This window comes from Silene latifolia, chromosome 1, assembly GCF_048544455.1.
Source record: "Silene latifolia isolate original U9 population chromosome 1, ASM4854445v1, whole genome shotgun sequence".
Lineage (NCBI taxonomy): Eukaryota > Viridiplantae > Streptophyta > Magnoliopsida > Caryophyllales > Caryophyllaceae > Silene > Silene latifolia.
Genome location: NC_133526.1, coordinates 1,134,849 through 1,255,132, shown reverse-complemented (window position 1 = coordinate 1,255,132; position 120,284 = coordinate 1,134,849). Strand labels below are relative to the sequence as shown.

Sequence of the window (120,284 nt, the reverse complement as noted above, 5' to 3'; positions counted from 1 at the left end):
TATGAAAGTTTGTTTTAGAAAAGTAGCAACTTTGTATTGATGGAGTTGAGTTCAAAAGTTTGAGATCTGGTAATTGCATGTTTAGATTTGTTCTAAGTGAGTTGTTTTTTAGTCAAATTTTTGTCTCTTGCGTCTACTTTTCCTTTTAAAAAAAGAAAATAAACTATAGGTATATCAGTAATTGTTTCTATATTAATTTGTTAATTTTATATTTTATTTATAATGCTATACCGTTTTTGTAAATCACTTATCGTATTGTTATATCTGTATTTATAAATTCTAAATATAATTGATTTTTTTTTATTGAAGTTTGAGTTCATGTTAATAATTGTAAGCAATTTATAATTTTTTTATGAGATTATAGTGTATTTGTGTTTTTTTTTTAGTTTAATAAATAATAAATTTCTAGATTGTATTGTATTAGTAGTTGATTTCGTTATTTTTTACTCGTATATTTTAATCAAATTAATAATAATAGTAATAATTATTTTTTGAAGTTAAGTAATGGACAATATCAGAGCGTGTGACATTGATTGTTGTACAGTGTACACCGATGATTTTTCCGTAAATAAACGACGATCATAGAACGTGGTGTGTAGGTGGGGACACTTATTTAAAAAATATATATAAAAAATGGACTTTCAACCACGTGCTGACAACTCAGCATTGTGGTTGTTCTTTTAATGAATAGGATTTATAAAAAATAGATGCCATGTCTGTAAACCATTTTCGTGACCTGGTAAGTTCGTACGTACACGTTTAGCAAAGCAAATACTCGGTATATCTTTATACACATTATTTATAAAAAATAGATGCCATGTCTGTAAACCATTTTCGTGACATGGTAAGTTCGTAACATATAACGTACGTACCTGATGTATCGTTAGAAGAGGATGTAGTAGTTGAATTAGCTGTCAAAATACCAAAACAGTGTCAATCTACTCACTAACTTAAAAAATAACATATCTAGTACTCGTATGAGAATAGTTATTAGTACTAACACAACTAATACCTTCAAGCTTTCATCGTAACAAAAAAACTATATTGACACTTGGTTTTTACAGTAATCCTTTATTTTGGTTGACAAAGTCAAAATAAATTTTGATGATTCGATAAGTCTTCTGAAATTTCAGACCGGCACATATGAGGCATAATATATGCTAGGTCACAAATCCATGCCCTACGTTGGGAGATCATCGTTATAAATGTCCACAAAATAAAATAGTATGAGACCTTTTGGAAATGAGCTCAATAGTAAATCCGCGAGAGCGAGCTTCGACCAAAGGAGACAATATTGTATTATTATGGAATCCGGACACAGGCTTGGTAGAGACCCAACAAAAGGTATTAATGTTTCCGCACAACCATATAAATGAATTTTAAAGATAAAAAGGGGAAAAAAAGTAGAGTGAAAAATAAGGCACCCATGATCCGATCCACGGTCCAACAAGGCAACAATTTACGTTAACTCGGGCCAAACTATTTTTCAAAATATAGTTTGCATGTAGTTAATAGTATGAAATAGACATTTTGCTAGAAAGTTTCAAGTTTTGTTAATTAGGTATTTATAATTTTGGAAAATGAGATGGCGATACCGGGTGTTACTCAATTGAGTAACACCCGGGGTATAATGGTAAATTGCTCAAGTATTTTCAAATTTAAAAAGTGAAATGGTAAAGGGTAATTAAGGTAATTCAAGTATTACAATTAATTAACCAAATTAAAAGTTGTATTAAAGAGGATAATTAAAAGATTTTTATGGTTGTTATCATACCAATTTTGTAGGCATTTAGTTGGCACATCACGTACATACTCCATGAACATCTATAACGCATAATATGAACAATTCTTCCCCTTAATATGATCAAGTCATCTCTTCCCAATTTCATAAAATAAGATCTACTTCTCTTAATCATTCACCAATTACACGAGTAATGGGTTTGGAAAAATAAATTTATAATATATATATCATGTAAGTTATTGTTCATTTTAACTAAAATTGGTCCATTTGATCCGGCCTGTTCGGTCCACTCTTATATTCGGTCTGGTTTGGACCGAACCAATGTGATTACGATCCGGTCTTTGATCCATTTTTTTTTCCATAGTTTATTCTTTGGTCCACCTTGTTTGGTCCAATCCAATCCAATACCGGACCAATGAACAGATTGAACACCGACCCTGTTACACGGGGTTGTTCCGACTAGTCCTCGCTCCACCACTTGCCATAAAAACGAACTTACTTTAAATTCAGGCCAAAATCACATGGCCTTGAGCTTATCACGCTTATTGAGCTTAGACTCGAGCTTGGTTGGATTGAATAAAAAAATGTTTTTAAGATTTAAAATTTCTTCCAATAATTCATCTACAACAAATCAATCACAAGATGTTCTAAACTAATTAAGACGGTTTTCAATGACTCGATTAAAATAGAGGTGGAAATAAAAGAATGTTGTGACTTATGACTTATGAGAGGGTGTAAAGTTAAGACGGTCTTAAGCAAGACCAATAACGTATTCAATTCATGTCTGGCTCATTAATCCGCAACCAAATAGAGAAAATATAAATTTAAAAGTGGATTTTCTAACATATGCCCTTAGCGCACATGATAATGTTGAAAATCTTTCCCTACTTAGCTTCTTATCATGTGCCCTAAGGGCACATGTTAGAAAAACCCATTTAAAAATTACCGTGATACAGTAATTGAAATAATGATGAGACGATAACAATTTCTCACATGGGGGTGCTGGTGAAGATGTATTAGACGTCGGCGGGGGTTCGAGTGAAGATGTATTAGAAGTCAGTGGGGGTGCGGGTGAAGATGTATTAGTAATCGGCGGGGTTGTCAACAATGAAGCATCTGTAAAACAACCAAAGATGATTTAGGATCGACAGACATAATTCATCCTGCACACATTAATCCTTACTCAAATTCATATATAATGTGAATTGTAATTAATTATGAGAAGAGATTAATATACTTGGACAAAGTACGAGAATAGAATTTATGGAAGAGCCGCAGTACATCGTAAAACCGTCAACAAAATTTGCATCGCTGCCAAAAGCGCTGCACATACACACACTGCTGAACTGAGTTTCCCTTGAAATACTCCTGCAGCACGTCGTCGAGTTATCGACTGTTGCTACATCGCAACCGCCTTGTAGTATCTTACGAATACACGATGTATTAGTAGAGCTAGTCCATTCTGCAGATGCTGGAAACAAAAGCCATAATAGCATGAATACGAACACCGGTAACAATTTCAGAGCCATTAATAATTTTAATGTTTCTCCTCTGAAATTTTCGGGGTTAGCTATATAGAATCGTTTGATATTTTGTTGATATACATATATCGAAACGAGACGATTTAAGTGACGTTTATAAGCTTGGTAAGTACATAGTAATTCATATGTACTACATAATTTTTAATTAGTTAAAAGTCTTGTTTATGAGACGATGGTGACGGTTCGAACATTTCCAGCTAATAGACATGTTGTGAGTCTACAACTAGCAAATAAGAACATGAAAGTAAACGGAAGTGCTTACATAGTAACATAGTTGATGGGTACTCTTGGTTGTTCTGTATCGCTACCAACGACATTATCATGGATTGAATTAGTCTCGTTTTCGAAAGATTGAGGTTGTTGGTACGTCTACATGGAAGCTATAAAATACCATCTAGAAATAATGATCAGTGTTTTTAAAAAAAAAAACTCGGTTTGAACACGCTCCATTGAACCCGTGATGATCACTTGGTCACGCTGACTTAGATACAATGTGAGAAGACCATTTCAACCAAAGTCTTAAGGTGGTGGTTGAGGCTCAATCAATAGTCTTAACATGTTAGGCCCGTAAAACGTGTCAGATTGGTTGGGAATTATAATATGGGTTATGGTTGAATGTGGGTTAGGTTGAATATGAGGCATGTCAAATGAGACTCCGAGTATGGCAATGATTATAAAAGAATCGACAAGTTTATGTAGAACACTGTATCGTTTAAGATGAAATACAATAATAAATTTTGTGTATCGACTTGTATTATTATAACTTTTAATTTTAGACATTGAATTGTACGATTATTTTGTGTTATGAATTGACTTATGCTATTACTCCATATAAGTATAACACAAGTAAGACGGTCTCCTATACGAATTTGTGGGGGATACCGTCTTTTGGTGAAAATATAATATTGGAAAGATCTTTTGTATAGAAATATGTTACTTTGTCAATTTCCTTTTGAATCTTTGATTTCGAAAGGACATTGGGTTGAATGAATTGGACGGAAGTAAATACTCGGTATTAATTTGCATAACAATTTACAAGCGAAAGGGAAAAGGACATTTTACAAATAAATAAATATAGCAAAGAGAGCATATACATGAGTTCGATCAATTACCATCCATGATCAAAGAATCAATGGCAATCTCGGAGCAGAGGCGTAACTTTTGAGTTAACATCACCTGTGCTAGGCGACTGGGTATGACGCATTGTGCTGTCAACGATGTTGGTGATTGATGGGAGCCACAGTTATAGAAGAATCTAGGTTGAGGCATATCTAGAGCATCAACTTCCGGGTTACAGTTGAGTTTATGGACTACTGTCGACATATCTGGCCTGTTGTTGACGTTGTCGTCTAAACAAAGGAGACCTAAATGGATGCATTTTAATACTTCATCACTCGAACACGAGTCTTTCAATATCGGATCCATAAGTTCCAACGGCTTTCCATCTGTCCAACATCTCCATGCCTACAAATTAAAGTTTAGAGTTTTATCCATCGTCCCTATATTAATTATTAAAAGAAGAAATCGCGCGAGTTCTTTGGTTATGAAGTAATTAAGAAATCCTATAAATTATCAATGTGGTACGCTCACGTATAAGATTCATCAGGTTATATCACAATAACTAGATGCCTACACTTTGAAAAACTGAAATACGAGTTCATGTACTCACAGTGGCCATGAGGTTTTTGGGCGTGTCTTCAGATTGACTTCTAATCTTCCGACCACTGATAATCTCCAAGACTAGTGCGCCAAAAGCATACACATCGGATTTGGTTGAGAATTTTCCGTGATCTCGATACTCCGGAGATATGTAACCCCTGTATTTATTATTGAGCATTAACAAATCACGAAGAATTGTTATATACTCCTGAGTCCATGGTACATTTGCAAAACGCTAATCCCGCTTATGTAACAACTAAAGACTATACGTTTGGATAATGAAATTATAAAGGGTAGCGAGAATGAAGAGGACCAATGGACGTAATTTCCTTTGTTTCAATACTCCCGTTGTCCCAATCATTAACAACTTTAGTTAAAAGACCCGTCACAAAAAAAAATGTCCCGAGGCATTGGGAGTGAACAAAATTATGAACTCCGCTCTGTTTATTCCCCTGCCTTCGCTTTCCTAACAACGGAGAGGGTATGAGTGGAACTTATCGTTCTGTCACTAACACCGGAAAAGTTATGAGTGGAACTTACTTTGTACCAGCAACGGAGAGGGTATGGACATGGGTTTGTTCGACGTCACAAATTCTAGCCAACCCAAAGTCGCCTATTTTAGGTTTCATTTTCGCATCTAACAAAACATTAGCTGCTTTAAGATCACGATGGATAATTCGTTGAGGAGAGTGGTCATGTAGATATAACAGCCCTCGTGCAATGCCCCTTATAATTTTAAACCGAACTGGCCATTTCAATTCTTCTCTTTTTTTATTATCTGCACCAGGAAAAAAAAATCGTTTTAGTATCACTAATTCGATCTGCCTTTTATTTTACAAAAATATCCTTTCACAACTTTTAATAACTAGTAAAGTTTGTGCCAAAAAAAAAATTTACTAAAATTTATAATAAGGCCCCATATGTCTTTAAATTATGGGTTTATCCAAATTTCGTGTGAAACAGTTGTACATAAAACTTATTGATCCTTCCTTCCACACCACTTTCTTCGAGGTCATTTACATGTACCTTATTCCTCATGTGACATAATGATATAACAAGTACGGGTTTCCCCCTTTTTTTTTTTGGGTGCATAGTAGGAGTTTCCTCTTTGTGTTGAGTACTCCGTTATTTATCTCTAAAACACAAAATTTTAGAGATGTTGTCTCAATAACGTTATTGAGAGACCTCTCACATGAGAAGGAGAGACTTATTTAATTTCTATTTCCGCTGTTATGTCTCCCACTAATTTAGTGGGGGCCGTCTTCCAGAAAACCTATTCGCTCTAAAATTTGGCGTCTATTTTTTCACCTCCCTAATTTCTTATATTGGTTCCCCTACCGGCCACGAACCAAGCAGACCATGAATTGTGCAATTATAATTAGTCAAGATTAATTATTTTAAAGCATTACCGAATAGGAAGTAGTCGAGACTCTTGTTGGCCACTAATTCATACACGAGCAACGCCTCGCCGTTTTTTAAGCAAAATCCTAATAATCGAACCAAATTCCGGTGTTGAAGCTTCGTAAGAAGTTCGACTTCAACCTTGCATTCTTTCTCACCTTGCTTTGAGCCTTGTGATAACCTTTTCACAGCTATTGCACGTCCATCTGATAAGGTGCCCTACGAAAGGAAATCAATTCAGTTGCAAAATTTAGCGTCAGTGTCGCATGCAACAAAATTAAGAACAACAACAATCGACAATTATATAAAGCCAATTGATCTGAATCATTGTTTAGAACAACGTAAAGTAAAACAACCTTATCGGAGTATTAAGGTCCGGTGATTTAAAACCCCTCAACATAGACTTAAAATTATCCTCATGACTCTTTACACAAGAAAAAAACACGGCAAAAACTGTAAGAGTAATATACTCTCTATGACTCTATGTCTCTCCAATTAATTTACCTTTAGCGAAAGTTTTAAGAAGTACTAATGTACGAAGGAAAATGAAAGCTAAGAAATATGCAGGGTCATAGCTAATAGTAAAAGTGAGACAAAAAAACTAATGAAGTAAAAGGCGAACCCTGTATAGATAGATGGCTTATATATAAAAAGAAAAGTGTGAACCTTGTGGAGAGACGAAGGGAGTACTGTAAAATATCGTAATTACGATATTAATATATATTCTAACAAAAACAACTCAATTTAATTAATTACCTTGTATACAATACCAAAACCACCACTACCAATTTTGTTGTCATCCGAGAAATTTTTAGTGGCAGCTTGGAGGGTTCCCAATTCGAATTCTAGCGAATCATTCATCTTGACATCGTTCTTATCAGTAACACGACGAGGCGATGCCTGTGATACCTTTGGCTCCGAAGCCGGCTTTAGGGGAATATTGATAGAAACACTCGGATGTCCCCACTCTTCTAACGCTCGCTCATTCGGCATTACATGAACAACTACTTTAAAATCAAACGATGAGTTTTAATACTCCGTACACTTAATTAATAATAAGCCAAATTTTAGCTTAATTTCATTAAGACGGTAGAATTATGCAGATATCAACCGACTTAATTGGTAAGTCATAAGCAGTGGTACTGTACTCATGCAGGGGCGGTTTAGTTCATTAGTGTGCAAGAGATTGTGGGTTCTATCCCCCACAATCTCTTTTTACGGGTTGGTCACATTTGTTTAAAATAGTACTAAAAAATCTTACAACTTTGGGGCAGTTATAAAGAATCAATACTTATTATCTCCCTTTTTATTACAATCTCATTTAGGATCGTTTCTTAATTTCAAACTGAGATTCTCTTAAACAAATACACAAGGAAAAAAGAGTACAATTTTATTAAGGAAAATAATTAATCCCATTTTAAGGCTTAAATTTTCTTTGTTGTGTTTAAAATCCAATCCGGTTGGCAAGGTTTAAATTCGCCACTATGTCATGTGCGTGATTGTCCAATTTCCGCACCCCTCTATCGAATTCCTAGAACGCCACTCTACTCATGACCTAGGTTCGAACCTTGTCAACACCAAAATCGCATTTATGACTCTCTTTACGCCAAAAAAAAAAAATTAAGAGGCCAGAATTATTACCATTATTATTGCAAGGATATTTTTCTGGAACATATGATCTGACCGTTAGTAGGGCTCTGCAAACGTAAAAAAAAGTTACAACGATGACAATTATCGCCACTGTTATGATAGTTAATGTCGCCATTAGGCTTCCTTTTCCTGCAATAAAATGAAGCGTTTTAGCTTTGTGTTGAGGTCTCTTTCCCTCTGTGTGGGCGACCAATTTATCCCACATCGGTAGATTATAAGTTACTCCTCCTACTCTTCATATGACCATAAAATTTATTTAATTTTGGAGAAGCCATTTCTAACTAAATTATTAAGATATCATTTTTTTAGGACCTTTAAATGTGTTTTTCTATAGCCATTTTATTATTGAATGTGACTCAAAGTAATTTTCACATTTATACATGTTGTCATAACTCATAACAAACGTACATACTCCCTCTATACCACACCAAGGCTAACATTGACTATTTCACACTTGTCAAAACACGTTTTACAACGTGAATATATTTAGTTATACATTATTAAAAAATATAAAAAATTGTTATTAAGAATAATATCGAAGATTCCATACGACTATGAATAGTGATTATTTTTATTAGTCCACCATTTCATACTATACGAGTACATATCTATTTTTTTACTTTTTGGTACACCATTGTTATTAGTCAACCTATTGCTTTACATTATATACACCGCAGTTGATGTTAGTTTTTATAATAGAAAAAAAAGCATCCAGTTTATATGCCTAAGAAGTAAGTACGTTACTTCTTACCATCATTCGAGGATGACGTAGAATATAGAAGACGCACTGACGGTGACACACCAGCTGATTTAGTCGAATTTGTCGATCTTGTTGAATTACCCCGAGTTGTTGAATCAGCTGTAACTCGTGAGTATAACAAAACTTTGTCAAATATACGTTGAGGTAAAACATAAACGGAGAATTGGTTATCATTATAAATTACGGAGTACTCCGTATCAAATTATAAAATTAAAAGTCTCTCGAGACTCGAAGGTTAAACATTTTTAAAAGCTTAATAAGCATGTTTAATAGTATCTCTGTTGGAAAAAAAAAGATGAATGTACGTGTGGCCAACAATTAATTGTGACGAAGGGAATACTACTACATCGTAATTAAAGAGAAGAATATATTCATACCCCGGCACAGAGTATCAACTTTTTTATATATAGTGCCGATGAACAGGCAGTTCGACACGAAACTATACTTGAAGCTTTCATCAACGTCGAAAGCTTTGCACATACACTCCAAATCGGCCTTAGTCTCGTTCAAAATAGCATCGCAACACTTCGTATGGTCGACAAATGATTTGCTGCAAACGCCTTCTAATACTTTTGTAACGCATGGTGTAGAACTTGTAGCAGTCCATGGTTTTGCACATGCTGGTGACCCAAACCATAGCAACATGAACGTCGACATTATAAATTTCAAAATCATTATCTTTGCCTTTTTATTGTTTTTTGTACTTGGTTTTTCTGGAGGAGTTTAGCTTTATCAGCTCATTAATTTGTTGTTTTGTCATATTGAAACGATTAAGGGAAATTGGTAAGTTGTTGGTGTTATTTATTAATAAGTTTACGAGTCTTGTTTACTGAGGTGCGGGTGCACTCTCATGATACAGACCATATATACATAATTACATAGTGCAACTAGCAAATAATCAAAAATAAAAGTGTTCTAATTGGATGGGTAGCTGAACTATATGGAGACCTCGACTAGGTCAATAAGGTCATCATGTTGAACATTTCACTGTGTGAGATAACCGATTGGGTGATAAATGTTATTCCCTCCAATTGACTGAGAGTCTAAGACACTCCAAAATGGAGTAGGTAACCAAATGAGCGGAACAGAGGGAGAGTATTTGTAAAGAATTGGAAGCTGATATGGGGGTAGAGTTCGTCGTACCCGATCAAACAAATTCTCAACTAGTAAAGGGTTGTCGAGGTCGAACCACAAGGAGTATGGGTGATTACTAATTGTCTAAATTCTTATGCTTAGCTAAGTCGGATAAAACAAGGATGAATTGATTAACTAAGGGCTAGACTAAAGAGCGAGATATAAAATAACTAATTAAATTCTAAAATAAAGAAGCAAGCAAATTAGTATGGTTTTACTTGATTGATAAAAAGCCTAGGGCGTGATTAAGCGGCATACAATCATGATTAACATATTAATTCCGTCAACTAGTCGTCATGGGGTAATTAGTTAGGGGAAAACGCATCTAACTCGCCTATTAATTCCCTCTCGGGCTCATAATAGGACACTAGGATTCCCAACTCACCTCCCTCCCGGGTTCATGACTCGGACCCCTCCTATGCAAGGTTCTAGAACCCGAAAACACGCGTCATCCCCAAGATCCCCGACTCGATGCTAGAAGGCACTACGTACGCGATAAATTCCCGGTTTTTCTAACCCTTTTCGCAAAGGTGAAAGTCAACGCGGTTCCCCAAAGGCACGCCTTCAAGGTTCCCTCTCCCGGGTTCAACCTAGATTGGCAAGGAATGTGAAAGGGTAGTCAACTAAGTACCTAACTAATTCTCATTGGTGGACAAGGGTATACCCAACTAACCAAACTCTCAATTAAAACATAATCAAATAAATTTCCCTTGGAAAATCCCACTAATCTCCCCTTAACAACCAATTTAGATGAACTCAATTATGTTAATCACTCATGTTAATGCCTAATCACACCCTAGTAAGAAGACTACTAACTATTCATGTTGATTAAACTCAAACAAATAATAAAAGTTAACACTTTGGCAATTGACATGTTATGAAATTGATTATTACAACTAATCATGCAATTAATTACTTGGATGACGAAAATTGACTAATTAAACTATAATTAAAATGAAATTCAATTCAAAGGTGGTAACTTTAGCTATAAGAAGTGTAAACAATTCAAATTTAAGACAACAATAACTAAGAAAATTAAATTGGCAAACAAAACAAGGAATTAAAAGAAGAAAAAGAAAATATACCAACAAAAGATGAAGGAAATAAGAATACTTGATTAATTGTTTGAGAAAAATTGAAGAACAAAGTTGGATCTAATTCTCTCTACCAAAATGCTTAAACCTTAAATTTTTGATCTAAATGAAGTCTAATAATGTAGTGTGTTACAAAATTAAGAGTTTGGGTATATATATGATGGGCTAAAAACATCAAACTATAGAGCAAAACTACAAATTAGGCCCAAAGTTGTCCGTCACTATTCCCAGCCTGTGTAAAGTTACACAGGACGCCTTTGAGTTACACCGGCTGGGATTGAGTTGCACCATGCAAGGCTAAAATCGTTACACAGGCTGGACCAAGATACACCGCTCCTGATCACAATGCACAGGCTGGAGTCTGAGATACACCGACAAGGGTATAAATAGATACACCGGCTGGGATTGAGTTACACCATGCCTGATCACAATGCACCGGCTAAGCTTGGGAGATACACATGCTAGCTAGACTTGTCTTGATCCTTAGCTTCCAAATGGTGATCGGTTTTGCATGGAAAAGCGTGCATGCAATGCTACAAAAGACTTAGCAAACTACCCGGTGAAGCTCATTTAAGCAATTTAATCATAAACTCAAGCAATTAGCGATTAAATGCACCAAAATTAGGACTGAAGCAAGGGTTTTTGACATAAATAATGGGACGATAACATACTTATCAGAAGCTTGCGATGATTTCATAGATTACGATCGAGACATCGAGTACAGTGTTTATACTTGTACAAGTAGAAGGTTATACATATTAACATACAAAAGCATACCTAAATTATTATGTTGTAGAGAATAGAAGCTAAATTGTTGGGATTGATATGGTGATTGATTGTTGCTAAGGTTGATTGTTGTTATCTTTTGATTATAGGAGGTGAATGTGTTAATGAATATCTTTGATACGCTCTCACAGGATGGACGGTTGGAAAGCAAGGCCGATCTTGGATATAAGCAATGTGAACCGTGGCTTTGGCAATGATTTAGTTAATGTCTCAAAAAAATTGCTATTAAGGGGAGGGGGGGATTTCAAAGGGAACAACAAGGAGAGAAGGCACTTTAGCAACTCTCCAAGCGCGCAAAAAGGAGAGAAGGCAATTTCCTTTACGGATTTAGGGCAATGTTATTTTCACAAATTAATTGGATATCATGATACAATGATTACAAGAACGTCGAATGAATTTGAGAGCTCCAATTCGTAAAGTCAAATTAGGGTCCTAAATAATAGGAATGATAAATTTTTATAGCAAATGCTACTTGAATCTGAGTATTCAAGCAAGTAGATGAACTTAAGAGGCCCCGATTTTCAGAACCTTTGGGCTTTGGCCCTGAACTGTTAGAGCGTGTACGTTAGTTAACTCCAACATCGGCTACTTTTGTTTCTGAGGCCAAGCTAAGAAGCTAACATCAGTTGTACTAGAAGTGACGCTTTGTGAAGTTGTCGACGATGTAGTAGTTGATTGATCGGAGCTACTATTATTGAAGAATCCTTGTTGAGGCATACCAACCTCAGGTTTAGTGTTGAGCTTATGGACTATTGTCGACATATCCGGCCTCTTGTCAACATCGTCATGCACGCAATCTAGACCTAGATGGATGCATTTTTCGACTTCATCACTTGAATACGAGTCTTTTAACATTGGGTCCATAAGCTCCAAGGGATTTCCATTTGTCCAACATCTCCATGCCTACAAAGATGTCGCATTTGAAATTTATTTAGATGTAAAACAACGAAAAACTAAGTTAAACGCGACGGATGTGAATTATGTCGTCCGATATATATAAGATTGGATTATACTCGTATTCATTACTCACAAAGCCCATGAGGTTTTCTGCTTGTTCTCCACATTGACTACCAATCCTTCGTCCACTGATAATCTCCAAAACTAGCGCGCCAAAAGCATAAACGTCTGATTTTGTTGAGAATTGTCCACGATATCTATACTCGGGAGATATGTAATCCCTGTAATTAATCAGCACTGATAAGTCGATATTTATACGTATTTTTAATCTTCCCTTCTAGAATAAAAATAACAATAATGTACCGAGTACAACATAATTAAGAAAATTCTCGATAGAGAATAAAGGAAGAGTTAATAAGTGAGACGTACCCAGTTCCAGCTATGTTACGGGTATAGACATGGGTTTGTTCAGCCGCACATATTCTAGCCAACCCAAAGTCTGCTATTTTCGGGTTCATCTTAGCATCTAGCAAAACATTAGGTGCTTTAAGATCACGATGGATTGTTCGATTAGGAGCGTCATCGTGTAGATATAACAATCCTCGCGCAATGCCCTTAATGATCTGAAACCGAGTTGGCCACTCCAATTCTTCTCTTTTCGTGTCATCTGTGTTGTGAAAGCACGTAATGAATGCATTAGACATCTTAGTACGAGGGCGGAGAACACTTTAATTTATTAATTCATGTGTAACAATTTGTTAGAACACATTGAATTGATGATGCCAAGTCCCTTTGTTATTTGATTGTTTGCTCTTAGTTGAAATAATTAGTGAATGAAGCAATCAAATGGACTTTCAACAATGATTCAAGATGATCAAGCCAATCAAGGAAGTCAAGACAATGATACTTTCCAAAGCCTTAGTCGATATATGTAAGAGTAAGTGTAACATTCTCATTTAAGTCAAGTAATGGCAAAACCATGCAACGGTACGCTGTACCGTGGTTTCTGGTACTTCATTGTAATCTCCATGTTCATTTAAGTGAATTCTTGAGATTCAAGATTCTGTAACACCTTGAGATAGAACCCATAAACTCTTGAAGCGGAGTAGCTTTAAGTTTGAGTGCAACCGGAGTAGGTTGGCGAGTTATTTTCATTGTAAGGGGTTTAGTAAGTTTGAGTAAATTTCTAAACAAGCAATAAAATAACGGTTGGACGTAGGCCTCGGAGTAGAAATTTGAACCAATTTTTAAAATATCGTTTGTTTGTTCATTTACTTTTACGTTCTTCCACTTTGCTATTTCTCGCATGTACCTAGTCAAGTTCGTGTCACACGATCACCTATACCGTGACATAGAAGCTCATGACCTTCTTGTGAACTTACATTCAATTAAGTTTCTCAAGTCTTGTACTTCTTTATTCTTAGCTTAAAGTAGTTAATTAACTAAGTTAAGAATAAAAATTTTAAAAGGTACACCTAATTCACCCCTCCCCCTCTTAGGTGTTAATCGTTCTTAACTCTTCACAATTCATAATCATCTGTAAAAATGAAATGGAGTGAGTATAATGTATAAATTTACCGAATAGGAAATAGTCGAGACTCTTGTTAGGCAGTAATTCATACACGAGTAACGCCTCATTCTCCGTTAAGCAAAATCCTAACAATTGAACAAGATTTCGATGCTGAAGTTTTGCAAGTTCGATTTCAGCCTTAAATTCTGTATCACCTTGCCCTGACTCGTGTGATAGCCTTTTCACAGCTATTTCTCGTCCATCTAATAAGGTGCCCTACAAGCAAGGGATAAAGGAAATATATATTGGTAAAACCTTAGATTTAAATTTCATACAAAGATGTGGAAAATAGTCACATTAATTTTAGTGAAAACTGTTACTTATCACCTACGGAGTAATATTTACCGCATTTTACAAACTATCATCTGGAATTTCGTTTATTACCACCTACATTACGCTGTATATATTCGAACTCCCACCGTATTTCATTTCCGATCATCATTTAGCATAATTCCCGACTCGTTAACTTATACGGAGTACTTATTAATTATACAAATGTATTTTTATTGTATATTTTTTACACGGGTTTAATATTAGTATTTTATACCAGAACTAACCGGAGAACAACGACCGAGATAAGACAAACTAGCATGAAAATTATTAATAGATCCTAAATAAACCTTACTTTGATAATTTGGTTTTTTTTATTTATACAAATTTTTACAAAAAAGTGTTTATTAGTGATTAAAAGATATGTACGTGTAAAAGGTTTATAAAAAAAAACATTTTTATGAGTGAATTTAAAATATTAAGGTTTTTAAAAAATCACAAGGTTTCACCAAGAAAAGAGACCTGGGATTTTTTTGACGGAAAATGAAATAGCGTCACTTCTGGTATTAAGTTTAGTACCACCATGCATACCTTGTAAACAGAACCAAAACCACCTCGGCCTATAATATTGTCATCAGAGAAATTATTAGTGGCAGCTAGAAGAGTTGCTAATTCATATTGCAGCGATTCGTCCGTCCTGAAACCGACCCTATTGCTCACCGAAGAATACCCCTGAGACCTCTGAGACACTGTGGATATCGAAGGCTGGGATACGGTAGGAACATGAGTAAAAACACTCTGACTTGACAGTCCCTGGTTCTTTATTACCTCTGCCTCTACATTTGCAATTGTTAAGATTAATGAGTTTCGAGATTACTTAAGCGATGATATTGAGTTAAAAGTATAAGGATTACCATTATAGGTATAAGGATTATAAGGATGATGAAGGGAAGTATTTGGTCTCGTCTTTTCTCGCCCTCTGCAAATGCAAAAGATAGATATGCCAATAATGATAATTATCACCACTACGGTGATGACTACTGATACAACAACAATGGCAGTTATATTCGATTGGTTTCCTGTCCCTGCACATCATGTAAACAAACGTCTTATCCTCGTAACTGGAACTGAGCTTCGTGGACAATAGATCACATGTTCAAAATTAGCACAAATTCTACGGTAAGACTAGTGCTTTTCGTAAATCATCCTGTGTTACAGTTTCAAAGCTACTTTATCATAGACCTGACAAAATAAACCCGACCCAAAACTCGACCTGCACCCGAATTATTGAGGACTCAAGTTGACCCGAACTTATTAAACCCGAGCTGAATTTCTAGTATCAGAAACTAACATTAATCCACAAATAACTTGAAAACAGCCCATCCAAAAATTACTCGGCGCTCTAGAAATAGATGCCTTAGTTCTTACCTGATGATGTTGGTGAAGTGTCTACTGGAGGTGAACCAGCTGATTTAGTTGAACTGGCTGTGAGTATTAACAAAAAAACTATGTCAATTAAGATAATCAATCATCAACAAAAGTACAAGCCCGGCCTCTAAGTGGCTCTAAAGTCTAACCTACATTGTTCAGACTCTTCAATATTACCTCGAGTATCTGTGTCGCACTCTCGACACTTGGAGATGGGTAGGACATTTGGACATCTCGTTTTAAATCAAAAACATGAATTTTTTAAATAAAATATTTGAATCCGACCCTTGGATACGCCTTACGCGTAGAGCTGGCAAAAACTGACCCGACTCGACCCGCCCGAAACCCGACCCGATACAACCCGAAAATTGGGTGACCCGAAACCGAACCGACCCGACCCAACCCGACCCGATAACGATAACAACCTTATTTTTTCCAACCCGAACCCGACCTGAACCGACCCGTGATCCGATATTGACTCAACCCGATAGTGAATTAGCTTAATAATGGTGTAAATAAGACCAAATTGACATTAATCTTAATTATTTTCACTTAAATTACAATTAATGCACCTACACGTTGTTTCAGAAATTTACCCATCTAAAACTAAATACATAAGAGAAAACATATGTTTATAATCTGACCCGATATTGATCCGACCCGACTTGCGACCCGCTGATGACCCCACCCGAAGATGACCCAACATGAACCGTAATCGACCCGACCCGCCGCTAACCCGTCACAACCCGAACCCGATATGACCCGACCCGCTTTGACCCGACCCGTAACCGACCCGAGTGACCCGATTGCCACCTCTACTTACGCGTGAGTCGTCATGCATCCATAACGGATACTTTTAACCTAATCCGAGCAGCATAGGCTTTAACTATATCTTTAAATTCCCTAATCAATTTGAACAACGGATACTTTTAAACGATTTTATATAAGAATTATTCTATCCAAATATTATGGTAAAATCATATCAAAATCCCACTTAAATAACTTCGGTGAACTACCACTTTTCATAATAAGGGTGTCAAGTTCTTTGCATTTGATTTTGCGAAATTTTATTGCAAAACTTAATCTCGGTATATACTCTCTTCGTCCTCGTCCTAATCATTTTTTTACGATATTGTTATCGAGTGACAAGTGGACAAAGAGTTATCTGAACTATCAAATTACCCTACAAAAACATTCCCTAAGTTAGAGTAAAAAAAATGAACAAAATACCTAAAAATAAAATAGGTAAACAAATGATCCATGCGAAATTAGAAAAAAATCACCGAATCATGATCCAAACAAATAAATAATAAAGAAATTAAAGGATAAATGGAATCTACGACTTCCACTATGTCTACGACTCTACGGTGTATGTCTCAATCATTTGACTTAAGAGCCAAATAATTTCCTATTGTAATAAGCAAAATCGTCATGCTGACTTTTTTTTAACGTGTTATGGCAAACGGTTCATTCATAATCAAAAACAAATTCTTGTTAAGGCGATAGTATATGTCTTAAACTTAAAACGGGACAATATGAATATATAATATATGAGACAAAAAGAAGGATGTCTAATGACTAATAAAGATTTGTCCTATATAGGTGAGAACATATTTGACCCGCTTTCTTAGTTTCTTCTTAAGACAGATATCGTTACTCGAGTCAAGTCTACATATTACCTGGGGGTGAAAATATATCGGAACTTGGGGGTGTAAGTAAACTGGAACTTGGGGAAGAAGGTGTATCGGAACTTGGTGTTGTTTTCTGAGCAATTAAATAATCTGTAAAGCACAAAACGAAAATAATAATACTCCGTAATAGTCTTCCATTAAAAAAAAAAAAAAAAAAACAAACAAATTTACGTTACGTAAAATGAATTCGTAATTAAAAGAGAAGATTATTATTATACCCTGGCAAATTTTGATAACTCGGTCGTATGTGGAGCTAATGCAGGATATCGTAAAAGAATAGAGGAAATCTGAATCCGAGTCAAAAGCGGTGCACATACAGTCGAGATCGGCCTTAGTTTCGTTTAAAACGGTGTTGCAACACTTATCGGAGTCGGCCAATAATGCAATGCTGCATATGCCTTCTACTACTTTTGTAACGCATGGTGTAGAAGTACTGGCACTTAATGTAGAGAAATATAATTGTATTGAATTGATTACATAAATATTATTGATAACAAAGAGAAGCTTATATAGCAATTACAAGACGACAATAATTGGAAACTCAATCTAACTAGAATATATCATAAAGATATATTTAACACAATATAGAAAACTAGGACTAATATAATCTTAGGCAATCACAATATTGCCATATTGTGAATTATATTATAATAGTAATATTATATTCCTTATACGCCCCCGCAAGATGGACGACCGAAGGGGAAGGACAATCTTGAGAAGAAGAAGACGGGACTGCAATCTTGAGCCAGAAGAAGTAGCAAGACATAGACGAGTGGTAGGTCGTAGGAGCCTTAATTCTGCCATAGTGAATAAGGGAGGAAAAGAGAGACATAGAAATTCGAGGAGCGTGAGAATCGCCATAGATGTGCGATAAGTGCACCGTAAAATTTGTAGTACGGTGTTATAGGGATCCAAATTTGAGCGTTAGATCATGACTTTTATAGAAGAGGAGAAATATTTTTATAAGATGACTTTGTTTTGGGACGAAATTTGGAAAAAGGCTAAGAAAGATGACTTGTTTTATTTTTGTGAGAGAATTTTGTAAAGGCCATGATGTGATAGAGATTGACGATGGCCAAGAGAAAACAGTGGCCAATTTTTTTTTTTTTTTTTTTTTGAAGACGAGAGTAAATTTGTCAAAGAATTTATTCGAGAGATGAAAATTAGAGGTAGTTGAGGGATTGAAAGAGTTAAATTTTTGGAGGAGAGAAACCATACAACGAACGAGTGAGTATTTTGATAGGACATTAGGCTAAAGAAGCCAAGTCTTTGCAATTTGTGTGGGGACACAAAGGAAAAACAACCGTAAGAAGAGCAATAGACTAGACTCTAGAGGGAGGAAGACGAAGACATGCCGCATGGACTATGGCAATTTGCATCACGTTAGTATTGGAAAGGAGAGATAAAAGCTTATAAGGGGGTGCCTTTAAAGTTGAGAGAGTAAAGGACGACATTAAAGGCAACTAGGCATGAACGTTCAGAATAGCTTTGATGAACTGCCAAAAGAGTCATAATGATACCAGTTGACAAGCTTGAGATTATGGAGAAGGAGAAAACTTTAATCAAGAAAGAAGTAAGGGATTCAGGTTTACGTAGCGGGCAACCCAATTTAGAAGAGGAGTAAAGTTTGAGGGAGCTTGCTTTCAATAAGAGAAGGATGAGAAGTGATGAAAGACTTTTAATTGTGAGATATGATTAAAAGATGGGAAGATAGGCTGAAAAATCGGTTGAACAATATTGTCCGAAAATTTGGTGTCGAAATATTCGACCGGAATGAATGGAAGAGATGGCGGCTCGGAATTGTGAGGCAAAGTGAGCAGACGTGGTGCTCGAATTTTATGGTCCGATGATGCATTATACTCCGTAATAGACTGGTTACCTGATTTGTTGAAGAATGTTTTAGGAAAGAAGAGAATCCGTTGTAGAGAAATTTTATGGTCCATATGAAGGATGATCAGGGAAGAGGTCATTGGTTTTAGTGAAAGAAACTAATGATAAAGAGTAAAGGCAAGGAATAAAGTTGAAGCACGTAGGGAGATTGACACTTTTTGTGAGCAACTGGTTTATGAAATTTGGATTACGGGAATATAGGGTTACGGGAATTACTAAAAGGGGACATGGCCAAAGACGTTTGGCATCGTGTTAACATCAATAGAATAGAAGAAAGATAGAGACTTTGTAGATGCCAGCAAAGAGAAGGAATAGACTTGGACAAACTATATGAGAAAAGAGAAGTATATTGGAATTGGTTGAGGTTTACGTATCTGTCAACCCAAAAGTTTTGTAGATGGGCAGAAGTTGAGGGAGAGTAGAATTGGTTTATGAAGATGAAGATTAAGATTATAGAATGCACGAAACGAGATCGGTGTAGGGCTGTAGGCTAATCAGTAAGCCCGCCGGAGATGGAAGAGATGGCAACCACCTCCGGCCGACAGCGGAAAAACGTTGGTGGTGGTTGTTTTTGTGGTAGGGTTTGTGTATGTGAAGGTCCTTGGATCTTACCCTTCTGATACCATGTAGAGAAATATAATTGTATTGAATTGATTACATAAATATTATTGATAACAAAGAGAAGCTTATATAGCAATTACAAGACGACAATAATTGGAAACTCAATCTAACTAGAATATATCATAAAGATATATTTAACACAATATAGAAAACTAGGACTAATATAATCTTAGGCAATCACAATATTGCCATATTGTGAATTATATTATAATAGTAATATTATATTCCTTATACTTAATTGTTGTGCAAATGTTGGTGACCCAAACCATAGTAACACGATCGTCGCCAATATCAATTTCAAAGCCGTTAATTTCGACATTTTGTTGCTTTTTGTATATAATTTTTTCTATCATATAGAAACGATTAAGGGGCATTTATAAGTTGTATGCATATTATTCCGTTGTGTAATTTTTTAATTAGTTTACAAGTCTTGTTTAATTTCTGAAGTGCGGGTGCACATTCACGATGCCGGCCATACGTAATTACATAATGCAACTAGCTAATAATCAAAAATACAAATGTTCAGGGAGTGCTTATATATTTGAATGGTATGCCGGTTGCGGGAGTGGAGGGAAGATTTCAAATACGGAATAGCAAAAAAAAAAAAAAAAAAAAAAAAAAATTAAATTAAATTAAATTAAATTACGGAGTAATTAGTTTACGAGGAATATATTGATAGTTGTATAGTATATTAATCCGCTGTGTAATTATTTTTCTAATTAGTTTACGAGTCTTGTTTAATTACTGAGGTGCGGGAGCACAGTCACGGTGCCGGCCATACATAATTACATATTGCAACTAGCAAATAAATCAATCAAGGGTAAGAATGTTTCGGACAAAGTGCGTATATATTTGAATAGTATGTGGGTTGTAGACTTGTAGTTAGAGCTGGCAAAAGCTGACCCGACCCGAGAAACCCGACCCGATCGAAACCCGACCCGATGCAACCCGAAACCGAACTGACCCGACCCGATAATCGATAGCAGCCTTATTTTTTCCAACCCAAACCCGACCCGACCTGACCCGACCCGTGACCCGATATTTTCTCAACCCGATAGATGACCGGATACTGAACTAGCTTAATAATGGTTTAAATAACATCAAATTAACATTCATCTTAATTATTTTCACATAAAACTACAATTAATACACCTACCCATTATTTAAACATAAAATAACCATCTAAAACTAAGTATATAAGATAAAATATATGCGGATAACCTGACCCGACACTGACCCGACCCGACTTGCGACCCATTGATGACTCGACCCGAAGATGACCCGACATGAACCGAACCGACCCGATCCCGTCACTGACCCGACATAACCCGAACCCGAAATGATCCGACCCGCCTTGACCCGACCCATAACTGACCAGAGTGACCCGATTGCCACCTCTACTTGTAGTCATTACTTGTAGAGTCGTAAAGGTGATTATTATCTATCTATCTATCTATATATTAATCTTCTAAATAACTGCTTATATGGCATTCTAACAATAAGGAGTTGATGACATGTCAAATTCTCCTTCAATAAGATATCCTGTATATATTATTCATAATATACACTTATGTATGCATATGTATGTATTGAAATTCGGTAAAGTTTATCACCCTACCCTTCCAATCTGCCATCACCATCAGTCATCACCCATCCCACCGTCCTAAGACACAAGTCTCTAGGCGCCGACCGAACAACTACCAGCCACTACCCTAACACCATCCGTGTTCCGCCATCAACCACATAAGTCGTACCCAAATCCTCACTAAAGCGTCCTGCTTGCGGGCTCCGACAACCTGAACGACGGACACTGTCTGCATACAGTACACTTTCAACGACTCATCTCACGTCGGCCATTGTCAGCCGCAACTTTCTCACACCGTTCAACAACTCACGCCCTTTAGCTAGCTAGACCCATTCTAACACACCGTACCGACCACAAGAAAACAACACGATGGTTCTCAGCCGCCCATGCTTATCGGTTCTCTAATGGGTGTCAGAATGATGAAGGTGGACGATATAGCCAAAATTATAACAACAAACTTGAATGATTCATTTATGCATTCTCAATAAGCATTAGTTACCGATCAATCATCTAATTTCAATGAGGAAGATAGCCTCATACGAGATATGACACATCACAGGGCGTAGAAAGAGAGAATGATTAACGTTTTATTTCTTTGGCGTTTGTTTTCTTCTTCAAGTTGGCTACGAATAAAATATAGAAAGTTTCTAAAATTATTGCAATAATGTCTTTATAAAGATAAAGATATCCTATTTCCATTTAAAACGGTTCAAATATTATCTTTTTAATAGATGGAATCAACATTTATTCCCTATGTTATCTATCTTTTCTCATAGATCAATATTTATAAGCATTAGAATTCTCTTTTATGAATAAGAAACGTAGTTGTTCATTCATGGACAACTTTTACTCTTTCATAGACTTTTTACCATTATTTTTCCAAACATTACCCTTGACCAAGTTCTCTGTATCTCTCTCCCTCCCAACACTCACCAAATTTGTTTTCAAGAAAAAAACTCATCAAATTGATTCAAATGATTCAATAATGGTACTAACTATCATGTTGATTACTGATCTGGATTTAATTAATTATAGATACTAACTATCAATTGATTCAATTAGGAGATTTAGTTAATTAGGGTTTACCAAATTTGTGTTAATGGAAATTAGGAACACATGAAGGGTGGCTCGGGTGGAAGGGGAAGGGCCGGAATTCGGACTTTGGTTGCCGGCGTTTAGGAGGCCATAATGCTGGTGTGAGGCGGGGTGACGGGATAGGACGCAAAGAGGTGATGGGTCTGAAGCTTGGGCTCGTGATGGGGTCAAGGGTGGTGTGACGATTCCGAGTGTGGCCTATGGGCTATTGCTATGGTGGACGTTGCCGGGTGCGGTGGGTTGTACGGGGTGGTTGTTTGGTGGTTTTTGGAGTTAGTGATTTTTTCAGGTTTATTGGAATTAGAACAAGATAGTAAATGAGGTCAAATAACAAGGGTATAATGGTCATTTGTGTCCATAATTGAGTAAATCGTGTCCATGAATGAGCATCACCCATAAGAAAAATTTATGGTATCATGATATGATGTGATCACTGTTTTCTAAAAGACTTGATAAAACAATTAATCTCCTTTAAGACGGAGATATTCGTTTTAAAAACATAAAAGAATACTCCTTCCATACTACACTAAAGGTATACTAGCGTAGGAAAAAATAGAGTATTTAAGAAAGTGTGAAGAAAGTAAGGGTAAAAAGGAAAAAAAAAGGTGGGTATATAATTGCGGGTTGGTAGGTGGGTTATATGTGATGACATTTTATGTAAATATTAAATGGGTATAAGGATAACTTGATAATGTTGCGGGCCAAATAAGAAACGTTACTTTGGTGCGGTACACGCGCTTATTGTAAGTGCTACCTTTCGTGTGGTATGGAAAGAGTATAAGATTAATTTATTTAGATGACACAAACTTTTGTTATTCTTTTATCTCATTTATGTGTGGGTGAGACTTTATCTACATTAACAATAAATGGAAATTTGTGTTGGTAAAATTGATGATGAGCTAAATATGATGTGAATGAATGAGTTATGCCCCGCTTTTTTCGGCTGAAAAAAGCTAAAATGAACTGAATTTAATTTAATGGAATTGAACTTAACTTAATGTAGCTGAACTTATCTGAACAAAACTACGTAAAAGTTAATTTGTTAAGAGATGAGTTCAACTGAACCGAACTAAATGAAATTGAATTGAACTGAAATTAAGACAGAAATAAAGAACAAGGCCTTAGGCCCTGTTCTTTACGCTTTAAAAAGCCGAATCAATCGAATGGGAATGGAGTCATTTGGCCAATCGAATGAAATGAATGGAGTCGAATCGAATCGAATCGAATGAATGGAATCGAATCGAATCGAATCGAATGGAGCGAATCGAATCAATTGAAGTGAATTGAGTAATTGAATCGAAATAATCTTATTAATAATAATAATAATAGTATTCAATATTATTGTTATTATCAACTATAATATATTAATATTCATAGTATAATAGTAATACTAAAATTAATATTTATAAGAAAAAAATTATAATATTATATATGAATAATCATAAATTATAATAATGAAAAAATAGTATTTTTCTACTAATAATATTTTTAGTAACAATAATAAATAATAAGGTCATATTAATAATGATATTAGTAAAATAATTGTTTAGAATAAAAACACTCAAGTAAGCGTTGCTCGAATTCAGGTCGAGTCAACGCCCTACTCTCATATGGCATCTCGAGCCTATGCTTGCTCTCTTCGGATGGATCTTTCACGCGTAACAAAGGTCTCAGAGGGTATGCAAAAGGTCCTTCTCTGATGCCTTACGGTAATGGTGGATAGTCGGGACCTTGCTTGAAGCTAAGGTCTCTGTGCCCTCTTATAGTAGCTCGAGTAGTTTTACTTCTAGAGAGAGGAAGTTGTTGGTGAGAAGTTTTTACCATTGATTGGTGAATAGTGAGATATTTATAGGTTTTATGTATACCTCAAATGATGGTTTGGCAAGCACGGTTACCATATTCGCTATGAATACGCCTTACCGATTCACAATTCGCTTATAGAAAATGTGTTACATGTATTTTCAGTAATCAACTTGATAGAATTCGCTTTTAACGATTTGTGATTCGTAGGGTACCAAGCGAATTTGTAACCATGTTGGCAAGCGTGTTGACTTGTAAGACCCCGTATTGGCAAGTGAGTCAAGTCGGTTCGGTGTGCCTCATTAATAATATTAATAATAAATGTTATGAATTTTAATAATAATACCAATAAATGTTATGAATTTTAATAATAATACCAATAATAATTATAATAACAACGACAATAATAATAATAATAATAATAATAATAATAATAATAATAATAATAATAATAATAATAATAATATCATCATCATCATCAACAACAACAACAACAACAACAACAACAACAACAACAACAACAACAACAACATTATTATTCATTTTAATAATAATATTCATCATCATCATCATCATCATAATAATAATAATAGTAATAATAATAAATAAATAAATTATTGACAATATTATTAATTATAATAATAATAATAAATAATATTAATATTAAAAAAATAGTATAATTGTTAACAAAATTAATAATAACTATTATTTAAATTAGTAAAGCTGAAATGAGTTGAATTTAATGGAACTGAAATAATCGAATCGAACTGAAATAATCAGAATCGAATGGAGTGAATCGAATCGACTCAATCGAATGGAGTGAATCGAATCGAGCGAATCGAATGAATAGAAATGAGTTTGAATCGAAATGGGCTGAAAATAAGCCAGAAAGAACAGGGCCTTAGAGGTGATCAAAATGCAAAATCATAAATTCTCATTATAGAAGGGGATATCGTCTATAATAAGAGACTAGTTGAGATCCCGTGCTAAAGCACGGTATTTGAGAGCTAAAGAACGATATTTGTGAGTTTTGCTTATATAGTGGTCATTAAAGATATTTGTATAAATGAGCTGTACTTATTATAAGTTCTAATGTACTTTATAATGTTAGTGATATATTTAAAAAAAGTGTACTATTTAAAAAAAAGTGTACTATTTAAATGACTTTTAGATTAAATTATTTGTGTAAGCTTTTTTTATCAATCAATACTATATATTAATTCCAGAAACCAAGGGACTTCAATGTAATTAAAGAAATCTATACAAATTAATTATACTATATAGTTTTAAATCGATAGCACCGTGTGATAGACCCGATAAAGGGACCTCAATGTAAATATTATATAGTTTTAGTTAAAAGTATAATATAAAGATGCCTTGATGAAGAATATTTATGGAAATTACATTAAATTAAAGTAATTAAATTTAGAAAACACAAGAATATAGTGATTTTCCTTAAAACTAACATGCCCCATTTATGGAATTAATTAGTATCATCATATAATTATACATTAAATTAAATGTAGTAAAAGTAATAGTAGCAGCAACAAGATCAATAATGTTAACGGTATTAATGTGGGAGTAGTGATAGTTATAATAATGATAGTGGAAGTAGTGAAAATAACTACGAATGTAATGAAAGTTACAGTGGTAACAATGAGAAAAAGTATGAACAATTAAATAACCAAACGACTCAAGAAAATATTTTATTTACTTAAATATAGGCCGGATAAAATTAACGGGAATAATGAATTTAATAGAAAAAAATAGAGGAATTAGTAAAAGAAATAATAGTAACCACGGGAGTAGTGAATGTAATGATATTAAGAAAGAATGTCGTGAAAGTAATAATATTAATAGCGGGGTAGTGAACGTGTCTCATAATTTGAAAATAAATTTTACATTTCATCATAATTACAAGATATGCCGTAGAAAAAAAATATATTATAAATAGTAAATGTGTGAGTTAGACAGGTAGCCCGGGCGAAGCCGGGCACCAAACCTAGTTATTACATATAATGAAAACCGATTATTATTCAAAAACATACTCTAATATAGGGTCACTACTAATAGGGGGATATGATTATTGAGTTAAAAACAAAATGTAAGTAAATCACATATTAACTTTATAAACAGAAAAAAATATAAAAATAATACGACACATCTAAACGGACGATTCATAAACAATTAAAACTACTTGGGAGAGAATAAAATTTCAGCAAAAAATATTCATAAATAAGTATATGCTACCATCTCAATATATTTTGTACGACATGTTTATGGTACCATCTCTGATTCATCAAAAGATCTTAACTATGGAGAGGTTGTTAGAGGTATATTGAAAGATTTTACTGAGTAGTATAATTAGGAATGTATTTTTACAAAGATATGTAAAATTTTATTGAGTAGTATAATTAGGAATTATTTTGCTGTATAATTAGGAATAATTTTGCTGTATATTTTTATTACAAAGATATGTAAAATTTTGATATTTGTAGTGCATATTTTAATTGATATTGTTGTACTTATTTGCTGCATATACATTCGTCTATGATATATTACTCAATTTAGGATTATTTGATAGCGTACTAATGTTATAGATTTTAGTGGACTTGTATATGTTATAGATTATTTGACAGCGTACACTAAGCCCAGCATAGTAATATGTAAAAAAAGGCCCACTTATAGGTATGAACATTTGAGCGGGAAAAAATTGATGTTTCTTATTCTTTTAGTTTTAGGGGGATGAGTCGGATCTCTCTCACAAAGAGTCAAATGGGAAGACAAGTATTATACATATTTATCAAAAGGACATATGAGATTAAGTTTAATTCAACTTATCATCCATCATATCATATCGGGTATTACAATTTAATATTGCAGACCGTGAATTTCACGGGTTTAAAACTAGTTTATTATTAACAAGCTTGGGCCGAATACAACCGAATTTATATTTGAAAAACTCTTGTGTGGTGGGCCCAAGTATATTACCCATGAGTCATGACCATTCTAGTAGACATAGTAGTTTGATTGTTCATGCCCACCTATCAAAATGGGCTGGCCAGCAAGTGGCCTTGTGGCCTTAGCTTGTGGGCTCAAAGTTATTATAAAAAACTTGTTGCTAACCTAAACTAAAACTACCTATTATCAAGAACAAAATAGATTCATGAAAATATTTTTGTTCAATTTAGTTTCGCTTAATTTTAAGTAAAGAAAGTTTTAATAGTTGTTAAATATAATTTTCTTATGTTATTAAAGTTGTCATATCAGGTTTGTTACCTCATACATGGAAGCGAGTTTGCTGGGCACCGCATGGTTCTTGTGACTTTTGACCTCATTATATGCGCTCTCCTACTTTTATTTTCTCTCATAACCAACCTGCTAAAAGTCGTCGACAAATTACTAAATATTGTCGACAATTTGTAACGACTTTCCTAATCTACCCCTCACTCCAAACCCCCATATATTAAACTAACATCTTTTTTTCAAGTACGACATTTTCGTCACCACCGCTTCAATTCCGCCACCAAATTTATGGAATTGACGACGCAAGTAATCTAAACTAGTGTAATTTATTTAAATTTTGTAATTAGTTAGTAGATTTTGGTGGTTTAGAATAGAATCGTTATTGTTAGAACGGATTAGCGATTATCGATTACCGCGCCCAAAACTAATTATGCAGCTTTTGAGGACCGACGAGGGTTACTTTTTAGAGTAATGATAAATACAACGGTTGTATTTATAGAATTAAAAAAGAAATAAATATTTAATACATGTATTAATTACATTGATTCATGTGTAATTTATTCTCTAATTTCCAAATTAATACTCAGTACCAAATTTGAAAGGATATTATATATATAAATACATTCTATTGGATTGTATTTATCGTTTCCCTACTTTTTATTAGGCTAGTCTTATAGAAAGACGATCGAGTTATTAAAAATTCTATGATCAAAATAAATAAAATCCATAATTTGGCTCTGTTGTTGAGCGTAAAGGTACTTGACTTGCGTAATCCGTCAAACATATCGGAACAACTACCTCCAAGGCTCCAATAAATGAATTTGTTTCACGGTAAGGCTGCCCTTTACTAAGTGACGTACAGATAAATAATTTAATTTCGATACATATATACAGTGGTTGAGGACGGGAGGTAGAGGGCTAGCAAGAGCACTACTCGCTCATTAGATTTGGCAAAACTGATCCAACTCGGCACTTATATTGAGGACCCGGGATTTACCCGTAACTTGAGTTGACCCAATTAATATGACCTGACTCAATTTGACCCTATCCAAAATAACCCAAAATTATTTTAAATAAACTAATTTAATACAAGAATGGTTCTACGGCTTGTACTGAACTCGGTACCACTTGATAATGTTTTCTCATTTTTCTTTTTGAATTTGTACTCGAGAGGACAGTTGGTTGAATGAATCGGATGGAAGAAATAATAATAAATTGCATAAGAGTTTTACAAGCGAAAATGCGAAATACATAATGACATTTTACAAATAGATAATATTCACGAGTTCAATTTTCATCTGTCGTCCAAGAATTAACGGCAATCTTTGAACTTACCAGCAGGCCAATTGTTGGAGCTAACATCACATGTGCTAGAAGTGACGCTTTGTGTTGGCAACGATGTGTTCGTTTGATTAGAGCCGCAATTATAGAAAAATCCCGGTTGAGGCATAGCTAATGTAGCAGCCTCCGGGGTAGAGTTGAGTTTATGAACTACTGTCGACATATCTGGCCTCTTGTCGACGTTGTCGTCTAAACAAAGGAGACCTAAATGGATGCATTTTAATACTTCATCGCTCGAACATGAGTCTTTCAACATCGGATCCATAAGTTCCAACGGCTTTCCATCTGTCCAACATCTCCAAGCCTACGAAGATGTTGCGATTATTAATTAGTAATTACTCCGTATTAATAGAAGCAGTTCGTTAGTTTACAAAGACCTGTACTCGGGCCGGCTAGGTCCGGGCCGGGCTGGTCAGGAGGCGGACTGTTCTGATCAGACCCGGGCCAGGCCAGGGGGAGGGCGGGCTGGGACATGCTTGACCCGGGCCTGGCCCCATGCGGGTTAGTGGCGGGCCGGGTTGGCGGAACTTACATTAATTTGTTTTTACTCTTCCTGAAATAGACGGGCCATGGCGGGCCGGGCTGGAAAAAAAGAACCCGGGCCAAGCCAAGGGGGGCGAGCAGGCCGGGCTGGTTAGGGGCGGGCCGCACGGGCCATGTAGGATGTTGGGCTGGGGCCGGGTCGGGCTGGCCCGTCCTGTTGGCCAGCTTTACGCTCATATATGAGATTTATTAGGTTAATTATATCGATCAAAATGGAGATATAAAAGACATAATAATAATGTACTTACAGTGCCCATGAGGTTTTCGGGCAAGTCTCCAGATTGACTGCCAATGCTTCTGCCACCGATAATCTCCAAGACTAGCGCGCCAAAAGCATACACGTCTGATTTTGTTGAGAATTTTCCATGATATCTATATTCCGGAGATATGTAGCCACTGTAATTATTGAGCAATCACAAAGAATTGTTATATAAGGACTCCAAGGTACATTTGTATTAGACGATATTTACCATATTATGAGATACGATCTTATTGTATATAATCTAACTTAGGCAATATATTATACATAACTTGTTCTTTAGGATATAGCACAAGTATATTTAGGGTTGTAATACTCTGTTAATGCAATATCAATTACGTTCAACTTCCTTCCTTTCCTCTTCTCACATATTCCTGGTTTTTCATGGCATCAGAGCAAATCTGATCCTGATCATACCTTCCGCTACAATTCAAATCAAAATAATTCAATCATGGTTGGGCCAGACGGCGACGGAAAGAAGAGTGGTGGGAGCAAATTCGCAGAACAGATTGCTCCGTCATCACCGTTGTATCTGCACCCTTCCGAAAGTACGGCCTTGTCATTAACGCCAACGGTTTTCAACGGAGAAAACTATGACTTGTGGGCAGATGCGGTAAGGAATGCTCTTGACGCGAAAAATAAATTGAGTTTTGTTGAGGGCAAAGTAAGGAAGCCGCATGTCAAAGACGGGGAAGAAGAGAGTCTTGAGGCAGTGGCATGGCGCCAATGTAACGCCATGGTCAAGGCCTGGATTAGGAACTCAATTGATCCCAAATTGCACCCAAGTATCAGTTTTCCAGGAGCCGTGACAGAGATTTGGAAAGAGTTGAAGGATCGGTACTCGGTTGGTAACGCACCACGAGTGCATCAACTCAAGCACGAACTAAATCGTAAGCAAGGCAAAGAACCGATCGGTGGTTGAGTATTATACTAATTTGAAGACGATATGGGACGAGTTAGCAAACTACAGTCGTGTATCGCAGTGTACTTGTGGAGCGGCAGCGGATTTGGCCAAGGAAAAGGAAGAAGAAAAAGTTCACCAATTTCTCATGGGACTAGATACGAGTTTGTATGGCAATATCCGCACCAATCTCTTGATGGAAGATGAGATAACAACATTGAACAGGGCATATGCGCTTGTTCTCAGAGAAGAGAGACATCGAGCTGTCACTAAACCAAAAGAGGAAAACAGTGAAGCAGCCATGGCGGCTAGGCTGATTAGTGGAGCAAGCAGGGGACGTGACAGTACTGTACAAAATTCAGAAACAAGAGAAGGAATACCACGATGCACTGCTTGCAATAAACTATACCACACAGAAGATAATTGTTGGGACAAGTATCCTGAACTCAGACCAGGCAGAGGTCGGGGCAGAGGACGGCGTGGCGGACGTGGTCAAGGGCGTGGTGGCAGAGGACAAGGCGGAAACCACCAGGCAGCCAATGTTAGCACGACAAGTGAAGGAGAACGAAATTTGACAGTAGAAGAGGTAATTCAGATACGCAATTTATTGGGAGCAAAATCGGATGGAAATCAAGCCAATTCAGGTATGGATTGTGATATTAATAATTGGCTAATCGACAGTGGTGCATCACACCATATGACAGGGCGAAAATCCTTGCTTGCCAATATCAGCATACAAAACCCGTCAACCGTGACTCTGCCAGATGGTTCGAAAATCATAGCACGAGAGCATGGAGAACTTGTGCTAAGCGATAATTTTGTTTTAAAAGACGTTCTATATGTTCCAAAATTAACTTGTGATTTAATTTCCGTAAAACAATTGATTGAGGAAAATAATTGCGTTGTGACATTTTTTCCTGATCATTGCACCATACAGGACCGATCTACGAGGATGAAGATTGGACGGGGTGAGCACCGTGACGGGTCTATTTTTTTGAAGACGGAGCAAGTGCGGGTATCACGAATAAATGACAAGGGAGATGCGCGCCTTTGGCACAAAAGACTAGGCCATCCGTCTCACAGTGTTTTACCAAATTGTGGTAATTTGATTGGTTTTAATTTAAGTTGGAACAATAATGATATATGTGATGCATGTTGTCGAGCGAAACAAACAAGATCCGTTTTTAAAGCAAATAATAAAATCAGTGATGAATTGTTTAATCTTATTCACTGTGACATATGGGGACCTTATCACAAGGCAATTTTTTCGGGGTCACATTATTTCTTGACGATTGTTGATGATAAAAGTAGACATGTATGGGTTCAATTGATGCGAGATAGGGGAGATGTTTGTCGTTTAATGATAAATTTTTGCAAAATGACATTAACCCAGTTTGGAAAAAAAGTTAAAGTAGTACAAAGTGATAATGGCACGGAATTTCTTTAGGACCATTAAAACAATATTATAGTGATAATGGCATGATTTTCCAAAGTAGCAATGTTGACACCCCACAACAAAATGGTAGAGTAGAGCGAAAGCACGTAAATATTTTTTTAGAGAGCTAGGGCCCTTCGATTCCAAGCTAATCTACCCATTGAGTTTTGGGGCGAGTGCATTTTAACCTGCACCTTATATCGATCAATAGAACACCTACACGAGTCTTAAATGGATTAACCCCGTATGAAGTGTTACATGGGACACAACCCGTATTAGATGACTTGCGTGTTTTTGGAAGCCTTTGTTACGCTCACAACAAAGATCGTCCTAAGGATAAGTTTAACGAACGAGGAAAAAGATGTGTTTTTATCGGTTATCCAAGTTCCAAAAAAGGTTGGCGCGTTTATGACATCAAGAGTCGGAAAATTTTTGAGTCTCGAGATGTGATTTTCTATGAACACACTTTTCCTTTTGTTGATAATGGTTCCATGGGCATAAATGAAGAAGGTGCCCGTCCAAAAATGAATGAACAAATTGTTGCAGACCCTCATTTTGTTTCGCCTAGTTCACACCAAGAAGTGGAAGAACTTGTTCCAGGGGAAACAAATGACGAAGAACAGGGAGGCTTGAATGAAGAAGAGCAGGCAGGTCCAGACATGTCGAGCTCACCCCCCGCCGAATGACCCGAGTGACGTGAATGAGGGGGGGTAGCGAAACAGAGGACGTGGTGCTCGACAACGTTTCGAACCATACTCTTGGAAGAAGGATTATGTGTGTAAAAGCGCCGCATTATAGACCCCATAACAAATGCTCAATCCGTCCAGTCACCATCCACAAAGAAAGGTACTCGATATCCTATAGCAAATTATGTCACAACGAATTGTTTTTCCCTTAATCACAGGAAATTTTTGGCTCGTGTTGATGCTATGGAAGAGCCCAAATGCTATGAAGATGCGCCAAACAAGAATGGCGAAATGCTATGAATAAGGAGATAGAGGCACTAGAATTAAATGGAACATGGAAAATAGTTGACTTACCCAAGGGTAAGAAACCAATTGGGTGTCGTTGGGTGTACAAGATAAAGTTGAAAGCAGACGGAACTATTGAGCGCTATAAAGCGCGGTTAGTAGCACAAGGATACACTCAAGTTGAAGGGATCGACTTCCATGAAACCTTTGCACCAGTCGCAAAAATGACAAGTGTGAGATGCTTGCTTGTCGTAGCCGTGTCAAAAGGATGGGGAATAGAGCGAGTTGGATGTGAACAACGCCTTTCTTCACGGAGATTTAGACGAAGAAGTTTATATGAGATTGCCACCGGGAATCCGGGGGACAAGGACCGGGCAAGGTATGTAAGCTTTTGAAATCCTTGTATGGGCTTAAACAAGCATCACGAAACTGGTTTGCCAAACTCACGAGTTCTCTAACAAGGTATGGCTTCGTTCAATCACTAGCGGATTACTCTCTTTTTACTTACAATAACGATGGAATTTTTATTGGTTTATTGGTGTATGTTGACGATATGATTATTGTAAGTAATAACAAAAATGCTAGTGATCGACTTAAGGCCTTCCTTGATCGGAGTTTTGGGGTAAAAGACCTTGGGCGTTTGAAATATTTCTTGGGAATTGAGATAGCCTCGAGTGCAAAGGGCCTTTTTCTAAGTCAACGGAAATATGCTTTGGAATTAGTGAAGGAAGCGGGAATGGAAGGATGTAAACCGGTGTACACGCCTATCCAACCAAACCATCAGTTGGCATTAGCTAAGAGTGAAGTTTTATATGATCCGTTGAAGTATAGAAGATTGGTGGGTCGTCTTATTTATTTGACGATAACAAGGCCAGATTTGGTGTATTCAGTTCATATTTTAGCTCAATTTGTCCACGCCCCAAGACGAGAACATTTAGATGCAGTCCATAGAGTTATACGTTATATCAAAAGCAGCCCGGGAAAGGGAATTGTGCTCAGCAGAAACAGTGACTTGTCTTTGCGAGGTTATTCGGACTCAGATTATGCCAGCTGCCCGTTATCACGACGGTCCATTACGGGTTACTATGTGTCTCTAGGAAATTCACCCATTTCGTGGAAAGCGAGAAAGCAAGCCACTGTTGCATTATCCACGGCCGAAGCGGAATATCGAGCCTTAGCTGGAGTAACGAAGGAATTGTTATGGTTGAAGTCCTTTTTGCAGTCCCTGGGTATAGATCATACTAAGCCTATGGAAATTTTGTGTGACAACAAAGCCGCGACGCATATTGCAAAGAATCCCGTCTTTCATGATCGAACTAAACACATTGAAGTGGATTGTCATTTTGTTCGTCATCACCTAGTGACTAAGACAATTTCTACTTCGCATGTAAGGAGCAAGGATCAAATTGCCGATATTTTTACGAAAGCTCTTGGAAGTGAGGCATTCGAGTATCTTCAGTCCAAGTTGGGCATTGGTACTCCAAGTGCTCCAACTTGAGGGGGAGTATTAGACGATATTTACCATATTATGAGATATGATCTTATTGTATATAATCTAACTTAGGCAATATATTATACATAACTTGTTCTTTAGGATATAGCACAAGTATATTTAGGGTTGTAATACTCTGTTAATGCAATATCAATTACGTTCAACTTCCTTCCTTTCCTCTTCTCACATATTCCTGGTTTTTCAATTTGCAAGACGCAGTATCGGATTTGGAGGAGAAGGAAATAATTACAAGTGAGACTTACTCGATCAAGTGCAATCTTCTTTGGTATGGACGTGCGTTTGTTTGAGAGCGGATGTTCTGGCCAACCCAAAGTCTGCAATCTTAGGGTTCATTTCCGCATCTAACAAAACATTAGGTGCTTTAAGATCACGATGAATTGTTCGTTGAGGAGAGTCGTCGTGTAGATATAACAGGCCTCGTGCAATGCCTTTTATAATTTGAAACCGAATTGGCCACGTCAATTCTTGTCTCTTTTTATTATCTGTGAAAAAACAAATCGCTTCAATATCACTATAATAGAAAACGTAAAGAACAGATAAGAAAAACAGACAAATAAATTTACGGTAAGAAGTCAAGATTACCGAATAGGAAATAGTCGAGACTCTTGTTGGTCACTAATTCATACACAAGCAATGCCTCGCCGTTCTTTAAGCAAAATCCTAGTAATCGAACCAAATTCCGGTGTTGAAGCTTTGTAAGAAGTTCGATTTCAGCCTTAAATTCTTTCTCACCTTGGCTTGAGTTGTGTGATAACCTTTTCACAGCTATTTCTCGTCCATCTAATAAGATGCCCTATGAAAAAAAACAATTCATTTGCAAAAATTAGCTTCAATTTGTGACCCCATATTACTAAAATAAGTGCATTTGACCAAATGAATCAAATGTCATCTGTATAAAAATTATTTTTACGGCTACCAAAAAAAAGCATCAATTGTGTCACGTGCAACAACATTAAGAACAACGTACAATTGACAATTTTGATAGTCGATTAATGTGAATCATTGTTTAAATCTTGAAGCAAAAACAACTCTTTTTTTTTTGGTACATAGCAAAAAAAAGAAAAGAAAAAGAAAAATTGCCCTTAAAACTCCATTTACACACGAAGAAAATCATTTTGATTTACCTTGTATACTAAGCCAAAAGCACCTCCACCAATTTTGTTGGCAATTGAGAAATTGTTTGTGGCAGCTTGGAGAGTTTCCAAATCATATTGTTGCGACTCCGCCGTCTTTAAATCTTCCTTATAGGTTACTCGAGGCAATGTCCGCGGTAGCTTTGTCATCGTTGATGGGGCCAAGGGAACGAGATTGGTATAAATCGGACTTGGCAATGGCAACTCTTGCACCTTGTTTACATGGGCATATGCTATTTTAAAATCAAACAGTCAGTAAATTTAGAATTACTCCTTCTGTTTCAATCATTTATTTACATTTAATTAAAATATATTTTTACAAAAAATAAAAAAGCTAAATAAATGAACGAGATCGAGATGCAGAAATAATTACCATTCGGTCTGACCCTAACTTGTTGGCTTTTGCAAATGCATATGACGGATACGACGATGATAATGATCACCACTATTGTGACGACTAATGGCACAACAACGGTATATATTATCATTGCGTTTACTGCGGCTGCAATACAATGAAACGTTTTAGCATCCGATTTAACTCGGATTCACACCGGATAAGACCGCAAAGTTCTCCCTCATGAAGTCATGATCAGTTTTAACAAATAATCATTAACAAGTTTAAAGATTGGTTATTGATGGGGCATTTTCTGCACCCGCTGACCGAGTCAACACATTGAGCAAGGTCAAAGATATCCAAAGCAAGTCAACACCTTGGACAGTCTAGCCGACGCAGCCTGTCGGCCTGTCACCTGGGTCTCGGCTAGGCAACTAGCCAGCCGGGACACATATCCGCGTACTCATATCCAAGACCCCTCGGCATGGAGTCAACAGGGCCCGCCGGCCTGCCATGGGTCCCTCCGCCGAGGGTAGAACAGACTTTCCACCTGCTACGCCACTTGGCCCACTTGGCCACTACGTCACAAAAGGTGAAAGTCTATAAATACTCCACTTCTCTCATTGAGAAGGGGATCCACAATCTAACCTAAAACTCACTATTCATCTGGTATAAACTCCTTTATCTCTCTACAATATACTTTGTCAAGTAACACACAACTTAATCCCTTTAAGTTTACTGACTTGAGCGTCGGAGTGAGTACGCTCGGTGCAAAGCCGAGCCCTCAGTTTGTTCATCGTTTCAGGAGAGACCGAAAGGAAGAGTCAAGACAAGGAAAGACATCATTTCACTAAGCTTACGTGGTAAACAAATCTGCTCTGGAATTATACCCGGAACAGTTATATAATGTATAATCATCAAATTGAACCGCACCGAATCTAATCCAACCGACTTGAACCGAACCATGTAGCTAGTGCTATTTTCTTAGGCAGCTTAATAATTAAATGGTTATTCTCGTAATTAAAATGTTCATATGGCTATTTTGGCGAATATTTTGAAAGAAATACGTAATGATTTTGGCAAAATACATGTATATAATCTTTTTTTTTTCTTTTACTAAAACAAAGTCGATTTTATACTATATCCTGGACGGAGAGTCCACTTTACAAGCTCACAAACGAACGCTTTTAAATAAAATAGATGCCTTACTTACCTGATGTTCCGTCGTCATAAGTGGGTGTAGTATATAGACGACGCACTGACGAAGTCGAACCGGCTGATTTTTTTGAATTGGTCGATCTTGTTAAATTGGCCGCAGTTGTTGAACCAGCTGTGTCAGTGTGTAGATAACAAAACAATGTCAAAAATTCATTATTAACTTAAAAAAGACATACTAGCTCTTTCACTATTGTTTCAAAAGTTGAATGTGTTTGCTGATAAAAACATTATCATCTTTAAACAACTCTTTTAAAAGACCGTCTATAATAAATTTTAATAAGCCATTATGTACAATATTTTACAAAAAAAAATGTTGGTTATCGTTATAAAATATCAAATTATGAAAAAAGTAAAATTAAAAGTTTCTCAAAGTAAACCATTTTTAAGTTAAAGATTGACTTAAATGTTTAATCGAGGCGAAGGGAATACTCATTTTTGAAAATAAAAGAGGAGTAAAATCATACCCTGGCAAAGAGTATCAACATCTTCATATATAGTGCCAATGAACAAACAGTTCGATACAAAACTATTTATGAAGCTTTCATCAACGTCAAAAGCGTTGCACATACACTTCAAATCGGCCCTAGTTTGGTCCAGAATAGTGTCGCAACATTTCGTATGGTCGACAAATAATTCGCCACAAACGCCTTCTAATACTTTTGTAACGCATGGTGTCGAACTAGTAGCAGTCCATGGTTTTGCAAATATTGGTGACGCAAACCATAGTAACATAAACGTCGATATTATCAATTTTAAAGCCATTAAATTTGGTATTTTTATTGTTTTTGTACTTTTTTTTGGAGAGAAGTTTAAGTTTTTTTTTAATTAAATTTTTGTCTATCATATTGAAACGATTAATCGATACTAATATGTAATTGTATGAGTAATTTTTTAATAAGTTTACAAGTCTTGTTTACTGAGGTGCGGGTGCACTCTCACGATGCAGGCGATATAAATAATTACATAGTGCAACTAGCAAACAATCAAGAATAATAAAAATGTTCTACTTGGGTAACTCATCATGGCAATTAGGAGGACTATGGAAACATCGACTAATTCTTTATGTAGAACATTACACTGTGAGACACTATTAGACCTGTCAAACGGATCGGGCGGGTCGGGTCTCGGGTCGGGTCAAATACGGGTCGGGCCATACGGTTCACGGGTCGGGTTAGGGTCAGAATACGGGACAAGAAATAATTTTTAACGTCTTTTTAAAACGATTTTTTTAATTTAAAAAATATTTTTTTAAAAAGTAAAATATATTTAAAATTATTATTTTAACCATATTTATCATATACAATAATTATATTGATATAATTATTAAAATAAAGTTTTTTTAATAATTATTTTATTATTAAATATTATAAAAGTTATATAAAATTGACTTTTTAGTTGAATTTTTAATTTTAAGTAATAAAAAAATAATTTTTAAACTATATTTTCAAATATAATATATAAATATCAATATTTTTAATAAAATTCATGATTTTTCCTTGACCCAACGGGTCGGGTCTCGACCCTAAAATAACGGGTCATTTCGGATTCGGGTCAAACGGGTCGCGTGTCGAAAAAACCGGGTTTGTAACCCTAAAAAACGGGTCAGGTTTTCGGGTAGGGTCGAGTTTTGACAGGTTTAGACACTATCTATGAAATGACCCATACCATACTAGTAGAGTCGTAGTAGACATGGTCACGGGACGGGTTAGAGCCCAGACGGGCTAACTAAGGCAAGTCAGGCTCCTCTAGCTAGCCAAGGAGGCCTGTTCAAACGCCTTTCTTCTTATAAAGTCCATAATTTCAAGCCTGACATAGCATTTCCTCCTTCAACCCCTAAAACGGCCCAAATGTCAGATATGCTAATGCTGGCTGGTCGAGCTGCCAAAACATGGATCTGAAAACACTGGTTACCCAGCCTGGCCCCACCTAGGCTGTTTGGGTGGTCTGCCATACAAGATAAATACTTCGTATTATATATTGACCAGACTTGCATGTGTTAACATTGAAAAAGGAAAGTTTATACATTATTAAATATCATGACAATCCCCTATCTACTAAAAGATTAACAAAACTAAATTTTCTCGCTTAAGTTTTGCACCTAAGACTCATTCTATTGTCTATTTTTAGTCATATTCTTTACCATATATAAGAAAATTTCAAAAGGTTTCCCTGCAAATTTCATTTACTTACATAAGGAAAAAATTTCACTTCAAACTTTATTTACTTTAAATAAGAAAATAAATAAACATTAAACTATTAATTTTTCAATAAAATATAACTTTTCATCAAATTAAAACAATTTATAATTAAAATAAAATAAAATTCTAAATACAAATTGCTAAACTTTGTTAGGAATGAGTTGACGCATATTACTTGCTCTTTATAAAACAAAAATACAAACTGAGATTATTAGATTCGCGGAAAGAAAATATCATTAAAACAAGTTGAGAAGTTTATAAAATTAAATTATTAGTTTTGTGATTAAAATAATTAATATATAAATTTCAGGATATTACTCAATTTTCTTGATTAAATTTCACAGTTCAATTTAGTAATTTGTCAGTGGTTCATAAACACTGGTCTAATTTAAAGCCGATCCAACTAACCTAATTGGGCTAGTTTAACTATGTGAGTATGTGACCCATATTTAATCCATCAGTTTTGGGCCCAACTAATCCGGCCTAGAACCATGAAATTTGTTGATTTTAGCCTTAGCTTGTTTGGTAAATAACAAAGCAGATTCATGATAGCGGATTACTTTAGCAGGATATGTTAGCAGATTTCAGTAGCAGATTTGACTATCAAACAAATCAGCAGAATTAGAAATGGGTGTTTGGTTATTAGCAGATTTTAAAATAATTAGAATGGTTTCATGAATAAAGTGAATATGCTAATGCAATATCCGCTATTAGCAAAGATATTCAAAAACGATGAGATTCCGACTAATATCTTTATCGAATACGCCCGTTTACCAAACACATGGAAATAGTAGATTGCTTGGTCAAACTACTAATTAGGCCGGAATTTACTAATTTTGCTCAATATGTTGTTTACCAAACAGGGCCATAAGGAATGAGAAACCATCCATTGATGTACAGCATCCAACCCGAATTCATATCGTTAAAAAGTTTATCCAAATTGTTTTATAAGACAGTCTTTTTGTCTTACCTTTAAGGCTAGTCCAAATTTGTCCAATTTTAAATTTTAATAAGTTCTTTATTTTGTTCAAGATTTCGTGATGAGAGCCGTGACTAGACCTGGCAGAATTGACCTTTTCCGTATGACTCGACTCGAATAACCTTACCAGTATTAAACCCAACACCCGAGCTTGACCGGAACTTGACCCGACCAAATATGATTGGACCAAATTGTTTATTGTTGAGCCAAAAATGACCCGAACTAGAAATGACCCGGCCCAACCTGACTCGAACCCTACAAACCCGAAGTTGACCTGTTTCGAATTTACTCCACCCCAAACCCGGCCCTATTAACCCGTTTCTCAGGTCTAGCTAAAAATAACGTGAAACATTGCATTGCAACTACATTGTATAGGTTTTGGCTATACACTGATGATGAGTGAACATCAGTCGTGATAATTCTCAGTTCCTTTCATACAAAATTTCATTACGCAGATAAGAAGGAACAATAATTATAATCTCAGATGGTTGCGAAAGAAAACTATTCATCGAAGTTTCCACCCTAAACGGTTACATACTTGAGAACAGCCCCGCGGATCTTCTCCATGTAGTCCGCAGCTTGCTTCTGTTCAAGGATTCATGATCACTTTCATTCATCAGTTTCAAGTTGATATTTTATGCAAAATAAGGAAATGGGTTTGCCTGTTTCAACTGACAGGAATTCTGAATGCTAAAAAATGTAGGCAAGAATGCTGAATTTACAGAAATGAATTAATACTCGATTCTCAAAGCAACACTAACCTGATCACTTCGCTGAGCGCTTGCTATATTTTCATCAAGAAGCGTCAATAAAGACCGATTCAGCTCATTCTTCTCTACCATATCAAGCAACTGCAGGTAAGCACAATGAAACTAGTTATAAACTCAACTAAATAATTTCTATGCAATAAAAAATTAAGACGAGGAAGGGGAGTACATACAGTAGTCTTAATATCCTTTGATGTAAATATTTTCGTAAGACTTTGCTTTGCTTTTACTAGCTCGGTCTGCATTTGATCGTATGCCTCTGGAAGAAAAAACCAGGCACAAGTAAGCATAAGTTTTAGTTTAAGTGACGGAAATGAAAACTGCAAGTCTGTAACTGTTGAAACAGACCAATTCCCTCAAGAAGGGCCTTCTGCAGTGCTTCCAGCTCAATCATCCGATCCTCCATGTCCTAACAAACTCAATAGCAGTAATTTATTACTCGTATTAAGGAATGATCACGTCAAGGGATGCCAGGAAATATCGTTAGATAATAACCTGAGTTTTAGTCACAGAAAAACGGAGCAATCCCAACTCTGATTTCAGATCTCTGAAAAATTCATCATCTAATCTGCAAGAGAATTACAACTACCACATAAGATTACTGCATCAATCAACATTCATTTACGCTTGTTTTCATCGTTTCCCTCCAAACCAGAAATTGTGTGTTCAGTATTACATGACTGCATCAATCTACATTCATTTACGCCTATTTCCAACATCATTTTCCGTAACTCAAGGTGACTGCATCAATCTACACATCGACTCACGAATGTTTTTTATACGGCAAATCATCAAACATTTCATGAGGAAGGCTAAATAAGAAAAATGAAGCTCTGAAGAAGAGAAAGCAGACTAACCTAGGCCTCAACCTCGAGATCTCGTATTCAATCTCTTGAGCCTCAGTGTCAAGAAAATACTCAATCAACCCGGCAGATGTATCTGGTACAACTCGTGACTGCAATTCAACAGCAGCCCCAATCAGAAATACACATCAAATAATGAAATAAAAACCAGTCCAACCAAACTCAAATCATCTTCACTTCAGTCTAGTTCAGGTTTTATAAGTTCGTTTGATGTCCGATAAGCTAAATTCACTTAAGCTTACTTCAGTCTAGTTCAGATTCTACAAATTCAGTTCATTTAAGTGAATGTCCCTCAAGTCGACTTCAGTCCAATTTTGTTTTTCGGGGACAGTTATGTTCACTTCTCTTCACTACCTCTAAATTTAGTCTGGTTCAAGTTCTATAAGTTCAGTTCAGTTCACATCAATTCAAATAGTTTCAGTCGAAAAGAACGGCTGTAACGCCAATTACAAAATTTGGCAATCCTATTTTCACATTCTTATGACTCAAATTCAACAACCACTACTCACACACATTGAGTAAAAATACCAAACATAAACCTTATCCTTCCTTACACAAATACACCCCAAAAGAACATGGTTTAAATTAACCTGTGACGTCTCACAACCCTTTTTTCTTTTTAGCGTTATTTAAATTAATTAAACCAGACAATAGAATTTTGAAATAAGAATTTGTGACCGTCTCAAGTAAGAATTTATGCTAAATTAATTAGACAATACAATAGAATTTTGAGCAAAACCCATGAAAGATGAAAGAAAAGGGTACTAGAAAAAATAATTAACCTGACGAAACGCCTCGCGCCGTTCTTTCTCTTCTCTCAAATGACGTTCATAAGCTTCTTTAGCTTCATCATCTTTCTCAAATTTCTTCTTGAATTCTAACCTTGCTAAATGCCCTGTTTGTACCGGTGTTTTGAACACTCCTTCTGGGTCCTACCTTCCATTTAAAACAAACAAAAATACTCCATTAGTCTCGTAGACTCATACCGTGTATAACGACCTTATAATACACACACGACAACGTTGTTGTATGTGTTATAACCGTCTTATTGAATAATTTGTGTTAATAAATTATCAGTACCCAAACGCAAGAAATTCTTGGTCTTGAAGAAGGGAAGAGAGTAGTGCGTGGACGTATGGCGGAAATCCCGAAGCTTAGTGCGGCCATTGAAATTGGCCTTAAGGATTTGATGTAAGTGAAATTGAGAATAAGTGAAGTTCTTGGCTGTAATTGGTTTGTTATCTATTTCTGGTTTTTTGGTGGATAACGGTATTTGATTTATTTCTCTTTTTCTTTTGGATAAATTATGGGTTTGTACGTTCTATGGGCAGCCCACATGGGGATTTTGCATATGCCCGTTAATTATATAAGCGGGTCGGGTCTAAACTCTTGATAAGATACTTAGGTCGGTAAAATAAAGCTGAACTCGAAAAATTAAATTGAATATTTCTTTCGTTCCAATGAGTATAGTTTACTTTATACACGTATATCAATGCACAATTTCTTTTGCTTATATCTTTAGTTATATACTAGTATATATCTCGCGCAAATGCGCGGTTTTTTAGGTAGAACTATTAAGGAAAATAACAATTATACAACTGATATTTAACTCAATTTGAAATTTAATTGTAAAATATATTATCATTAATGCTTTTGTATTAGTCGGTAGAAAAGAAAAAGTTCAATATAATCCAGTTGTAAATATAATATAATGAAAGTCCAATTACAGATATGATATAATAAAAGCATAATTACAGATATGATATAATGAAAGCTCAATTATAGTCAAATTCATTTAGGCGGAGAAATTTTGGAGATCTCTTATTCTTTTAGTATAAGGGGGATTACTAAAAATTATAAAAAAAAAAAATGGATATTAATATTGTACTCGATAAGACAATTTCAAAAAGATCTCACATGACTATCCTTTTATGTTATATACTAGTGTAGATCCCGCGCAAATGCGCGGTAAATATAGACCTTTTAATTTTTAGTGTATTAGTTATAGATTTTAGATTTATATCTCGCGAATTTTTATAAAAAACAACTAATATTAATTAAAAGAATTGAATAATTCCATAAATTGTGTTTTTTATGAAAATATTTTAACTACATCAAATTTTTTTTTAAAAATCTTTTTTTTGAAAAATCAATTAGTTTAAGTAGTGGGCCCAACATATGATGGTATAATTAGAAAAGTTAAAGATTGGAAGAAGTATCACGGTAGAATATTTGCAAAATCAATTAGTTTAAGTAGTGGGCCCAACTTAGAACGTGATATGTGGTTTTTTCAGTCCAGAAGGCAGGCCCAATCATAGTGGAAAGCACTTGGGCGGGAAACTACTAAGAGAATTTTATTCTCTTAGTAGTAGGGGGGATTAGAAGTTATAATGAAGATTCTCTTCACCTATAAATAACGCCTAAAAGAATGATCTGTTCATTGAAATGGAGGAAATATGTTAATCGGCTTGTGATCAGTGAATAGTGACCCAAAATGAAAGACTCTTCTTGCACCTCAAATTTGATTAACATGTTTGGCAACCTAAAATTGAAGTTGGGCTCAATTCTTTATTAATTTCAATCTAGTTAAAATCTGGGCTTCTAAACATTCATGTCCCATAGGCCACAGTAGTTATTTCGATTCTATATTTGCATCAATCCTATCTCTTATCGTATATTTTATCTGTCCCGGTCATTTATTGTCCTATTTTATTTTTGAGTGTCTCAGTCAATTATTGTTCTTTTTATTTTAAGAATGAACTTGATGAATAATTTGATCATTCACACCCAATTTGTTCCATTTGTCAAATTGTCATTTGGTAATTGGCCCCTCCTTTTTTTTTTTTGTCTTGCAGCCAAAACCAAAGGACAACAATTTATCGGGACGAAGGGAGTACTTTTTTCTCTGACATATTCTAACGCAATATTTTTTTAAAAAAAAAAATTCCATAAATATACTCCGTATTTTTCTGATCAAGTTTTTTTGTCATCATCTCAAATCCAAATGCGCTCACAATTCTAATTCCATAGTTTCATAAACATCATTAGGAAAGAATTCTTCGTGATCTCCAAACAAGTTTATGAAATTGCGTTTAAATTACAACACATTAATTTCTACAACTGCGATCATCTTAGGACCCAAAAAAAACAATCGATAATATTTAAATTTCTTAAACAATTGAAATTCCTATACGAGTAACATAAATAGTACCTGAAACCCGACTCAATCTGCATAAAAAAAGATTAATTGAATTCGATTAAGCAAAGGAAGACCTTAAGCTAAGTACACCTGAAGCTATACTGAACCGATTGACCTTTAAAACACTAACTTTAGTAGTTTCCACTAATTTAGTGAGGGGCATATCGCATATATGTCTTTAATAAATAGTTTACACTAATTTAGTGTCAAACCTATTTTACATAAGACCAATTAACACGAAAAAAAAGTTAATTGTTTACTCCCTTTGTCCCAATTATTTATTATCTTTCATTAAAAAATACGAGTACCTTTTACAAAGAATATAAAAGAGAAACAAATGATTGGTACGGATGGAGTAAAGATGTACAATCAAAACATAACAAATGGGGTATATTTTTGACTAGGACGTAAACGATCTGAGCCTGCACAACAAGTCCTTAGAATCAGCTCGTCAATGTTGAGCTCAAGATTAGTCAAACTGAGCTCGAGCTCATACTCGAGCCAAGCTTAGCCCAAACACACTAAAATTCAGCTCAGAAGCTCGATGCCTGTTGTCGGTATTTCTTGTTTCAATGCATTAGTAGTACATGTAACATGTTGTACATTTTATGCAAAATATACATATAGACACATTGCTTGACAATGAGAAGTAGTTATCGCTATCGCGAAAATAACAGTGAATTAGGTATATCTTAAAGATCATGCAATGTATGAGCAAAGCAAAGATTAGTAGTGTAGACTGCAAAACTGGTATTCTTATGTGTAAGCAATTGTGAAATATGGACATTTATGTAAGCAATCCTACTTGTACTGATTTTGGACTCGTAAGTTGTAACTGCAATGGTGCTAAATGTCGAGATTTTACCGGACAGCCTTTGTCTTTTAAGCAATGCTATCCTTTGGGTAATTTTACTATCATTATTTTTATACTTGGGAGATAAATTATTTCGAGAGCAAGATTTTTATTAATTTCGATCTAATTTAGAAGTATATTACGAGTATTAATTAGGCCCTTTTTTCCACTTATTTTCAGTTTACTTCAATTCAATCTAGGTCTTAAAAGTTTAATTCAGCTTAAGTCGGTCCAAACAGTTAAGTTCAGTCAAGTTTAGTACAATTCAATTCAATTCAATTCAATTTAAAGTGTTTCAATTCAAATGAACGAGTATGCCCAAATTAAATATTGATTAAACTGTAGTTATTGAATTTATTGAATTTTCTATTCTTATAAATTCAATGACGTTGATCATACATGCTATCCTTTTCTGAGTTTGTATGATAAACCTAAACCACAGTTAACACGGTATGTATATATTGTAAATAATGGTGTAATGTGAATAATAACACATAAAATATGAATAATTATTAATATACGTTATATGCTATATCAAAATATTTTGATTAGTAACCTAAAACAACATTTAAGTAGTTTATTCCCCTCGTTTTAATCATTTATTTATCTTATTTTTATTCTTTTTAAAGAATATATTTTTATTAGAAATTTAAGGATAAATCAATACATCAATCAATCAATCAATCAATACATACATATATATAAAGCAGAAACTTTTCGAGCGATATTAGAGAGTCCAACTTTTTTAGAATTTCTAACAAGAGTATATTTCGAAACAAATTTAATAAAATTATCCTAATAAACGTATATTTCTTAATATTTTAATAAAATTATCCCAATACAAATGATGTATATTTCTTAATATTTTAATAAAATTATCCTAATACAAGTAGATTAAATTTATATATTAGAGAGTATATTTCGAAACAAATTTAATAAAATTATCCTAATAAATGCATATTTCTTAATATTTTAATAAAATTATCCCAATACAAATGATGTATATTTCTTATTATTTTAATAAAATTATCCTAATACAAGTAGATTAAATTTATATATTAGAGAGTCCAATTTTTTTAGAATTTCTAACAAGAGTAGATTTCGAAATAATTTTAATAAAATTATCCTAATAAATGTAGATTTCTTAATATTTTAATAAAATTATCCTAATACAAGTAAATTAAATTATCACAGATGATACTACTAGGTGCCCGTGCATTTTATGTAATAGAATAATCAGAGTTATTTTGATTGTGTTTAAAGACTACTAATTCTATTGGAATTCAGTTCGAATTCGATTTTGCGAGATGTTTATGAGGAGCAAATACTCTTAATTGTAAATAGTCAAGGTAAAATTATGTTGTAAGAGATCTAACATTTTCTCTCAACGCACTAAATATATGTATATATGATACTTGCTGTTTTTTGTAACATCATTGAGTTTTACATAGTTGTAAAATAATTTGCAAAACTCATAAAGACATGTCTTCGTTATTAAGGGTTCATATTGGCGAGCTCCGCCATGTTTATAAAGAGAGCGTTTTGTATTTAATTAAAAACTGATTGTGCATGTAGGCTGTAACAATGAAAAAGCTAGCTACATACTAAGTACAATAACTATATCACTCGATGTTATACTAATCGATGATAAAACTTTTATGTTAAAAGCACTAATAATTCATAGGTTATCTCATCTACACCAATTACATAAATTTTTTTATCAATGACAATATAGTAGGACTTTTTTTTTATCAACTTAAGAATATATTTTTACAGATAATCCTAATGGAAGACCCGTCCATCGCACGGGCTTTCCAACTAGTAAATGATTAAAACGGACGAAGTATAAGCGCACGCACCTCACGGTAACTCCGACCAGCCGACCAGGATGACACAACATAGTCTGTCGCAAGTATTCAAATTTCAACATATCTGCGTATTAAAAATTATTATACGTACGAGACCAAGATCTTCTAAGATTTGAACTTTGAATGTTTGATCTAATTTTTTGAGGAAATAGAGGTTCTTTGAGAATGCGGCAAGTGTAATTCCGTACCGGGTAGGATAATGACGAGGTTAATTTTTGAGTTGTACTAAGTACTTCATGTCAAACTTCCTAGGTTCCTAGCTAGATAGAGTAATAGAGGTTAATCATACGGAGGAATTTAAAAACTTTAAAATTAAAATAGTTTTATGTACGTGACCAATCAATGTTTAAAGTAAAGGGTACGTAATTTCAAGCATGCATAATTTTGTAATGTTGTTCTTTCCGATTTCGCCTTGGTCTCTTATCTTCCGTTTCATTCACATTGTACTTCGGTTGAAGCGATCTTAGCTTATTGGTTAAGACGGAAGTATTTTAAATAATACTCCATAGGTTATTGGTTATAGGTTTAAATTCTTCTTTCGTTGTACTGTATTGTCGTATGAGTATATGACTCATGTGACACCCAAAAAAACTATTTTTCGCTATTTTTCTAAGGTTTATCCATTGTTTCTATGACCGCAAACATTATCCTATTTCAATTCATCGCTTTGATTTTTTTTTGAGAAACATTTATAACTCTTTCTATTCCGTTCAATAGTTATCTATTTTTTATTTTAAACTACATACGAACTCTCTAGTCTCCAGTTACTCAATCATTTGTTTACCTTTGACGGCAGTATATACAATATTCTGTAAATGAAATACATGCATTATAGGAATATTATTATCTACAATTAACAATATTAGACGATAATAAATTTAAGTTTAAATCTCTCATAAAGATAAACAAATGATGGCGAAAAAGTGAATACACAAAATAATACTCTTGCATCCTGTGGCTTGAATGCGTTATGCAGCATGAAAAGGTTAAGAGTGAGGTGCCTAATGCCTTACAATGATTGTTACAGTCCATATGGAATTATATAAATGAGCTTTTTGCATGGTGGTCAAGCACTCAAGCTACCAACCCAAACCGCATTGTTTACATCAGTATGACTATATATGACTATATGAGCCATGGGTTAGCCTTTACTATTGCGATGACTTAATTTGGACGGTTAATGTGGACTCACCGACTCTGGCTTAATTCATGGATCGGAGGCAATGGCCCGAGCTAGTTATTGGTTAAGGCAGGGTCATGCATGCTGTTATGTGGCAGGTCGAGCTTTCTAGCTAGACTGAGCCCTAAACAGGTCTTTCTAGGGGATGGGTCGGTCAGACTAACTTATGTTTGTTCTAATCTGACCTGTTATGCTTTTTTTTCTTTTTTTAAAACGGGTTAACACGGGTCAGGCTATTAAATTGGAGCCTTGAAAGAGGTCTCATCCCTTTGCCACCATAATGTCCGAGACTCTGAGTTCCATTGAATTAGGGCTTTTCGGGGCCAAGTGTTATTTCTATTATGCCTAATTTTATCTTAATTAATTCAGAAGAGAATACTCAATCCAGGACGTGCCACCTCATTAATTTAGCCTTTTTTTTATAAAAAAAAAAAATTATGTTATGGTGGGACCTGTTAGTGTGCAAAGGAGTATATTTCTTCAGAATTCCGCCAATACAAATATCCTACAAATTCCATCGTAGAACAAATACTATGAAATAATTTTATACATTCCGAATAAATGAAATTAATGGCATATAAGCGGTATGAATTACAAATCGGAATAAATGAAAATAATACTATGAAATAATTTTATACATTCCGAATAATTTGATAAAACTATATTTATACATATGCAATAAATTTACTGACAACAAGTCCAAAGCGATAATAGCCCAAGCTTTACACTTTGATTTTATTTTATATACGGATTATTAATTTTATTTTAACAATTCGAAATTTTATGATAAATACGACATCTTTGAATTTGTTAGTTAAAAATAGGAAATATTTAATTATCAAAACAAAATACGAAGTATTATTTATCGATCCATGTACTTCATTGTATATGGGCTAACTAGCGCATACTTATTTCACCAATAAATCATATAAGCTTTGACATTCTGATGTTACACTAAACTGTGTTAAAGTAGATTACTAAATTTTATTTCTTTATTCGGAGTATAAAGTTTTTTATGTATGCAAATTTTATTTACAATAGTATATTACGTTATTTACTCTTAAACCATTGCATTTGAACACATATTTGAAACAAGTGTAAATATTGATTATGTAAATCGCTGATTTAGACCGATTAGATAATTACAATAGAAATGCAAAAAAAAAAAAAAATCATTCAAAATCATTAATACCGGCCCAAATACATACCCGTGCAATTTTACGCGGGTTTAAAACTAGTTGAGTTTCGGGGGAAAAGTGTAAAACGGAGTATATGGCAATTAGCAACCCGAATAGCTAGGAAACGGGTCAGCCATGGAACAATCTAGAATTAACAAGTGTCGCAATACATTAGAAAGTGGGACGAATTTTATAACACTAGCTTAAATATGTGGCCAATTCAAATGGAAAAAAGTGGCGTGAATATTATCAAAATCAATTGTGATTGGTTTATCTTTTGAAATCTGTCTACCGCATGCGTGCCGGTTTCTTGTGTCCGTGTGGGGTACTTCAACCTTATTTATAAACTATTCTCCAAATTTTAATTGTATATGGTGTACTTTAGTGACTAATTAGATAGTCTTCGTAAGAGTTAAAGATCGATTTGTTTTTTATTTAAAGGAGCTGAAGTGGACTTAATTTAATATATATAGTCGAAGTTTTGAACTGGAATAAGGCCATGTTGTTTTTGATTGAAAAGGTTGAATTGAATTGAATGAAGTTGAGATAAACTGAACTTATTGAAGCTGAACTGAACTGAATAGAACTTAGGTAAGATTTAAGAGTTAATTTGTAAATAGATGAGTTGGACTGAACTGAATGAAACTGGACTGAAATTAAGCCAGAAAAAACATAACCTAAAGTTAATTTATGAAGAGATGAGCTGAACTGAATTGAACTGAATGAACCTGAATTAAACTGAAATGAGTTGAAATTAAGTAAAAAAACAAACTCATTTGAAGATTACACTTTTTTTTTTGTAAGACATTTAGACAGAAAACGTCAAATGAATATATTAACTACAAATAATAATCAGTTTGAATGAAAAGTTAATTATTTAAAAAGTTCGGTTTACAAACTTTTTATTAAACCAAATTATACAAGAATTTGTATTAAGATTACTATAGGGTGTATGATGATTACATTAATAATATATTTTGAATTATTTGAGTATTAAGCATGACATATACTATTTTGAAAATATGTGGCTTTACAAAGTGAACCAATTTTACATTAAAATAGTTTAGTAAACAAAAAAAGACATTTACATTTATTTAAATTCTTCTATATGGATAATTTGTTAAATATAGCAAGTAATTTTGCATTAATATGAATGTAAAATTGTTGCATAGAGAGATTAGTATCCTGGACTATCTAGTTGCATTCATTTTTACAAAAGCTTCCAGAATTGGTACAGATAATTTAAATTTATTTCGAACTTTATCTAGAATGAAAAATTCGCGACGAGAAGTATTGAAAATGCATGGATATAAATAATTATTTATTGTTTGCATTTAAGATTAAAGACAATTTTTTGTTCAAATTCAATTCTTGTGTGACGCATACTAATGTTTGTGTAAGACAAGTATACTTCTAATAAATAAGAATAATATCCCATCTAGATGGTCGTCTACAAGACTAATGTATGTCTATCTATTAGTCAACACATTATCGATCAATCGACTACAATTTCTAGTTTCTACTATATCAATGATATTGAAATACCTTGTATGAATTTTTAGACGACCTTTGACAATATTAGCGTGTCTTAGATCTCATTTTCAAAGGCCTAGTGACAAAAATTGCATAGTGCCAAACCAAATAGGATGAATATTAAAGAGTGGATAATGCATGATATGAATCAAATTAAGATAATTTCTTTGTAATTTCCAAAATTTTATTTGAACCAGATTTCACACTACTGAGTATAATTATAAAACGACCTGCTGGTAATTACTGTTACAGATGTCTTAGCCTAGTCGTTAAGATAGAGATAAAATTTCACTCAACCCCGAGTTTGCGTAATGTATTTATAGCTTATTTGATAGCAATAAAACTCATAATAATTAACTAAAATGTCATTATATAAAAAGAATTTGAAATATTTAAGTTATATTAGATAATGTCTAAGTATCAATTTCTTTGAATTTGCATATTAAATACTTTGAATAATTCAGATGACCGATCTATCACTTGGTACTAAATGATGAAGTTAAGGGTGTGGAATTGTGGATTAATACTCCTAGTTTAGCAACCCTTTATGGCTCTATAGACACAAATTATCATCTAAAATTGTTATATAAGCAAGTAAGTCACAATTACCTTATAATGTTTATACACCTTATTAATTACTGTACTATTACTCAATGATCGGTGTAGAAGATGTTATATCGATCTTGTTATTTAGCATATAATGTTTTACATGCACCTTCCTAAACAATGAAAATTCGAAATGTTTGTTAACATTTTCGATTTTATTTCATGTTTTTCTCATTTTCTTACTGGTTCACCTTCGTGCAAGTTATCCGTTCTCTAACTACAAATTCTGATTTCGCGGATATAATAATGGCACACAATCCAAGGCTTAAAAGATGGATGGTAGTATGAAAATAATTAAGTGCCCAAACAAGGTCATAGAGAAGATAAGGTGCTATCATTGAAAGTGATTGTTGATTATCTCACTAAGGTTATGCAGACCACAAGGGTTGGTCCTGACACAAAACCATTAACCATGGTTACACATTACCCATGCACATTGCACCACTCTATATATTGCACTATTCTAACATTAAATAATAAAAATAAAATAAAAAACAAATAAATAATGACGAAAGTGGTGATGCTATGTTTGAGTAAGCTTTCAAAAACAGGAAAATTCTTTTGTATAATCCATTAAATTTTGAAAAGCAAAAATAAACAAAAATGTATTAAAAAAAAAGGCTTAATCTTTCCAAATAGGTAATGCTTATGTGTAGCTCTCTAGTTGGGTAACCCAATCTTACACCATTTTGTTGTGGGCCCAAAGTGCTGAAAACACCAGAAGAAGTTAGCTTGTTGTTCCCAAGCACCTTTCATGTATACTTTGGTGGTCTCCTACCTTTATTAATCCTGTTAGTTTCTCTTAAAACGGATATATTCATATCCGCCTTGAAATTAAAATTATCACAAAATTTCATTTACGACGGATATTATCCGTCTTAAGCTTAAGACGGATCAAATAAATACTCCCTCCAATTTACAATAAACTTCCATATTTTTTTTTTCGTCTATTCACAATAACTTCCCTATTTCCTTTTTTGGTAAGTGTTTGTGTGATCCAAATTTAATTGTATGGTGGGGTAGTGTATTTGTGTGGTCCAAATTTATTTATAGGGTGGGGTAGTGTGTTTCCTTAATTTTTGTGTCAAAATGAAAGGGGAAGTTTATTGTGAATAGGAGGGAGTATCATTTTTGTAGATAAGATAAAAACAAAATGTCTAAATATTAGCAAAAGACTTGTCTTTATCTTTGTAAGTGACATATATTTGACTCATTTTAATCGTAAGACGGATATATCTGTCTTAAGAGAGACTTATTGTAAAATTATATTTGGCAAATGGGTCAACCGGATCAGATGATATTCAATTTAGTTCGAGTTGGGTCATTTTTAGGTTTCACATTAATCGGGTCGGTCAATTCAGATTCGGGTTAGTTATCAATCATCATCAAGTTATATAAGGATGATTTACCTTGTGGATCAATAAACATTCATGTCATGTCAGTTCGGGTTACGAGTCAATCTCAGGTCATCAATTTATGCGTCAGGTCGGGTTATACAGGCCGGTCATTTAGGCTTGGTCAATTTTATCAGGTTTACTTAAAACCGGATGACTAATGGGATACGGAGTATTTAGATACTCCATTTGTCCCGGTCATTTGTTATACTTTTCCATTTTTGGGTGTCTCAGTCAATTGTTGTCCTTTCTATTTTAAGAATGAACTTGATGAACAATTTGATCATTTACACTCAATTTGTTCCACTTGTCATTTAGTAATTGGCCCCCTCCTCTTTCCTTGGTCTTTGTGCCAAAACCAAAGGATAACAATTGACCGGGATGGAGAGAGTACATAACACAATTTTTTACTATTTCCTGAACAATCTGTTTTTTAGAATGCCTCGCTGTATATTTAATTTGATCTATTTTAAATTCAAAACGGATATGCTTATCTTACACAAGTCGACAAAAAAGTTATATATTATATATATGTATGTTGGTAGAAAGATGTAAGAAATCCCATTAACTTAAGGACCCAAGTCACCCCTTTATATAAAGGTTGGTGCAATAGACTTTTGTTATGTGTCATTTCACACAAGTTGTCTTAGTTTGTGCACATTGTTATCAATATTTTGCAATAGGAGACTCTTGCTTTTGTCTAGTGTAAATTAAGGTTACGAGTGAAGTTATTCCGCGTTGCCGTTCGATATCGATGGGTCGACAACCTTGTTGTGACAAATTAGGGGTGAAGAAAGGGCCGTGGACCGCCGACGAAGATAAAAAGCTTATTAACTTCATTCTCACCAATGGCCAATGTTGTTGGAGAGCGGTCCCTAAACTCGCTGGCTTAAGACGGTGTGGTAAGAGTTGTCGATTGAGATGGACGAATTATCTTCGTCCCGATTTGAAGAGGGGCCTTCTTAGTGATGATGAAGAGCAATTGGTTATTGATCTTCATGCTCGTCTTGGCAACAGGTTTGTCTTCATTATTTGGATAATTCATGCTTAATTACATGAAGCGATTTTTAAAAGCAGACAGTTTCATATGTAAAACAGTAATAATATAAGATCAATTCTGAATGACTGTATACAGTCTAGATTATTTCTCAATAACATAAGATTATTTCTCAATGCCTACATATGAATATATAATCTACGTCGAATAATAAGTATCCATGCACAATCATGCATTTTATTAACAAACTTAATAAGATTATGTCCTCCATTCGACCTATTTCACTATATTTTTCGAAATTCTACACATCTTCTAAAAACAGAATGGCTATATTCTCAAATAAATAATGTGTGATTTGTGACATGCTATATTATCAAACAAATAATTTCCTTAGTAATTTCAAAAATTATAATATTCAAATTTACACTCGAGTCGAGCATTATTACAATTGTAGAATAGTAATTCTTTACTATTATAACACTATGCTTTAATTTGATATTTTGATTTTATTAAGCTGTTTAATTAGAAGAGAAGTAGACAAATAAACCACGTCGTAGTTGAAGTAACTTTTAAGTAACATATTACGTAACTTTTGCATGATTTTGACATTAGTAGTAAAACATTATTTTTGTAACCTTGTTGTTTTGATACAATGACGTTGTCTACAATAATTATCCTTGTCTTTTAGATTATAGAAAGCTTGCTTTTCAATCCTCTTTTGCTTAAATAATCACTATTGATAATAACTATTGTTAATTATGTAAGTGGATAACTTTTTTATTTTTACTATTTAAATCATTTTTAAAATGGTACTAGACTTATCTAATTATGGATTGTTTATCGACTATGATAAATCAGGTGGTCCAAGATTGCTGCTAGATTACCTGGAAGAACAGATAACGAAATCAAGAATCACTGGAATACTCATATCAAGAAGAAGCTTATTAAGATGGGAATTAATCCCGTCACCCATGAACCATTAAACACCAATCAAACCTCGAATAATAATAGTAATAATAATAATAACAACGATAATAATAATAAGAAGAAGAAGAATAATTTCCAAAACCAATCCTCCTCATTATCCTCTAATAACAACAATAATTCCGATATTAGTACAGCTGAATCCTTGAATAACCAAGCTCCATCATCGTCATCATCATCATTAGAAACCGATAATGGTCCATTAAGCAGCGTAACAACGATGATTAACTCGACATCTGAGGTCACTACCGAAAATAGCCCTCCTTCAGAGAATAACGTAACCATTGATCAACAATCTACGTCAATCTTAATCGATAATATTAGCATTGATGACGCGCTATTGAGCTACTTATGGGACGATAATAATGATATTTCGTCATGGAAATCGCCTTGCTCGTATGGTAATAATCAACAAGGCATGGAGATTAACAATAATAATAATAATAATAATAATAATAATAATAATAATAATGCCTTGCCTATATGGGAAGACAATAATTCTTGGTTACTAGATTGTCAAGATTTCGGAATTCAAGATTTCGGCGTTGACTTGTTTGCTGAAATTGATGTTATGAACACATTGGACGTGCTCGACATGGGTGGTATCAATCAAGCTTATATTTAATTAACACTTAGTTAATTAATTAATCCCGCGATTATGGGATTAATTAATTAATATGCTACAAATTGAAATGTAGCATCGTGTCCAGATGTTAATTAGGTTAATTTTACGTAGAAGTAATTTATTTTGTTTTACTGTGAGTAAATATACTCGGATGGAGGTTTTTAGCCAACCATCTTTCGAGTATCATACGTGTTTACCACAAAAGTGATACGAAATACATCGTAGTAATAATAAAAATGAACATACTTGTAGTACGTACGTAGTCATTATCATGTTTGTAAATTATTATTGTTGACAAGAATTGTCTTAGGCGTGGTCTTCTTGCTCAAAGGATGACCTTTGTGTATTATTTATGTATATTTATGTACTTTGCACCCAAGAATAATAATATTGCACAAATGATTTTGTTTTATACGGAGTTTATTTTCCGATACTAACAATAATATGCGAGTAATAATTTTTGTTTAATTAATGGTTTAATATTCTAGTGGCTTGATTAATTTTTTAATATCCTGATGATACTTTTTAATTATAACTAAATTAAACTAGTGAATTTAAACTTGCTTAAGTTGAAATGAACTGAATAAAGTTAAATTAAAAATAAACTGAAAAAAAAAAAAAAACATGACTAGATTATTATTAAAAATAACAAGGATGGTACACCGGTGACACCACCAAGTTAAACTAGATTAATTTTTCCATTTTACTTTTTGACATGACTTTTAACTCTATGAGTTTAAAATCAAACTCTCCTATATGTGTAGACTCCTTTTAAACCTTTTTTTCATGCATAATAATTGCTATGTTAGAAAAAGGTAGATTACTATGGACAGTTAGGATATTCTTCTCCTCTCTTCATAAAGTCACCTGGATTAGAAAAGTCCTTGAATTAGGAGACAGATTCTACCAAATTATCGCACATCTTAATTAATAAAAAACTTTATTTCTTATTTTATTTACGAAGTAAATTTTAATTTGTTTTGTATGATAATTCGTATTATTTAATTTTTTTTTTTATTGATTAAGCCATTAAGGTGTACAATAACATGGTACATTCGGTGAACCTAACAATTTATCTTTTTGATAATGATCCTTGAGACAATTCAAACTTAATTTTATGTACAAATTAGATTAAGCATTCATTTTTTTTTACTTGCATATCTCGGTACTAATTTGCATATTACATCGTCTTCACTCATCACTTTAGGTGTGCCTCGTAAAAAAAATGTAAAAATAAAAAATAAAAAATTGGAATTTTAGTGACGATTACCTTAAGTTCTACTCAAGAGAATAATCAACATCTAATTAATCTTCAACAAGTCAGATCATCAGACTTATGTTAGCGTAATTAATCTTATTTTTATTTGATTTTTAAGCTTACCTAAGCATGATAATTTTATTTGATTTATAAGCTTTTAAGCTTACATAAGCATGATACAAAACTGATGCCATGCCATGTTACATTACTACCATGTGTAACTAAATGGTTATTAGGTCATTATTGCTTCTAACATATGATCATCGTCATTACTCGTTAGGTCAAACTAACATATGATCATCGTCAGCATTTTGATGTATAAAGTACATCCGAATTTTCAAAGTTTTTAACTAAAAAAAGAAAAATTTCAAAGTCCCGGTTCTTTTCAGTTGAAAGGGAGCTCAATTAAACTAAACTGAAATTAATGGATCTAAGCTAAATTGAATTGAATTAAATGAAATTGAGCTGAATCGAAATGAGTTGTAATTAAGCAAGAAAGAACGTGATCTTTATAAACTATGGGTACATACGTAGGGGGGGGGGGGGGGTAAAAATGTATTTAAAAAAATACAAAAACCACTAAGAACTTTATAGTAACTCGAATTTATTTACTAAGGAATGCAACATATTAATTAGCCTTATAAAGTAGAACTTTCTGTTATATGGTTCTATTAAACTGGAATTTAGACTAAATCAAATAGAGAAAACAAAATAAAAATAAGTTTATCTATTTAACCGCCCTAAACCCAAATGTCAAGTAGGCCAATAAAATGGCATGAATCAAACACACATAAGGATGACATGTTTAATAAAATCTACTGTTCCTTAGTCTCAGTCGTTACTCATTTACTTAAGTCTCTTAAAAAAAAGGTAAACAATTAATTGAATCGGCAAAAATAGTCAACAAGGCCAGTAATTGACATTGTTGACAAAAATGCATGTACTAGCATGGACTTGTGGTAGCAAGATTATCCCATATATATTGTGTTTGGGGCGGTGGATTTATCACTATAGAAACATTGGATATGATTAATTAGTCTACTATTTTGTTAAGGACACTACACAAGAGTTAAATGTCAATGCATGGTCCCTTTACTATAAATTCGGTAACGTACGTCTTAAATAATAAAGTCCGTCTTAAATTTAAAACAGATCAAATATGCTATATGAGATCAAAGTAATGCTTAATGAGTAGGGACTGATAAAGTAGAAGTATATTCGATATATTTTCATATTAGAACAGATATTGCCGTCGTAAGAAAGACTTATCGATCCCATCTATGTTCAAGGTTATAAATTGATGAAAATAAGGAGAAATTAAAGGTAAGGCTCTAAGGTATAAGCATGCCAAACATAAAGGGCAGTCGATGGTCCTACAATTTAATGTTAGTTTATGGAGTAATGACCTGGCTATTTCACTAAAGGAGTGTACATACTTTATATTGGTTGCTTAGTGGAATATTGAATCATTCTATTTTATGATTCTTCGAAACTTTTTTATCATCTACTTTGTCCCCAAATAAATTGAGAATAAAAAACACAAAAAAAGTGTAATTTACCTCCAATTTGGCAATAAGCATTTGCACTACCATTCAAATTTATGCATATTGTTATATATGATGTAAGTAAATGTTTATCGAATTTTTTAACCCGACATTAAAAACCTACATAAGGAAAGACTTTTGAGCTTGTAATTATATTTACTATTTTATTTGTTAAATAGTTATTGCGATTTTAAATATTTCGTAGCTTTTAAGTTTTTTTTGGTACATAAAAACTTTAGGTTAAGGGTAAGTCTTTACCCATCCTAAGATCATGGTAGATCACCGGCCTCTTTAGCTTTTAAGTTTCTAAGCATACATTAGTGTTTAAATCATCTTTGATTTCTAGTACTGTTTAAAAAAACGACATTGGGAGAATTGACTTACGGAACAATTGCCTAATGGTTTAAAGGCAGACAAATCATAAGTTCATAACAGAGTTAGACCCTTAGTATTTTATCTCTACATAAATTTCGGGAATCTCATGTAAAATTAGAAATTGACATTAAACATGGATTTGAGGTAATATAACTCCAACAACACCATAATAATGACAACCTAATGCGAAATCTATATAATGTCTTTTTTTTATCAACTTGTAAAAATCGATAATAAATCTTATATAAATCTCTTCAATATAAAAACTAATCTTAAGACACCCTTTTCGCCTTAATAATGAAATGGATATGGTGCAATTGATAAAAGTGTCCCTCTTTTCAAATATACAGTAATAATTTTGTATATATATAATGTATATTTGGCAATTTCTTACAAAGTGGGCTCCAAAGAATGAAGGGGTTGGTAGGTTAATGATTTCCCACTTTGTAAACAATTCAGAGTTTGGTGGCAAAGTTAAACCAACACTAGCCAATCATATTCAAGAATGCAACACGTAAAATAACGTAACACAAAAATATATTAAAAAATAAAATTGTTGAAGTGCTAAAGTGCCATTGTGGCACGATAGGAAGATAGCAAAATCTAAGGATGAAATAATTATTATTTAATTAATTAATGATTAATTAATCTTTTTAATTTTTTTATTTTCACTTAAGTGTGTCTTTAATTTAACTTGAGTACCTATCTTAACTTCATCCTCCTTGTAGTTTGACATGTGTGATCCATTCCATAATGTTTATACATATATTTTGGTTGTAGCATAAGTATGTCTTAATTAGTGCAACTTAGTGTTTCATGTCAAGAAGTAAAAGGGCATTTGAGGAAACTATCAGAGTCTCTCTTAAGACGAATATATCTGCTTTAAAGTTAAAATAAGTTATAGATAAGACAATTTTTTTTGCTGATATATAACCATTATGTTTTGTTTATCTATGCTACTTGACCTCTTTTAAAAATTTTGACGGATACTTCAGTCTTAGACAAAAATCTATATTAAGGAAATTATTGGGTGTTGGAATTTGTTCTAGGTTGTTCTATGTGTCATTTTTTAATGGATTTCTTGGTCAATGTAACCCAGGCATGTTTGTTTATGTTGTGCCCTATTATCAAACATAGGGCTTAGTTGTAAGTATTTTACTTGTTTGTTAAAAGAAAGTCAAGAAACCAATTAGTTTGTCACAAATGAGTTATCAAACATAGGGCTTAGTTGTAAGTATTTTACTTGCTTGTTAAAAAAAAGTCAAGAAACCAATTAGTTTGTCACAAATTCTCATTTGTGACGTACATTTTTCGCCACAAGCTTATAACCTCTCACAAGCTGCAAGTGGGAGAACAAATGGTTTGTTGCGAAGCCACAAGCTTATAACCTCTCACAAGCTGCAAGTGGGAGAACAAATGGTTTGTTGCGAAGGGCTATATCCAAGTAGTTTTTGGTAAATTTAACGCAAGATGGTAAGGAAGTCGGTGTAAGGTAACAGTTACCAGGGACGGAGGAATATCGAGAAAGGACCGAAAAGGAGGTCAGGATCAAGGAGTGCAAAGGTGGCCGTGGTTGGGGAACAAAGGGGTATCCAAAATCATTGAGACATAGCGAAAACACGACAAGGGTCTGTACTACTGTTCTATTTCATTAAAAATGTAACAAACACAAGAACGTTTCGACTACAAAAGCACTTCGACATTTCAATTACAAAAGCACTAGTTGGAGCGCTAGAAGGAGTTTCATGGAAATAACTAATCAAGAGGTAATAATTCAAATGAGGAAGAGAAGAGTAGAATTTTTTCGGGGAAAAAGATAGTCATCAATAGCGACCACTTCGTGAGATCATCTCACATAAGAATTAGTGTGTATCTATTATAAAACAAATGTTAATAAAACTAGTCATTGCCCTCGCGAATACGTCCTTCAGAAACCGAGTCTACAAAGTGGATTACTCTTGATCAGATCCAAATCAACCTACAAGACCATAACCGATTGTCAATATAAAAATGGATACTCAAGTATAACCTAAAATTCATTGGTTAGTCTTGTTTAAGACCCCTAATATTCTAATAACCTCCTATTTACACCTCTATCCTATTTACACCTCTATTTGAATCGAGTGTGAGAGTCGTCTTAAGTTAAGACGATCTTAAAAAGGAATTGGTAAAAATTTATAGTGGAGGAAAGAAACACTTACTTTGTGTCCAAAGAGATCACGGATGTTATCAATGCCATACAGTATCATAGTCGGCCTGCGACAATGCAACACAAATCACATTATATTCAAGAAATTAATTTCTTATATTAAGAAGCTTTTGACGGGAGCAGTCAATCCTTACCTTTCAAGAGACAGACCCCATGCAATCACCTGAACATCTTCCGGGAGCCCCATTGGACGTAACATTTCGGGTCGGAACATTCCTGAGTTTCCGATTTCCATCCACTTTCCTATGCCTTCATGGTAACTGGTGGTAGTGGATAAAATTCCATAATATTAGTTGTACGGCAGGAAAATTGAGAAAAAATCAACTCGGACTCGATTGACCTTCACCTGGACGCCTGGACACTTCTATGGCCAAAATTGACTAGTTTGAAGAAAAAACTCACTGGCCACGACACGAGAATGACCAGATTGACCCAAACCATATCTAATGGCTTTAAAACAACTTGAACAGACTCGATAACAGCCCATCCATAATGACCGAATGACTCGTCTCGAGGTCTAATAGGCAGAATATGATGCTAAAGCACAATTATGAGTTCCCGATACAACTTAATTTGAAAGCCATCTCTTACCTGAATATCTCCATACTAGGTTCAGTGTAAGGATTGTAAGCAGGCTTGAATTTCAATTTTGTCATGCCTGCACGATAAAAAAAAATGATTTCTTTCATCTAGGCTCTCATCCAAAATGATAAACTTTAAAGACAAGTCCATATCCACAAAGAGCAACGAACACGTAATCTTCTGTCATATTTACATTATTTATTCATTGTTCCTATAGAGCTCATCTAATATAAAGCACTCTAAGAAAGTGCACCACAATTCCAGGTTCAAATTATACGTTGGTGATTATTTACCTAGACAAGAGAAAAACTCTTGAAGCACCCCGATGAGATGACCTAGGGAGAGACCCCTATCGCATATAAGGCCTGAAACAGGACAACATAGCTTGGTCAGAAAAGTACACATGAACTCATAATGTAGATTCATTTTTATTTTCGGTTTGTTTTTTGAAAACAGTGGGGGAATAAAGCTTTCAGAGTTTCAGATGAGCAAGAAGAAAAACCATAGCTGATCTCAAAATCCCATCTCAGAGGAAAGAAAAACCAATAAACAATGGAGTTTGGAGACAAGAATATGACAATGCTTGTCAGACGTAAGTATTCAATCACCATACATATTAGCAAAAAAGACCAAATATACCTTCGATCTGATGGAATTCTGCCAGATGTGTTCGATCGACTGCTTCATTTCTGAACACTCGATCAATAGAGAAATACCTTTTGGGAACAAAAGGTTTTTGCTACAAGCACCAGAAGAAAGTTTTGTAAGTACAGATTAACCCGTTCAAAGATACACACAAGAATACCTTTGAACAGAAGAAAGCTTTGGAAGTAAAGATACAAAATGGTAAGACTGGTACAGGGATGAAAGGAAGAAAAGTGACGAAGATAAAAATATATAAGGCTGAGCACATTTGAAACCTATCAAGGACCAGCTAACAAAGAAGCAGATCGCAGCAAATGACATCATGAAAAAGAAAGTAGGAATACCAACAAAGTTGAGTAGGTCTCCTAAAACGGTTTACAATAAAACGTTATAAAACCACCTATTAAGGACAACGATGCCCTTCACACAAACAAGGTAGATACTAGATAGGTGAAGTTATTTTCATGGGATTATGGAAGTAAAATACTACTACTTGATATTACAATGACACTTGTTTACGATCGTTCTACACAAGAATTTGTCCAAAGTCGTGGTCCATAACAAAATCTTTACTCGGTTACAACTTAATTGGATGACCTCCAAGGTGAGAGAGGGTGTTTTAAGCCATTAAGTGTTTGGGCCTGAGGATGCTATTAGGACAAGTTGGTTTTACAAAGAAAATCAAACAGTTAATTGAGTTACAAGTCTTTGCTATCAGTGACATGAATAGACCTGATAAAGACTAGCCATGACCTCCACTGAGTTAGCAAAATAATTTAAATTCCAGACAGAGATAGTATATCATTTGACAGCATCGTGTTCTGACTCAGAAAACGAACAGTGACATATTCCCAGCTCAGTGACACCAGGGTGACCAGGCTTGGAAGAATTACCATACAGCATCCTTAACGAAAGGAAGCCATTGTGAATTGATTGGTTTATGACTTTATCTAGTTCGGAGGAGAGAATGCAAAGATATGGAGATATAACAAACAGTCAAACACAGTAGATCCTAAACCTAAGCGAGGCGATTCTTATGAGAGCGTAAAGCCATAAAGCAGAAAAAATGTACGTTCCTGATATTGCCAAGTTGTCAGTAAATCATCAAATACCTGTGCAAGTGCATACAGCATCCTAGAAGAAACAGCAGTTGTGTGTGTACGCAAAACATTTTTGTTAGCTTCCTCTCTTTTCCATTCACATCCATACCTATAATAAACATAGTTTCCATTTAAGGGATAAGAACACCTATAATAAACATAGTTTCTCAATTTAAGGATAAGAACAGCAGTTGATGCTACAACTTGATCATATTCAAAAGGATAAAGTAACATACCCTCTAGACCCATAACCACCAGATTCATGAACACGCTTCACCGTCTCAACATAATCCTCAGGTAGCGATCTGGTGGTAGAAGGTGCTGTTCATGGCAATATCAGATTAAGCAAAAACCAAGGGAGGACAAAAAGATAGGAAACACATAAATTCTAAATGTGAAATCTAGAAGTTAGTCAGAAACAAGAAAATTTGAATGTTAAGAACTTCCCACCTGCCACCCCAACACACAACAAAAAAAGGCCAAACCACATCAAACCAGGCATGGTTTAGGCCTTTAGGGTATATGGTAAGTGATTTGCGTAAACCTCAATAAGGTTGTTCCTGGAATGCCAGCAACTTGGCAGAAGTAACATGAGAGGAAAGGGAAAATAGATCGCTTTAAAGCGGGCTGATTCTTGCTTTAGGTCACTAAAAGTAATTCACAGGCTAGGCTGAACTAAATAACATGCAGGAAGGGCAAAATTATCAAACAAAATATACACAGCATATGTCCATTATATAATAAGCAATGGGGTAATAATACCTTGCAAAAAGAATGTGTCATGTGAATCACGAGCTGGGTGTTGCTGAGGCTGGAAAAGAGCATCAAAATTCCAGAAGCTAAAACACACAAAAAAAAAAAGGAACATGAAAACCAGATTTTCATTTTTTGATAGTGTGTTTACAATATAAGTATAAGAAGAAAAACTATCCTAATTCCATTAAACAAGGGTAATTGGGGTTTTAATAATAGCACCCGTTGCTTTAGACCATACGAATGCAAGTCAAATAACACAACCCACACCTAACTGAATTTATTATCTAACTGATTATCCCACCTCTATCATCTTACCAGAGCATTCATATTTATTATCCCACCTCTATTATCTAACATATAAATGTTGGTATACGCAAATAACTTACCAGAGCATCAAAATACGTATGTTAGATATTGCCAGGTTCAGAAAGTCAAGCAACTGAATTCAGGGTATATTATCTCAAAAATAAAATTTTGATAAAATGGAGGTGGGATAAACCCTTTATTTGAATTTATTCAATCATAAGTTTCACCAATTAAACATATTTCGCTCTATGAAGGAGATGCGCAAATCACATAGAAAGATGGATACCAGACCAGATTCTTTTCTTACTCTCTATGATAAATGCAGGAGACTGGTACTGAACGACATTTTCACAAATAAAAAATATGAACCAAGCAGGGTAAAAAAAAATCAATTTAGGCAAAGAAAAAATGTACCTGCTTTCAACGAACATGTTTGTCGGCATTTCCTCGAAACTGCATTTCACCAACACCATGTCAAACAAAATAAAAAACATGTGTCTCAATAGACTAATTGAGGACCTTCTGTCAATCAAACAATAGCACGCAACAATCAAAAAGAACAAGATCATACCCCATCCGCATGAAAATCATTTTGAACTGCTGTTTGACCTGGAATATAAAAAGGCATATAATTGATTCACCAGCTCAAATTTAGGGCGAAAAGTACAGAAGCTTAACAATCCAGAAACTTATGCATACGAGTTCGACATCTAGCAAAAATTCTTTGAGAAAGAAGAAAGAAAGTCTTTGTGGATGGCTATTACGTCTCTAATAACTAGTGCTAAAAAAAAAGTAAATGGGCAGAAGATAAATAAGGACTTCAGCCCTATATAAGTACAGAATCTTATTAGTTATTCCTAACAAGTACGACACCGATTTCGAAAAGATCCATTGGCCAAGACTGCCTCTTTTCAGTTTTTGAGGTAAATGAGGTGTAAACATCTTCATAATTTACTTATTTTAGTAACCAAGGCGGAGATTTATAGGCAGATATAATTTAGACTTTAGAATTAACCCATTGTTGATCGATTATCATGTTCTAGCCTAGCAGTATGATCAGGGAGGTGATCTGGACTTTAAATAAAAACTGAAGCTAGTTTCATAAAAATAGTCAACCTTGACCAACTATGCTATCCACACAGCTAGCAACAAAATGAACTAAGTTTCCTTCATATTTTCAGATATTAGAACCAAGTTGACACCCCTAATACTCTAACGAAACAGCTTTACATCAGAGAAGAGTTGCAGGTGAAGGAATAAATAAACTAACCTTGAGTAAAGGATGCAAATGACCACAATCAGGAGGTAAACCTTTAGCCTTGAAGTTGTATTCTTTCAGCTCTAAAGTCTTCCAGTCACCGCTAGAAAAGGACAAGAAAAAACAAGACCAAAGACATCAACGATGTTGCACACAATAACAATTAAGCGATTTGTCTAAGTGGATGCCATGTTTTTATTCAAAAATTGGATATCAACTGATATCGTTGACAATTAACAGCTAACACCACTATATGCAATACCAATCACATAGTAGTAGATTCAAAAAAGATACTAAATATACCAACTACTTGCATCCAAATCACTGATAGCCCGATAAATTTACTCAACATAACTAGATGGGCAAACAATAAATGATAAATCTTGTACTCTAAATGAAGTTTCCAAAAGATGACTGTTATGATGAGTAGGGTGCCTAATCGTTTAAAATATACCTTTGGGCAATAAATCTTGTACTCTAGATGAAGGTTTTCAAAAGATGACTGTTATGATGAGTAGGGGTGCTTAATCGTTTACCTTTGCAAATTTTCTCGAGTCAAATCTGTTGCAGCTTTCATTCTCTTTGGAGCATATTTAGGACCCTTACTCAGTGAGTATCCTTTCCACGTCCTAGCGAACAAAAATATTAGAAATTCACATAATCAAAAAGACATTCAAACCCTTATAGTAACAGGCAAATTAAGAAGTGAAACTACCCACTAGAGGTGAAAATCGGATAAAAATTCTTACTGAGGGGCAATGAGTTTTCTCTTTTTGAGAGCATTAATCTCTTCTTGACCAATCACCTGAAATGATTATCACTCATGAAAATGCAAAAAACCCAAAATAATACCCTCGTAACTGTGCGCAGAAGGGAAAGCCATAACTAGTTTTAACTTTTAACCACACATCACGAAGCTATATATGTTACCGGGTTCTTGTGAATAAGGTGAATGAAATAATATAGACAGAAAAAAGCTTAGCAATTCTTCACTATGACGCATATACCAACACAATTTCATGGATCTGGAAACTTATTTTGATGAATATGGTAGCTCATCTTTATGAATATGGTTATATAGGTGTGTTGAGCCAATAATGAAGAGGGCAGATACTTTTCATAAATATGACATTTCAATTTAGTAAATCTGACATATCTAGATGAATATCACTCATGAGAGTAAAGTATCATACTCATAGAAGCACGTTACAATAATTGGGCTAAAGTTATCTGAGTAACCACTTCTTGCTAGTTTTGTAACCTCCAGCTATCAAGGTCAAGCAAACAGCATACAGCAACAGAAATACTACGTATATAATAAACTACATCAACGCGTTCCAATGTCAAAGCCATCTGCTTCTTAACATGAAGCACATCAGAGAAGCATATTTTGCAATTGGAAACACAAGACAACTTACTTCACCAGCTTGTATCCTAACAAGTAGCTGCTTGACCTCGTCTTCAACATTCTGAACCTGCAGCAGGAAGACTATTCAAATCCGCTACTAAACACGTTTAATCTATAGAAATTAACATAAGTTTGAGCCATTGGGGTCATTACAAATAGACACATCTTAAAAGGACTGACAAAATTAGGTGGTGATGTGAAACATCTACTCCCTCCCTAATACTATCCATCTACACTTTAACTATTAGAACTTCAACTGCAATAAAGCCTCTAAGTTTCAGTTGCCTCAAGAAGTCTGTCCATTGTGCTTTATTTAATAGGTAAAAGTGGTTTTAGCCATAGTTGTATATAAGCAGCGTCACCGCACTGCGGCAGAAAATTTAAAGTTAGCCACGGCTACAGGAATTGAAGGTGAATCGGCCGAAATCGGGCTAAGGAGCAATTGTGAAATCAAGTATCAAACTGCGCTTCACTACTATGGATATAGTGCTCTCCAAGTTAAGACATGATTTGTCATGTGTTCCTTGCCCTGCTGTGAATACTGTTCCCTTTCTTTCTATCAAAATTGCGTTGTTGTCATTTTTTTTTGTGTGTGGGAGTGAAGCACTAGTAAAAGTAATAACACTAGCCAGGCAGACAAAAAAAAACGTGATTTCATACTGGACATCTCAAAAATTAAATCTTTTACCTTACGAGACACTAATTGCTTTCCCCTTTCTACCCATTTATTCTTCATTGCTTGCGAGGACCCAATTTTGAACACAGAAGGATCAAGCTTTTTCTGCATACACCACCGCTCAAACATTTAGATAATGTAAAATCTATTAAATAGTAGAGACAAATAAGGGAAAACGTCCATGCCCAATTACTGTAAGTTAAAATGACAGCTAACCTGCAGTTCATCGGGTGCAATACCATCAGGTGGTATAGCCAAGTAGAATTGCATCTCAGGCGAGCCAGCAACAGCATAACTTTTCCCTTCATCAGTAAGAACCCAACTTTCCCTCTTAATATCCTGGCAAAATCCCCGGGATTGAAAAATCGAACACCATTAGATAATATTCGCGATGTTTTTCCAAAATCAAGCAATTGAAAACAACAATGACTACGACACTACTCACATTCTCCAAATATCGTATTCATTTCAAAACACAACAAGTTGAGCAAATCAATTGAACTCTATCGCAACTCTAACTAATCAACCTCAATATGTTTTTCCCCAAAATCAAGCAATTGAAAACAAAACTCACATTCTCCAAATATTCTATTCGTCTCAAAACGCAACGAGTTAAGCAAATCAGTTTAACTCTATTGCAACTCTGACTAATCAACCTTAATACTCACTTCTATTCCGGATAACTGTGCCATTGTCCATTTCCGTCTATTCACATAACTGTCCCATTGTCCCTTTAGTAATGGTTTTTCTTACATAATGACTATACTACCCTTGTTACTTTTCATTATTTACAATCCAACCCACCCTTAACCCATCTTATTAGTACTTTTCATTGTCCATTTCCGTCTATTCACTCACTTTCTTAACTCTTGTGTCATCTCAACAATGGCACAGTTATCCGGAATAGGAGTGAGTATGTTTTTTTCCAAAATCAAGCAATTGAAAACAACAATCACTACGGCACTACTGACATTCTCCACATATCGTATTCGTTTCGAAACGAGACAAGTTAAGCAAATCAATTGAACTCATCAACCTCAATTAAAACAAAACAATTAAGCTCAATCAGTACAACAATTAATGAAACTAAATAAAAACAATAAAATCAACGAACCTGAGCAATGACAAGTTCATATCCATGGAGACTTTTCGTAACGTTGACGACCTCGTCGTGATCTAAACCGAATTCCTCCGCGAAACTTCCAGAATCAGGAATCCGCTCATTCTTCTCCAAATATCCCAAAATCGCTTCCTCCGCCATTGTTGTTACACTCTGAAATAATCAAAACAACACATACAATTAACAACAATTAAAGCGTGTAAACCCTAGATAAAATCAAAAACATGGAAGATTAGAGAAGTCATAGATACCAGGATAGTGAGAGTAATGGAGATGGCAGGGAGAGAGAGAAGGAGAAGGAGTTGGAAGTCGGCTTTGGTAAACTCTTTTCTTTGGTGGTTGTATTCTTTTAGGTTGTGTCTCGAATTAACTACGTTGGCAATAAGCCCAACATAAGAGGATGACTAGCCCACTAGTTTCGACGAGGATTGTTATCGATCTTCTCCCTTCGAACTCCAACCTTCTGATTAAGTCGTAATAAGAGAAAATAAGGCAGACAGCAATCCTATATATCCTATGGAATTTGTTTTATCTAAATTAGATTAGAAGTTGAGATCTTTATTTTTAAAAAGAAATAAAGAGTATTTTTACTCACAATATAATTTTATATTATTTTCTTATTCTATTTTCTTTCCCCTTTATTTTTCAAGATGAAATATAAATTGTTAGATCCCTATAAAATGAAATCTAGATTGTGGCAGGAAATTGACTTTCCATTTCTTGTAATAAAAACAGAGGATCTTATTTTACTATACCTTGATGGGTGGAATATGAATGATAAATTTTGTGTAAATATAGGATAATATATGAAGTATGAACATATGGGTGAATATGAGTACATTGTTTGACATGACAATAATTATTCCTAAACGATAAATTCACTCACATGTTTAATGGTAGATTGTTAGCTAACATTCGTGTCGCACGAGTTGATTTTAAGACTTGGTGACCACAAATAACATTATACCTCCAGTGGTACAATAGCATCACACAACCAAGTTATATCTTATCGAGCTTACGTGTAATTTTTTTATGTTACTTGTGTACGAGAACGCTAATGTAGTCTCAGAATTGAAGTGGTACATGAGAGTTAGCATTCAAGCAAACGGATGCTTCATTTCCGTTAATGCTTCAGAAGATCTTTAGTTTGTGGAAAATGTGGATGAAAACACTTGTGCTCAGTTATCCGGACTCCACCAACTTGCTATTACTAGACAATTTTCTTACACAAATTCTCATTGTGTTAGATTTAGTTATTTCTTCTGTATTATTGCTAAATTATTAGGCATTAATTAAAGCTTGGCAAGCCTATTGTCGAAAAAAAGTGGAATTAGGACTAGGAGTACACTCTTAGGACACACGCCAAAAGAACCGCTTGCAGCACCAAGGAAGCCAAGTTAACAAAGGCCCCGAAACCCCGAATTCCCCAACTATGCCCATTCAAACGGTGTTAGCTTTGAGGGAAGAAGCTTGACAACTGCGGTAAAACTTTTAAAATCTCTGTATGAAACAGAGGGGCTAAATGAGAGAAAAACGTACTGCTCTCTTGAACGAAAACCACAATTCCAACGACCTCAGAAACAATTGGCCATAGGAATGAGATCTGGGTAATGGGTATACTGCAAGTCGATGACAATTAGCTAAAACAAACCAACTTTCATCTGGAAATCCGGTATTAACTAGAAAAGTTTAGGTACGCAGTAAAAACAACTCGAGAATTTCATGTCTACACCCGAAATACAAACAAACAAAAAGTCCCAGACCGACTAGATCGGAATGATGATAATTAAAGTAGAAGACAACTTCTCACTTAAGAGGAATGAACCTTGAAGAGTGGGTGGCACCAATACCAGGTCGACCATGCTTAACAGGCTTGTAGCTGATGGAAAACTCGGCTAAGTAGTGACCAATCATCTCGGGCTTGATTTCAACCTGATTAAAGGTCTTGCCATTGTAGACACCGATGATGCTACCAATCATCTCTGGAACAATGATCATGTTTCGGAGGTGAGTCCTTACTGGCTCAGGCTTCTCACCGGCTGGTGCCTCACGTTTCTGTTTTTGACAAGATAGAAACAAAAAGTTTTTAAGATAAAGAATCCACAACACATAGAAAGCACTGATCATTTGAAGTTTTGAACATATATAAATAAAAATATGCAAAAAAGAATCATTTTTCTTAGACTCGAATTTGGAATATGGAGTATGACGGGATAAAACGAATTGGCTCACAAACTCTCATAAAAATCATTTGGAATATGAGAGTTAGTGAGCCAATTCGTTTCAAGCTCACAAAAAGATTTTTTTAGTTTCAACATGCTAGTTATAGACACAACCAAAAACCTAAAACAGTTTAAATCTTCAAATCATATACAATAGTATAAAATAACATGACTATGAAAACAATAGCAAGTCAAAGCTGCGGAAAAATTATCAAATATGATGGTAAACACTTGATATACAAACAAATGAGATGTGAAAGCAAAAAAGAGCGGCGCGACAGACTGGAGATTATTCAAAACATTTTTGTTCAACTTTGACCGCATTCCCAAAGCAATCAGAGATGAGTAAAAAAAACTTGTAAATTTAATCCTGATCAACATTAACACATTTTCACTACTTCATGAGGTAGGAACTTAAATAGGCCGGTAGTGTACGACACTAAGTCGATACAAGAAAAATCTAACAAATATGAATTCTGAAAAAAAAAATGAACAAAAACTGAAGTTATAACTGCCGGAATATACACAGAACACGGTCTGACAACTTCTCTTGAACATTACACTCCCTAGCTCATAAAGAATGAACACTTGTGTCAAATAAAGTACACCATCTACAAAGGACGAAAATGCCAATTTAAACTTTTCACCTAGAACCATCTTGACCCCTTGTGTAGACAAAGACCTCTACCATAACTCATTCAAAAACATCAAATGTTCTTCTTTACGTTGACGCATTAGTAAAGGATATGTTAATTTTTACTGGATATGTTTTACTTGGGAACATTAGCAACAACATTTCTCAATCAACATAAAGGAAATGTTCTTTACATCCGTGAATAGAAGAATAGAACTACTTCCTTTTGAAAAAAAAAATGTATAAATACTAACAAGCCAAGTGTATATACACGAAACATAGACACAAAATCCAATACATAACAATAAAAGAGAAATGAAAATCATACCGCCTTGCGAAGCTTCTTGATAAGAGCCATAGGCTTGCGCTTCAAACCTCTCCCAAACCTTCAAATTCCAAACAAGACACAATACAATCAAAAAAATAGCCTTAGGAAACAAAATCAGTACTCAAATATTCATCCTGCACAACAGTTCTACAACATACGAACTCCTACAATGGCCTCACAATAACTTTAAAGCTAATTTCATGAGAATGGCACAATTCTAAAGCATTTATACGGTGTACAGTGGCTATAAAATAGCTTATACGCCTCTTTTTATGTGATGTACAAAAGCAAACTTACAATACTTCGACACCTCATTTGAAAAATATCCATCTAACATAACAGTTTCACAGATTTGTACGTCAAACAACGAGCCTTAGAATACATTCTACCCCTCATTTCATGATATCGAAAAAACCAGTGCCTATCAGGCTATCATGTAAGATAATCCTAAATCTTTTTTTATGACGTACCACATCACAATTTACAATAAGGCTACATTTTATTTCACAAGTAACTATATATCAGGACAATTTCAGGGTGCACTAGTGTGACATACGACAGCCTTAAAATAGTACATTTTACACCTCGTTACATGATATCAAAAAACCAGTGCCTATCATGCAGGACAAACATACATCTTTTATATGATGTACCACATCACAACTTACAATAAGGCTACAACTCGTTTCACGAGTAACTCTATATCAGGACAATTCTACGGTGCACAGGTGCGACATACAACGGCCTTAAAATACCTCATTTCATGATATCGACAAAATCAGTACTTTTATATGACATGCCACATCACAACTTACAATAAGGCTACAACTCGTTTCACGAGTAACTCTATATCAGAACAATTCTATGGTGCACAGGTGCTACATACGACGGCCTTAAAATAGTTCATTCTACTCCTTTGAATATTCAAGATATCGATAAAATCAGTATCTATCATTTCAGACAATTTTTCAACATTTACAAGACCTTCTACACCACATTTCATCGAAACAATACGGAAAAAAAAAAAATCAAACAACGCAGAAATCAAAATCAGTATCCATCATGCAAGACAGTTCTACGACACTCCTTCGCTAACATTATACGGCTAATCATATAACAGTCTTACACGATAATTACGGAAACAGAAAACATTAACAAAAAGAGGAGGAAATCGAAACAACCTTCTGCGAATACGAGCAACAAACAGCTTAACAAGCTCATCAGTATTCATATCAAGAAGAGCATCAAGATCAATTCCACGATAAGCGAACTTCCTGAACGTTCTCTTTTTCGGCGCCGCGATCGCCGCCGCTGGATCAGCTTCCACTTCCGCCTGTTTCAAACAATCGAAAACACAATTAGTAAAATTATTGCAGAAATGTAAGAGAATCAGAAGAATTGAATCAATAAAATGAATTGAAAGAGGGATTAGGGTTAGGGTTTACCATGATTGAGTTGAAGATTTGAGATGATAGTTGAGAAAGCTGCGGAAATGAGGAATGCGCTAGTGAAGTGTTGGAGAGGATGCTAGGGTTTTGAGAGTGTTGGTTTTTATATAAGTGGATGGGTGGAGACGTGGAGTGGTTCCTTTATGGGTTATTTTGTATTCGGCCCAAAAACTATCATGTGAGCCTAGCCCGGGGATTCTTGTACATGACGGTCTTGTGATTGATTAGATGAATGATTTAGAACTGATAAGCTCGGATCTAATTACTCTCTTTGCCTTGATTATTTGTTAAAGGGGTTTTTAATGAGTGGTTATTCAAGGTTGAGGGCTAAGACAAATAAACTAGCTTAATTTGACTAAAAAATCGGCTAAATATTTTCACATGCAAGTATTTGGTAAGTGGAGAAAAAAGATTACGCATCTGAGGTAGTACCTCAGACCTTGTAATTTTTGAGCATATACACATTTTTTCTGAGCATATTACCATTTATAAATATAGTTTTTGAGCAATATTATATTTTTTTAGTGTAATGTTTTAGTAAATATGCTCAAAAACTTTATACTAAAGTAGAACTCAAAAACTTTACAATAAAACTCAGAAAATAAACAATAAGAGGTACTACCTCAGATGTATAGTCTATGAACTGTTGGTAAGTGTCAATTGAGTCAAGTGAACCTGAAATTATTGATTAGGTAGTTTATTATATTCACATGTTACTTTTATTAATTATTAACATATAGGGGGTGTTTGGTAAACAGCGGATTGACAAAAAAATAGCATATTTGGGACTTTTAGCATATTTGACCGGTCAATATGCTATTTGAGGTGTTTGGTAAACAGCATATTGGGATAGTAGATTGGGGCCGAATCTACTATTTTACAATATGCTGCTCCCTCCAGCATATTCTAAGAGTAGATTGGGAAAAAAATAAATTCACATTTTTACCCTTAGGAAAATATAACCTTACCTTTATTCCATAGTTAATTCATGTACTTACTTGTCATTTTACAAAAGATTGAGATAATTTGCTAATTTAAATCTGCTACTTACCAAACACCTTTAACAAAATCTGCTAATCGAATATACTAGTCAAACCTGTCAACAAAATCTGCTAATTATAATCTGCTTTCACAATCTGCTTCTGCCAATATTAATCCGCTGTTTACCAAACAGAGCCATACTATAATATATTGATAATAGACGTGTCTTTATAAATCATTTTAGCAAATATGAATTATCGTTTTAGTTAGTTTTACCAAACACTTTAAAATTAATCAAAACTCTCCCCATTTTTTACATATAGGACGCTTTCCCAAATAAAGCTTCAACTTTAATTTTAAGAAAAATGTATTTCTCCAATTTTTTACAAAAAGGCATTCATATGTGTGTATATTTCATAATATTTACTCATGTATTTTGAAAAATAATAAAAGAAAAGTGAGAGTTTGAAATATGAAAATGACTTATACGATAAAGATAAAGGGAATGTCTTATTAGTTTTAATTTTTTTTGCTACTTTCTCGACTACTTATTTAAGTATCACAAGATTTAACCAAACAAAATTTTAACTCAGTATTATATTTGGATAAGAATAAAACCTAATATTTACATATAATGATAATAGAATTTCATAAATAAAAAAGCGTAATTTATTTTCGTAGTACGTATTTTATTCATTACATTACTTTTTGTACTATACCTTCCATTTACTTACCTCATTAAAAATCATCAAACATAGTTCTCTCTATTGATAACCCTACCTCATCTCAAAATAAACGAATCTCTTCAATTAAGGATGATAATTTGGGTGCTAAAAGATATTTTTAATTCACTAATTGCATTATAATTGATCAAATTAATCTCTTTCTTACAATTTTGATGAGGCTTTTTTGTTTAGTTTAGGGTTTATTATAGAAATTAGTTTTGGGTTTGTTCTAATTAGAAATAAAGGGACGACGCAAAGATTTGAGTCCTAAATCAATATGTCTGGTTTTTTGTCATTTTTGATTTCGTGGCACTAACAACTTGGTTCGTGGCATTATGCTGCCCCTATAAATATCAGATTATCCAAATAATAAAACTTGAAATTAAGGAAACGGAAACTTAATATTTTGGATTCATTTGCCATTGAGCATTTGCATTAGTCTCATACATTTTAGTAACCCTACAAACGGGGTGATTTTAGTATTTGATCGATAGGGGTGCGTAAAAAAAATTATAACGAAAAATCGAATTATACATTAAAAAATATTTAATTGGGCAAAATGTATGGTAAAAGGACACAAAAAAAAAAACTGTTCAATTTAAGGTTGGACTCATGACCATTTAAGGTAACAAAAACTATAAACAACCACTAGATATGCTTATTTACCAATTAAATTTGTATTTATTTTTGGCAAAGGGGTATAGATGAATTCCTGCACCCCCATCGAAATCGTCCCTACCTACAAAATAAATTTGTGTAGTTTAAATAGGACGTATTATGGACTGAGTTGAGCATAGGTCAAGACTGGATCGAATCGAAAACTGAAAAAATAAGTTATAACGGACAATATTACATTTGTGGCATACCGGCTGTAACACCCCGGTTTATAAAAGAAGTCCTCGTCAAGACATTCTCTAATAAAACGGACTGTTACCATCTCGGTTTCCCGAGGTAGTGAATAACAAATTAAACTCCAAGGCAATTATATAATATTTTAACTTAATTATTACAAACCTCTTTTCAACTCGATTACAAGAACTGACATAAATAAAAGTGAAAGTCTTCTAGGTGATGATCTAGCCACTAAGTCGTCTGATCCAATGTCTCACGCCCATCAAGCTCCCGTCCTATCTCTTAAACCTGTCAAGTCTGCTCCCCATAAAACGGATCATCACAGGTGTTCACGAATACACAGGGTCAACCACGAGGTTGAGTAGGGAAAACATAATAAAACGACAACAAAATACATAACTCCATTTCCAATTCGTCACATACTCCACCTCTCCATATCACAGACCCTGAATAACTTCCACACCATATCAATGACTTCCACACCGTATCAATAACTTCCACACCATATCAATAACTTCCACACCATGTCACAGACCCTGAATATCACGGACCACGAATATCCAGGACCACGAATATCTCTGTTCCATATCACAAGACCCTGAATAATCTCCGCTCCATATCACAAGACCCTGAATAATCTCTGCACCATATCACAAGACCCTGAATAATCTCCACACCATATCACAAGACCCTGAATAATCTCCACACCATATCACAAGACCCTGAATAATCTCCACACCATGTCACACAACATCCTCCAACTCCAATGCATATGAATGCTCAAAAGAAATTGATGCAACACGTTATATAAATCAATTAAATGATGAATCATAAAATCATGCCAGTGATCCGATATTGTACTATCATACTCAATATGATCAATTCAGTCAATCACCTTCCCGAATATAAATGATAACTTAGATCAACCACGAATCCAACCAACACAATTCAACAACGACGATATTAGGACAAGTGTATTTCCCCTACCTCAAGTGCCAGCAAATCCAATTAGCAGTCCAGAATAAAGCAATGAATTGATTATCGATCCTTCACGAATCCATCACCTAGCACAATTATAATATTTATAATTACTAACTACTAAATATGGAGATCTCTCAATTAGAAGTCTTCCCGAAATACAATCCCGACACCAACATATGCCCGGCTGATAAATAAAGTAACCCAATTAGTATTTGACCCAACTTCCCAAAATGGAAGTTATTAAAGTATAATTTCTTAAAATGGAAACCTTCCCGATATAGTAACTTTTCTCTTTTAACAAACCCGACTCAAAACCCGACTTGAATTATTTAACCGGCTCGGGAATTAAATTGGATAACTAATATGATAATTAAATGAATTATATGATTTATAAATACCCGAATCAATTCCTTAAACAACTTAAACAATCCCGTCTCAAAATCCCATTTCTAGTTAATTAATTATTATTTTATTTAATTAACTCGGAACTTAAACCAACCCGATAATTAGAGGATTAAACGAATTATCCGATTAAGAAGTACTCGAATCAAACTTTAAATAACTCAAACACCCCGACTCAATCCCGTCTCTAATTAATTTAATCAACTCGGGAATTAGATTAACAACATTATTTAATGACACGTGAATTTCATTAATTAATTAAGAGTACGGCCCGTTAATGTATTATAATGATTAACTATGAAAACCCGTCTTTTAATTATTTTAATGCCCTCGGGAGTTAATTAATTAAGAATAAGATTAATTAACGAATTTAACTTATGGAAAACCCGATTCAAAAACCAAAACAGCCGACTCACGCCAACCACACTTCGCTCTCGCCCTCACCCTTCAAACACCACCTGAACCACCGTACTAAACACCAGCCGTGGTCCCCACTCTGCCCCAGCCACCAACGGCCACCCCCATTGGGGTCGACTGCCGCCGGCGGTCCAAACCCAGGCCATCACTTGGCCTGGTTCACCACCACGCCTTCCCACACACCCCCTTTTTTTTCAACTCGCCACCACCGCAGCCCTGCTCTATTCCATGCCAACCACCACAGCTCTGTTCTCCCTCAACCTACGCCCACAAACACCACAGCACCACCGTGTCGACCTCCCCCTAGTCCACGGTGGTGCCACCCCAATACTACCTGTCTAAACTTAACTGGAACTCTTGTAATAACCTTTTCCTACCACCCCGTCGATGCCGCCTATTACCACCACCATCACCAACTACAACTACCCTACCCACCACCAATACACTCTACCCTGACCACCCATTTACCTTACCCCATCAACCACCACTACCCTCACCTCTATAAGACATAAAACAAGACAGAAAACCCGACAAAACAATGAAAACAGAGGAGAGATGTTGCGTCCTTACCATTTCCTGCCGCCACAGCAGCCACCACGGCCAACCACAGTCATCGACGAACGGCCTATGGCCCTCCTTGTTGTGCCGTCAATAACCTTAGCCACCACTCTCTCTCTATAATCCGTGAGGGTTAGAGTTTTAGCTGGAGAAAGGGAGGGAGGCGTGAATGAGGGAGTGAGAAAGAGGGAGGCGGGTAGAGGGACTGTTAGGGTTAGGTTTAGGGTTAGGGTTTAAATAGGGTAAGGCTAATTGGGCTGGACGTGTATTGGGCCAGCTCAAATGGGCCGATGTTTAATTGTTTAGTTCACCTTTCGCATTCCTTAAAAACCCGTCACAATTAACTTATATCGATAGTTTAGCGTAATTATCGATTCGACGATTACCCGACTTAATTAATATTATAAAATGTATAATATTTAATATATATAATATCCATGTAATTTATTATATAAAACCATTTAATTTATTATATAAAATACGGGGTATTACAGTCTTCCCCCCTTAAAATGAACTTCGTCCCGAAGTTCGCTCCCGTACCCAAACCCCAGAAGGGTATGCATTTCGTACTTACGGACGTTACGCATTTCTAACTCGATTAACACACACTTTTGACATATCAGTTAAACATAATAATTACGAAATGTTACATTTACGCCCTCTAAAAATAAACTTCGTCCCGAAGTTTTACAAATCTTTACTTAGCCGAAGTAACTCTAACTAATAACTAAGCGAGAACACAAATGTATAATCAACTAAATAATCATCGAGAACACTTTGTCATCTTCCATCTAAATTCCGACCTCAAATTCAACATAACCCATTAACCATGGTCGCACTGGACCGCAAACATAACTCGGCACGGAGGCCCCACAACTCATAACTCAATACCAGTAGTTTAATCACACTCTCCTTTTACACATCAACCAACTAACAGAAGTAGGAACAACACGTATGGAACTCATTTGTATAGGTACCCCACAACTAAACATCAACTTGGTCAACTATAACCTACAAACAAGTGCAATTTAAGCATCAAGATTTTACAATCCTCCCCAACTAGAAACATGGTTACGTCCTCGTAACCTTCATTATTATAACAACGGTCCCAAATTACTGCTAACAACTTAAAAAGGATAAAAGGTTCTCAACTCACGTTCCAGATAACTAGTTCTTACCAACAATCGATATACAACTCTTTCAAGGATGCTACCGTCACCAGTAAAATCATTAGTAATTATTCGCCTCACCAATCATTGTAATTTTCATACTTTAGAATATAGGGGATCAATCACATAAGAAACGAATTAAGGTCGACATTTGATAAATCGATTTATGTGAATTTATAACTTAATAGGTTCAATCTGACTTTTCTTTACTTGATGGTATAGATTTAGGTCGCGACACAGAATCACCAATAGAAAAGAAGACAATCAGTTTCGCAGTACTTATCATCTTAGAAATATTTTCAATTCTCATAACAAAGGGTTCGGTATTTATTCATAAACGACGAATGCACATTGATTGGCAAATTTTATAACTTATTGGTCGAGTCACACAAGCGATTAAGCAACGATATTGGAAAGGCAACATACAAGACTCATACATAAATTTTTGTTCTTTGTATTAATATATTTAAACTGCACCCAACACAATGACATACAAGGTTAGTGTATTTAACGACACCAATTTTACAATTATTCGTTACCTGTCATGCTAATATCAACTTACCATGTTAACACGTAACTCACTTAAATCACCACATCACATTTCCCGTTTCGACATTCGTAACCAACCACAATCCACCAATTTGCTACCTGAACGAACAACATGACTAACTTGACCCACCACTTGTGACTCCGTTCTAATTTCATTACTCCAGACTTAGCAACTATCATGTAACCATTCAACGGACACTACTAGGAAATCTCCTTTAGGATTTATACTCACACGGCAAAATCTAACTTCATTTTTCTAAACTTGTACTTTCATACAGGATGGTGACTAATTTTCTTAACATATTCTCATAACAGGGCCATCATAGAACTCATTTATAGCTTACTACGAAACTCAAAATCAGATAAACTTAATTTGATACAATTCCTTTAAACAAAACAAGTTGAGGTGTCGACTCCTATATTGTAAATTACAAGTTCATCTTATTCATTTCAGTCCTATCTTTACTAATGGACGACTATTACCTCAATCATCAGGATTTTAGTTGCACTTCTTTACTCAGTTGTATTCATGGGTCAATTGAACGTAACTATAACGACTATCATTTAAACCAATGTATATCATGTGAATCATAAAAGGGTTATCCCACTATAATTGCTAACATAATTATCATAACAATCCCTATTAGGATATAATTGATAATAACGACTCGAGAACATAGATATGTCGAATGTCGTGTTATAATTGCATGAATCACTTTAGCATTTTGTGACAATATAATAACGAACATATTCAATAAAGAATAATGACACTGTTTATTATCATGTTATAGGTTTTAGGTTCACTGAAATAATTTAATACGATGTAGGTAATAGTTATAACTTATGGGCACACAACTCATATGAAAGACCTTAGAACTCAAATGACATCCTACATGTGTGAACATTTAGACACAATCACTACCATCATCCATGTGTAAACTTTTAGACATAATTATTATCATATTCATGCGAGTATATTAGAACGATCAAATTGACTTTTAACGCCATTGACTTTACTACGATATGACACTGTAGTTTATATTTATATATTAGACCACTATGTAATTATGATGAACACACCAGAGATATTACAACATACCCAACATATATAAAACATGTAACAACTGGACTCGTATAAAATATTTCACCCTCGATTACGAATCAAATTAATTTATTCAATTTACTCATACCATCACGCTAACAATTTATCAACCACACTTCAATTTTTATCACTGGTTGAGATACGTAACTACTGAACATGCCTGCTACTATCATCATATAAGGACATTATAAATTCACATTATTAAGGCTCGTGAATTATTCACACACTGTATGAAGACTCAACCTAGAACACACATTTTAAAAGTCCTGATTCACGTTGTAACTTTCAAAGATCACCAAAAAAATAACCGTTCGATTAAAACTTGATTCATATTACTTTTACAAAACGCGGAGAGTTAAAATCACAGGGAAAGAATTAGGTTCAAAGCACAAGAATACCATTTTTAAAGAATTTTACAACTCAGTTGGTCCAAACAAACATGTGGCAGCAATTGGTCTTAAATTTGGGTCAGTTTCCCAAAACTTATTATTTAATAAAGTGACATCAAGAATTTTCGGGGCTTATCAATTTGAAAACATATGTGAATTTTACGATCGTTGGAGTTGGAATTATGCAAAAATTATTAATACCATTTAAATGAGGATTTTCACAAAATCGTTGGTCAAAATATCACTGCACAGAACTTCCTAACCACAGCTCACCAAAATAATTATTACTCCTAGTCTGTATATCTTATAAGCGTGAAACCAACGCTAAATGAATACTAACTGACGAGGCTACCTTTCATAAAATTTTCATTGATAGGCAATAAACAGGAAAGAAATGGTAGTAAGGTCAATTAAAGGATAACATCAACCAAAACAAGTCTCATCACTAAGTCAATTCATTTTATATGTTCCAACTCTTTCAACCACACTATCGTTACTAACCCATACCAACTTAGATCTCACACTGTACTTACGTAAACATATACCCTATAGAACCCCTTCGCATCTCGATCTACTCATTACATCTACATTACGATTGCTATGACTAAAAACAGGCAATTCAACAGCGTTTCTTATTACTATCACATTATTATACTAGCATGGCTTCGGGATCACACAACCGCATATTACTTAGTCACATTAGTACTATCAGCACATCATTCAACATCCACCTAGGTAATTATCATCGACTCGTAATTATTTTCATGCTCACGACTAGCACAACACTTCATTGATTATTAACCTGAACTCGAAAATTTATTTCTCATTTCTCAACATTATATGATCACGTCATCATTCATACAAAATACTTACCGCAGCGTTGTCCTGTAGAATGGTTAGAATATATAGGTCTTAAGGTATATATCACTCGATTATGCAGTAATCAATGCATCAATCAACACTTAGGCAATGATGTAGAAATCTCAGGTTCAATCTCAAGCAACTTTTCTACCCTTTTCTCTCGTATACCCTCAGGTTGTCCGAGTCAAACTGAGAGGGCCACTGGTTCGGTGTGAGGGGGCCCCTAACTCAAACCTTACCTCAGTGTGCTCCTAACAGTTCTATCCCGGTGTTCATTTTATTTAGACTCATCCTAGGTTCATTGGGCTCATTGGTTTAGGCACGAGGATCGTTCGCTCTCGATACCACTTTGTAACACCCGGTTTATAAAAGAAGTCCTCGTCAAGACATTCTCTAATAAAACGGACTGTTACCATCTCGGTTTCCCGAGGTAGTGAATAACAAATTAAACTCCAAGGCAATTATATAATATTTTAACTTAATTATTACAAACCTCTTTTCAACTCGATTACAAGAACTGACATAAATAAAAGTGAAAGTCTTCTAGGTGATGATCTAGCCACTAAGTCGTCTGATCCAATGTCTCACGCCCATCAAGCTCCCGTCCTATCTCTTAAACCTGTCAAGTCTGCTCCCCATAAAACGGATCATCACAGGTGTTCACGAATACACAGGGTCAACCACGAGGTTGAGTAGGGAAAACATAATAAGTACGACAACAAAATACATAACTCCATTTCCAATTCGTCACATACTCCACCTCTCCATATCACAGACCCTGAATAACTTCCACACCATATCAATGACTTCCACACCGTATCAATAACTTCCACACCATATCAATAACTTCCACACCATGTCACAGACCCTGAATATCACAGACCCTGAATATCACAGACCCTGAATATCTCTGTTCCATATCACAAGACCCTGAATAATCTCCGCTCCATATCACAAGACCCTGAATAATCTCTGCACCATATCACAAGACCCTGAATAATCTCCACACCATATCACAAGACCCTGAATAATCTCCACACCATATCACAAGACCCTGAATAATCTCCACACCATGTCACACAACATCCTCCAACTCCAATGCATATGAATGCTCAAAAGAAATTGATGCAACACGTTATATAAATCAATTAAATGATGAATCATAAAATCATGCCAGTGATCCGATATTGTACTATCATACTCAATATGATCAATTCAGTCAATCACCTTCCCGAATATAAATGATAACTTAGATCAACCACGAATCCAACCAACACAATTCAACAACGACGATATTAGGACAAGTGTATTTCCCCTACCTCAAGTGCCAGCAAATCCAATTAGCAGTCCAGAATAAAGCAATGAATTGATTATCGATCCTTCACGAATCCATCACCTAGCACAATTATAATATTTATAATTACTAACTACTAAATATGGAGATCTCTCAATTAGAAGTCTTCCGAAATATAATCCCGACACCAACATATGCCGGTGATAAATAAAGTAACCCAATTAGTATTTGACCCAACTTCCCAAAATGGAAGTTATTAAAGTATAATTTCTTAAAATGGAAACCTTCCCGATATAGTAACTTTTCTCTTTTAACAAACCCGACTCAAAACCCGACTTGAATTATTTAACCGGCTCGGGAATTAAATTGGATAACTAATATGATAATTAAATGAATTATATGATTTATAAATACCCGAATCAATTCCTTAAACAACTTAAACAATCCCGTCTCAAAATCCCATTTCTAGTTAATTAATTATTATTTTATTTAATTAACTCGGAACTTAAACCAACCCGATAATTAGAGGATTAAACGAATTATCCGATTAAGAAGTACTCGAATCAAACTTTAAATAACTCAAACATCCCGACTCAATCCCGTCTCTAATTAATTTAATCAACTCGGGAATTAGATTAACAACATTATTTAATGACACGTGAATTTCATTAATTAATTAAGAGTACGGCCCGTTAATGTATTATAATGATTAACTATGAAAACCCGTCTTTTAATTATTTTAATGCCCTCGGGAGTTAATTAATTAAGAATAAGATTAATTAACGAATTTAACTTATGGAAAACCCGATTCAAAAACCAAAACAGCCGACTCACGCCAACCACACTTCGCTCTCGCCCTCACCCTTCAAACACCACCTGAACCACCGTACTAAACACCAGCCGTGGTCCCCACTCTGCCCCAGCCACCAACGGCCACCCCCATTGGGGTCGACTGCCGCCGGCGGTCCAAACCCAGGCCATCACTTGGCCTGGTTCACCACCACGCCTTCCCACACACCCCCTTTTTTTTCAACTCGCCACCACCGCAGCCCTGCTCTATTCCATGCCAACCACCACAGCTCTGTTCTCCCTCAACCTACGCCCACAAACACCACAGCACCACCGTGTCGACCTCCCCCTAGTCCACGGTGGTGCCACCCCAATACTACCTGTCTAAACTTAACTGGAACTCTTGTAATAACCTTTTCCTACCACCCCGTCGATGCCGCCTATTACCACCACCATCACCAACTACAACTACCCTACCCACCACCAATACACTCTACCCTGACCACCCATTTACCTTACCCCATCAACCACCACTACCCTCACCTCTATAAGACATAAAACAAGACAGAAAACCCGACAAAACAATGAAAACAGAGGAGAGATGTTGCGTCCTTACCATTTCCTGCCGCCACAGCAGCCACCACGGCCAACCACAGTCATCGACGAACGGCCTATGGCCCTCCTTGTTGTGCCGTCAATAACCTTAGCCACCACTCTCTCTCTATAATCCGTGAGGGTTAGAGTTTTAGCTGGAGAAAGGGAGGGAGGCGTGAATGAGGGAGTGAGAAAGAGGGAGGCGGGTAGAGGGACTGTTAGGGTTAGGTTTAGGGTTAGGTTTAGGGTTAGGGTTTAAATAGGGTAAGGCTAATTGGGCTGGACGTGTATTGGGCCAGCTCAAATGGGCCGATGTTTAATTGTTTAGTTCACCTTTCGCATTCCTTAAAAACCCGTCACAATTAACTTATATCGATAGTTTAGCGTAATTATCGATTCGACGATTACCCGACTTAATTAATATTATAAAATGTATAATATTTAATATATATAATATCCATGTAATTTATTATATAAAACCATTTAATTTATTATATAAAATACGGGGTATTACACCGGCTACTACGTCAAATGAGGTAGACGTTGTGATGATTTGATGTGGGTTTGTACCCCAACCCGGTGCTGCCAAATAAAAATTCCAGACTAAGTTTGTATTGGAATTATTAATCGCATGACATGTTGTTATTACAACTCGGGGTCGGATATCTTATGTCTTGTAGCGCTATTCCAGTGGAAAGAAATTTCGGAACTCAAAATATGTGATGTTATGATGCCGTTGCATTCTCAGCTGCAACATCTGAAATAATGTTTTGCCACAACAACGAGTGCGTCATCGGCCGGAGTTGTGATTTGATGATTACTTTTGGTTGTTGAGCTACAACAAGCACCCTACTCATCGCATGATCCCTAGCGCTCAAATTTTGTCTTTTCCTCTTGCCTTCTCCTTTCTTTTTTTGTAGTATCATCGACGACGATGATTATCATGTTGGCTAAGTTTAAATAAGCATTATAATTAGTTATAGGTACGAACTGAATATCAGAGTGCGTCGGTGTCGGAAATTGTGGTGGTAGACCCGATTCAATATAATGCGGGTCATTCAAATTCGTCCACGTAGCAACAGTTTGTGCATCATTTACAATACGGAAGGTCTTTTATGGCCACATCTCAGCGGCTACGAGGGTGCTTGACACCCCTATATTAGTTGCTCATATGCAACATATGTAAGTGACTCCTTGAAATTGAATATTTGTCATCGGTCTCACGCTTCCTATTATCGCTAAATAACATATTTCATTGGACTATTAGATACGAGTATCTGTTATGTCACAAACAAATAATTATCAAGAAGTTGCTAAGACATTTTATTGGTTAAACTTTGTCTTCAGTACTACGGAATTGACATGTTTTACCTAAAAAAAAGTTTAATATGTTTATTTCGCTCATCAACATTTTAGTTAGTTCATTTTTAATCCACATTCCACAACAAAAGTAACAAGTTCTAAATCAAGATTGAAGATAATGAAAAAAGTGGTGTGTTTCTTGCTTGAGGATATAAGTATACAAAACCTTAATGAGTTTTTTATAGTTTAACTAGTTCTATTACCCGTGAAATGCACGCGCTAGTTATGTTATGACGTTGTTAGTGTTATGTAATCAAGAAATTGCGATCGCACTGTGTGCCCTGAGGACAAGATGCCTCGTAAAAAAAAGTTTATATTGATAAATACGTATATTGCAATAATATATCGCCAAAGTATAATTATGTTATATACATAGCCACAAATTATTAAGCTATTGCCACATATTATTAGTATTTACCCACAAATGTTACTACGTTGTATTTTTTTACGTCCTTTTTTATTATACTCGTCACTCCATCCCCGACCATTTGTTCCAAAGACAGCTTTTAGACAATTGAATTGGACCCTGGTTTGTCACATTCATAAATTCAAGAGACGGTCTGGCGATACGACATTTGATGGGGACAATCTGATTCCAAAAGTAGTATTGTCCGATGCATAACTTACACACCAAACCTACTGAAATCGACAAATACTCGAATGCACACATCGTAAGACAAACAAGTTTATTGGATAACCTTATTACTATAAGATCAAAAACCAAGATTCTACACATTATCTCCAACTCTGATAACGCAGTTTGTTTTTATGTTGATGATCGGTCTTGTTCTTATCTCATTACGTTGGTGTTTGAAACGATATGGTGCTCCCCCTTCCCTCGCCCCTTCCCCGACCTATCGGATTTTGGGTTGGTGTACTTTGATATTTTCTTTGGATTCTCATTATTCTCACCCGTTCCGTGTACGGATGTTTTTGATCGGTGTGGTCTTGGGGTTAAATCTAGTGTTAGTGGTTGGGGGTTAAAAGTTTTTGGCACGGTGACATGAAAGTGGTAAGTTAATGTCTTGTATCGGCTGTATGTGTTTGATCTTTGCTCCCTTGTCGCTCATTGGGATTTGCGTCTCGTCGTTGGCCACTTGTTGTCTTGCTGTTTTTCATCCATTTGGTCCTGTTGGAAGAACTTTTCCTTTTTGGGCTTTTTTGATGTCATGCATGTTTGTTTTATTGTGGATTAGTTTGGGTTAGTTTGTCCGTTTGAGTGAACCGGACATGTTGGATTTGAGTTCGAAGGTGGTAATGGTTGGATTGGATGAAGTGGTTTTCCCTTTAAGCTAATGTCAAATCGTTTTTCATTTACTGCTTTTAGTGTATTTCCTAACAATCTCCTTTTTATGGGAGTCTTTGTTTTAGTTTGTTTGCTAATAAACTAAGTCAAATAAATGGGTTTGGTTAGGAAAGGATTGTGTCTCCGTAGGTTCATGTTGGACATGGCATGTTGGTTTTCTCAATCTGTTGGTGTAATACTACTGTTTTCCTAAACTGGTATTCGGCCGAGTATAGCCTACTCGGTCGAGTAAAGGGTGTTGTGTATCCTGGTTTGGCTACTGCCCAGGAACACTCGGCCGAGTATGTGGAATACTCGACCGAGTAAAGGGTACTCGACCGTGTATCCGGTCTGACGGGTATTATTTCCGCGGTTTGATTTGGAAACGATTAAAGTTATATAAACACGTTAATCAGTTTCTAATTACACTTTTACAAAACCTAATCACTCATAGACGCTCTAATCCTCTCCAAATATCTTCCTAGTGTGTGTGTGTGTGTGTGATCGTTAGCAAGTGCATTCATCCTTTGTTCTATCGTCGGTAAGTCCTTGTTTCCTGTTATGCGTTGATTTATCTTAGGGTTTGGCTTTAATTGTGATTTGGGGAAAATAGGACTTGTGCATATGGTGATTATTGTTTATGTGATTGTTGTTAGGCGAGCATTTCGTAGAGGAGCCGTTCTAGATCGCTTGCTTGTGTCTCTTGCTGTTGTGCTAAGGTAGGGTTTCCCTACTCAGTTTTACTGTTTATTTGAATTAAGATTGATGTGGTATTTTGATCATTGTAATTGTTATAGTGATTATCTACTGATCTTGTTGTTGGAGTATTGGGGTTGGTGTCGTGATGATGTTGATGATAACGGTTCGCGAGGTGCGTCCTCGGTTGAGTGGAGTCACTTGCGGGAGTGGTCTTCACACCCTAGTTTCGCCCTCTGTAGAACCTGCCACAGGTGGGAATGTGCACATTAATGGACAGGGTTATCGCTCGTTGATGAGCGGGGCTTAGGTGGGGATTGATTTGCGGTTTTTGGCGGTGAGAATTACCTGTTGCGATGGGTATAATCTGGCAGGGCTACACACTTTAGTGTGCAGTCGGTTACTGTGTGATAATGGGAGATGGTGATGGTTGTTGATCAGCTGGTTATGTTTTATACTTGTCTTACTTTGATTCTGCAGTAACTGACCCCGTTGTTGTTTTATAAAATCTTGGTGATCCATTCGGGGATGATGAGCAGATTGAGACAGGTGATGGAGCTCTTTAGCTATGGGACAGTCAGGGGGAGTCATCACTCGAGTCTAGCTTCCGCCGACAAGAGACTTAGTTTTCATTTATAGTTGTTAGACTTTCACCGTTGTACTTTGGCTCTTGGTTTTTGAGAACATGTAAACTTTATTCATTACACTTTAATAATTGTGGTTGGATCGTTAACTTTGATATACTAACCTCGGGCAACCGAGATGGTATGACCTTTCATCTTTGGGGTAGTCTGGTAAGGTACCTTGGTATGAGGGGGTGTTACAAAGTGATATCAGAGCGACGATTCTGGCACCTAAAACTAATGAAACCAATGAACTTAGGGAGTCTAAATAAAATGAACCCGGAGAGAGTTGTTTGGAGCTACCGCAAAGACTTGGGAGACGTCCCAAAGTCGCATTAAGGCCCTTACGATCTCAAACCGGTCACCAGGGGGAAAATTGTTGTATATTAAGTCAATGAATGTGTGTGGTACTTGGAAACTTGCATGGTTGAATAATGTGATAGAAGAGGTGGAATGCGGTAGTATGTGAAAATGTGACGAGATTTGTTAACTTTGGATTTTAGTATAGAATATGTTTGTATGTTACGTGTTTATTACATTGCTTTTAAGATTGGTGTTGAACCATATAGCTTATATGTTTATGTTTTGATGATGTCAAGGTGCTTTATAATTTATATACTTGTTGCGCGTAATCGTTTGTCTAAGTATTATAGATTCAACTTATTTAATACAAGCAACAAAGGAAAGTGTGATGGAAGTATACAATAGTCAAGCCTCTATTCAAGATCAAACGATGTAAAAATTCATTCAAGATTTATGTGAAGACAAAGTCCATCTAAAGATTATTGAAGCTTGGATGATGACGTAGCCTATACTCGAAGATCTCCTTGAAGATTAGAATAGTATAAGTGATTATCTTGTAATGATAATCAAGAATGAGTTTCTTGAATTGGTAAAGTTATAGCTTTGCAGCTATAACATTACTAGTAAAAGAGCTCAATGTTATAGCTCTCCTACTATAACATTGAGATGCTGAGTTTATTATACACGACATATAATGTTTCAAAATTGTTTTAAAGTTTATTTTAAATGTTTTGATAAAAGTATTTATTTAATAAAGCTCGGTTTAGTGCGAAGTTCGGTTTTATGTTGAACGTTGACTAGTAGTTGTTTTGGGCCAACTTATGAGTTGGACCATGCTACTAATTAGGGTTTTAACAAAGCCTATCTTAAAACCTAAATTCTAACCCATATATTGAGCTAGGGTTTGCACGAGTCATGAGGCATATGAGCCGTGATATCTCGTGTAACCTAAGGTGTATTTGGTAAAGATTTTATTCTATAATAATATCCTTACATATCTTATATATCTTGCTTAATATATTTGTTTATGATAAGAGATATTCTTATTTTAGGAAATCTTATCATATTTAGAATTTATAGTAAAGATAATATTTGAATAAATTATATTCTATCTTTTGGAATATTCTTTATTATCTTTTAAGGCTTTTTAGGAAAGAAATAATAGAAGATATGATTTGTTAACATATCTCCTATATTCGGCCATTAGGGTTTTTAGAAATCGAGTTGCCTTATTCTTTTCTCCCTATAAATACTTTGCTCTTTACTACATTTAAAGTAGAGACCTTAAGCATAAAAATTGATCTTATTTTTACAAAGCAAAACGTGTGTTTTAAAGCAGAAAAACGTTTTTGTTATTTTTGAAAGGTCGTGTGTTTTAAACTCGTATACTCGTTCTTATTGATATCGTTATAAGATAATAATGCTTAGTTGATTTCTTACTTGTTCATTAACGTGAACCTTTGCAAGAATCATTAGTGCTTTCTTATTAGCGTAAGTTAGTCACTCGAGTATTTAACGATACTCATTGAGTTACAGCTAGAGTTAGTTGTACGAGTTGGGTTAGTAAATTTGTAATCTGTAGAAAGGTACTAAATTTATTAATCGAGAATAGTAGACGTAGGTTTCGACTTGTGAAACTGAACCACTTCAAAATCTGTGTGTCTCTTCTTTCTTTCGTTCGTTTGTTTATTTCGTTTTTCATTCACTAGTTGATTAGTTAAAGTTTAATCAATAAACTTTAAATAATCAATTACATACGCATAATCGAAAAAGCTTTCAAAAGTTTTAAATCCTCAATCCCCCCCCCCCCCGCCCCTCTTGAGTATTTTGGATCAATAGACTCTTCAATTGGTGATGTATTGTATTTATCCTTGGATAGAAAGGCATGTGTAGAATACGTTTATATATAGTTGTAGCTCGTTTTAGCCTGGCTCGGCCGAGCAGGGCAGGTACTCGACCAAGTAGGGAGTACTCGGCCGAGTAACTAAGCACTCGAACGAGTTTTGTTTGAGTATGCGTAGCAGTAGCTACTCGTTGTGTTTACTCGACCGAGTACTGTTCATACTCGACCGAGTATGATTTTTGTGTTTTGACGTTGGCTACTGGAGTGGATTACTCGACCGAGTATTAGTGATACTCGACCGAGTAATCCATACTCGACCGAGTATATCACCATACTCGGCCGAGTGCTTCTTTGGCGGAGGATCGTCTATATTTTGAGCCGTATGCTTTTGTGCTTACGTTTCCCTGCTTCTTATCAGCTCAAAATGTCGCCAAAGAGGTCAGCCGCGTATACCCAAGCATCTGAGATGTCCACAGATGAGGTAGCCCGTATGATCGAGCAGCAAGAGGCGCTTCTTAAGGCTCTTAAGAACGTGGGTAAGGGGGCAGAGAAACCGGTAGATGCTACCCACCTGAGCACTATCATCGCCCGCTTTAACCCACCTACTTATGAGGGCGTCGGGGAACCAAAGTTGCTCGATAACTGGCACCGTGAGATGGAGAGTCTCCTTGAGGTAGTGAAGTGTCCGCCAGAGTTGGCTGTTGAGCAGGAAGTGTACTACCTAAGGGGTGAGGTCGCAGTATGGTGGCAGAATGTCAAAGAAGACGCCAGAGTTTTCTACCAGGGTGAGGGTCTCGGTAATATACTGTGGTCGGGTTTGAAGAGCGCTATGAGGGAGCAGTTTGTGCCGGAGCATATCCGTCGCAAGATGAGATATGAGTTCGATTCCTTTACCATGACTAAGGATATGACGGTCATCGAGTACTATCACCGGTTCCTTGAGTTATCTCGCTATGCGGAAGACATGCAGCTAGAGCGAAGGGGTTTGGCTTTTCGTTTTGAAAGGGGGTTGGCACCCAAGATCATGAACCGGTTACCAGCTGGGGTTATCACCAATCTGAAAGATGTGTACTTGAGGGCTGGACAAGCAGAGAGGTTAGTTGATCTATCCAAGGAAGCTACAGAAAGAACCGTTGCGGCGAAGAGGAAAGTAGAGAGTAGGAATAACAACTAGTCGGGTAACAAGAAGGACAACTTTGGTCAGGCAAGGACTTTTTCAGGAGGTGCTGGGTTCTCTGGAGGATCGCGAGCATGGGGTAGGGGTGGTGGACGGAGCGCGAGTGGCAACACGAACCTTACGTGCTTCAACTGTGGTGGCATAGGCCACAAGAGGCATGACTGTACGAGTGCCTGAGCTGGAGGAGCCTCAGGAGCTTATCAAGGGAGTTTCTCTCAGGGTCCAAGTCAGAGTTTTGCTAGCAACAGGCCATCTGGGTCGTGGGGTAATCGTGGAGGGCAGAATAACAATGGCAGTTTTAACCGCAACAGTGGAGGATCTTACCAGCGCCCGAATAACTTTGTCACCCAAAATTCGGCAGCCAAGCCGAGTACTTCTAACACCTCGGTCCAGGATGGAGGTCAGAAAAGCAGCGGCAAGCTGTTCATGATAGGCAAGCAGGAAGCTGAGAACGATGCTCATGTGGTTACCGGTACCTTTTTTGTTCATAATACACCGTCTTTTATTTTGTTTGACTCTGGGGCAACACACTCTTTTGTGTCTAGAGGCCATGCTTTGTCTATGGGTTTGGGGGAGTTTGAGCTTATAAAAGATGATGTGTTTATACCTTCTGGGGAGTCGGTGTCATGTGTCAAGTTGTATAGGGATGTATCCATGTTGGTTGGAGGGGTAGATGATAGACTTATCGCGTACCTATACAAAGATAAAATTTATACCCTAGGCAACAAATGAATGTAATACTTAGGGGTCGAACCCAAAGGAGATGGGAGTTATTAATTAATTGTTATGGATTGAATTTTACCTTGGTAGATTATCGATTGAATTGGTTTGTTGGTTGGTTTGATGATTAGAAAATAATAAACTATATGATAAAAGGAGTCTAGGGAAGTCGGGTCACACATGTAAATTATGTAAATGCTTAAAGTAAACATAGGACTTGATGAAACGTTAATTGTTTAGGTTTAGAGACACCCACCTTACGGCATTAGTGTCAACCATAGACCGGGTCGTAGAGAAACTCTCGTCAATGACTAGGTCGTCCTACTACACATGCTTAGTCTAATTCAATTTCGTGCCTCTCGACTTTAGAACGAATGAACAAACTTAATCGATGAATAAGACCTTTAAACAAATATTAAACGTGACGATGCAAACATGTGATAGAAACAATTAGACAATATTATATTATCCTAGTTTATCATGTTACAAATACTTTTTATGCATGGCTCCCTTCATTTCCTAAACAAAAGAAACTACTCTAACATAATGTAAATGTAAACTAAACTAATGACAATTGAAATGATAAACATAATTAAAATAAAGATAGATTTACCTTGAATGGAAATAGAAGAACAATTGCAAATGGAAATAACTTGGGAATAACTTGGAATAAATCTTGAACTTGATAATAGAAATGTTGTAACAAACTAATATAAGCTAAACTAAACTAAACTAAACTACTAATATTTAGAGAGAATTTTGGAATAAAAATATATGTAAGAAATTGGTTTCTGAAGTCGTAGCATAAGCCTCCTATTTATAGGAAAACAAGGAGGTAACGGATGTGACTAAAGGGTGCCAACCCCGATCGGGGACATGATGTCATAGCTCGGGCAACTTTAATCCTCTAGTTAATGCTCAAGGTATCCAAAGTTGGTGCTTAAATGCCTTGTTTATGAGTGCGATTAAGAGCATTAAGGAGGGCATCTTAAGTATTTTGGCATCTTAAGCTCTTCTTTAGCATCCAAATTTTCCACCACATTTTGGACTTGAATTATTGGGCTTTGACTTGCACAATGACTTTGCTTGCATTTTCATTTTGATCGCCAGCCCACCTGGCGTTTTCATTCTTGGGCTTTGACTTGCAAAAAAAATCGCCAGCCCACCTAGCGTTTTCGAGTGCGGATCAATTTTTGCAAAGCGCTTTGCAGTCCTCGCCCAGTCGCCTAGGTGCTTGGCGACTTCAGTCTTGATCGCCAGTTCGGGTGGCGACTTGCTCTAAAAGGCAAACATCATGTTTGGTTGTCTATTAAGTGAAACTTTGGGTATAGTCGTTGAACGACTTGGCGACTTGGATCCGAGCCTAGGTTCGGTGATGACGTTGACCCATTTTGGGTAATAAATTTGAAAGTCGACCCAATTTGATAATTAATTTGTGAAAAATGCCCGTTTTCGAAAAAAATTCATTATTGTGAATGTTGGTGGTAGGTTGCCTGCGCTGAAAAGTGTTGTTTCTCCGGCTAAGTTGAGCTCGTCTGATGAAAAATTATACCCGCTAATTTATGAGATGCGCTACCTTAACATCAGTGGTGTAATGTTTCGATATTGGAGGAATTTGGAACGTGCACATCTTCATCACGCCATGGTTGTGGATCTGGCCATGTGCTGCAAATCAGTTCATACGCTGACCTTATTTGGAAGGCATGACATTCGGGTCTGGCTCGCAAATAATATAGCATCAGTGATTGCTGAAGGTTTTCCTCTCCTGGATCGTTTGGGTATTCCGGCTTTTTATTTCTCTTTTACAGGGATATCTATGATACTCGATGGCCTTAAGAATCTATCCTATCTCGATATGACGCACAATATCTTTATTCCTGATGAAGTTGCGCTTTTTAGGCTTGATTATCCATGGCCGAAAAACCTTTCTCACAAGATTGCAAGTATCCGGACTTGTTTGACTTGCGACCGGAAAAATTGTGCCAATTGCATCTACTTTGATCGATTCTGGGTGCAAAATCAGTAGCCGTGATCCTTAAGGGTCTCGCAAATGGAGGAATATTGGAATAATGAGGTCGGATGTTTCCAGATGACTAATTAAGACTACTTCAATTATATACTACATTATTTTATTTTGTTTACACTTATTTACGAAAAATTCTTGGGTACACCGGGTGTACCACGTCATCTGCTACATTAATGAGGGTATCTACTACTTATTTGTGTAATACGGAGTACTATACAATAGTTGAAATAAGATTATGTGACGTTGTGTATCCAAAAGCCGAAAATTACACACGGATACTTATCCGATCAGATACTATTGATAAACTCATTTTACACCACATAAAAAATGCAACTTAAAAAGAAGTATTCGTGGTTCGCGGTTCATAGCTTATACATTAGGGCTCCTGAAGACCTGAACGAGTTATAGATACAAGTAGAACAACTATCACTAGAAGAATCCGCTTAAATTCTCATTCTTTCCTCATTACTCCTATAAACCAGCTCGGATCAGCTAAGAATGTTAGGCTCGGAATAACCAAAAGGAGAATGTTTCTATGGACAGACGAAAGAAAGAATGAACTCATTTGTAGGAAGATGGCGAAGGTGGCGAAGCTGGCAACTAAATGTCTGATTCCCGTCTCAAACAAACACTGTTGCGTGCATTGTTGCAAGTAAGGATGAGCAAACATGACATCCCTTGTACTTCTTAATCCCGATATCCAACCACAGTTTTATGATTCCGTCATAATGAATGACTGGCTGATTGCTCCCTGTTCAATTTGATCGGTTGTGATTTCCGAGTCAAGCCTAACTCAAGAAATCGTCATTGTGGATTTGTGGGTCCAACGCGATTGTCCGATTAAAAAATATAACCCACCCTAAAGGCAAAGTTCCTGTCTTACAAAGAGGCTTTTCATGACCCTGCATTCCTGCAACCATATAAGTACATATAGAGAAGCTGTGCGTAAATGATGAATTCAAGCAACTGCGAGAAATATACCCCTAATAGACAAATAGACAAATAAGTAAAAAGAACTTCAATCACTTTGGTGCACACTACAGAGGAAAAAAAAAAACTAGAAAATCGATAGCAGTACTAAGTAATCCCAATCACATGCTAATCTGGTGTACAGGTCCTTCCGATAGGGGGATCGAGTCCACTGGACTGGACTTTCCAAAAGGGAAAAGGTTGAGGACAATAAAAAATGTACGATCGGAAACCATGCAGGTAACTGAAAAATCGATAAAGTACTAGTAACTTGAAAAAACATTACCAATCATGCCTACTGCCTCACGTCACCGTGTAAAAAGTCTTCATAACAGGTTTCTAGATAGCTTATGCCTTATAGTAAAAATTCCGTCTAATATTGGATCGACCGGCCACTACTTTACAATATAAGACGTGCAAAAAGTTGAGTGAGATTTTGTTTCAGTTCATCATATTCCAAATCCAATAAAATGTGAGCTACTTTCAAAAAGAATAAATAATGAGGAGGCTATATTGCAACAGTCAGTATACTCCACAGTCCACATCAGTGAAAGTGAAAACATACAAAGAGAACACAACAATAAATAATATGAAAAACATGGAAAAATAAACAGGAATTGAAGGAGAGTTTAGCGTACCCTCAAGAGTCAAGACAAATCTACGATAGCTAAAAGTCAGATCATGACGCCTCCACTGTAGGTCAAACAAATTCATCCTCCTATAGGACGACTCTTCCTGTTTGTGTGTTTCACCACTTCGTTGATCTTTCCCTTCATATGGGGACCCCAGAGACTGCCCAACTCCGGTACTGATTCATATGTGGACAACTCTTGAAATCATGTCACAATGGATGGTCGCTTTTCCTGGAGGATCATTTAACAAAAATTGCAGCGGAGTTTGGAGTATCGGTCACCACATGAACACAGTTCTCTCAGGCCTCAGGCTGCTGCAATAATGTGAAGGCATCTAAATCACATTCTGAATTTTAAGTGCAGGTAATATGGTCCCATTACATACTTGAAAATCAGCAGTTTCAGTAAAAAGGTTGAGGAAACTATCGGAATATAACGCCACTTATTAATCATCTTCCTTGGATCGAAGATCTTTTAGTCAGGTATAATAAAAACAGCAGTATCATCAGTGTGATTCAGTGAATGAAACGCATAACTTACTGACATCACTGTTACTGAGAAACCCAACCTAAACTGAGCATAAGACACCAGAAAGGCTAAACCCTAACATACAACTGGAAAACCTAGAGCTGAGCCTGAAGACTAAAGTAAGCTTTTTCGAAGACACCGGGTAAAGAGTGAAATATATTAAAACACGACATCCCTGCTTTTAAGTTATTGCTATTTTAACAAAATCACTGTCTAGACTCTAGAGAGTGTCGGTAGAACGAGCCGCTTTCGTTTCAACAACTAGGGAAAAGAAAAAGGAAGAAGAAGAAAACAACAACAATAACAAAAACAAAAAGGAAGTTGTACATTTAAGGCTAAATGTTAGCTTTATTGACATTATAAGCCAAAAAAAACTAGCTTCAGTAACAAACAAAAGAAGGATAGATACTAGCTACACACTAGCACATTATAGACTAAAGACAATTCTCAATTGGAAGCTCCACAAAAAGAGAGCAAAATATCAAATTCAGGTTCAAATGCAACCCTACAGAAGAATCGTATAGCCAAAAGGAGTGCAAACAAAGCCAACAACGACAGAAGCATCGAAAACTCTAGACCTTCGTAGGCACAAACTTAACTAAAAGAAGAAGCGAATAAAGTATAGATTTGGGGTTGTGAAAAGACAGGTGTTTAAATCTATAACCAAAAAATACAAGTCGAAAGGGAGGCCGTTACTACTTTACTAGGGTATTTGACATTGGAATTCACGACCACTGCAGCTAAGACATTGCCAGAGAAGACAACACAGTGACATAAAATACAGTTGTAATTATTTTGTTCGTCGGGAATGTTAGCTGCTCGGACTGAAATGTGAAATACTCAAGTGAGTCTCACAGAAAGGCAGTGAAGACCTTTGGGAGTGGTTCTTCCAGCAAGGTCACTAAGAAACGCTGCCTGTCTTTTTTGAGATTGCACTTGCTCTTCAACGTTGTGCGTTATATATCGTAGTTCAGTTACCATGTTAGAGCAATCAGGTTATGCACGAGTAGCTTTTGAGAGTGTAGACTCCATCATAAGCCTGGCAGTTTATATTAGTAACAATGGAAAGGAAGCTTTGGTAAAAACAGATTGATGAAAAAAGGTTTCCCAGAAGCATAGTCCACAACCAAACTCGATCATAGACCAGTAATGATTACCTTATCGGTAAGTCTGAATCTCTTCTAGCTTCAACCCATGCGTGTTCCCTTATCTTATACAGAGCCTCACTCTTTCACTAAATGAGTGTTGCCTGAGGTAAAAAAGTATACTCATAGTCATACCTATCTTGGCCTCCCTATGCAGCCCTCTTACATGGGGGCCCCATAATCCTATAATTATAAATATACCTAAAGTGTCCCATAAAATATATAACTAAGGCAAAGTGACAAAGGCAAATGCAAACTCAAGGCAATGTCAGGTCTTGGGGCCCCAAGCCTGATATGGGCATCTAATACCGTAAAAGCTCAAGTATGCCTTCGCTTTTATCACCTCTGTTTCACCCGTCATTTGTAATCCTCCGTGTCTCACTACGCTCGCCAGAATTCTTAGTTGAATGGTCCAGCCACATTATATGCAATACATAAATACGTGCTAAATAACAAATGCTCTTATCCAACTCAAGACAAAGTACTGGCATAAATGCCATAAAAGACTTGAAAACATCAGAAAGGACTCTCAGCATATTTAACACCATTGAACAATTACACACAGAATGGACTCTGCACAATCAACTATCAACAAAGCGTAGCCACCTTAAAGAATATTTTACATCAGGTATTTTGCCTTGCTCGAAAAATATACAGCTTCAAGACCCCGTAATAAAAGGGAATAATTGTTAGCAGAGCTAAAATAACCCCATACAAATACTATTTTTGGCTACGCGCTGACTATCAATGCTATGCACTTATGGATTTTATCAAGACCTCCATAACTTATCATGTGCCCTAAAACTGACAAACACGATGAAAGCAAGAATAACTGCTTTCCCCCTAAGATGTTCACGTTGGCGATCGTTCACTACTACAACGCTACTCAAATAATGTTAGTTATTCACTAACTGATGATTACAACTTTAGAGATTTGTCAAATGAACAAACAAATCTGGTTTCTAAAGATCATTCTATCATGCTTACAAGATTAACACTGTCAAGTTGACGGCATAAGTCCAAGTTGAACGCATAATATTTATAACTCGAGAGGTTGTCATGATCAGCATGATGATTAGTTGCATAGATCATTTTGTTGGAAGATCCAATTCAATCAACGACTGTCAAACTAATGCAAACCGTTATTGACATTTTGAAAGAGTATAGAGCTTTTGTATACTTACTGATTCATAGGTACTCCTACTTGGAAGGAGTAGGGGACTTGGTTTGTTGATCAGTTTATCGGAATAAGCTTGAAGTGAACGAAAGGAGCCCATGTTCCAATGTTGCAATCTCCTGCATGTAATTCTCAGAAAGGCTGAGTGCATTAGGAAACACTAGTGTATTTTGCTGCAATATTTCTTAAGTTCTAACTGAATATCTTGAATACATCTGTTATACTACGTATCATTTATAATATTAAGCATACAACTAACATTAATTTTAACAGGCTCCAAATCAATGGTGGAACCAGGATTTACCGGTAGGGGGGGTTACTAATTGTATAGGGTAAATTAGAAAGAAAAGAGAAAAAAAGGCGTATTGTTCCATTATACAGTGGGACGACCGTCGACCGCCCCTGCAAGGCTGCAAGCCACCAGCACCCCACCCCCACCACAAGGAAGATCGAGTCACAAAAATGTCTCAACCTCACAAATATTAGCTCCGTACATCTTTTATCAAAAAGTAGGATATATTTTTTTTTGAGTCAATTATGACTGGAAATTTTCCAAGCCCGATTTATTTTTGGGCTCCTTCCAAAAAGATCTCATACTAATGGAGTAGAGGGTCTCGTATAAACAAGGCAAGTCTCCTCAATGTGGGACTTGCGTTGCTACCCCCAACATGATGCAAGTTTCACTACCTATGCTCCGAAAGTAGTCGTTGTGTTGTATTTAGATTAGCAAGCATGACTACATTCAACCCTCCATACCCTCTATAGCCAGTAGCCCTTCAGATACCATGGTATGCTCCGCGAGAAACTGAAATAATGATCAAGAGACTTTACTAAACAGAGCTTCTCTTAATATTGATTCCATTTCTTTTCTTGAGCTTCTCTTAACATATTTCTAGCATTATAATTATAATGTTCATTACTAACCGGATATATGAGCTGCTTTGGATCCGATAAAACATTTACAACCGTCTTAAATAAGAATTTGTATAGTAAGCTTATTTAAAAACGCCAATTCCACAATATGATCAGTAATTTACTCCAATAAACACAATTTCTACCAACAATTAAGATACTTAATAATTTAAGCTTATTTTCACGATAATCACAGTATCATAATACAATTTCTAGCAATCAAAAAATTAAAATCAATCCCTACTAACTACTTCAACAATATTAACATGTTTAATAAAGAAGAATCATACGGATTTAATCAATGAATTCACTTATAACAACAAAAATTAGGTTAATGAATAATTTTGTGATTATACCTTCGTAATATTAATCACTGTTACTGGAATAATGTGGGGCACTTACAATGCGATCGAACATATACCGGAATTTTGTTGAATTATGATGTTCTTGGAAGATTTGGGAATTCGATTGGATTATGGTTTCGCGGGAATTAGGGTTCGAAAAGGGGGAATTCAATTTAGTTTGTTGTTAAGGTGGCAATCGGGTTTTTCGGGTAAAGTTTGGTCGAGACGGGTCGGGTTCGTTTTATGACTATGTTCGGTTTGGGTTTGGGTCGCTTAAAGGTCAGGTTGGTCCAGTCAATTCTTAGTTCGAGTCGGGTACGAGTCATTGTCGTGTCGAGTCGTTTAGATAGATTTGTCAAGACGAGTAGGATTTGGGTCGTGTGTTGGTTAGGTCGGGTCATTATCAGACTCGTTTATGGGTCAGGTCAGGTATTTATGATAATTTTAGGGTTTGGGTCAGTTTTACTTGGCTTCGAGTGGGGTTTGATTTTGGGCAGACCTAATCAGGTCATCACCGGTTTGATTTGTAACATTTTCACGTCTAATTTGTTGGGGCTCGGGGCCGAGTTAGACTCGTCAGCTTCTACTTGCTACACAAACACATTTGTATAATTTAAACAACTTAGTTTGAGTTACACAAAAATATCGGAAAAAATAATGTAAGATAAAAAAACGGACCATATCAAATTTGGTTGCAATATATCAATAAGCCCTAGGGTTGTAAATGATTTGAGCCGGCTCGGAGAGCCTTTAGAATCAACTCGAACAAAACTCGGGTCGAAATAGGCCAAAACTGATTCCGAACGGATTTTGAGCCGAGTATAACCACATACGAGCCGATTCCGAGCTTAATAGAGCTCGGACCATAAGCTCGTTTAGGCTCGTTTTATCCTTTTTATTACCCTATATTAGTTAGTATTTTCCATCCAACAATTTATGTTCTCATTGAAATGTTATTTTAGCATTTATGATTATATTTTTATTATAATTGCTACAAAAATTTGTAATTATTTTTTATTTTTATTTTATTTTTAAAAGTGAACAAAATTAATGAAAATAATGATTAAATCAAGCTCAACTTGAGCTCCAGTCTATTCCGAGCTTTAAATTTTTAAGTTCGGATAGTTCTGAGCCGATTCTGAGCTCAAGCTTAAACTTCTTAGACGATTTTGAGCCCACGCGAGTTCAAGTTCATATCATCTCGATTACACTACCCCTATCAATAACCAATATGGATCGGGTTTGGTTAATGTGATATCATTATCAAATTGGTTGTCATGTCATTCGCGGGCTACAAGTTTGGATTGGTTCGATACAGGTAATATCGGGTCAAATTATCCAACATTCATTTTACCTTGTGTTTTCAAATTTATAGTATTTGAGCAGTAATCTCGTAGTAATGCAATTCTTAGATCGATTTACTTCAATTAAAACAGTTAAGAATTTTTATATTAGAAAGTTAACTTTATTGAGTTATCTATAAAGCTACGTCGCCATCGAGTAGTGAAAACGAGTTAGAACGGTTAGGATTACTATCAGGCTGCGGCAAAATAAATATTTTTTCGACAATTAGTTGAACCTCATTTGTTCTTTTCAAAGCAGCTCGTAAACCATGTGAGAGGAACAAAAAGCTCTAGAGGAACAAAAAGCTCTATAATAGTCTTCTTCCTTGATGTAGCCATTGAGTCCCTAACCTCGACACATGTTTGAGCGACTATGTAAGCTTTATTCTCTTCAATGGACCATCAACTAGATCGCGTGTTTTGGGGAACACAACCATGATTATGTCCTAACTTTTTCCTTTAGCTTTCATGTCGATACATCAAATGTATTCTCTAATTGTTTCACCTCATTTTGAAGAAAAATATATAGAATTCTGTAGCGATTCAAGGTTGTCTCTTATTGGACGTTCACCTTTAAATTCGTCGAGTTAGTCATGATGCTTCTGATATGTGCTTGTGTAGACACCTCGTTTTTGCACCTTCCGTTGTGACGAATTTCTTAGTTTTCATGTCACTATTTTGTGTCTTGACATGACGCGAAGTATTCGAACGGTTCTAGTTTTCCATAAAAATTGGTGGTCACTCCACAAATGCAGGTTTGTCAATCCTTTCACCGTTTCAATGCCTTATAAATTGGTAACGGTCCATGACGTGCCTTGACTCGCGCCAGAGTTCGTAAGAGAGTTGTCGCCGCCTCGAAACCAACGCACGAATGCGGGCGACGTCGGTGGCTGTGTCCACAACTTGGCTAGCCCATATAACGTCAGGAATATTTGACACTAAGGCATATGAATTTGCTCATACATGAAATATGACTCTCAAAAGGTCAATAGTCAACCCGTATAACGTTGAGTTAGTCATGATGCTTCAAAGTTTTGTAGAATTTCAAGGTAGTCTGTAGTTAAGTCATGTAAAGGTCAATAGTCAACCCACTGATTTATTTGTTGCTTGATAAATGCTTTTCCCATTGTAGCAGATTCTCCTATAAATGAGGTTTCCTCACTCCTCGCTTCCAATAATTCGGTTGGTTTTTTTAAATCGTTTGCGAGCATGGTGGTGGTGGGGGTGGGGGGATCATGGTCGTCTCGTATGTTGGCTTTTGGGTACATTGTTGTCCTCATGAATCTGTTTATCATAGACTTTTCAACCAGATTTCTTAGAAACAACACCAAATCATTTTAAATAGAAAAATGTCAATAAATAAATTGTTTATACAAAGTAAATGCACTTTCTAGTATAACTTTTATTGATGGTAAGGTTCTTCCTTACTATATTATGTTGTCCTTGTGCGGTCTTGGATTTGTGCAAGTAGGTAAGAAGCAGATTATAGAGAGAATTTTTGATGGTCACTCTTTGATGCCCAAGAGAAATATTGTTTATAAATATTTAGGATCATACTTTAAGGTCAATTCAAATGCTTGGCATATGATTATGGGTTGAATAAACGTTAATTTACACTAGTCACTTGTATTATTTCGACTAAATTATATCACTAACGCAAGTTGTGCTTGCAGGCACGTAGCTATGTAAGTAGACATTTAAACTTTTTATTGCAACTTTAAGCAAACAAGAAAATTATTAAAGTTCGTAAGGTTTTTTACAAGTATTAAATTAAATAATCAATGATATTAACGACAAATACTTCGTATATGATAAGAACATTTTGTTAAAAAGCACATGTACCAAATGGTGTGAGCCAATCTTACAACATTTGATATGTTCAAGCATATTTAAGAGCTTTATTATGAAAACATGATCAATACCTATTTGGTGAACATTAATAAATATGGCACGCCAAAATTGACATATTCGAATTTTGTTACGGCGTTACGAGTACGAGGAATTATAGGCAAATATAACACGTTTTACTACTATATAGATAATACATGGCTACATTTACCTCATGAATGCCTTAGAAGGAAAAAATCACTTTTACCATTTAATATAAGTGACGACAAAAATAAACCGTTATTCTCAGAAACCAACCGTTTAAGGTAATTAAGATTAAGATTACTAAGTTTATTACTTTGTCGTTTTTATGCGAACAATAGTTAATAGGGCATTAGAAGCAAAACAAGGAAAACAACCCACTACCAAACACACTTATATCACATGTTCATCTTCGCTCGCATTTAAACCACAATCCCGACACTCAATTCTCACCCGAATTTCACGATTCCTGATCCATCACACTCCCAGATACCCCTACAACCACATCCAACCCCAAACACCGACCAAAAACCACCCTTCACTTCCACACCTCCCTCAAACCACCACAAACTCACTCAAAACCAAGAATACGACCACTGTCACTTCCGACCCAAATATCTCCCACCTCACTCCACCTCAGCTCGCAACCAACCCATCCCCAAAAACATCACATAATCCCGAATCCAAAACACAAAACCACAAAAAAAAATCCAAACCCAAACTCAAATTATCCCATGATCAATCAACCGAAGAAACACATATGAAACAACCTTCTAAAAAATCTCATTACAACACCTCCTTATACCACTCCCCCTCAATCCTCCCCTTACACCTCATCTTACATCCTCAGCCGTTGATAACTTTTTAATCCAACGGTCAATATCATGTCATTTTTAAATCCAGGCCACGATCCGTGTACTCATAATTTCAACCAATCACAGCGCTTCGTTTTCATTCCTCTTACGTACATTTCTTACACTATATAAACCTCCTGTAGTAGAACATTTCTTTCACACCAAAAATTCTCTCAAGAAAATCCCCAAATCAATTGAGTTTTCTATAACTTGTGTTAACCTAACCCTAGTTTTTCAGAATGGCGGCTACTGAAGAAACTGTTGCTACTCCGGTGACCGAGCAAGAAACTGGCGCTACTCCGGCGACAGAAACTACTCCGGCGGAGAATGTTGCTGAAGAAGTGACGAAGAAGACGAAGGGATCGAAACCGAAAGCAGCGAAAGTAGCGAAAGCAACGAAACCAAGGAAAGCTCGTAATCCTCCTACTCATCCTCCTTACTTTGAGGTACATTGTTTCCGATTTCTCCGATTTCTACATTCTACATTGTTTCCGATTTCTCCGATTTCTACATTCTTTCTTTGAATTTGTGTGTTTTAATGGAGTTTGAAGCTGATTAAGTTGTTTTAATGGCGGAAATGCAGATGATAAGCGAGGCGATAACGACATTGAAGGAAAGAAACGGTTCAAGTCAGCAAGCGATCCAGAAATTCATCGAAGAGAAGCAGAAGAATCTTCCAGGAAACTTCCGGAAGCTTCTTTTAAACAACTTAAAGAAATTTGTTGCTTCTGAACGTCTTGTTAAGGTCAAAGCTTCGTATAAGCTTCCTTCTGCTTCGGCTTCCAAACCGAAAACCACCACCGCTGCTGCCAAGCCGAAAGCCAAGTCTACTGCTGCCAAGTCCAAAGCAAAGCCGAAAGCAAAAACCGGTGCCGCCGCTGCTAAGCCTAAAGCCAAAGCCAAAGCGAAACCGGCTGCTAAAACTGCTGCTGCACCGGCTAAGGCGAAAGCTACTGGTACTAAGAGAAAGGCCGCTACTGCTGTGAAGGAAAAACCGGCTAAGGCTGCGAAAACAACTGCCAAATCTACTCCAGCTGCTAAGAAGGCGGCTGCTAAACCGGCGGCTAAGACTAAGGCGGCTGCTAAACCGGCGGCTAAGACTAAGGCTGCTGCTAAACCGGCGGCTAAGACTAAGGCGGCTGCTAAACCGGCGGCTAAGACTAAAGCAGCGGCGAAACCAGCAGCAAAGAAGGCAGTGGCGAAGAAGGCAGAACCAGCGAAGAAGGCGGCACCAGTGGAGGTGAAGAAGACTGGTAGGAAGCCACCAACAAAGAGGGGAATGCCGACAAGAGGGAGGAAGTGAGGTGGTAATTGAATTGGAACTGGAATTTGGGAAGTAATTGAATTGAGTTGAATTCTAGGGTTTGTAGTTGATGATGCATTGATTAATGGTAGTTGTTTGAGATGAATTGTGTAAATGTTGATGTTTTCTTAGATTTGGGTGTAGTTTGTCGAGATTTAGCGCCCATACCATACAAGTTTTAGCGATTTTAATTTTTGATTTTAGTCGGAATCTTAGATTTAGATCTTGTTTTAGTTGTTTAATTCGAGTTAATGAAGATGAGAATTTATGGTTTCATTTTTCTGTTCTTTTCTTAATTCTTCAATCAGTTTTTCGATTTAGTAATGGGGATTACATTAATGATTTCAATCTATTTTCCGATTCATGTGAGATTTCATCACTGAATTTGATCTGTTGTTAATTTTTGTTGCTACTGTCTTTTGATTGTGTTCTAAATTGTCGATCTATTACAGTTTTGTACGAGATTACATTCATGAATTCTGGGTTTGATTTGTTAATGTATGTGTGTGATTACATTTGCAATAGATTGTATTGATTAAATGTTTCCTGTTGTTTGCGGTTATTATTTGATTATGTGGTAGCAATCTTGGAGGTAGATGAACAGGATGAATGTTAAAAGCTCACTGACAGTAACATTGGAGTAATCTTTCAGGCTACTCCTACATTGACTATGCATTGGTTGTATTGTGCATTGCTTTGTTAAATTTATCGTCACTGTCGTTTCTCCTTCCCTCAGTAAGAACACAGACTAGCATTCCTTGGCAGTCTTAGGGTACAACGGTACAATCCCCCAATCCCCCATTATAGTTCCACAGTTGTGGTTTCTGATACCCGAAAGTTGTTCTCTGAGAAATTATCAGGTTTCTTGCTGTTTTCACTTAGGAATACTTGTTTGTTATAGATCAATTAGAGTTTTGCAGGGTTCACTGGCAGAAGTGAGAATTTTATTCATTCAGAATTTCCTCATCGGTTTGTTTGTGTCTCTAGTCTGGAACACATTGAAGACACCTCTTATAGTGCTAAACTTCAGGTCATTTGCTGTTGTTTTATGTGAGACAGATACTGTAATATTAGTGAACTTGTTATGTCGAGAGCAGAACTTGATGATTAGGCTACTTTTTCTTCTGTGTTCTTTTCCGCTATGATTTAGTTGTTCTGGTCTGTTATCTGTAAGACTGTAACTATCAAGCTTCAGTGAGAATGTTGACTTTTGTTGAGGTGAAAGAGGAACAAACTGTCACAAAAGAGTTAGCTATGGCGAATGGAAAGAGAGGGTGTCTTTGGCTTTTGGATAATGCTAGTAGGTTAGAAGTATGTAGGGAACTGAATCTGATGAAAATCTGATGTTTATGAAGGATGCCGAGAGTTTTGCACCACCACAATTTAAGAATTGTGATATTTACTTAGAATGCTTGGAGTGGCTGACAGTTCCATAGGAGTAACACTTCTTACTGTGTCCGGAGTTTGAATGCTTATGTGGGACTGTACACTGAACTGAAAAGACAATTCTGTAAAAACTTCGGTACAATTTTTTTTTTCTTCCCCTGAAAGTCAAACATACTTCGGTAAACAATGGGGAAACTGAAGTTTTTAGATTGTTTACATCTACGCATAGTTTGATCCCATTTACGGGAGTCATTGAGGTGCCTGAGTAGATATTGTTGTCATTGCCTGTTATAAGTTATAACTATCACTAGAAGACTGTGCTATATGCAGTTTATTGATATAGAATCAAAGACACTTCTTTAACATGTGTTGCAGAAGTATGCAGTCTCAATCTCAGCAGGTTAACCTCCTCGCAATGCTAGAGTCTTCAAAACCTGCAGATCCTTACAAGGTTCCATTTTTTAAGGCCGAGTTACAGAAAAGAGACTCAAGCTAGTGACAACTTTCAGCTTGCACCGACTTGAAAAACCACTTTCATAGGCGTTGCAGGCGGTAAGTGTCCTGTTATTATTTTGGTCCTTCAAATCAGTTGACTGTATACTTCTGTTTATATGCCTGCTGAAGTTCAATCTTGAGACAGTTTCTCCATATAGTGCTATCTTGCCGATCTTGGCATGCCGCTGTTACCCTTCTTCATTTAAGTCTCTTACCATTTCCGAACGCATGGAACTTTTCCGAGTTAACATGCAGGGTTTTGATTCCGTTCTTCGACCCTATGTTTAACAGTGACGCTAGCATTGCTTTCATCTCTTCCTTCCAATTTGGTGGATTCTCTGGTTACCCTTGAACTCAATATTATCACAGTAGAACAATGACATAATCTAATATTTGTTATTGTTCGGCAGAATTTGCCGCAGCTAGTTTATTAATTGCTTTCTCCGTCTCAATCATGTGTTTACCTTTGAATAAAATATCCCTCCGAAAAAAAAAAAATAGTAAACAAATGATTAGTACGGAGAGAGTAAAAGGAAATGACCAATAATTGCATGATTTATCGATTTGATTTCACTGTCCTCACATTCGCCGCCCTTGTAAATAATCATATGCCTAATTGCAGATCCGTCACAGAATCCTAAGCCATGCTAAATCCTTGACGCGGTGATTATCAAGAGTTTGAGCTTCATGATAGTATTCGTTGTAACTTGTTTCGGACAAGAGTCCCTTCTAGATTAGACAGTTGGGTTGTCTGTCTTATTGGGTTTAGGCTGTATAACCTTGTGGACTCGTGGTTCAGTAAAAGCCGACTTTTGATTTGAATGAACCAACATATTTTTGCAGAAAACTAGTTCATTTTATTTGTCTCAAGACAAACAAGTAGACAAAAGATGATCTTTTCCATAAAAAAACTCGAACCTTCTTTCAATCGGAGTACATTGAGAAAAAAACAAAATTCTTGGTTATTTCGGAATTCTACTTCCAAAAATTCAGAAACATGGAGTAATACATCAGAACTTAACCGAGACTACAATGGATTCTAAATTTCTACCATCAATGTCAATGTCGGTGATCATGACACTCTTGATTCCTGGAGATCGAGTTATAGTCAAAGTGAAATCTCAGGATGGAATTGCTTTTCCGCGAGTTCCTTAAGCTTAGTGATGACCTTTTTAGCGACATTGGTATATCCTATGGCACTAGCTGACTCCGGTGATGAAATAACTATTGGGATGCCTTCATCACAACAACTCCTATTCTTCATCTCAATTGGTATCTGCAAAGTAAAACATAATTGAACGAGTTAAATGGTGAAACAACGAACAATGTTCAATCTAGCTCATCAGAACCAGATAGAGTTAATAATTGTTCTAAAAACATGATAATATTCAAATGCTCCGTAAAGCTAGAGGATAGACTTTCAAATGACAAGCCGCAGAATTCAGCTGCCCTCCCAGTTTATGTTACTCAGCCTCGGCCATTCGGGTGTAAGAGTTGGACACGGGTTCAAACGAAGAGAGAGATCCCTATTCGGGGCTCTTCTACTTGAGAAGTGTTTAAGAGTGAAAAGGGCTGGGTAGGGATTTGATACTCATAACCTGGAATGTCGTTTCAAACAGGGGTATGGCCCCAAAAGTAAGAAGGCAAAGAAACATATACTCCCTCTGTCCCGGTCATTTGTTGTCCTTTTCCATTTTGGGGTGTCTCAGTCATTTATTGTCCTTTCTATTTTAAGAATGAACTTGATGAGTAATTTGATCATTCTCATTTAATTTGTTCCACTTGTCATTTAATTATTGGCCCGCTCCTCTTTCCTTGGTCTTTGTGCAAAAACTAAAGAACAACAATTGACCGGGACGGAGGGAGTAGCTTTCAGTATGCAGGAAACGGTGTTTAGAACCAGAATACCAGGGGCCAGCTGATAGTCTCTCCTTCGAAATACGGAGTAATAAACATCTTGAAGATAAATATGAAAAACTTACATCACCAAGATAATCGAGGGACAACTCTTCTGCAGTCCTTTTTGCTCCTCCTTCCCCAAAAATATACGAAGGCTCGTCACAATGTGGACATTTAAAGCAGCTCATGTTTTCTACGATTCCTACAATCTGTGGAACAAAGAACAGATAAAAAAGGACGTTCTAAACACGCCATAATTGGGTAAGGTAACTACAAGAGTAATCTTCTCAGAGCATATAAACAGTTTATCACGAGCGGGCAGTCCAAGAAGGCAAGTTTTTTCATGCATGAAATTCAAGGTCCCCTTATGTTTAGCGTTTCAGCATCTCTAGTTTAACAACATTCACATTCCGTATTTCTCTCTTATAATCAATACGGAGTATAAAGGTATCTGAATAAGAAATTTCTATTATTTATTAATTTTTTTTTTAATTTTTTTTTATCCTGAGAGGGTGGCTTAAGAAGGCAAGCTTTTCAGCGCCTCTATTGAAATCATATTTTTCTCACTTGAAATTGATATGAATATGTTGCTTGAAGAAATTGAACAAATTTATAAGAAATTAATCATACCGGAACATTGACTTTAGAAAACATGAGAGCTCCTCTTCGAGCATCTAGTAATGCAATATCTTGTGGAGTTGAAACAATTATAGCACCTTCCAATATAAAATTCAAATATTAAGTTTATTCTCGTAGACAAAAGACAACAAATAACACTGCATAGAAATCGGACACACTCTACTGGCAGACTGGCAGTGCTAATCTCGGAGAAAATTAGTGGGTCTGAGATTCGAACCATCGATCTACGTTCAAACAAATTACACCTAACCACAGGTCAACACGGGCAAGTGATGGTTAATGTAGTAAACAATTTGTTCATTTTTAAGATATCAGGGACCGATTCCCTGCCCAATTAGAAAGAGACCATGTCCACTTAAACAATAGTTACATTTGTATAGTACAACAACAAGAGCCTTCATCCCAAAATGATTTGGGGTCGGCTGACATGAATCATCCTTTAGAACCGTCCATGGGTGATCACACACCTCAAAATGCGAACAATTGTATAGTAATTGAGAAAAAAAGGCTTACAGCTCTCTCTCTTCACCGCAATGAATCATTTAATACATCTTTCAATACCTTAATGATATCTCAGATTGATCAAAATACTACCAGATAGATGATAGTATGAACTTCGAGTATTAATCAAACAAAACATAAACGGGCGAGACATGAAGGACTAGGAGCATTAAGGAAATTAGGTGCCAGTTTGTTCGCTGAAGGGTCCATGTGGAAATAATTAAATAAATTTACCTTACAAGCTAATAATAGATCTCAAAGACTTAGTAGCAATCCTAAATGATGTGAGATAACAAATGTACCTGATAACTGCAGCCGCTGAGAAATAGTCAACTGAGCATCACCGGTTCCAGGTGGCATGTCCACTACAAGAATATCCAGCTTCCCCCACTCGACTCCTTTTGCCATTTTCTCAAGAGCACTCATTACCTGAAAAACTAGAGTTAAACCGAGATGAAAACTGGTGTGTCATGAATTCATGATTATATGCAATGCAAATTTACTCAACTCTCCAACCAAAAGTATTTAACTAGATTTACCATGGGGCCTCTCCAGACAATAGGTTGATCCTTCTCCACAAGCAATCCCATTGACATGCACTTGATTCCATAATTTTCCTTGGGGATCATCTTCATGTCTACACGAGTCAAGAAAAATCGGCCTATCTTAGGTATAAATCCAAATGGGAAGTAAAAAGGATGGAGAGCATATGCTTTCACTCAGTTAAGTGTCGACCGGAAAGTCTAAAAAGGAGTTTTAACAATACACTAGCGTCACATTAAAAAAACCACACCCGAAAAGAATTTTCCTTTTCAGGAGCGGGTTTTTCTCAGTAAGAAAATCCAAATTCAAATGGAATTTTCTGGAACGTATCAAAGACATTGTACAATAGAAGGATCAATATATACAATAATACAACTACCAATAGCACTAGTCTATTCCTTTTTATTTCTGAAAATCAAATTTCCATTGTATATAAGAAAATTGAGTATCACCATCCAAAAGATCCATACCTTCATTTACATCTGGCTTTCCACTAATTTTCATCATTGTCGGGATGGAAGGTCCATATACATCAGCATCAAGTAAACCAATAGCAAGTTGATACCTACTGGCAAGGGCAGCAGCCAAATTAACTGCAGATACAAAGATTTCGTAAACATACATTAGTGAGGCGGCATGAAAGTTCAATAATCTGGTTGCTTTTGACTCCACAACCACATACCTTTATACATCAAAAGGGGTTGTTTTTCAATAATACAACCTCTTAGTAGTGCCTTAACACATCACATAATTCAGAAAATGTCAAACACAGAAGAATTTGAAATCTACTTGCTTGATTTCATGACACTAATGGACCTCAGAACCACAAAAGAACGGCCCAAAACATTGACATGTCGACAAAAACTATAACACACCACTACTGAGTATACATACACCCACGAGGATTCTTAGTGAATACATATCACGATCGAAAACCACCACAACTAAAAAATCTCATAAAGCATTCAAAATGTTCACGAAAGAGGAATACAAATTAACCAATGACATGCCTAGGTATCCCATCACCACTCGACACTTCATCATTCTAGTAACCAAAGTTGAAACACTCAAAATGAGCAACTATGCATTCACAAACAACAACAACAACAACATTACCCCAGTGCCTCAATGGCTCCCGCAAATTGCAGGGTAAGGGGGGGTCGGATGTACGCAGCCTTACCTTTGCGTTAGCAACACAAAGAGGCTGTTTCCGAATGAACCAAGATGAAAATTAAGCCCAATTATAAATATGTCCACCCAAATTCTATACCATCTGAGCTGATATTCATTATTATGAACAACACCGACTGCATTTTTAAATTACTTTCTAATCAATCATCATGTACAAAATGAGCAAAATCCACTAAACTGAGCATGTGTATACAACAAAATCCGAGTGCGTCAAATCTCAATGGCTTTGGCAAATTGAGCCTGTTCAAATATCTCCAATAATACATACAGGTCTAGGTCTTGAAGCCAATATAGGCATGTCCATCCAAATCCTATACCATATGAGCTAATCATTAGCACTATTAACAACAAAGATTGAATCTTTATGCAACATTTCAATCAATCATCATATAAAACATGAACAAAATGAGCACAATTCACTAAATTAATCCTTGATCAAACCCTAAAAAAAAAACTTGACAAAAAAAGAAAGGAAATACCAGCAGTAGTGGACTTGCCAACACCTCCTTTACCAGAAGCAACAGCAATAATATCCTTAACCCCAGGAATTTGTAACCCTTTACTTTTCCCAGCTAATGCAGAAAATCCTCTCATACCCATTAAATATTTCTGTAACAACATTCAATTTAGAACAAATCAACAACTACTAATTATTCGCTCCGTCTCAGTCATTTATTTACGTTTTTATATCCCATTAAATAATATTTCTGCAAGAACATTCAATGTAGAACAAATCAACAAATAGTACTAATTACTTGCTCCGTCTCAATCATTTATTTATCTTTTATGTTCTCTATGAGACTACGAGGGTATTTAAATCAAAGGTAAACAAATCATTGGGACGGAGGGAATATAAAAGAAAGCTACCAATTTGTTTCAAAAGTTGAGTAACAAGAAACCAGAAAAATTAACTTACCAAATTGTTTAAAGCATTGAACTTTAACATACCCTTCATGAAATTTTTATGAATTTGGAATAATCAGATGAAATAGTGTTGAGGATGGTGGTGAATTGATGAATGATGATGGTGGTCAGAAATGGAGTCAAATATGACTTAAAAATGAGTGCATTTGGGCTTCTTGTATTAGTAGTCGACTGGACCATTCTATAACTTGGGTCAATTATGTCCCGGTTCGGGTTTGGGTTCGGGTTCAAACTTAATTTGGGTCAGAGTGGTTCAAAATTGTCCCGGTTCGGGTTCGGGTTCAAACTTAATTTGGGTCGAAGTGGTTCAAAATTGTTTGACTTTAGGTGTTTGGATTCGTGTTTCAATATACGTTCTGAATTAGGTTAGATATCGGATCAAATTTATTAGGTGTTCCGGGTGTAATTCCAGAGCAAGTATAGTTACCACCCGTGGCTTGTTGAATGATGTCTTGAGTTGGATTCTCCTTTGGTCTTAATCGTTCCTCTCGGCCTCTCCTGCAACAATGAACGAACTGAGGGCTTGGCTTTGTGCCAAGCGTACCCACTCCGACGCCCAAGTCAGTAAACTTAGAGGTATAAGTTGTATGCTAATTGGCTAGGAATATATTGTAGAGAGATAAGGAAGATTATACCAGATGAATAGTGTATTTAGGTCAAGTTGTATATTTCTGGATTGGATGATCCTTTCCTCAATGAAGATTGAGGAGTATTTATAGACTTCACCTTTTGTCACGTAGTGGCCAAGTGGCTAGCAGGTGGAAAGACTGATCTACCCCTCGGCCGAGGGACCTATGGCTGGCCGGCGGGCGCTGTTGACCCACCGCCGAGGGGTCTTGGATATGAGTACGCGGATATGTGTCCCTATTTGGCAGTTGTCGTCGTGTGGGACCTAGGTTGACCAGCCGATGGGCGGATCGGCCAGCTCGTCTAAGTCGTTGACTTCTTTGTGGACATCTTTGACCTTGCTCAATATGTTGACTTGGTCGTGCGTGCAGAATATGCCCCATCAATTTGCCCCCAGCCGTAGTCTATGCCGTGGTATGGGCTTCGATGTACGCCCGAGCGTATATTCTGCGCAAGTAGTTTGCGTAAAATTTTTCTCGACGGCTTCTTCTCGGCGGTTTCTTCGCTCGCCTAGTCTTTCTTAGGCCGTACCCTATCCCCCTCCACATGGATGTGTATTGGGCATCCGATGTGGAAAAGAAAGGACGCTTGGCCGAGACCGGGGTTGAGACTCGCCGGTTATTTTTGATTGCCCCGGCGGTGTCTAGCTTGGTTGATCATGTGGCCGCGGAGAATAGGTGCATGGGAATTTGTTTGAGGAAGTTGAATAGGCGGAGAGATTTGAATAGGCGTGTTGAAGACGTTTGGTCACTGTTGCATTGATTGACAACCGTTGCAACGATTGACATCCCGTGGTTGCATGTTCGACACGTGTCCGCATGCCGATTGGTTGACGCTTCACGGGTCGTTCTCTCGATTGGTCCCGCTTCATGGGCTTTTCCCTATAAATAGGGGGTTGCTCCGTGAAATTGGTCACCAATTTCATTCTCCAAAATTTTTCCTCTAAACTTTCAAGGGCTTCTGTCTTCTAACATTCGAGTTGTTATTAGCGAGTGTTTTTCTTCAAGGTAAACAAACAAACTTCTTCTTCTTATTTTGTTAAATAATTGTTGCTATTATGTCTCTGCATCATCGGCGCCGGACTAGTACTTCGCGCGGAGGATTCCCCGTTGCGTCTTGATGGGGAGGAGATACTAGACGCCATTCCGATAAGGTTTGGGGGCCCTAGGTCTCCTTCTCCCGTAGTCGATCCACCACCTCGGAGGGGCGGGAGGATGAGGGTGAGGATGTCGATGAGGATGAGGGGACCCCTTCCGATGGTGGGAGGCTGTCTGTCCCGGATCATGGCGAGCCCCGTACGATCGGGTCTTGAACGTGGTTGGTTCCATAAGTTCGGCCGTTGTTCCGGCGAGACATTTTTTGAGGCCATTTCTCGTTCGGTGAGGGGTATAAGATCGTTATTCCTAAAGAGGGTCAGGCGGTCTGTTGCCCTCCACCGGGTCACACCGGGCGTGTACATCGGCATCCGGAGTATGGGCGCGGTTTCCTCCGAATAGATACGTCGTGGCCATTATCGAGCTATGAACGTCGCGGTGGCCCAACTACATCCGCCGGCCATGAGGACGATAGTTGGCTTTGTGTGGCTTTGTCTCTTTAGGAGGGAGATCCCGATACCAACTTATTCCGCCGACTTCACAGTCTTCGACCGTCAATTGCTAATAAGGTGGGGTGGTACAAACAGACTGAGACGGAGCCAGGCTATGCCTCCGTGAACAAGCTTACTTCCCGCAAAGACGGCAACGGCGGTGGGTTTATGTCAAGTCGGAGGATTACCCATTGCCCCGGTCTTTCAGAGCCCTGTTTACTTGCGGTGAGAACCGGAAGAGTATGAGGAGTGTACCTCCGGGGTAAGGTGAAAATGGACGCTTCGAAGGTTCCTCTTCGAGGATGAGGAGCGGGCGATGCAAATTGCTCGATCGAGAAGGGATGGCTGCCCCGACTCGGATTATTCTTCAAGATGAGCCGCTCGGTCACGTCGGCCTCATACCGCCCTCGCCCAGGGTGAGTGGGGTCGGTGTGAGGCCTATTTTTGCCTGTTATGCTCCTGTTTTTAGAGCTATGTTCTATTCCTGTCGTGTAACTCTTGTTTGGTTTTCTTTTTGCAGACCGGTTTGGCCGAGGATCGTCCGAGAGTACCTTGAAGCGGTTAGGCCTTGATAAGGACGGGAAGGTAGTTGTGCGGCATCCTACGGCCGGGTGGTGCGCGATCGCAGACCGTCTCCCAACGAGCTCATGGATAAGCATTAAAAGGGGTGGATCCGGTGGCGGCCCGGGCAAGGGTTCTCGGAGGCGTGCCAAAGAGAACGAAGAGGGTGCGCCCACGGCGGCGCCTCGTGTCCTGCTCCCTCTTCGACCCCAGTGGTTCGAGAGGGAACTGTGGAGGTCGTTGATATTACACGGGGTCGGTGACCATTGCTAAGGAGCCGCTTGCTTCCACCGTCGTTGGGGAGAAGAGGAAAGAGCCACCGTCTTCTTCCGTTGTTGCCGGGGAGAAAACCGATCCATCCGGCCCTCGAACAAAAAGGGCTCAAACTGGTACGGATCTAACTTGTGGTTCGGATTTAGCTGGTTCATTTGGACATCCCTGACGACCGCTTTCGATGTGTCAATGCACGGTGACATGGATGCTTTGTGCAAATTTTTTGCAGATCCTTCCTCGGCGACCGCCGTTCTTATTGAACGGCAATCGGAAGGAACGCCCGAGAGGGCTATCGAGACGGCGGGTGACGGAAATGTCATTGTTGACTCCTCCGCTCGTAACATCTCTCGCCTCCGAGCTTGTGGCGAGGGTCCGAAAATGTATAAGAGGTGGCGAAGTGGACCCAACAAGCCGGCTTCTATATCGCGGGAGCGGGAGAAAACCATGGGCCAAGCCGCGCCGCCGATGGCGAAGCTTAGACTTGACCTCCGCCGCAAAGGGGAGGCCGCGAAGTTTAAATCGGATTTCTTTTTCGCCAAGAAGCGCGCGGAGGAGGTTGAGAAGCCTGGGGCCGAGAGGGCCAAAGTTGAGGAAGCGATGGCGCTACGCCAAGATGATGGAGGAGCGGGATAGGTACAAGGACGCTCATAAAGCCGCGGTTGCCGAGGGGGAAAAGTGGAAGAATTAGTTCCACAACCAAAGCGGAGGCGCTTAGGGACGCGCAGTCGTCATTGCTCAAAAGGAGAAGGACATTGCCATGCTCCAAGATGAACTTCTCCCAAAAATGTGCGCCCAATTCCGGGACCAGGCCGAGGAGGCGACCGGGAGGCGATAAAAGGGTCGTCCCCGATGGTTCCTTTCCGTGGGATAAATTTGAGAAGCTCTTGGACGAGATGGCCGAGGTGCGGAGGCGGCCGGGCCGCAGAGAAGACGGAGGCGGCGAAGGTGGCTCGTAGCCGAGGCGCTTGAAAATGTCGAGCCCTCGTCCGAGCGCCCAACGAGGAGGCCGCGCGATGGAGGGAATCAACAGGCATAGGGAGACGGGCGGTCGTCACGGACTCCCCGGCGTCTCGGATAGCTTTAGCTGTTCGGGGCCAATTATTGAGCCTTCTCTCCCCGCCATCTTTGGCGCTTCAAATCCTAAGTCTGTACCCTTTTGTTTCCTTATTTCCTTGCTTCTTGTAAAACTTTGGTAGGTAGAGTTTTAGGCTATCCTTATGGGGACTGCCGTCAGACTCTTCTTGCAGATTATTTTTTTAATAGAGATTCATCTTTTGGGTCCTCGCTCTGGCCGGGCTTTGATCATATTATTCTTCACTTGTCTTCTTGCGTTGTTTTAATTGAGTGCCTTTGTTTTTACCGTCGGCATGGCCGAGGCAGTTAGTGCGCGCATCACAACTGTGTTAACGTCTTTAGTATTTACTCTAGCGCATCGGTCATTGTGTCCCGTCGCTCGGCCAGGGCCGAGGTAATCGGGGTTATGGCTCGATAGCACTCGTGAATCGTAGGCATATTGACCGCGGACTCGCGTCTCAACCGCACCGAGTATACGTTTCTTCTAAAGATACGGTCGTTGTGTCCCGTCGCTCTCGGCTTTGGCCGAGGTAATCGGGGTTACGGCTCGATAGCGCGTATCGGTCATTGTGTCCCCGTCGCTCTCGGCTAGGGCCGAGGTAATCGGGGTTATGGCTCGATAGCATTCGTAACTGTGGGCATATTGACCGCCAGACTCGCGTCTCAACTGCACTGAGTATACGTTTCTTCTAGCATACCGGTCGTTGTGTCCCCGCCGCTCTCGGCTTTGGCCGAGGTAATCGGGGTTACGGCTCGATAGCGCGTATCGGTCATTGTGTCCCCGTCGCTCTCGGCTAGGGCCGAGGTAATCGGGGTTATGGCTCGATAGCGATTCTTCTAGGGTACCGGTCATTGTGTCCCCGTCGCTCTCGGCTTTGGCCGAGGTAATCGGGGTTAATGGCTCGGTAGCGATTCTTCTAGGGTACCGGTCATTGTGTCCCCGTCGCTCTCGGCTTTGGCCGAGGTAATCGGGGTTAATGGCTCGGTAGCGATTCTTCTAAGTGGTACCTGGTCATTGTGTCCCGTCGCTCTCGGCTTTGGCCGAGGTAATCGGGGTTAATGGCTCGGTAGCGATTCTTCTCTTTGAGTGACAAACACTTCGACGGAAAAGTTGGGTGATTCATTCGTTTGCTATGATCATGCGTTGGGGTGTCCACAATGGGTTTGGACACCTCCGCCGCTATACAAAGTATTTCCTCAAGTTGTCGGTGT

General features: G+C 36.4%; 9 protein-coding genes and 3 long non-coding RNA genes across 13 annotated transcripts; 3 read left to right on the top strand and 9 right to left on the bottom strand.

Moving 5' to 3' along the window:
- Positions 1 to 4,386: 4,386 nt before the first annotated feature.
- On the bottom strand, positions 4,387 to 7,335 carry LOC141606904 (cysteine-rich receptor-like protein kinase 5). The gene is made up of 5 exons (XM_074426516.1): positions 7,099 to 7,335; positions 6,501 to 6,561; positions 5,482 to 5,719; positions 4,952 to 5,099; positions 4,387 to 4,746 (listed from the first exon to the last, which is right to left on the bottom strand). The coding sequence occupies exons 1-5, from the start codon at positions 7,333 to 7,335 to the stop codon at positions 4,387 to 4,389; spliced, it is 1,044 nt and encodes a 347-aa protein (XP_074282617.1).
- Positions 7,336 to 30,453: 23,118 nt separating this feature from the next.
- Positions 30,454 to 33,024, top strand: LOC141606139 (uncharacterized). Its single transcript, XM_074425514.1, has 3 exons — positions 30,454 to 30,846; positions 30,986 to 31,871; positions 32,591 to 33,024. Exons 1-3 carry the CDS (start codon positions 30,454 to 30,456, stop codon positions 33,022 to 33,024), a joined length of 1,713 nt encoding a protein of 570 aa, XP_074281615.1.
- Positions 33,025 to 35,068: 2,044 nt separating this feature from the next.
- LOC141604510 (cysteine-rich receptor-like protein kinase 5) lies at positions 35,069 to 36,105 on the bottom strand. The gene is made up of 3 exons (XM_074423311.1): positions 35,947 to 36,105; positions 35,405 to 35,615; positions 35,069 to 35,304 (listed from the first exon to the last, which is right to left on the bottom strand). Exons 1-3 carry the CDS (start codon positions 36,103 to 36,105, stop codon positions 35,069 to 35,071), a joined length of 606 nt encoding a protein of 201 aa, XP_074279412.1.
- Positions 36,106 to 41,014: 4,909 nt separating this feature from the next.
- LOC141591881 (uncharacterized) lies at positions 41,015 to 43,653 on the bottom strand. Its single transcript, XM_074412373.1, has 8 exons — positions 43,395 to 43,653; positions 43,097 to 43,246; positions 42,309 to 42,406; positions 41,947 to 42,019; positions 41,800 to 41,860; positions 41,625 to 41,710; positions 41,446 to 41,535; positions 41,015 to 41,269 (listed from the first exon to the last, which is right to left on the bottom strand). Exons 1-8 carry the CDS (start codon positions 43,479 to 43,481, stop codon positions 41,207 to 41,209), a joined length of 708 nt encoding a protein of 235 aa, XP_074268474.1. The 5' UTR covers positions 43,482 to 43,653; the 3' UTR covers positions 41,015 to 41,206.
- An 11,025-nt stretch (positions 43,654 to 54,678) lies between these two features.
- LOC141591795 (uncharacterized) lies at positions 54,679 to 57,143 on the top strand. The gene is made up of 2 exons (XM_074412265.1): positions 54,679 to 55,142; positions 55,981 to 57,143. Exons 1-2 carry the CDS (start codon positions 54,880 to 54,882, stop codon positions 56,729 to 56,731), a joined length of 1,014 nt encoding a protein of 337 aa, XP_074268366.1. The 5' UTR covers positions 54,679 to 54,879; the 3' UTR covers positions 56,732 to 57,143.
- Positions 57,144 to 61,568: 4,425 nt separating this feature from the next.
- On the bottom strand, positions 61,569 to 70,446 carry LOC141591788 (phenylalanine--tRNA ligase alpha subunit, cytoplasmic). Its single transcript, XM_074412252.1, has 19 exons — positions 70,220 to 70,446; positions 69,963 to 70,121; positions 69,065 to 69,187; positions 68,861 to 68,953; positions 68,183 to 68,239; positions 67,514 to 67,569; positions 67,301 to 67,393; positions 66,777 to 66,867; positions 66,078 to 66,115; positions 65,921 to 65,959; positions 65,207 to 65,283; positions 64,681 to 64,765; positions 64,457 to 64,553; positions 63,339 to 63,438; positions 62,993 to 63,064; positions 62,709 to 62,775; positions 62,252 to 62,377; positions 62,110 to 62,164; positions 61,569 to 61,886 (listed from the first exon to the last, which is right to left on the bottom strand). The coding sequence occupies exons 2-19, from the start codon at positions 70,107 to 70,109 to the stop codon at positions 61,836 to 61,838; spliced, it is 1,467 nt and encodes a 488-aa protein (XP_074268353.1). The 5' UTR covers positions 70,110 to 70,121; positions 70,220 to 70,446; the 3' UTR covers positions 61,569 to 61,835.
- Positions 70,447 to 71,559: 1,113 nt separating this feature from the next.
- Positions 71,560 to 74,688, bottom strand: LOC141591800 (small ribosomal subunit protein uS19x). The gene is made up of 4 exons (XM_074412279.1): positions 74,598 to 74,688; positions 74,334 to 74,485; positions 73,153 to 73,210; positions 71,560 to 72,023 (listed from the first exon to the last, which is right to left on the bottom strand). Exons 1-4 carry the CDS (start codon positions 74,598 to 74,600, stop codon positions 71,775 to 71,777), a joined length of 462 nt encoding a protein of 153 aa, XP_074268380.1. The 5' UTR covers positions 74,601 to 74,688; the 3' UTR covers positions 71,560 to 71,774.
- A 2,514-nt stretch (positions 74,689 to 77,202) lies between these two features.
- LOC141641972 (uncharacterized) lies at positions 77,203 to 79,732 on the bottom strand. The gene is made up of 3 exons (XR_012543149.1): positions 79,529 to 79,732; positions 78,146 to 78,222; positions 77,203 to 77,455 (listed from the first exon to the last, which is right to left on the bottom strand). It is a non-coding gene; the product is annotated as an uncharacterized LOC141641972 (long non-coding RNA).
- Positions 79,733 to 83,961: 4,229 nt separating this feature from the next.
- On the bottom strand, positions 83,962 to 86,529 carry LOC141641934 (uncharacterized). Its single transcript, XR_012543142.1, has 3 exons — positions 86,286 to 86,529; positions 84,906 to 84,982; positions 83,962 to 84,214 (listed from the first exon to the last, which is right to left on the bottom strand). It is a non-coding gene; the product is annotated as an uncharacterized LOC141641934 (long non-coding RNA).
- Positions 86,530 to 96,563: 10,034 nt separating this feature from the next.
- On the bottom strand, positions 96,564 to 102,233 carry LOC141591782 (uncharacterized). 2 transcript variants are annotated; one of them, XR_012520980.1, is made up of 4 exons: positions 102,018 to 102,233; positions 100,757 to 100,868; positions 97,906 to 98,213; positions 96,564 to 97,281 (listed from the first exon to the last, which is right to left on the bottom strand). It is a non-coding gene; the product is annotated as an uncharacterized LOC141591782 (long non-coding RNA). The 2 variants fall into 2 exon arrangements; XR_012520981.1 differs by having other exon boundaries at positions 96,564 to 97,208.
- A 3,993-nt stretch (positions 102,234 to 106,226) lies between these two features.
- LOC141591775 (uncharacterized) lies at positions 106,227 to 107,650 on the top strand. Its single transcript, XM_074412227.1, has 2 exons — positions 106,227 to 106,517; positions 106,655 to 107,650. Exons 1-2 carry the CDS (start codon positions 106,311 to 106,313, stop codon positions 107,372 to 107,374), a joined length of 927 nt encoding a protein of 308 aa, XP_074268328.1. The 5' UTR covers positions 106,227 to 106,310; the 3' UTR covers positions 107,375 to 107,650.
- Positions 107,651 to 110,135: 2,485 nt separating this feature from the next.
- LOC141591860 (iron-sulfur protein required for NADH dehydrogenase, mitochondrial-like) lies at positions 110,136 to 115,095 on the bottom strand. The gene is made up of 8 exons (XM_074412353.1): positions 114,945 to 115,095; positions 114,508 to 114,637; positions 113,308 to 113,430; positions 112,834 to 112,931; positions 112,597 to 112,723; positions 111,785 to 111,870; positions 111,238 to 111,363; positions 110,136 to 110,531 (listed from the first exon to the last, which is right to left on the bottom strand). Exons 1-8 carry the CDS (start codon positions 114,981 to 114,983, stop codon positions 110,364 to 110,366), a joined length of 897 nt encoding a protein of 298 aa, XP_074268454.1. The 5' UTR covers positions 114,984 to 115,095; the 3' UTR covers positions 110,136 to 110,363.
- Between the last annotated feature and the right edge of the window lie 5,189 nt (positions 115,096 to 120,284).

Excerpts from the sequence above, each read along its gene's own strand:
- LOC141606904 (XM_074426516.1), bottom strand. The coding sequence starts at position 7,335 with ATGCCGAATGAGCGAGCGTTAGAAGAGTGGGGACATCCGAGTGTTTCT. Across the intron at positions 5,720-6,500 it reads ATCACAAGGCTCAAAGCAAG|ATAATAAAAAAAGAGAAGAA; the intron begins GTGAGAAAGAAT and ends TTCCTGGTGCAG. Across the intron at positions 5,100-5,481 it reads CTCTCCGTTGCTGGTACAAA|GGGTTACATATCTCCGGAGT; the intron begins GTAAGTTCCACT and ends TAATAAATACAG.
- LOC141606139 (XM_074425514.1), top strand. The coding sequence starts at position 30,454 with ATGGTTGGGCCAGACGGCGACGGAAAGAAGAGTGGTGGGAGCAAATTC. Across the intron at positions 30,847-30,985 it reads AGTTGAAGGATCGGTACTCG|TGTACTTGTGGAGCGGCAGC; the intron begins GTTGGTAACGCA and ends CGTGTATCGCAG. Across the intron at positions 31,872-32,590 it reads GAGGATGAAGATTGGACGGG|TGTTACATGGGACACAACCC; the intron begins GTGAGCACCGTG and ends CCCCGTATGAAG.
- LOC141604510 (XM_074423311.1), bottom strand. The coding sequence starts at position 36,105 with ATGACAAAGCTACCGCGGACATTGCCTCGAGTAACCTATAAGGAAGAT. Across the intron at positions 35,616-35,946 it reads CTTTTGGCTTAGTATACAAG|GGCATCTTATTAGATGGACG; the intron begins GTAAATCAAAAT and ends TTTTTTTCATAG. Across the intron at positions 35,305-35,404 it reads TCTCGACTATTTCCTATTCG|ATAATAAAAAGAGACAAGAA; the intron begins GTAATCTTGACT and ends GTTTTTTCACAG.
- LOC141591881 (XM_074412373.1), bottom strand. The coding sequence starts at position 43,481 with ATGGCCGCACTAAGCTTCGGGATTTCCGCCATACGTCCACGCACTACT. Across the intron at positions 41,536-41,624 it reads CAAAGGATATTAAGACTACT|TTGCTTGATATGGTAGAGAA; the intron begins GTATGTACTCCC and ends GCTTACCTGCAG. Across the intron at positions 41,270-41,445 it reads GCGCTCAGCGAAGTGATCAG|AAGCAAGCTGCGGACTACAT; the intron begins GTTAGTGTTGCT and ends ATCCTTGAACAG.
- LOC141591795 (XM_074412265.1), top strand. The coding sequence starts at position 54,880 with ATGGGTCGACAACCTTGTTGTGACAAATTAGGGGTGAAGAAAGGGCCG. Across the intron at positions 55,143-55,980 it reads CATGCTCGTCTTGGCAACAG|GTGGTCCAAGATTGCTGCTA; the intron begins GTTTGTCTTCAT and ends ATGATAAATCAG.
- LOC141591788 (XM_074412252.1), bottom strand. The coding sequence starts at position 70,109 with ATGGCGGAGGAAGCGATTTTGGGATATTTGGAGAAGAATGAGCGGATT. Across the intron at positions 69,188-69,962 it reads ATGAACTTGTCATTGCTCAG|GATATTAAGAGGGAAAGTTG; the intron begins GTTCGTTGATTT and ends GGATTTTGCCAG. Across the intron at positions 65,284-65,920 it reads AACATGTTCGTTGAAAGCAG|CTTCTGGAATTTTGATGCTC; the intron begins GTACATTTTTTC and ends TGTGTGTTTTAG.
- LOC141591800 (XM_074412279.1), bottom strand. Across the intron at positions 73,211-74,333 it reads GTTGCTCGTATTCGCAGAAG|GTTTGGGAGAGGTTTGAAGC; the intron begins GTTGTTTCGATT and ends TGGAATTTGAAG. Across the intron at positions 72,024-73,152 it reads TCAAGAAGCTTCGCAAGGCG|AAACGTGAGGCACCAGCCGG; the intron begins GTATGATTTTCA and ends TGTCAAAAACAG.
- LOC141591775 (XM_074412227.1), top strand. The coding sequence starts at position 106,311 with ATGGCGGCTACTGAAGAAACTGTTGCTACTCCGGTGACCGAGCAAGAA. Across the intron at positions 106,518-106,654 it reads CTCATCCTCCTTACTTTGAG|ATGATAAGCGAGGCGATAAC; the intron begins GTACATTGTTTC and ends GCGGAAATGCAG.
- LOC141591860 (XM_074412353.1), bottom strand. The coding sequence starts at position 114,983 with ATGAAGGGTATGTTAAAGTTCAATGCTTTAAACAATTTG. Across the intron at positions 113,431-114,507 it reads TGGCAAGTCCACTACTGCTG|TTAATTTGGCTGCTGCCCTT; the intron begins GTATTTCCTTTC and ends TTGTATCTGCAG. Across the intron at positions 112,932-113,307 it reads AAAGCCAGATGTAAATGAAG|ACATGAAGATGATCCCCAAG; the intron begins GTATGGATCTTT and ends TGACTCGTGTAG.